Source organism: Chelon labrosus (genome assembly GCF_963514085.1).
Source record: "Chelon labrosus genome assembly, contig: SCAFFOLD_31, whole genome shotgun sequence".
Lineage (NCBI taxonomy): Eukaryota > Metazoa > Chordata > Actinopteri > Mugiliformes > Mugilidae > Chelon > Chelon labrosus.
In genome coordinates this window covers 431,225-532,740 of record NW_028181545.1, presented here as the reverse complement: position 1 = coordinate 532,740, position 101,516 = coordinate 431,225, and the positions used below count along the sequence as shown (strand labels likewise).

Below are 101,516 nucleotides of genomic sequence, written 5' to 3'. Positions count from 1 at the left end.
TGCAGGCGATGTCTCTGGTGGTAACCGACGACGACGGGGAGCAGAACGAGATGAGGATGTTACAGGACAAACTGGCGTCAACCATGAAGGTGGTGACGACGCTAACGTCCCAGCTGACGGAGCTGAAGGAGCAGGTATTCACTCAGCAGGAAGTAGAGGGAATCTGATTGGACAGCGACAATCCAATCACAAGGCAGAGCTGAGCTGTCCAATCAGAGGGTTGCTTCTTAAAAGATGGAGTAGATTTTAAAGTTGGACTCATGCTGCCTTCAAACAGACCGCGTGGTTAAAACAACAAGTTACAAATGAAAAAAGTTATGACAGCACCGCTGCTAAAGGTTAGCAAGCTAACGAGTCGGTAATTAAATGTGAGGTCATAGAGAAAGATGAGGAGTTTAGAATCATCCTCATCTACAACTATTAACATCTCTTAAAGCACCTTTCATGTAAATGGGGTCCCAGCGGGGTTTGAACCCACGACCTTCTTGTTCTGAGGCATCAGGGCTGACCTCTGTGTTAGCCTGTGTTAGCCTGTGCTAGCCTGTGTTACCCTGCGTTAGCCTGTACTAGCCTGTGTTAGCCTTAGCAGCATCAGAGTCTCTATGATATATAATGATATATAAATATAATACTATCAATATAATACAACGGCCACAGTTTGTTCGGTAACGTCAGATATAAATTCTCAACCCTTCAGATCTTTTTATGAGTGGGTTCAGTTTGGTTTCTCTGCGTATTGTGCATCAGTGAATGAGTGTCTGAGTGTCTTAGTTTGCTAGTGGTCAAGTACGGTTTGTTTCTCTGCAGAGTGAGATGGAAGATGTTTGAATGGAGCCGTTTATTGACACAGTAGAGCACCCACTGGACCAGTGTCCCACACAGAGTGTTTGTGGTCACCACTTTGAACTGTTGTGGACTTCCTTTACTTCCTGTGTGTCCAGATGACAGAGCAGAGGAAGAGGAGGCAGAGGATGGGCTTCGTCGACGCCCAGTCTGGAGCCAGCGCCGCGCTGCCTCCCAGCGCCGCAGGAGGAAACCACCAGATCTACAAGACGTAAAGAGACACTGAGGAACACACTAGAAGAGCTGACAACGATCCAGTCCTAAAAACACTACAACACATGCAGCTGATGATGGACAGTTGGACCTTCAGTGACGGGACGTCCACACGTGTGGGACAAGTGTCTCCAATGTTAAGCTTAGCTGATCTGAATCTTTTATCCCAGGACATTAGTCCATCAGTTCATCAACTTCTTTCTGATCTGGGTCAATTTCCTCCTGATTTTACAATTAAAACATTTAGACACAGAAATGAGTTCAATTCTCTGGTTGATCAGCATCAAACCAGGAGAACGTTTTCCTTCTGAGATTTGATTATTCTGAATAAAATACATGAACAGAAATATTGATGATTAGAAAAGACTTGAATGAATCACTAAATGCTTCTGAGTTGCTGCTAAAATGATGAATTCTTAGTTCCAGTTAATGAGCAGCTTGTTTAGACGCTGGCGTCCACACAGCAGGGGGCGCTGCAGATAGAGCTTTAGACTTTCTTTGGCTCTAAAGCATCAACCTGGCTCAGCACTTACCTGTTCTGCAGCCCTTTTTAGATTTGGAACCAAAACCAACCATGACCTTTGACCTTTACCAGCTTTGTCCAATGAAAATGGACTAAAATCACAAAGTAGAAACTGAATTTAACAGGAATGAAAATGGTTGATAAAGATAAAGCTTCTTAAAGAAAGTGAAAACTAAAACGCTGAGGGCGCTGAAGGATGAGTTCAAACAACATTTCTCTAGTGAGTGTGATAAAAAAGTGTTTGTAAGGATGTAAACATGATCAGCTTTAGTGGTTTAAGATCATGTTGATCTAGAAAGAGACGTGTAGATTTGAAGAGCTTGTTTCTGTGAAGGTTTAATTGTGACATATTTAAGGAGATGTTAGATCTAGTTTGTTTTTAACGCTGTAATCTGCTGGAGTTTAGTTCAGACACTGGATGAGGAAGAGGAGGAAGAGGAAGAAGAGGAGGAGGAGGAGGAGGAAGAACATTTACCAGTTTGTGGTGTCGTCTCCAGCTTTGAGTGAAGTGTGTTTGATGTCTAGATGAATTATTAAAGATAAAAATGAAAATGTTAAAGATGACTGGTTGTTTATTCAAAGACTAAACGTCTGCAAGTTTCATTTTCTCAGTCAGAGCGAGTAGAAACTGTAGAAATGTTTTGTCCAGGAAGCTGTAAAATGAGAAGTGATCACCTGTCATCACCTGTCAACCATCTTTTCTTCTATTTAATCAAACATAGATGTAGACTTTAAATCACTTTGTTTTCTTTAACATCTGAAGCGACACTGAGCAAAGTCAAACCCATGTTAATTGTTGCTCTACGTTTGTTAACCTTTTTACTCTGATGCTTTCAATGCTTATACAACAGTAATTGCTTGGAGGGGGTCTCACCCGGGGCGTAATTCAGTGTAGAACCACTGACTCACTGAGTTACATTGCAAAATGGCACATAAACAAATGATTGATTTATTTATTTACAGTTCATGTTGGATTTTATTTTATGCGCTGCATATATTTTCTTGTGCGTGGAGAACGTGTGAGCAGTGCGCGCCATGAATTATTCCACTTCTAAAAGACTCCAGAGGAAACACTGATCACGCTGCACTGTTGGACGGATCTAAAACAGAAACTAAATCATCAACAACTATTTCAACAAGACATGATGAGTTCACCTTCTGCTTCATCGTACTGGTCTACCTTTGTTGGGAACGTTTGTTGGAATAAATGTGGACTTTTACCACATTAGTTTAGTTTAACCAATAAGATCAAAATGATCCACAGATTTTACACGACTAATATTAATATACAAAGGCTGAAAAGAGACATGGATGTAAACTGGACATTTTGTGGAGATCTCAGGGAAACACTGACTCACTGATCTTGGTCATGTGAGCTTCCAACATTTCTCTGCAGCAGACTGTCACATTACATTATTGATTGGTTATATTCTGGTTTAGTTTTATGTTGGAGAAATGTACTACTTGGATTTATAGACTTTGACAAAAATCTCTCCTCACAATTCTATGTGATCAGTTTGCTTGTTATTTGAACCAAACTTTATATTCATCGATCCAAAGATTTAAAAAAGAAACCAACAATCCTTGAACTAACAGCAAATGTCAAACTATACAACTCTTCAATATCTGACAGCACTAACCAAAAGGCAACTTATGATTTATTTAAACTTTACAATATTTACATGGAGTTATTTACTTCTCTACTGCACTCTGTCGTTGTAATACCACATACGTTATCCTCCATTGTGATACTGTTGTACACACAGAACAACTGTCCCACCTCTAATATATATGATCATCTGCAGTGATGTATTTGTGGATGTAACTGAAGAAGACTCATTCCAGCTCCAGCATGGATCTGATGGAGTCTCTGGTCTGACTGTGAGCTTTACAGTCGACAGCTTCATGTTTTATCTTCAGCTGCTTTTAAATCATCTTTTAGTCTCTAAACTCACCTGTTCCTACAGTTCACCACCAGTTCTACAAACAGGAAACACTCACCAACCAATAACCAATGACAGATAAAGCAGCTGCTGCTCGCTCCAACACAATAAATATGTGGATGAAACAGGAGTAAAAACATCTGGAATCTACTGTTTCTACAGAGACAAGAGAAGACATGGAACAAACATCTACACAACAACAGGAAGGACTGTTGATGCTGGCAGGTTGACATGTGTCTGAATCATTCATGAGGGACTGGACTTGATTTGTTGGAGCTCTGTGAAGAGTTGAAGTGCAGCTCTGTTGATGGTCTTAAATGGAGACCATGTGGATGAAGCTCTCCTCTCCACCTCCCAGTAACATGGTCCAGTCAGAGTCTGCTTCAACCTCTGGATCATCAGGACACAGCTCATCCTCTCACAACACACACCATCCTGTTTACCATCAATAATCCTTCCACCTGTAGAGAGGAGGAGAAAGAAGAGAGGAGGTAAAGGAGTGTTTCCAGAGTCTCCCTTCATCATCACATCCAGTAGAAAGAGCAGCAGGGACTTCAGTCCTGTTCAGAGCAGCAGTGGAGCAGCTGTGGAGCTCAGCCAGCTTCCTTTCAGCTTCATGTTAACGTGTTGGAGTGAACACACACAGACCTGCAGAGACTTTTAGCATCAAGTCTGTTTCCTCTGCAGATTTGACTAATAAACTGCTGAGAGTCCTGAACGCTTCATTACTGCACCAACACTTTAGTGATGGATTTACTGCTGCTCCATTTAAACAAAGATCAGCTGACTAATAAACATGGAGGCTGTCATTGAAGAGATCTGATCAAACTAATGACACATGTGATGACTCTGCTCATGGTTACTAAATGTAATGCTGGTTCTGTGATGTGCAGGCTTCAGTCAGACTGATCTCAGAGCTGTGATCAGTTGTTGATCAGATCTGATGAATGACCACCACTGTCTCTATACATCTTGGAAGGCTGTCAGCTGGAATCCAGCTTTATTTCCTGGACACATCAACACAACAACAACAGTCGTCTTCACATCAACTCAAACACATGATCACAACAAGCTTCTGGCTCATCTGATTGGCTGACTGTTGTCTCTCTCTCTGTCTTTCTGTCCAATCCTGAAGCCTGTCTCCATTCTCCTCTCACAGCTTCACTGAGAAGCTGCAGGTTTACAGGAAACACTGGATCTTTGATACTAACTGTGTTTAGGACAATACTGAAGAAAGCAGCATGGACTGACTGGAACCCTCTACTCACCTCAGAGTCTCCAGTTTATAGTCTGGACTCTTCACAAGATCAAGAAGCTGCTTCACATCTGAATCCTTCAGGTTGTTGTTATACAGGTACAGAAGTTTCAGATGGGAGGGGTTGGACTTCAGAGCTGAGACCAGAGAATCACAGCTGATCTCTGACAACCTGCAGCCCCACAATCTGAATAAAGAATAAAAGATGAAATGATTGATGATCAATCAGATGTGTTGAGGTTTTAAATGTGTCCTCATCAATGTGTGTGTTGACCAGGAATGAAGCTCAACATTATACAGTTATTTAAATGAGTTTGTATTTGTCTTCATTTTGAGGAACAATAAAGTTTTACATAAAATACATTAAATTCAGTTGGTGATTAAACATATCAGATAGGGCTGGGTGATATATCACATTAATAATATATGGATCTATGTTTTAATGTGATACGGTATTTAAACTATATCTCGTATATGGATATAGTTCAAATTAGCGCTGTGATCCTTGCTCCATCAAGCTGCTGACCCGGAGCTCTCTGCACTGCTCCCCCCGTCCCTCCTCTTTCATGCACAGAGGAGGAGCAACAACGTCTGCAGAGTGTGTGGAGGAGAAATTGGTTAGTAAAAGAAAAAGCAGTGGCTCAGTAATTTGGAGATGGTTCAGATTCAAAGTATCAGATGAGCAACAAAATGACGTTATATGCAGAGGTTGAGCTAGACTTTTTAGTCGTCTCTCATTTTGACTGACAGGGTCATAAAAATCCCGTCATAATCGATTTTTAAGCGCTAACAGCTCTCAGAAGGTACCGTAGGGTTGAAGTGCTTCGGTCAAGGACCACATTTTGATTTCAGAGGTGGGGGGGACACAAGTATTTTTAATAAAACTCTAATCTTTCAGTTGACTGTGTTTTCTAGTAGTTCTTCTAGTTTTCTATTGCTACTTTTAACTTTAATGTTCCCTTTTTTGGTTTGACTGCTTGTAAAGCATGTAGCTAAACATTATCACCCAATTCTGTGTTTCACCTTGTTAGTCAACTTCACTCCAACTCAGTACCACCAATGTTACACTTATTTATGGAATCTATGGTAAACAGAGCTCATTTCCAAAGCAGCACCCAGTGGTGGGCAGGTCAAACTGGCATCACAGGTGGAGAGAAACTGAATCAAATGTCCATTATTCAGTGGAAGTAGTCAAGTATTACATTTGATTTGAAATTAGTGTCAGAGAGAAGTTTGATTTATCAGCACTTTCAATCAAACTAATAGACTTTACAAGATTATTGAGAGCTTTGTAAATGATGAGGAGGATCTTGAAGTGGATCTGCTGCTTTATTGGAGCCAGTGAAGGTGTTGCAGGATGGCTGGAACACATTTCTTTGAGGAACTTCCACTTTGACTTGTAAAGAAGTCTCTTATGTCCACTTTTCTTTTTGTAGACATCCTGGCTGCGGCTAATTACCAAACACACATCCACACATGGACACCGATTCAAAGGTTAATGTAAATGAAAGCTCTGATATTCCAATCCTTCTAGCTGACGTGACCCAGGCAGAACAAAGGAACAATTTACAGTAGCAGATTAACAAGGACTCCTGACCGCAGACTAGCAGACCGGTGTGACAGCAAGGTGGAGTGACAGCGGGGACGGCCAATCACACAAGAGACGGCAGAGCCAATGGAGGAGCTTGTGGGCGGGGCTAAACTAAGGGAAACAGGCTTCAGCTTGAGCGGCCGTGCAAAAAACTGCAGTTCATCGAGTGACCGCTTGAGGCTGGCTCCAAAAGGGAGCAGATTGTCTTAGAAATTCGAGAAAAAAGGTTTCAATCTTACGGGGTGGCCACAGTTTTTGAGGTACACTGATATAAAATATATAAAAACGTAGGGATTTTTGTTGGCTTTCAGATGGTGTGGGTTTGATTTGTGTGGGACGTACGGTTTTTCCGTCACAGTTTAAAAAAACGGGCAATGATGGAAAATATTGGGCTAACGCGACCCCTGGTTATATGTAGATAGTGCCATGAACAAGATACAGCAAAGGGTGGAAGCACTTCAAATCTTTTTCACCACCTAAAACAGTGGAACGAACTGCAGTACGAAGAGTGTGTGAAACTGCACGCTGCAGAAGCCCCAGTCGTAAGCCATCCACAACCTGAAAAAGCTCCATATCAGGATATATATCGTATATCGATATTCAGCCTAAATATATCAGGATATGACTTTTGGTCCATATCACCCAGCAGTGTTGTGGGTAACGCATTACAAAGTATCATGTATATAATCAGCATCTTCGTCATTTTTTTAAAAAAGTAATCCGTTACTTTAAGAATTTCTCCAGATAAGGAAAGAAAAATTCCGACTCCAGCTGCTTTCTGTCAGACAGTACTGTGCCACCTGCAGATGTGTCAGTGGAGGAGCAGCGCTGTGATGATGCGTCTGTGACCTGCTGACCTACGTTACCTGTGTGTGTGTGTGTGTGTGTGTGTGTGTGTGTGTGTGTGTGTGTGTGGACAGCTTTTGAATCGTGGAAGTACGCACATTATTTTCAATTCACCAGTGAAAAGGACAAGAACAACATGACGGTAAAACGCTCACTCTGCGTTGGTGAAAAGCTTCTGTCCATGGCAAAAAATTCCACTTCCAATTTAAAAAAATATCTTTTATCTAAGCACCACTCTATCACCCTGGTAGCAAAGCCTGCTGAGGAAGACCACGGTGGTGCACCAGCTGCAAAGCAACAGCGTCTGGGTTTTAGCTCAGCCTCAGCTAAAACTGTCTCTACCAGTGACGTTCACAAGCTTGTGGCCGGTTATGTGGTTGAGGAGATGCTTCCAGTTACAACTGTGGAGTCTCCATCTTTCCCTAAACTAATGAGTAAAATCCCAACGACACGTAACACAGAGGGAACAGTGCCTGACCGAAAAACCTTTGCAAGCTATCTGGACAAATCCTACCTAGATATGGAGAAAGAACTGAAAACAACCTTTGAAGATCTGGAATATGTTTCTAGCACGGCAGACTTGTGGACAGCTAATAATAAGAGCTTCATGGGAATGACGGCACACTGGATACATCCCTTCACTCTGAAGCTGGAGAAAGCTGCAGTCGCATGTAGGCGGGTGAGAGGACGGCACACGTATGACGTAACTGCCGGGGAGATTGAACAAATCCATGTGTCATATGGCCTTGGTGGGAAAGTGACAGCCACGGTCACTGACTATGGATCTAGTTTTGTTGAGGCTTTCCAGGTGTTTCACAAAACGGCCTCGGACTCAGAAACAGAGGAGGAGGAAGAAGATGGGAATGAAAGTGTGACTTTGGAGGATCTAAACAATGTACTGTCCAGCTGTGATGGTGATGGCAATGACAGTATGATCAGTCTGAATCTCATCTCCACCACTGACAGAGAGAAATGGCTGTCTTCCAACAGTGACACTGGAGCAGTAACAGGAGAGCCATCGCTAAATGTTCAGCACTCTGGACCAAAGCCAGCAGATCAACATTAGCATCAGAAACTGTGGAAACATTCAGCAGGAGAAAGCTGCTGGTTGCCACGACGACCAGATGGACTCTTTTCATGAGGCTTTGTGCAGGGTCATAGACATCCCCATCACTGACCTGCAGAACTTATGCACCCAACTGGGCATCAGGTGCATTACGGACAGGGAGCAGCAGTTTATTAAAGAGTACTGCGTGATTCTCAAAGCGCTGGCCATGGCCCTGGATATTCTTCAAGGGGAGGAGAACTGCTTTATGGAACTATCCTGCCGACACTGGAGGCCCTGATGGCTAAAACACTGGATCTAAAAGACAGTCTCTCCCGGATGACATCTGGCCTGCCTGATGTCATAGTTGAGGTAGTTGAGCTTTTTTCGTCTGTTTTTTGTTTTTGCTCATATCAAACAAACATTGATGAGATTTACACTGCAGGCTTTAAACTAATTTCAATACGCCTATATCTTGCAGGCCATAAAGAGACGCTCTGCATCCACGCTGGACAGCAAGGAGGCCCTGCTGGCTGCACTGACCATTCCTAAACTCAAACTGTGCTGGGTAAAGGATGAGGCTAAAAAAGACGCTGCCAAGGTGCTGCGTGCTGCCGAGTGCCGTGTGCTGGAGCATCCACTGCTGGAGGAACTGTCACCTGCACCTGTCAATTCAATTTTATTTATATAGCATCAGTAACAATAAAAAACAAAACCCGGCCTGAAACCTCCAGAGCAGCCTGAAGGAGACGGTGGCAGGAAAAACTCCCTTTAACAGGAAGAAACCTTGAACAGAACTCAGCTCATATGGAGGAACCATCTGCCTAAGGCCAGCCGGGTACAGACAGAAGAAAGAGAGAAGAGAACAGCAAGATAAACATCCATCTGTCATAGATACACATATCTGACTAAAGCGTACATGTGGAATCTGATGATACAAACTGATGATGTTACATGACAGTTTGAAAATGGAAGAGGAATCACAGGCAGGTTGGAGAATTGTTCATTCAGCGGAGGAGACGACTTTTTTTCATTTACAGAGGACAGCCAGGTCTCAGAGTCAGTGGACACTCAAATTGCTGAGTATTTTAAGTCAGGTGTGGAGATCGATATGTTCAACAAGTTCCCCAGGATGAAGACAGTATTTCTGGGCTTCAATACTCCACCACCCTCCAGTGCACCCGTGGAGAGGCTTTCCAGCCTCAGGAGTCTCGTTCTTACTCCTGAGAGAAGTCGACTGTCACACAGACGTTTCTAAAATCTTCTTCTGCTACGTTTTAATCACTACTTTGAAGAGTAAATGGAAGTGGACGATGGTAAAGTGAATTTAGGCTTGTGACACTTGAATAGTATTTTCATAGTTCAGCTATTAGGCTATTTGTCATTTGCCTGTGTGCCAGTGAGCCATTTTATTGTTTGTGTTATTCGGCCTGTTATCATTTTTGTTTGACATAGAGGCAGCTGTAAAAATGTCTGTTAGATCGTTGACTGGTCGTTCATTTTTAATGGATGTGAATCTGCTACCTGTTTACCTCAGATTGTGTTTACTTAAGCTCAATTAAATGCACTTTCATAACTGCATTCAGGTTAAAACTAATTCAGGAGTTTCCTAATCTTGTTAGGTGCTCATATATAGGCTACCTGGGCTGGGTAGGTGTATATGAGTAGCAAACAAAATGAAACTCCTGAGATTTGATCATATGTTCTAACTGATCAAAACATAATTCATGAATAAAACGCTCTGTGGCATATTGCTGACTGTCTTTCCTGGTATTGTTATCCTGCAGAGTTCATTTGGTTGGATGACTGACGTTATTCATTGTCAGGACTTCTCTGTGCATTTAAAGGAGGCTGTGTGTCTGTGTCGCTGAGTTGCAGCATGTGTGAGGCGCTGCAAACGGCTTTTAATGTTTGGTAACGCACGAGTACTCTAACGCGTTACTTTTATTCATAGGTGACGCTGTAAAGTAACAGATTACTTTTAATTGATGGTAACGTTGTAACCTAACTAACTACTTTATAAAGTAACTATACCCAACACTGTCACCCAGCCCTAATATCAGATCTACAACAGTAACAGACAGTGAACTCACCTCAGTTCCTCCAGTCTACAGTCTGGACTCTCCAGAAAACCACACAGCTGCTTCACTCCTGAATCCTTCAGGTTGTTGTAACTCAGGTCCAGATGTTTCAGATGGGAGGGGTTGGACTTCAGAGCTGAGACCAGAGAATCACAGCTGATCTCTGACAAACTGCAGCTCCACAATCTGAATAAAGAATAAAAGATGAAATGATTGATGATCAATCAGATGTGTTGAGGTTTTAAATGTGTCCTCATCAATGTGTGTGTTCACCAGGAATGATTATCAGCAATGGAATCAGCAGCGCATTAGATACCGCCATCTATCCAAAACGTTATCACAGAGTTTATAACAAAGTATTAGTTTGTATTATTTACATTTATATTTGATTTATAAACTCACTTCAGACCAACTAGTCGGGGGTCCCGGTACTGTCTGCGGTTGAGCACTAACCGCTTTTAGCCTGTACCAAAGACTTATTGGACCAAAGATGTTTAAATGTTTAAAATAATCTTAAATTAAAAATATATATTAATATCTACGTGGTCCTCTGTTGAGTTCAGTGTTGGAACTAAACGAGAAGTGAGTTATATCAGTAAAGATTCATTTTCCCTAAAGGAAAGATATAGCACACTTGGCCCAAAGCCCAGATTTCCCATTTTCCCGGTGACACTTAAAGTCACCATGCATTTGTGGATCTGTGGATCTGAGCAGCGTGAAAATAGTCTCAAAACTCCGTGTGCGTGCGCAGCCTGATCTGTCCGTATCTGCTGAGCCGTATGCGTAGGCTTAGACACTCTTAAGACAGGAAGTCTTTTGAAAACGAAAAGGATGAGCTTTGTGAAGTTGAACCATCTGATTTGTGAATTTGCAAAACAATCACACACGTTCAGATAGCTAGGTACACATTAGTGAATGTCATGTTTCACGTGTGGATCATGGAACATGCATTTGTGACCATTTTTAGACTAATTTCACTCCATAAATGAAGCTCAACATTATACAGTTATTTAAATGAGTTTGTATTTGTCTTCACTTTGAGGAACAATAAAGTTTTATTTAAAATAAATTAGATTCAGTTGGTGATTAAACATATCAGATCTACAACAGTAACAGACAGTGAACTCACCTCAGAGTCTCCAGTCTACAGTCTGGACTCTCCAGAAAACCACACAGCTGCTTCACTCCTGAATCCTTCAGGTTGTTGTAACTCAGGTACAGATGTTTCAGATGGGAGGGGTTGGACTTCAGAGCTGAGACCAGAGAATCACAGCTAATCTCTGACAAACTGCAGGTCATCAATCTGAATAAAGAATAAAAGATGAAATGATTGATGATCAATCAGATGTGTTGAGGTCTGAAATGTGTCCTGATCAATGAGCTGTTCTCTAAAATGAGTAGAGTGACTTTGTCCTTGTGTTATTGTGGATCTTCATCATGTCAGCCTTCTACAGACATCATCCAAACGTCAGCACAACATTCAGACAACTATTCATGTCAACACAGATCAATAAGATGCTGCTGACCTCATTACAGGATCAATATCTCCTCCTCACACATGTTGGACTACAAACTGTTGATTAGTTCTTTGATTCCAGGACCTTCTTCTTCCTGGATTTGGTGTCTCAGGAGGTTTGTGTCATTCAAATGTTAAAGGACAAGTTGACATGTTCAAGTGTGTCTTCCAACAACAGTCACATGTCATATGGACATTACAGAGTTCTTCAGATTCCTGCTGTCCACACTGACTGTGAAGTGGTCTCTTCCTAACACAACTCCACTGTTCAGCTGACACTAATATGAAGCTTCAGCAGTCTGACTGACACTAATCAAAGTTCCTCTTTGAGTTCCTGTCCCTCCACTGCAGCTCAGCAGGAAACACTGTGGAAACACAAAGATACTGACTGGATGTGCTGAAGAACAAGATGAGTTGAAGATCAACTTTACAATCATTCATCCACACAACAACACTGTGGATGTTGTCCTCCATCTTGTCTCATTGGAGTCAGACTAGAAGGGGACGTCTCCACAGACAGTATGGACAGAAAGAATGATTAGTGACACCAAGAACTCTGTTAATGATAGGGGTGGAACGGTCCACACAAGTCACGGTTCGGTCCAACAGGAACAAAGAAACAAAAACTCACACATGTAGAAAACTAGCTTTATTCATTGATTTTGAACAGACACCAATAGAGTGAAAAAACTAAAAACCACCTCCTGTTGTAAAAGTAAAAACTAGAATAAAACATCCAACTAATGCATTAGGAGGGTTCTCATACCATTCATTCATTTTGTTCATACAGAGGAAAAGAAAAAGCACAATTTCTTGTAGGGATAAACTGAGGTAGTCAGGTAGCAACTGGCAACTTTGGTAACTTGATTAGAAGAAACTAACTCAACTAACTTGTTGCACACACGTTTTTTTTCCTCGCACCAGTGACAGACATATCGGGGTGATGCCGTCTTATGTGCGTTAGCATGTTTGATGTGTTTCCAGCGACGTACCGCACCTCCGCCAAACATCGTCGGCAGACAGTCTTTGTCCGGTCCACCACTCGCGTGCCATCACCGTTATGTTGCACCGGGAAACCAAAGTGTTCCCACACTGGTGATTTAAATGAAGTTGATCCAGTCCGAGTCTGTGATGAAAGGGCGAGGCTGAAGGTAATGGCCCAATATGGAAGCAGACAGGTGAAAGAAAGATGGAGTCTCCACAGGCAACCCGCCTGAGACGACGTCCGACCGACAACTTGTCCCGGTACCGGCAGTGTTCCAGATAAATCCTCACGGTCCCGTGTAGAAACAGCAAGGCTCAGCCACAGAGTTAGCTGCTTTAGCTACGCAGCGGCTAATGCTCCATTCACTTAGCTAGCGAATGCTAATGACGCGAAGAAGCTAGCGAAACGTGCACAACTCCAAAGAAACTTGGAGCAGAAATGTCTCTAGTTGTCCCCAATCAGGCGTAGCTCAGCTGTCCAGGTCCAGAATGTGGAGCAGACAGTCCTCTAGATACTGAAACTACCACTTCATCTCATTACATTACATTACTGCCAGGTGACTCGTCGGCGCTCGTTCCGATCGTCTCTCGTTCTCGTTCATTCTCTAGTTCATTTTTACACTCACTCTCTCTTCCGGTCTGACCCCACCAATCACACACCTGTGACCAATCAGGGACCAGTATTACCCTCTTTCTCCATTGGTACTTCCTCTCTCACCATGAGCTCTTTCAAAATAAAATGAAAGATTTAATAATGCACTTCTGTGTCTTTAAAAAAAACATTTCAAACTTATTTATTACATTTTTAACCCATTCATCAAACTATTTCAACCTTCATGAAATGTTATTTTAACACTTTTAATAACAGTTTGAACTAAAACATATGTAACCCAGGTCCCATGTAGTTAAATATAAAGCTAGAGTGGTTAATACTATGAGACTGGGCCTGGGCTCCTTGTAGAAAGATACAACTATTTTATATGTCACTTTTATAACGTATGTAACTCTAATAATATAGGTTACTTTAATAAATGACCACAACTCTACTTTAAATGCAATAATCCTCCTCCTCAGGTATTTATTTACTAAATGAAATAAAATGTAAAGGTTTTGATTGTCCAGTAAAAATAAAATGCAATATGTAAATAAAGAGGTTTTCAAAATAAAATTCTCAGGTTCTCTTGGTTTCACACCTTTCCTTTAACTTCAAGACCAAACTATTTGTAAGATACTCTTCAAACTAACTCTGATCTCTTTAGGATCTTCAAGTCACCTTTAAAACAGTGTGCTTTAATTCACAACTCTAAACTCAATATTAACCTGTGGCCCACACACATTCATTTATAAAACACACTCTATTAATGAGATTTGAACCGTTGCAGGCCTGTTGATGAAGCTTGTGTGCGGTGGGGCCTGAAAACTAGAACTCTAACCCTAACCCTTTACACTAGAACAGTTAGATATAGAACAAGATACAAGCAGACGCATCATATTCACCTCTTCAGGTCACACAGAAGTTTATATCAGGACCAACGAGTAGTCAACCTCCACCACTAAACTTAAATGCTCCCCACACCACCAAGCCTCCGTCTTAGCTCTCTGGTCCATAGCGTCTGTCTCTCTTGTTGCATGCTCACTACACATCACACTAACCTGCACCATTAGTCCCTCACTTACACAATTCATTGACTCTGATGGGCTCGTGACTTTGATAACCAATGACAACACAGGAATGAAATGATTGACGTATGACAGCTAACAGGTTAGGTTACACACGTAAACCACCACCACATTGCAGTCTAATTCACAGACTGTTCATTTAGGTCTCATCAAGTAAGGCCAAAATGGCTTCCATGCTTTCTCCTAAAAAGTTACTGCACTCCATCTGCTAAGGTGAATCTGTTCCATCCTAGAAACAAAAAACATTTCATGGAGCCACCTCTTAAAGCAAGGCGCTGATGGAGACTTCCAATGAAGTAAAATCAGTTCTTTGGCTGCTACCGTGCCCGTTTTGAGAACCTGCTCACAGTGGGAAGGGAGGGTTGATATCCTTCCAGAAGAACCAAAGATAGCCAGGTTACAGTCCGGTTGAATATTTATTTTATATTGCCTAGAGAACCAGTTAAATATGTCGCTCCAAAGGTTGTCCAGTGCTGGGCAGTACCAGAACAAATGTGAGAGTGAACCTTCAGCTCTGTTACATCTATGACACATGGAAGACACTGATCCACATATTCTATTAAGTTTAGTTTTGGAATAATGCAGTCTATGTATGACTTTAAACTGCATGATATCTGGAGTTCATAGAACACTTCTGTACATTGGATTAGTTGTTTAAAAAATGTAATGGTAAATAAACAGGGAGGTTTTGAAAGAGATACAAGAACCTTGGAAGTGCAACCATTTTAATGGCATTAATGCAGCCAATCATTGAGAGAGGGAGCAACTTCCAGTTTCTAATACTGGCTTTAAGTTCATCCACCATGTCCAAAGAATTCAATTCCAGTAAAAGTTTGGGGTTTCTGGAGATCTTAAGGCCAAGATAATTAATATGAGTAGTAGCTCATTTAAATGGCAAAGATTTCAAGAAAGTAGGACACATGTTAGTCAATGGCATGAACTCACACTTGTCCCAGTTAACTGTGTCCCAGACAATCTACTAAATGATTTTCTATAATCCAGGAGGTTGGGAACTGAGACCATTGGGTCTGATAAACAAATCAATAAATCATCAGCATACAGATTAACAAGGCTTTCAGCATCACCAAACTTTACACCATGAATACCTGGGTGACCTCTTATACCTATAGCAAGTGGTTCCAAGGTGATATCAGAAAGAAGAGGAGAAAGAGGGACGCCCTGCCTCACACCCCGCTGTAACTCAAAGGGCTGAGATGTGTCTGAATTAGTGAGAATAGAAGATACTGGTTTAAGGTCAATTATTTTCACCCATTCAATCAAAATTTCTCCAAATCCAAATTACTTCAGTGTCTTCAGCATGTACGGCCATTCCATCTGATCAAATGTCTTCTGGGCGTCAAGAGATAAAACAGCAGCCTGTGTACTTTATCCTACCACTGAGTAGTGTTGTTTTTGGCGGCCTGTTTTAATTTTAGTTTTAGTCTAGTCTTTGTGTCAAGCTGTCATTTTAGTTTTATTAGTTTTAGTCATGTTCATACTCTTTTTAGTCTAGTCAAGTTTCAGTCAACTAAAAGTCTGAGCATTTTTTTATTCAGTCTTATTTTAGTCAGAATTATCCATGACTATTTTCGTCTAGTTTTAGTCAACGAAAACTGATGACATTTAGTCTACATTTAGTCAAGTGCAAAGGCTAGTCACATACGTTTGGCTCACTCGTTTTCAGCTCCAGGCTAACGTTAAAATGAGACACATTCACCACAGCCTCATGAGTTGGCATGAGCTTTCTAAAATAGAAAGTAACGTTACGTTAATGTCTTGACTTACTTATGTCTTGGCCGCACTTCTCCCTATCTTTCACCACAAGACATTCAGTTTTATTTTCCACTTCTATGTATTTAAAGTTTTTCCAAATGTCTTCTCTTCTTCTTCTACCAAAAAACCCCGGCTGGCCGGCCATCGTTCCCTTTCTCTGTCTCCCGCAGCATCCCCAGGGCCTCGGTGTATCCACGCCGCTGCTGCATCACATCGGGCGTGTAGTCCGGGAAAATAAGCACCTTGTTGCCTTTGTACTCCAGTTGTCGTTCCCTCCGGAGGCCAAGTATGAGCTCCTTCTCCCGATAGAAGTGGACCCTGGTGATGATGGCTTAGCGAGGCTCAGCTCCAGCTGTGGGCGGCGGCCGCAGGGTCCGGTGCGCCCGGTCGATAACCACCGGTGACCCAACGATGTCTTCTCTGAAAAGCTTCGTAATTAATGCCTCGATGAATTCTGTTGGTTTACCCCCTCTTCATGCTCAGGAATGCTGATAATCTTAATATTGTTGTGACGGGACCGGCCTTCAAGGTCATCCATTTTTAACTTGAGCGCGTTGTTCTCGTCCTTCAGGACAGAGACCGTCTTCTCCAAGCAGGTTATGTGGTTCTCATGATCCAGAACTCGCTCTTCCACCGTTTCAACCTTCTCCAGTAGTTCTCTTTGAGAGCTCTGCACCACCTCTAGTGTTTGCTCTAATTTATCAAACCTGCCGTTGATATGTTCAAGGATCTTGACAGAAACTTTCTCCCAGATTAAAGGCAAATGTTCAGTGTCGCTGTCGCCTGAATCATGACCTAGCCGGCTACCGCTAGCACTGTTAGCATCAACGTTAGCAGAAGCTGAGGAAGGTCCAGGCCACTCGACGTTTTTGGGCGACTTCTTCGGCATGTCGTTGCATAAACATAACTGGTTAAGCCCCCAGTGTTCACAGTTTCTCCAGAGGCTGATGAAATTATGTATAAGACTGTCAAAATAATAATTTTACCACTGGCACGGAAGAGCCCCCTGAAAGCACATCTACTCCATGAGCTTCTCACCAGCGCCCCCGGTTTATAAACCGAGAGCTAGCTAGCGTTAGCTATAAACTATCAAAACGGTGTGTTCCCATAGCATTGCTAACGTTGTAAACTGGAGGGTCAGTATTAGTGTCTTTATTGATGCTTGAACGATACACAAGCCTCCAGTCACTAGGTGGCAGCAGAGCTCAAACTGATCAACAGCTGTGTTGCCAGATCTCGTGAGACAAATAAGCAACCAGGCCTGTGATAACAAGCCCACGGTTCACAGTTTATTTATGTTTTCTCTCCCTGAGCTTCAGGAACTTTATATTTCTCCCAGTCTTTGATATATTTCTTCCAGTATTTCAACCACTTTGTCCCGGGCATTTGTTCCTCAAAACCTCTCCTAAAGCCCACCATCATCCACGCGTATTTTCAATTAAACGTCCTAACTAGAAACAAACAGGTTGTCCTGCTCTGCCTCTGATTGGCTCGTACCAGTGGCGGCTGCTGGTCTTTCAAATAGGGGAAGCCCAGTTTTGTAAAATTGGCCAATTATTACATCATTAAATTTAACAGGGTTACTAATTAATTCTCCTTATATTGTATAGGCCTATGTATATAGTTATTATTAGTTAATTACGGAAGCCCTTAACAGCCATGCATTCATACATTTTATTTCCTCCGTTTTCCCGAGATAACGGGATAATTTTCTCGAGATCTCGTGATAATGAAGCTTTGTTTTCCCGAGATAACGATATAATTAATTCGAGATCTCGAGAAAACAAAACAATATTGTAGTAGGCTATATTAAATCATTGCAGGAAACATCATTCAGTGCAGCAATGTCAGAGGAGCAGGAGCATATTGATAACCGCGTCACATATCTTTTCAATCAAGGCCTGACACAGGCTGAAATAGCATTATGCCTTGCTATTACAGACAATAGACACCTATCACACTGTCATCATCTCCAGATCAAGAATTAATTATATCATTATCTCGGGAAAACAAATGAAGTTATCTCGTTTGTACTGCCCTCGCAGTGCGTATGCTTGTGCACAGCTAGACAGTCAGCTAACGAATGAAAGTCCTTCAATAAACAACAAGGCTGGACTTTTCTCGTCCTTTAATGAAGTCCTCTTTGTTATTTTTTCTCCCGTAAAACTGAAAATTATTACAGATAGAAACACAACTGTTAAACACTGAACAAGCAAAGCAATGTATAAGTACATTTCAATTAGCATCTCTAATCAAGACAAAATGAATGAGTTAGCATCTGCTGAAAGCTAGCAAAGTACGTTTTTCGCCAACATAAGAAATGAAGTCTCCATCAAACATTCCTCACAAAAATACACAAGCATTTAACAACTGCCTACATATACAGTAACACTTACAGATAATTATTTTCCAAGGCAAAAGCGTCGACAACACTTCAACAATAATGATTAGCGTCTGCTTTGCTCTTCTGAGCTAACTCGACTCAGCGGCGCATGCAGCAGGTAAACACAACACGGCACAACATAGCTGGAAATGAAATGAAAGAGCGCTCACACCAACGCGGTTTCTCTAAACCAAAGAAAGGAGCTCTCACTCTGACGCGGTTTCTCTAAACCAAGAAATATAGACTTTTTAGACTTTTAACCTGCTCAATTATTAACTTATTTAACTTAACATTTTAACATTTTAAGGCAGCACATCGTTATCTCGGGAAAACGGAGGAAATAAAATGTATGAATGCATGGCCGTTTAGGGCTTCCGTACATAATGAAAATATCTGCTTGACAACTTATTATGGATCTGGGAACAAGCCTAAATAAGCAACTACACTTTAGAAACAAGACCCAAAAAAACACGACCCGTGACTACCAATATTTGTAAGAGACTTTACAGGAAAACAAGCCCAAAGTCACTTATAATAAGCTGACTTGGCAACGCTGTCAACAGGCTGCCTGTTCAACCCAGTAGAAGAAGAACACAGGAACACAGGTGTAGAGCTGATGGAGGGTATCAGGGGGTATTTATCTTTAGAACTGTGTTCATGTGCATAGATCACCTTTTTACTAAATATGAAGCGACTGGTCTAATTCTAGGCTCAGTTTGTCAGTCCCCTGTGAATTTCCATGGATTGATAACAGGCACCTTCAGCATCAGCATCAGGTCAACAGGTATCACCAACAGGCCGCTCATTTTATGAGTACATCATTGACTTTCCTTCTCTAGTCCGATGCTCTAGTCATGTCCCATCATGTCACGTCTTTTACGTCTTGTCATCCGAGGAGGTTAAAAAAGTAACGAGCCTGTTTTTACAATGTAAGGAGTAGAAAGTACAGATATTTGTGTACAAATGTAGTAAAAGTAAAAAGTCATCAGAAAAAGAAATACTCAAGTAAAGTACAGACACCTGAAAAATCTACTTAAGTACAGTAACAAAGTATTTGTACTTTGTTACTTCCCACCTCTGGTGATCACGTTATCACTTCCTGTTCAACCACAGGAACAAGCTGTTACAGCTGATGAATGAATGAATGAACACTTCTACTTTACCAGTTATGGGCTCATTGTATTGATGTAGACACAACAGCAAAATAAAAAAGGCTCTCTCTCCAGAGGGGCAGCTCAGCTACTAAGGGCAAACGGGCTGTTTCCAGAGCAACAATAGCCCGTACCTGTGCACGTCTGATGACTGAGGAGATACCTGCTGATGTTCAGGAACATGATGCTCCTTCATTTAAACTCTTTGAGCTCCTTTTCTATCTGACAGTCCTGACAAGAGAACTCATCTAAACTGGATCTCCATTCTTCAGAAGCCTGAGAAGAAAATAAATGAAAACTCACATCAGAGTCTCCAGTTTACAGTTTGGACTCTCCAGTCCAGCAGACAGATGCTTCACTCCTGAATCCTCCAGGTTGTTTCCACTCAGGTTCAGATATTTCAGATGGGAGGGGTTGGACTTCAGAGCTGAGGCCACAACTTCACAGTGACTCTCTGAGAGTTCACAGCCACCAAGTCTGTCATGAGACAAATAAATAAAATCTGTTATAATGGAAGAAGACATTTCTATGAACATGATGGGTTTGATGAGTGGACAGTTGGACACATCCTGTTGGACATTTTGTCTCCACATCAGTGGTTCAGCTCATCTTCTCTTACTGTGTTTGACAGGAAACAATCATTCTCATCATCTCTCTCAGACCTTTGTTTAGTTGAATGTGCAGATGAACAGAATAAAACAGAAACCTGTCCTGCTTCAGTTAAAACTGTATAAATTAATATAAAACAATAGAAAGCAGAACATTCCTCTTGTAATAGTACAATAAGAAAAGTGCAAACAGAAAGTGTGAGGAAAAGTTGTTGCTTTGTTGTCTTCTGGTATCTTCTTCACAAGCAACAGTACCTCGACCAATGAGATGAGAGGGATTCCTGCTGTCAGCTCATTGGTCACAGAGCAGGAGACGGCCTGGGAATAAGTTTACCGTAACTGTTCATATAAAGCGTCCTGTTATTCATTCATTCCATTGACATTTTACTCTATTTTGGATTCTCACGGTAATACGGGACAAAGTGCGTCCTGTTTCAGCTCCATACGGAACGCGTACTTTTGTTTCTAAATACGGGACGATTCCGTTTTTCAAGGGACGGTTGGCAACCCTAATCTGATCCCATCATGAGGACATCTGGATGAGACAAACATCTGGACTGTCTTCACTGTTTAATGGACTCTGGATCTTTTGACTGAGTTCAGCTCGGTTAACCAGTTGGAAAGATGATCTCTGCTGTCGACCTCCTGCCGTCAGCTTCAGTCCACAAGTGGAACATTTAGTCTTTAGTCCAACACAAATGAAACCCATCACTTGACAACCTCAGACATGGACATCATTCAGGATGAACATGGTGAAATATTTCCATGTGGAGGACACAGGACTGGCTCAACTTTAGTTGTTCAACACAAACATAATGAACAAACAATCAGGTTGAATTCTTTTCACCATCAAGTCATCACAAAGATGTTCTCAGGGTTTTATCTGTCAAACTAAACTCTGACCTTTGTGTGTTTCAGATCTCTTTAACAAGTCAGACTTCTACGGTTCTGCTCTTATATATTCAGACCTCTGAGCATTTCCTGTTTCAACTCTTCTCTAAAGCAACAAGACAGGAAACAAATAGAAAGAAAGACATAAAAACAAGACCATGTGACTCGACTTCTCTCCTTAAAATGAAACGTTGAACTCAGTCAATAAAATGCTCCATTGATGGGTCAGTCTCTGTGTGGGATGATCAGTAGTTTACGGTGGCTCATGTTGATCTTAACAAGCTTTAGATAGATGTTGATGTGGAGCCACTTCACTGACTTCAGGATTATTCTGTACTCTAGAAACAGCCTTCAATATCCTCTCATCATTGTAACGTGAGGCCTCAGAGGCTGCTTCAGCTAAACTAACTTACTGATGGAGAGAATAATAAGACAGAGAAATAGAAAGAAAAGAGTCAATAACTAGAAGAACAGCTTTAAACAGCTGGAGAACATCTGGGACTAAATACAACTGACTGCGATGTTTGCAGTGAACAAGTGGAACACTGTTTGAAGAAGAATGAGAACGTCTGAAGAACTAAACTACTAATCTCCACTGATTGATTCTGTTAATGATCACATCAGGACTCACTCAGCCTTTCTGCAGTTCCTCACAGCTGGGATCAGTCTCCGTCGTCCCTCCTCTGATGTGTTGTACTGATACAGGTCCAACTGATCCAGAACCTCCTCTGACATCTGCAGCATGTAGGCCAGAGCTGAGCAGTGGATCTCAGAGAGTTTCTCTGATCTGTTCTCTGACTTCAGGAACTCTTGGATCTCCTGATGAACTGAGAGGTCGTTCATCTCCATCAGACAGTGGAAGATGTTGATGCTTCTGTCAGGAGAGATTTCATCAGTGTTCATCTTCTTCAGGTTGTTGATGGTTCTCTGGATGATTTCTGGACTGTTCTTTCTATGACCTAGTAGACTCCCTAAGAGTCTCTGGTTGGACACTGTCTGACCCAGCAGACCTCCTAAGAGTCTCTGGTTGGACTCCAGAGAGAGGCCATGAAGGAAGCGAACTAACAGGTCCAGGTGACCATTTTTACTCTCCAGGGATTTAATCATGACTTTGTTCAGAAATTCATCCAGAGGTGAGTTATTGTAGTTTCCTCCCAGGAAGTCCTCCAGCACCTCTGTCTTCCTGTTGGTGTAACAGTGGATCATGTAGACTGCAGCCAGAAACTCCTGAACGCTCAAATGGACGAAGCAGAACACCTTGTCCTGGTACAGTCCTCTCTCCTCTTTAAAGATCTGTGTGAACACTCCTGAGTACACTGAGGCTGCTCTGATATCGATGCCACACTCTGTCAGGTCTGATTCATAGAAGATCAGGTTTCCTTTCAGCAGCTGATCAAAAGACAGTTTTCCCAGAGACTCAATCATCTTCCTGCTCTCTGGACTCCAGTGTGGATCTGTCTCAGCTCCTCCATCATACTTGACCTTCTTCACTTTGGTCTGAACCACCAGGAAGTGGATGTACATCTCAGTCAGGGTCTTGGGCAGCTCTCCTCCCTCTCTGGTTTCCAACACATCCTCCAGAACTGTAGCAGTGATCCAGCAGAAGACTGGGATGTGACACATGATGTGGAGGCTTTGTGATGTCTTGATGTGGGAGATGATCCTGCTGGCCTGCTCCTCATCTCTGAATCTCTTCCTGAAGTACTCCTCCTTCTGGGGGTCAGTGAACCCTCTGACCTCTGTCACCATGTCAACACACTCAGGAGGGATCTGATTGGCTGCTGCAGGTCGTGTGGTTATCCAGAGGCGAGCAGAGGGAAGCAGTTTCCCCCTGATGAGGTTTGTCAGCAGCACATCCACTGAGGTGGACTCTGTAACATCAGTCAGGATCTCAGTGTTGTGGAAGTCCAGAGGAAGTCGACACTCATCCAGACCGTCAAAGATGAACACAACCTGGAACTCTTCAAACCTGCAGATTCCTGCTTCTTTGGTTTCAGGAAAGAAGTGATGAACAAGTTCCACCAAGCTGAACTTTCTCTCTTTCAACACATTCAGCTCTCTGAAAGTCAATGGAAATATGAAGAGGATGTCCTGGTTGGCTTTGTCTTCAGCCCAGTCCAGGGTGAACTTCTGTGTTAAGACTGTTTTCCCAATGCCAGCCACTCCCTTTGTCATCACTCTTCTGATTGGTCCATGTCTTCCAGGTGAGGCTTTAAAGAGGTCTTCTTGTCTGATGCTTGTTTCTGGTCTGTGTGGTTTCCTGGATGCTGTTTCAATCTGTCTGACCTCATGTTCATCATTGACCTCTGCAGTCCCTCCCTCTGTGATGTAGAGCTCTGTGTAGATCTCATTCAGAAGGGTTGAGTTTCCTGCTTTAGCAATCCCCTCAAACACACACTGGAACTTCTCCTTCAGAGTAGATTTAACTTTACGTCCACAAACTGCAGCTTCAAGTCCTGAATGAAGAAACAAGACATGAGATGAATGAATAAACTCTCCAGTAAATATTTCAACATGTCATTGCTCTAAAGAATGAGTGTGTGAATATATCTTGGTTCATCTCTGGAGACATTAGTAAATGTCCCATTTCTCCAGCAGCTTCAATGTTTAGAGAAATCCTCTTACTGCTCTGCAGACAGTCAGCCAGCTCCTCCTGCTTCATTCTCCTCAGGAAGTTCACTGTGATCTTCACAAATAAATCTCTGCTGCTCCTCCTCTGCTCTTCATCCTCACCCTCCAACACCTCCTCTTCCTCCCTCTGAGTCTCTGAGCATTCTGGGTAATCTGGACTCAGAACCTTCTGGATCTTCTTCAGCTGGTTCTTCACAAAAGTGATGATGTTGTCCTCCAGCAGCTGGAACAGAATACCATATGAATGACACAAGCAGACTGAAATCATGGAGACAAACATCAGATCCATGTTGGACACACTGACAATCCACTGGTCTACAAAGTGCAGCATGGAGATGATGGAAAGTAGTTGTTGTACATGTACAGACCAGAAAGATGGAGTCCAGCTGTGTCTGATGCTGCTGGGCAGACTGACCACTGAGAACCTCTGAGCTCTGCTGGTGGACTCTGTGGACCAATCATCAACAATTAGCTCTCATCATGTCTGTCCACACAGAGACAAACACAAGGTAAATGTCCCTGGAGTGATATGTGGATGTGAAGAGTGAATCAGATGAGTCTCTGTAGTGGTAAAGGTTTACTAGTCCTGCTGATCCCACTGACCATCAACAGCTCAGTCTGCAGCTGTTTCATAAAGCTTTGCCTCCCTGATGAATCAGCTGGAGAAGGAACCCAGAGCCAGAGACTGAAGACTGTAAAACGTCCACCAGTCCACAGTGAGTGACTGACAGGCCATTATCAGCCACACAGAAAACAAAGCAGACAGAAACATTAAGAAACCTCAGACTCTCTGACTGATCATGTTAGAGATGATAATCCTAGCGAGGCACATGTTCTTCACCTCAGAGCCATCAGCTGTTTCTTTGTCTCCTCAAACATATTTCACTATTTTAACTTTGGACACTTAGAAACAAAGTGTCTACACAAAATAGCCTGGATGTCCTTCCCCCCAACTCATCCTGAGTTTATCTTCTCTACGACTCAAACAAGGTCTTCAGGTCAGGACTCAGCTGTCCACCTACACCTGAAGGACAAGAGACAACAATGTCCTCATCTTCTAAACATCTGAGGAGTCTATGGACATTAATGGATCATCAGAGAACCACCAGGTTCATCAGAACAGGTTCCTCCAGGTCCAGGTCCAGGTCCAGGTGAGTATCAGGTCATTAACAGACTCTAGTCATGTGACCTTCAGGTGATAAAAACCTAAACTCCCCACCAGTCATTTAGAGCTGAACACTTGGAGGAAACGTCTTCTTGTCCAGACGTCTTTGTCTCAGTTCAGTTTCTGGACATAACAATGTTCACTCTTCCAGGAATAAACCAAAGGTCACGAGTGTCCATGAAGACTAGAACGTAGATGAAGCAGGAGTTTTTATTCTCCAGCTCCACTTCCTCTGCAGCGTTACAGCTGATGAGTTTCATCTGAGTCTCTACCATGAAGAAGACCTGCAGGCCGAGGCCTCAGACGTGGAGCTGCTGACTCTCTTCCTCAATGTTTCATACTAATGTGCAGACTGGGTCTATATGAACTCTGGTTAGCTTAGCATTAGTTTAGCTCCTCCTCTCCTCAGACACATCTCATCTTCTCTCTCTCTAGTCCACAGTCAAACACAATGAAGACTTGTCTCCATGGACACAGACTGAACAGCTGATTAAAGACTGAAGACTATGGAATTAGAACGCTGCCATAAATCGTGCGCGGCGCAATGAGACTCGCGCGAGCGCAAATCAAACATCCGCGCGCGCAATGAGACTCGCGCGAGCGCAAATCAAACATCCGCGCGCGCAATGAGACTCGCGCGAGCGCAAATCAAACATCCGCGCGCGCATTTTTGCCCCCCGAGCGCTTTTCCAAGCACTCGCGAGCTATTTTGTAGCTCGCGCGCGCGCAGAGTCCGCTCGCAAAACTTTCCCCTGCTCGCTCGCGAAACTCTCCTCTCCTCGCGCGGAAAACTGTCCCCTGCTCGCGCGCGAGTTATTTCTTTTACTGGGCGTTTTTGTCAGTGAGGGGGACGGGCCTGGGGGCATGCCAATCACCATTGTATCCCCGAATATAATTGGTTGAGCGTATTGGCCAGTTGAACAGCAGGGTACGGCAACACTAATAGGACAAACGGGACAAACCACACAGCCCCGAATGCCTGAATGACATGTATTGTGATTTGGTGTCTTGACTTGAAAGTTTGCAAAATGTCACACAGAGCAATGAACTTCAGTATGTTTGACTGAGTGCTGTCTTTCCTTCCCTCCATCGTCGACATTAATCTGATAAAATGCTGATCATTTTTTGTAACTTGGATTCTGTTGCACAACGACATTTTTTATTTTGGTAAAACTGTTTTGTTCATATTCTCGATTTAGACTTCTTCTTTCTCCCTGAAAATTATAAACGTAATGTTAAAAAATCCTAAAAATAAATAAAAAAGATAGAAGGCCTGTAGTTTATATAGGCGTCAGCAACTCTCGATATGAGAGCAGCATATAGACGTATGGTCCAGATGCAGATGTGTGTCAAAATATAGTAGGCTATTTCTTATTAAAATCTTATTAAGGCAAAGATGCCCATGGACACTCTTTTTAAGAGACACAACCCTGCAAACATTTCGACGTCTAATAAACGTTGAAACGACGTCTAAACGTACACGTCGCCAGGAGGTCTAAAAGTAATGCTGAAATGCAAATTGAAACGACGTCGCGTTGCAACCTCGACGTCTTTTTAACGGTCATAAACAACGTCCCGTTGTAACACAGATGTCTTCTAAGCGCGCATTATTCACCTTCTAAAAACGATCCAGTAAATATTCTGATATATACACTATATTACCAAAAGTATTCGCTCACCTGCCTTTACTCATTCTATGAACTGAAGTGCCATCCCATTCCTAACTCATAGAATTCAATATGATGTCGGTCCACCTTTTGCAGCTATTACAGCTTCAACTCTTCTGGGAAGACTGTCCACAAGGTTGAGGAGAGTGTTTATAGGAATTTTTGACCATTCTTCCAAAAGCGCATTGGTGAGGTCACACACTGATGTTGGTCGAGAAGGCCTGGCTCTCAGTCTCCGCTCTAATTCATCCCAAAGGTGTTCTATCGGGTTCAGGTCAGGACTCTGTGCAGGCCAGTCAAGTTCATCCACACCAGACTCTGTCATCCACGTCTTTATGGACCTTGCTTTGTGCACTGGTGCACAGTCATGTTGGAAGAGGAAGGGGCCCGCTCCAAACTGTTCCCACAAGGTTGGGAGCATGGAATTGTCCAAAATGTTTTGGTATCCTGAAGCATTCAATGTTCCTTTCACTGGAACTAAGGGGCCAAGCCCAGCTCCTGAAAAACAACCCCATACCATAATTCCTCCTCCACCAAATTTCACAGTCGGCACAATGCAATCTGAAATGTACCGTTCTCCTGGCAACCTCCAAACCCAGACTCGTCCATCAGATTGCCAGATGGAAAAGCGTGATTCATCACTCCAGAGAACGCGTCTCCACTGCTCTAGAGGCCAGTGGCGGCGTGCTTTACACCATTGCATCCGACGCCTTGCATTGCACTTGGTGATGTGTGGCTTGGCTGCAGCTGCTCGGCCATGGAAACCCATTCCATGAAGCTCTCTGCGTACTGTACTTGGGCTAATCTGAAGGTCACATGAAGTTTGTAGCTCTGTAGCAATTGACTGTGCAGAAAGTCGGCGACCTCTTTGCACTATGCGCTTCAGCATCCGCTGACCCCTCTCCGTCACTTTACGTGGCCTACCACTTCGTGGCTGAGTTGCTGTTTTTCCCAAACGCTTCCATTTTGTTATAATAGAGCTGACAGTTGACTGTGGAATATTTAGGAGCGAGGAAATTTCACGACTGGATTTGTTGCACAAGTGGCATCCTATGACAGTTCCACGCTGGAATTCACTGAGCTCCTGAGAGCGGCCCATTCTTTCACAAATGTCTTGTTTCACAGTCTGCATGCCTGAGTGCTTGAATTTATACACCTGGGGCCAGGCCAAGTGATTAGAACACCTGATTCTGATCATTTGAATGGGTGAGCGAATACTTTTGGTAATATAGTGTATTTACAGCTGTATGTGTCGAGTTTTAGATGTTGTTTCTGCAGTGAAGTTAAAAAGAGGTTGACAAATGCAGGTGGAGAAGATGTTGACGTTGCGATCTGACGCCTTTTCAACCTGCATTTCAGCATTACTTTTAAAGCCCCTGGCTGCGTCTAGGTCTCGACGTCGTTTTAACGTTTGTTCAACGTCGAAATGTTATCTGTTCAAACTGACTGATTAACTGTAACAATTAGTGTTTACATATAGATAATACATTTAATGAATAATAAATGATATTAAAAATATTTTTTGCTATAAATTAACACATTTATATAAATACAATGTATTAACAGAACCTACCTTTGGGGGGAAATTATAAGTTTGACAACACAAAAGTGCAATTTCTTTAAAGTTTTATTACACAAACAATCAGAACACTTGAAAAACTAAAAACTAATCAGACCAACATGATTCTTACACATACAGCTCTGGAAAAAGTTAAGACACCACTTCAAAATGATCAGTTCCTCTGGTTTTACTATTCATAGCTATGTGTTTGAGTAAAATGAACACTTTTGTTTCATTCTATAACCTACTGACAAAATTTCTCCCAAATTGGAAAAAAAAATATTATCATTTAGAACATGTATTTGCAGAAAATGGCAACAGGTCAAAATGACAAAACAATTCTGGTGTTTTCAGACGTTGTATAATGCAAAGAAAACAGGTTCATATTCATTTTAGAACACAACACTACTTTTCAAACTTAGGAGGAGTTTAGAAATCAACATTAGTGGAATAATCCCAATTTAATCGCAGCAGTGGTCTCTTTATTTTTAGCTGTATGTGCAATAAACATAAAAACACCCACACAGTTGAAAAACACTTTGTAGGCGATCACGATCTCCTCTGGACCCCTCTCCCTCCTATCAATGGCTCCTTCACCTGGAGTGGAGATCCTCACTCTGTCATGTGAAGCTGGAAAAACATTTGAAGTATATTACTTAACAATTCTTAAACACATCTTGGAAAATTATACACCGTTTTACCATCTAATTCACCTACGTACATACTACATACATCACATGAATGTTAAGTCATGAAACAGACATAAATTGCTTTTTGGTTATATTTACATAGGCCATAAAGTCCCAGATAATGATAAAATAAAAACATTACATGATCTTAAACAGAAGAAACATTGTTGATTAACAAAGCAGACAATTAGGCATTGCATTGGGAGTCAAATTTTTATGTTCACAATCCACTGAATATTAACATTTTAACAGCTAATCAATAGATAAGGCTACTATTGTTTTTTTTGTTTGTTTGTTTTTTAATGAAGATAAATTAACATTTTCAAATTATCTTGGGGAAAAAAATGCATTTTCTGGACACCTCCATGTCAGCTCGTCTGTATAAGTGCTTCACTGATTTCTGTCTGGATTTCTAAACTCCAATAGTCCAAAAATATCAGAATATTAGACAGAAAGCACACTGAAGAGCCCTGTTTCATGTTAGCCGAGTGAGCAGCTAGCTTGAAATCCACTCGACAGTTAAACACATAACGCACGGTCGGTCAATGCCACTTTTTAAAACACAGAAAGTTGCAATATGAACCTACAGTCTATGATAATGAACACATATAAACCGTCTCTAATGTTTTATGTCAACGAACTTACCGAAAAAACTGTTCGGTACGTGCCGTACTTGCTTCTCTGCAGTCGTGTTCCGCTGCCAGGTTTGGAGTAGAAGGTCCCGCCCTTTCCGCCTCTGATTGGCTAGAAGGGCTCACCCGATTGGTTGTATAATTTAATTTTTTCATCTAGTTGGTTTGTGGTCGAGGTGCAACCTAGACCTATTTTAAACTCGTTTCACGCTAGAGGTCGCCCCTTAGACCTACCGTCAAGGTTGATGAAATGTTTGCAGGGTACTGTCTTTGACGTTACCTGAATGGCGGTTCGGCAACCAGCTTTTTGGTGCATTACCGCCACCTTCTGTTCTGGAGTGTGAATAAGTGTGGTTTGTCCCGTTTGTCCTATTAGTGTTGCCGTACCCTGCTGTTCAACTGGCCAATACGCTCAACCAATTATATTCGGGGATACAATGGTGATTGGCATGCCCCCAGGCCCGTCCCCCTCACTGACAAAAACGCCCAGTAAAAGAAATAACTCGCGCGCGAGCAGGGGACAGTTTTCCGCGCGAGGAGAGGAGAGTTTCGCGAGCGAGCAGGGGAAAGTTTTGCGAGCGGACTCTGCGCGCGCGCGAGCTACAAAATAGCTCGCGAGTGCTTGGAAAAGCGCTCGGGGGGCAAAAATGCGCGCGCGGATGTTTGATTTGCGCTCGCGCGAGTCTCATTGCGCGCGCGGATGTTTGATTTGTGCTCGCGCGAGTCTCATTGCGCGCGCACGATTTATGGCAGCGTTCTAATTCCATAGAAGACACTACTCTGCTTCAAAGATCAGTCTCTTATCTGTCTCCTCCTCTAAGGCCTGACACTTACTGTGTCGGCCATTTTAGAAGATCTTTGTAAAATAAGCAAGAATTCAGCAAGTTACTCAAACCATGTGACTTGTATAAAGTTAGTGATTGTTCTACTGTATATCTATATGTTGTCTATCTTCTTCTTCCAGTGTGTCCGTGGTGTTTTAGATCAACATCTGTTTATCTTCTGAGGAAACATCTACAACATCTAAGCAGCAGAGATGAAACAGACATGAGCAAGTCAACGTTTATTTATCCTCAGCTCCTCAAGTCAGACAGATTTACTGACACTTTACCTCTCTGGATCAGAACCACGTCCTCCTTTAAAATCAATATGAAAGTCCTTGGACTGGTCGCTCTTCAAGGACACACAGCTGGGTTCATGGTGATCAGACTCTGGTCTCTGACGGGTCCTGATAGAAAAACATCACTGATTAAATTAGATCAATTATTCAGGAAAATTCCCTTTGATTAAAATCCTATAATTCTGATGAAATATTAATAACTTACCTTTGACTCTGTTTAAAATTTGTAATAATCTCCTTTGACCGGTCGCTCTTCAAGGACACAGAGCTGGCTCCAGATTCTGATCCAGGTCCAGGTCCAGGTCTAGGTCCAGGTCCAGGTCCAGGTCCAGGTCCCTCCAGTCTGTCCTCTCTCTGGTCCATGCTGCTGAAACACTAATCATTCATGTTGTAAACAGATCAGCTGATCCTCCACTGATTGGCTCTTATTCATCAGCTGCTGTACTTCTACTATCCGTCCACTAGATGGAGCCATGGAGGACACACATGATGCGTTCACTGACACTGAGACTTTCAACAAACTCAGGTCCATCATGATCAACGTATATATTTTATACTATCTTCCAGTTCATAGACTTTCTATATTTTATACAGACATTAAATATCTTGTATATATTTTTAGACACATTCTTCATATACTAGTAAACCTTCTGTTCATTTATTCCTTTTGTATTCTGTCTTGTAACATGTTGTGGTGTCTTGTCAGCAGATATGTAGCACAGTGGGACCAGGAGAAACACAATCTCACACTAATATGTTTTCATTCATATACTGAGGAGGTGACAAGAAACACCACTTGAGTCTTTAATAGATTTACCTTCTAGATAGAAAACTCTAGATATCAGACATAGATTTACATATGAACACAACATATCTCATGTCCACTCCATGTTTTAAACTCTTCTATATTCTAGATAGAAATGTGTCTATCATGTAGAAAGCGTCTCTATGTTGAACTGGAGTAAAAGTACTTAGTTACTTTCAGCGCTTCCCGTTAGAAAAGCAGATCAAACTTCTAGAGACAGATTTCAAATCAAAGACTGTGTCATGGATGGAAATAATCAAATAAGTTGAAATCATATTTAGGAAGCAGGTCTGGCGCTGATCACGCAGAGACTAGAAATGGAGGATCAGTTTCATACTAGTCCTCCTCCAGACTCTGGACTTTCAGCTCTGACTCAGATTAACGTGAATTTATGGAGCTGCAGATTTCTGCTGCTTCTGTTGGAGCTGAGCTGCTGACATCTGATGTTAACCAAGAAAACATTCAAAACTGCTTCATTACCTTCAGACGGAGTTTGACACGGAGAGAAAGAGAAACTAAACTGAAACCAGGAAACAGCCTGAGAGGAGGAGTCAACACAAATGTTTCCTGTTTTCAGGCCAAGAGGAAAGGTGGAGCAGAGAGGGAGAGGATTAAAAAGGTAAAAGCACTGGCCACAGATGCAGCAAAGTGCTGTAAAATAACTGACATGTTTGTCAGTAAGGGAGCAGGTAAGACATTGCAACACTAGTGGTGACAACAGACCATCCAGCACGACTAGCTTAAAGAGGAGCTTAGCTGATGGGCTGAAACCAACTTCACTAAACTAATGTTGAAAGTTGTAACAAAGGATGTTGCAGATTTTAGTACATGGTTAACTAACATAGACACAAGATAATACATGATATGAATATTGAAATCCTTTTATTAGATTATTTCCTTTAACCTTTATTTTACAGGTAAAATCACATTGAGATGAAAAACATTTGTTGTTGGACCTGAAGCAGCAGTTGATGTGAGGAAACCCACCAACATCTCAGAACTGAAGTGGTTCTGTTCTGAGGAACAAGCTGCTGTAGACCACTGATCAGCTGTTACCAGAAACATTTAGTGACAAGGAGGTCACAGCAGATACTGGACACAAGGAGGACATGATATGTAACATTGGCTCATTTTACTGAACAAACAAGTCTAATATTTCTGTTTCTTGTCTTTGATTGGGTTCTCTTTGTCGACTTTCAGGATGTTTTGAGTCATTCTGATGCAGAAATGTTGAAAACGGTGAAGGACACAAAAACCCTGCAGCTCTGAACTTTGTAGAATTGTTTTCTGAGCTCAGACTGTGACGGTAAAAGTCTGATCTTTGCTCCAATCCTCCAGAGAACGGAGCCTCTCAGGTCGCTGAGGAGGAAGGTAAGAGATTCAGAGAGAGGTTGATGACTTCAGTCAGCTTTAAAAAGCAGCAGATTGACTATTAACAATGGACACAGCTTCATAGAACAAGGTGTAGAGTGAAGCATCATGGAGTCTGCCTGGGCAGAGAGAGAGTGTGGCATTCAGTCCATTTCTTCCTCACACCCCCTACATGACTTCCTGAAGGAGCATTAAAGATGAACATTGTTTATCAGCTTCAAGTTGGTGGGGATCACATTCATCAGACATTCCAGCTCTTAAACCTTTAAGACTTGTTCATTTAGGAGATTGAACTCCAGGTGTCATGTAGTGTGTTTGTCCTTTCTTTATTATTCCAGTCCAGTGTTTCACTGCCTGTGTTGTACCTCCAGAGATTAGACACTGTCTTTTACTTGGTCATCTTGGTGGAAGATGTAGACTCGGCTGCTGGTCTCCGTTGATGATGTGAGATGGTTCAGACGTGGTGCTTTTCTCTGTAGCTGTCCCTTGGAATCACTGAATGAGGCGGAGAGTCACGTACTGGTGCTTAAATGGCTTTTATTATCCAGCACCATGAAAACTAGAAAGAAGAAATACAAGAAAGGAAAAAACAATGAGTTCATGTACAAGCAAGTTGAACCAAAACTACAAACAAAACCTTTGAACAAACTCCCATTTGATTTCAGTCAAATCTTTTCTGTCCAATCATCAGACTTCAACTAGTTGATATAAAACACATTTATTCATTTCCATCCATTTAACTATAGGAGAGGTGATTGTTAAAATTCAACCAAACATTTCATCATCATACACGAGGGAATAAGCACTACGTACTAGAGATGTTATGCTCCAAGCAGACGCTCGACACAGTGTGGAGCTTTCAAAGCACAAGTATCACCACCAGATGTTTGGATGCCTGGCTTCATCAGTCCAAACATCACGTGACTCCCCAAATGAAGCTTCATCACGTCACACGCGTATCGGCCGTCATCAGCCACGTGTCACTCCAGGTTTGAATGCAGGGCGGGATTGTCAAACTCACAATGATTAGAAATGGACACGGTCCCTCAGATGGTTGTGGGTTTTTGAGAGGAGGAGAGTTTTTCATCCGTTACGTAGTTTCATTGATTTAGAACCAGGGAGAGTGAAGTTTAAGGTTTTAGTAGAACATTAGATGAACTTGGCACATAGGCATTCACACACTATACATTGATTTACATACCTGTATACATATTGATTTAGTTAGTTCATTAGTCAGTTGTGAAGGTGTGAGTGTAAAGCCAGTGTGAGAGCATTAAGTGTTTGTGTGATAGTCTGAGTGTTTGACAGTGAGGAAAGGAGAGATAGGGAGAATGGAGGAGAGGCCCCTAAAAGAAGCAGATCTTATGTGTGGGAGCACTTTGACATTATTACCCCAACAAAGGTCAAGTGTCTGATCTGTGCTCCAGAGCTGGCCTTTAATAACAACACCTCTTCAATGCTGAGGCACCTGCACTCAAGACACCCTGAGACTACACCCAATCCAGCTGCTCCTGCTGCTCCTGCTGCTCCTGGAGGAACTGGACATGGTTAGCCTCTGGCAACTAGCATGGATATGTATTAAAGAGACAGAGCAAGATTAAAATGGAAAAGATACAAAACAACAATAATACATTTGAAAAAGTTCTGTGTCAATAACTATTTCCATTTTCTGCTTTAAAGGGCGACAAGCTGAACTGGATGAGGCCTTGGTAGACATGATGGTGCAGGACTGCCAGCCATTTTCTGTGCTTGAGGATAAAGGCTTTAAAGCATTTGTTAACAAGCTTGAGCCGACATATGTCCTGCCCACAAGACAAGCATTGAGAGACATGGTGGAGACAAAGTAGAAAGAAGCCAAGGAGAAAGCTGGAGCAGAGCTGGAGAAGACTGTGGCAGTCAGCTGGACAGCAGACATGTGGACATCTGGAAATATGGACGCCTTCCTCGGGGTCACCTGTCATTATAGAAATGAGGAAGTGAAAGTGTCATGTGTTCTGTTAGGTGTCACTAAAGTCCCTCAGTCCCACACAGCTGAAAACCTAAAGAACGCCAAAGAACTCTGAACTGACGAATGGAGCTTTAAAAACAAGATCCACTGTCTGCTCACTGACAATGAGGCAAATATGGAGGCTAGTGCTAGGCTTCTTAGACTACACAACATACCTTGTTCTGGGCACAGTTTAAATCTGGAGGCAACAGCAGAACTAGCAGAGATCTGGATGTGAGCCAGAAAAGTTGTTTGTTTCTTCAAAACCAGCACAAGGGCCAAGGAGAAACTGACAGAGGTTCAGGAACAAGTTGAAAAAGCAGCTCATCAGCTGATTGAAGAGGTTGAAACCAGGTGGAATTCCACTTTCCTCATGTTCCAACGTCTACATGAGCAGCGTGAGCCAGTGGGAGCAGCACTTGCATCACTAACAACAGATGTGGTGCCACTAAGCTGTGTGGACTACGAGGCTGTGGCTGAATGCCTTGAGGTTCTGGGGCCGCTGTCTCTGGCTACTACTGAGCTTTCAGTAGAGAAGAAGGTGTCAGCATCCAAGCTCATACCCATCATTCCTATCAAGTCCACATCCCTACTCCATCCATGCTCACAGCTACTGACACTAAATCTGCTGCACTTTTTATTGGCAAGGTGCAGTGTGGAAAACATTCAGGTCCTGTCAACGGCAACTGTTGTTGAGCCAAGGTTCAAAACAATAACATTTGGCAACCAGACCAATGCACAGGAGGCAGTTACCAGAGTCACAGCAGAATGTGCAGGACTGAGGAGATCAGAACATGTCCCACCCTCAACATCACAGCTAATAGCTTTCTCTTTATTTGATCATTGCTTGTATATATGCTCTATCAAACAACTGGATGGATTTCCATTTGTTTTACAGTCCACAACAGAGGACGTCCCTGGTCCCTCAACACAAGAGGCTGACCCTGACAACCTGTGGGAACGTCTGGACTGCTGAGTTGCTTGGTTGCATTAGTCTGTAGAAAAACCTTCTTTGAGACAAAAACACATACAATGGATTTCACCTTCTTCTGTTCAGATTTCTTGCAGCTGCAACTCAGAGTCCAAAATGCTACGGCAGAAGCAACAGTGGAGGTTCAGTGGTATTTGTCTGAGTCCTACCTCTCCAGAGGAGAAGAGCCTTTAAAATACTGGCACTCTAGGGCGGCAGTTGATCCAAATCTTTACAAGCTTAACAAAGAAGATTTTCATATGCCTGCAACTTGTGTGCCGTGTGAAAGGGCCTTCTCCAAAGCTAGAGAGGTGATAACCAAGAAGAGGAACAGACTAAAGCCTAACTCAGCTCAAATGATCTGGTTTTTAAATCCTCTTCCCAGTTTCACAAGCATTTAGTACAACTACTGTCATCACAGTCCCTAGATGCACAAGCATTTCACTTTTTTATTTTGGAAATATATTTTTGTATTTCTATCAATCTTATAAAAGCATATATCTAAAACATACAGTATTACATGATGCCAAACTCATACAAGTATATTATTATTTTCTCTAAAAGAAAAACAATCAATCATTTCTAGATGTCCTTGATCATTTAGAAGGTTGGATCAGACATTTCAGAGAAAAGAGGAAGGATTCATTCCAGGAACTACATTGATGGACAGTGTTAGCTCCATGCTAAATGCTAATCCATCATCCACTCTACTGTCCACTGTTTACATCCGTGTCAGCTGGAGCTGTTGTGCAGCACGTCTTGAAACACACCTGAGAAATAGGCCAGAGTGACGAGGCGTGACAGCTCTTTCATTTGTTGAGACCTGATTTAATTCCAGTCCAGGAGAGACAGGAGACGCGTCCACCATTCACTGCTCATAGATACAGCAAACCATGACCAGGAAGTAACTGGGACACCTGTCTGACCTCTGACCTTTTCTAGATGTCAGAGGAACTCAGAACTACTTGTGCTCTTTGGTTTTAGTTGTTGTTCTTCTAAGAAGTGCATCGTTGTCTAGGATTGAAAGCCAGCCTCTTCTTTAGCTCCCAGCATCCACACTAACTAACTAACTCCAGAGGAAACACACCACGTCTACAAGACATGTCCTTTTAGAAATGAAATGTCATTTATCTGGCTACTTTCTAGCAGAGATGACGCTATAAATAAATAGAAGAACTCAGTGTTTGTTAATATGACTCATGATGTTAATGAAGCAGCTGTGGCTGATAACCAAGCACAGACATCTATTAAAGTACAGCACTGTTACTGCTGACATCTGTGCATCTCTGCATCCTGGGCAGCATACGACTGTCTGCTGGCGTGGAGACCTTCCTCCCTCTCTGATGCATACTCCTCCTCATCCTCCTCTTCCTCCTCCTCCTCCTCCTCCTCCTCCTCCTCCTCCTCCTCCTCCTCATCCTCCTCCTCTTCATCCATGCCTCTCTGGCGTTGCAAGGTGCTACGAGGCTGCAAATAAAAAAGTTGGAGACCTTATCCTCAACAAGCATTCTCATTCTGTCACCATAGCAACCAGGACATTTAGGCCTCACCCCCCTGGCTTTGTCGGGGTGCAGGCCGTGTTGGTGTCTGTGGCTCTGGCCGGTGCTCGTGGCCAGCGTTGACCTGAGGTGTTGTGGTCTAGGGGAGGCCAGGTGAGGACTGAGGTGGTGGTTTATAACGGGAGAGGTGTGGCTGCTCACAGGACTGTCCAGAGGTCCAGACAGAGAGTCGGACATCTTGATCCGACTGCTGAACAGCTGAGGAGACAGAGACAGAGGTTCAAGCTTTTCAGTGTCCTCCACTCACTAACAAGAGCTGAATCACTCAGACACCTGGACCTGCACAGAGTAGAGAGACTCAAAGAGACGAGGCGTCCCTCAGAGACTGAAGGAGCTGCTGATGGCTGTCAGTACAAGTCAAGACTCAAGACTCACGTGGTGTTTATTGTCACTTCCTCAATATGTTCAGTTCCACAGTTGAGCGTGTAGTGACGGGGGCATTTGTGAGTGTTTTGCATCATTTTAAACTGACATCATGCTTTAATGAACAGTTTCAGAGAGTGGCTGACTCAGGTACCTCCAGATCCTTTTGACAGTTTATTGCCTCCAGGTTGTAGCACGTGTGTGAATAAACCTCCAGGGCTTTAGCATGGAAGATCATCTCCACCGTGATGAAGTCTGTGAAAACCTTCTGCAGAGACAAACACAACTTTTTCTCTGTTAGTCCCAAATAGAAATAAATAAATAGTAGAGCCATGTGTGACGTGTGAGGCTGACTTTGATATGGTCCAGTTTCTGTCTCTGGAAGTCTGTGATGTTCTCCTCCAGTAGCCTGACGCTGCGCTGAGCGTTGTTGAAAGCCTTCTGAGCGTTGACCTCTGCCTGTCAGTGAGCGGAGAACATGAAGGAACAAACCTCCTCGTCTGCAGGAGCTGCATTCACCAGACAACCAGGAAGTCATTACATTACCTGAGACTGAAAGGTGTGGTCAAGAAAACAGAAAGTGTAATTATATTAGTAGCAAACATGTAAAGATAACAGAGAGTACACCATGTCATAAATATCCCCTGTCAGGCAGCATGAGTATGACATTATAGCGCCACCATGTGTTTGTTTTCTTGTTTCTAATCTGTGACCGGAGCCAGATCTCTAATAAACGTCTGTCAGGATACTATGCTCTGACGGTCCGCTGGGTTCTTCACACGGATGTTCTCCAGCTTCTGTAACTCCTTCAGTTCTCTGTTCAGGTCAGTGTTGAACTTCTTTAGATCAGTCTAAATGATAAAAACACTGTCAGCTCATTAAAAGAAACACATGCACAGTAAAAACAGCAGCTTAGAGCACACAGTGAAACGTCAAGTCTCCCTTTCTAGCAGCAGGAAATAAATAAAAGAAACACAAGGTGCAAGAGAAATCTGTTCAATTAAAAGCTAAACATGTGATTTAGAGAGTGCTGAGTGCATCTGTGGCTCTGGACACTTTCTAAACTCTGGCTTGAAGCTGTTTGTCTCTGCATAAGGTTTTAATCCTGGTCACAGTGATTGTCTAACACAGTCAAGACCATGGACGTGTTGTGTGGTTGTTTTCAGTTCATCTGTTAATGATGACATGTGGTGGACAGGTAGATCACTCTTCTCTTCACCTGAATCATCTCTGAACTCATTCTTCATGGCTGCAGTGCTGACTTCACATAAACTAGTACATAGATCCTGTTCACATGTTCAGCTAGTGTCACTAGTGTCTGAGCAGGGAGACATTAACTGAGTGTTTAATTGTATTTCTGTTGATTTATTTGACTGAATCACAGTTTAAAAGTGGAAAAATGTTCCAGAAGAAGAACTAGGAATGAGCTGCTTTATGTCTGTTTCTCCTGGTTCATCATCTTCTAACATGAAGAAACCAGGAAGTGATGAATGTACAGGACTGCTGGAGACGATGAGACAGTTTGTCCAGAGTGTCCACTAACCACCTGTTTCTTTTAAACCTGGCTCATTATTATTAATGATAGTTTCTTAACTCACCCTTTTATTCTTGACAATGTCTCCGTAGGCTTTTAAAGGAGCAACCACTCTGGTCTCCAGTCTCTCTACCTGCAACAACAAACCACTCCTCTTAGCAACAGTCCCACAGGCCATGCATATTCTAACCAGAGTCCCCTGACCTGAGCCTGCCGGTAGTCCTGCACCATGGCCAGGTCTTCAGCCAGGTTTTTCAGGCCCGTCTGGAGCTCACGGTCCTCTGTGCCGGAGAAGTGGAAGAGCTGAGCGACCAGCAGGTCGGCCGTGTCTCTGAGCTTGGCTGTTTTCCTGGTGTAGGAGGCCAGCAGAGAGCAGATCTCCCCCAGGTACCTCTCTTCACCTGGACGTCCCTGCTGGGACACGTGGAGTCTTTAAAGATGGCTGGAGGAAGCACCTCTCTGTTCTAACCTGGAAAAGAAAAGCCTTACCTGGAGAAGAGGCTGTTCATGTCTGAGCTGCCTCCCTCGCTCTGCTCTCACTTGTGAGAGGAAACACCAGACTGTTGCCACGGTAACGCCAACAACAGATAGTGGGAGGGCCTGAGAGGGAGGTGCTGCTCTCTGCCACTAGGTGGTGACAGAGTGTTAGCCACCAATAGTCTCTGTTTCCATAACATGTCAAAGACTAAGAGGAGTGGTGCATATTACAAGGATGTTTCTACCGTCTGTCAGTTCACTCTTTATACTGAAAGAATAATAGAATAATAGAATAATAGAAACCAAGGCCTCCTCTCTGCTGCTCTCTGGATTATTTCATGAATTAACGGTGTTTAAAGCAGAGTCATTAGAGTCTGATGGTGCAGCAGCATCAACCTCCACCCTTCCCTCCACACACACTGACAAATAATTTGTTAAAAGCACTCATGACAAAAAGTGAACTCTTAGGTTTACTTTCTTTAGGCTGCTTTTTCACATATTACTATTTTCTTCTGCTCTCATGCAGAAATAATTAGTGTGTGTCAGTGGGGGTTCATTTACGTGGGTGTACGTGGACGTGAAAGACAAACATCTTGTAAATGTCAACTCTCTGCACCAGTCTTTCAACAGCGACGTACCAGATGTACTATACTCCCACCCTCTACTATCATTTAACAGAGAGACCGTGTTCTTTCTCCAGTTCATACATACCATCATGTTTTAAACTGAACAAACCATCTGATTAAATGTAAACTACATGCATCTGCACATTTGTCTTGTTGTCTTTCCTTTTAGATTTAGTTGTTTTTCATCACATCTCTCCCTTCAGTGCGACTTCCTTCAGATTTTCAGTAAATTCAGTCCCTGGCTGCATCTATAACATCTATATCATTCAATTATCAGCAAGTGATTTCAGGTTGACGGCAAAAACTCTGCAACATCTTTAACTTTCTCAGTTTCTCTCTTCAGGGTGATGGCAGCTATCTCCAGGTAGGACTATGAAGTGTCTGTATAGAAAACCCAGCAGAGATGTGGGAGGACTAGAGCATATCTGATATATTCTAGGAGAGACTGAGGCTGGACCATCCTTATCCCAGACACAGAGCAATCAGCAATGTTGACAGAATTTGACCGTTACGTCCCATCTGAAGAGACGGCTGCAGAGCAATGAGACCTGTCTGTGTCTAATTAGCTGCAGTCCATATGTATTTATATGAATATGAGACGAGATTAGGTCGATTGAAGCAACATCTTCATTCCCCGTGTATCTTATGTGAAAATATCCAGATCCTTATGTTTTTAACTTGGCAAAGAAAAAGAGAGAAGGGAGGGGATGCACACGTGAAGCCCTGTCATATCTGGTGAACATTAAACTTAAAGTTCAGCTCTAAACTGTTGAGAGCTAGAGCTTCTTTTTTATCTGCAACCACTCAGACATCAGGTCATTCCACACAGGAGACACGACAAAGCTTCTTCATCCAGGATTCTTCATATACATCTTTTATTTTGCCAATCTCTTCAATACTTGCATGAGGAACACACAGTGAAAAGCCCCTTTCAGTCATAAAGAGTCCAGTAAGCTCCAAAAAGGCCCAGCAGCATGGGCTATTCACAGGATACAGCATGTAAACATCAGCAGCCTCATCACTAAAGCATACAAACACCAACAGAGCTGTTCAAGGGAAGGTGAAGAAAGATTCAAATACAGAAATAATTACATATCAGACTGTAGATCTTTATTAAAATCACCTTTGTTGAGTCTTTTTTTAGCAAAAGTGTTTGAAAGAAATATAAAACAGAACATGACTCAACATTAACAACTACGTATGTGCATCTTCAGATGCTTCATTTCTTTTCTTTTCTATTAAATAATAGACTTGTATGAGTTTGACATCATATAATACTGGATGTTTTAAATATATGCTTTTAGAAGATTGATAGAAATACAAACATATATTTACTAAACAGGTGAAATGCTTGTGCTTTTTTTTTTCTCATTAATAAAACGCTAAAATCGGGGACATTTTCGGGGACAGCTTTGTCCGGGGACAGGTCATCCAAAATGGGGACTGTCCCCGTAAATCGGGATCTGGTCTCCCTACACCCCTATACTTAGCAGCTACTTCCAGGTTTTCACATCTCCTGTTAGCCAGCATTTAACGTTAGGAAAACGGACAGTCAGAAGGCCTTTGAGACAGAGAGGGACAAATGTGGACCTTCAGAGGACATTTTAGTCCCTGCGTCTATGTTAACTAGCCAGGCAATGCTGTCAGCAACTTTTAGCTAACATTAGCTACCTAACAGTTAGCATTAGCAAAATCATTTTCATCCAGCAACACAAAACCCGTCAATAAAACGTAACTTTACGAGGCACAAGAGATCGTCTCTAAAGCACATCTTTGGTCATGTTAACCTGTTATTGTTTTAGATTTAAGTTTGATATCTGACAGCAAGCAAACGTCATTTTCTAGATAAGGTCAATGCTAGCTAACGCAATTTAGTAGCTCGGTTTATTCAGTTTGACCAAAAGGCTGCATAGAATATATAAAACCAGAAAAATAAATCAACTTTCCAGCTCAATCAAATAATAAATGAACTTCCCTCTGAATCTCTGGGCCTCCTCCTCTGTCAACCTTAGTCCGGCTTCCTCCAGCTTTTGAAGGAGCTCCTCCGTGGAGAGCTCCATCTTTGACTTTGAGCGCCAACTGCTGCTGACTGTCGACGGTTGAGACCTGCCGTTGGTGCGCATGCGTACGCAGCTGCATAAGGAGCGCGCGTGTGTGCGCCATTCTGGGTCATGGAGGCCCTTCATCATCATGACTCAACGTTATCTCAAGGATACAGTTTAGAAATTAGGCTTTTTACTGTAAAATCTTAATATTTTTTTCTTTAATATTAGTGATGTGTGATTACACTGATTTCTTTCTGATTCACTTAAAAGTGCATACCAATAGGCTACAATACCTATATGTTGTATAAAAGCTTTATGTGTGAAGATAATAGAAATAGTTATACTTAATTATTCATAAATATTTTTGTGTCACTTGTAATATTAAGTTTAGTCCTACTTTATCACCTACATTTTTAAATCACTGCTGTGTTCTCTGAGGAACATATTGGAAACTTGGGATTAAGAATAAGAGCGTAAATGAACTGAATTTCCCAAATCTGATGCACAAACCATACCATCCCCCAACTGTATCAGTCACACACAGCCTCACATTGTCATTGTGCCCCTGTTTGTGGAAAAAATGGTACAGATGTGGACCCTTGATCATTTTGGAACAAAAATGCACCCTTTTGACCCAAAAAGGGTACATTTAAGTTCCACGAGGAACAACTTGGAACTTGTGAGGGTACGTCCTCAGCAGATGTACCTTAGAGAACAAAAATGAACCTCAGTCGCTTTAGTCTGCTCCTCTTCTATGTATGTATACAGGGATGGAAATCAATGTATAGTGTGTGAATGCCTATGTGCGGATGCAAGTTCATCTAATGTTATACTAATTTAATTCAATTCAGTTTTATTTCTATAGCGTCAATAACAAAACAAATGGTCTCAAGACGCTTTACAAAACCAGACCTGAAACCTCCAGAGCAGCCTGAAGGAGACGGTGGCAGGAAAAACTCCCTTTAACAGGAAGAAACCTGGAGCAGAACCAGAACCAGAACCAGAAGCAGCTCATATGGAGGAACCATCTGCCTGAGGCCAGCCGGGTACAGACAGAAGAAAGACACACAGCAGTAAACATTGTCTACAGTAATAGAAGAGAATAGCATGACTAGTAGTAGATATCATCCTGTAGCCACATTTCAGTCAAACTAAATAGATCAATCTGATGATCAGTTATCAGATCATTCACTAAAAGAGATTTAGATGAGAGACATCTGACATTTAAAAGACCACATTTCATTTTCCTCTTCTTCTGTTCTACCAGTGAACTTGTTCTGATTTGTATCAGGTTCCAATGAGTAACTCCTCTGTTGTTGTTCTTTGGTTTAAATAATCTGGGAGCAGACAGAACATCTAGAGTTTAGAGAGTTTAGGGTGTGAGACAGTCCTAGAGAAGCAGCAGAGAAGTGTGGAAGACTACAACTCCTCCTCCTGGTCTGAACTCTGGGTTGTCATGGTTACGGGTGGTGGTGGGGGGTTAATAAAATGGTCCATATTCCTAGAGATGAGAGCAGCAGCCGCTAAAGTGGGGTGGATGCCATCTCTCCTAATCAGACCAGGCTTTCCCCAGAAAGTGTTCCAGTTGTCAGTGAAGGCCACGTGGTTTGCTGGACACCACCTAGATAACCAGAGATGGAATGACCACGTGAGACTAAACATGTCCTCATTGGTCAGATTGGTCTAATCTGACCTTAAACTTCACTCTCCCTCCTTCTAAATCAATGAAACTACGTAACGGAGGCAAAACTCTCCTCCTCTCAAAAAGCCACAACCATCTGAGGGACTGTCCCCATTTATAATCATGGTGAGTTTAACAATCCCGTGACACGTCACTGATGACGGCCGATACGCATGTGACGTCATCAAGCTTCATCTGGGGAGTCATGTGATCTTTCAGCTGATGAAGCATCCAAACATCTTGTCGCGATACTTCTTTGAACGCTCGACACTGTTTCCAGCGTCTGCTTCCATCATAACATCTCTACTGTGAACTAAAGGACAGATTTAAAGTTCAACTTTAGTTTCTGTGAGATTGTCAGTGAATGAATGTAATTAGCTAGCGTCTAGCTACAACAATACTCCAACGTTAGCTCTGTGGGAGGAGCTTGATTTCCAATAATAAAGAAGTTCAGTGTATAATTCAACATGTCTCAGTAACTGGTGGAGGTAGAGCAGAGCAGCATTAACCAATCAGCAGTGAGTCTAGAGGGAGAGTGGGCGGGGCATCAATAACATGGATCCACTCTCAGACAGAACTGATCTGACTCTGGATCAGAAGTCACCAGATGGCGCCGCATGTAGCCCTGGGACACTAGCATCAGTTTGACCAATGAGAGGAAGTGGAGACGTGTGCTCCATGTTTTCTACAGTCTATGGATTCAAGCCCTAACTGGGACTACTGCCACCGTCATAGTTCAGCCATGAACCGTGCATCAGCTGCAGTACAACGTCATCTTGTTTGGATCTACAGTGAAGCTGCTTCTTCATGCTGGAACTTGTCCTAGTGTTTCACGTCTTGTCCCAACAATCAAACTTCACTTCATCCCAAGCAGCTGGGCGGCGCCACAACATCATTAGAGGAGGATTTGGTTTGAATGGAAGGACGTCAGGAAACATTTAGTTATTTATTCTTTGTTCATTTAAAAATCATTTACAGTTTAAAAATAACAAGAGGCAAACATAACAATATAATGTGCAGAGCAGGAAGAGGCTTAGACCCAAGGGGGGTTACTGGAAGCTTCCAGCTTCATAATCTACGGTGGCCTGGAGGTGCCAACCAACATTACAACATGTCAAACACTTTTACAGCTGGAGGCACATTTACATTTTAGAAAACATTTCTACATATCATAAAACACAATGACATCACCATAAGACATTTACAAGTCCTGAACCAGATTTACAACCATCAACCATCAACCAGGAAGAGAATGGACCAACTCTGGGCTTGAACAGGAAGTGATGACGGGAGCAGCCAATAGGAGCTGCTGTTGTCATGGTGACACTTGTCCACTGCCATCATTGAGTCCATCAGCACCTGGTCTGCTGCAGCCTCTGCTGAGGACAAGAGCGGACTCTCTGCAGAGAAGGTGATTGGCTGCAGTCTGACGTCTCTAGACCAGCTGGACGCTTCCAGGACTCTGAAGCAGCTAAGATTGTGTCTGATCCCTCTCACCCTGGACACAGACTATTTAACAGACGGCTGAGATCCATCGAGTCCAGGACCACTCACATGGTCAACAGTTGTATGAACAAACATACTTGACAATAAAGTCTTTTCTGATTCAGACACAGCTCATCCTCTCACCTCACACACCGTCCTGTTCACTGTGACCACCTCCACCTGTAGAGAGGAGGAGAAAGAAGAGAGGAGGTGATGACTCTGCTCATGGTTACTAAATGTAATGCTGGTTCTGTGATGTGCAGGCTTCAGTCAGACTGATCTCAGAGCTGTGATCAGTTGTTGATCAGATCTGATGAATGACCACCACTGTCTCTATACATCTTGGAAGGCTGTCAGCTGGAATCCAGCTTTATTTCCTGGACACATCAACACAACAACAACAGTCGTCTTCACATCAACTCAAACACATGATCACAACAAGCTTCTGGCTCATCTGATTGGTTGACTGTTGTCTCTCTCTCTCTGTCTTTCTGTCCAATCATGAAGCCTGTCTCCATTCTCCTCTCACAGCTTCACTGAGAAGCTGCAGGTTTACAGGAAACACTGGATCTTTGATACTAACTGTGTTTAGGACAATACTGATGAAAGCAGCATGGACTGACTGGAACCCTCTACTCACTCCAGAGTCTCCAGTTTATAGTCTGGACTCTCCTTAAGATCAAGAAGCTGCTTCACATCTGAATCCTTCAGGTTGTTTCCTCTCAGGTCCAGATGTTTCAGATGGGAGGGGTTGGACTTCAGAGCTGAGACCAGAGAATCACAGCTGATCTCTGACAAACTGCACCACCTCAATCTGAATAAAGAATAAAAGATGTAGATTAAATGATGAATAATTCAATCAGATGTGTTCAGGTTTTAAATGTGCAGCTCAACATTACTGCAGCGTTTCCCAAACTTTTTTGGCTGTGCCCCCCCTTCTATGTCCCAACCAGGTTGACACCCCCCCAATCCCCCACACCTTTAAAAACACAACCATCTTTTTTATAGCCATATTAAAGGCAGCATGTTTAATCTGCTCAAATGACCGGAACACACATAGAACAAAATAATCAGCATCACAACAATGAGCTCTCACATTTGAATTAAAGTCAAACACTAACATTTTCAATAGAATGGAACAAATTTAGCACAAGCTTCCACTTTAAAGAGCAAAGAGGATGATGACAGGCTCAGGATCAGAGGCAGAAAGCAGATCAGTTGGAGGAAATGTTAGAAGATTTTCAGACGCCTTCAACTAAAATTGCAGCAACTTTAAATGAGCGTGGAGCTAACACAACCCGTCATCATAGCACAGCGGTTATGGAGATAAAATGACAACGCCAGTCATTTGAATGAAACTGTAATAAAGTTCCACACGAGCCACAACATCAATAACAAAGAGCATAGGCTCAGGAAGAGATAAAACAAGAGGATCCATGTGAGGATGTTAAAGAGCAGAGCAGGTGGCTCAGCTTGGTGTGCACCAGTAACGTACGCTGAGGTTGGTGGCTCAGATTTACTGTAGTGTGACTATCAGGACTAAGTTAGTCACTGAGAGGAGAAAGTGGAGCTCTGTCTGACACGCTGAGTCCAAGGAGGAAACATGAAACCATTACTGCTATTTAAGGGCCTTTATTTTGATCCCTCTGATAACACATACTTCTTGTTATATTATTATGCAGATGGACTTGCAGGACTAAACTATGATGAACAATAGCTTAAGAGGTCAACAGTAAAATCCCTCCCCTACCTCCCCCTCTCTCTGTATCAGACAGAACAGATTGACAGGTAGGTGCAGGTGATATTCATGAGGCAATCATTCAACCCCAGTCACACCCACTGCCCCTGGTGACCAGCGTCATTTAAACTCCAACTCTTCTCTCCTCCTCTGAACTCCTCCTCCATTGTCAGCTATTCTCCAGTTTCAAACTCCCGTCTGCTTCAGAAATCACAGACCTCATCCAGAAATCCAAGCCCTCCACGTGTCAGCTAGACCCCCTCCCCACAACTCTGGTCAGATCCTGCCTCTCCTCTCTGCCCCCCCTCATTACTGCCATCATCCACTCCTCACTTACCACTGGAATTGTTCCTCCACTCTTCAAAGTTGCAGCTGTCCCCCCTATACTGAACAAACCTGCTTCAGATCCTAACCACTACAACAAGCTCCGCCCCATCTCTAACCTACCTTTCATTTCCTGAATCCTTCAACAAACTGTTGCCACTCAGCTTCACTCCCACCTATCTCACACCTGCCTGTATGAACCATTCCAGTCTGGTTTCAGCCCCCACCACAGCACAGAACCTGCTCTCTTAAAGATCACTAATGACCTCCTCATGGCAGCTGATTCTGGTTTCCTCACCATCCTCCTCCTCCTTGATCTGACTGCAGCCTTTGACACCATCTCTCACTCTATCCTCCTCAACAGATCATCCTCCATTGGCATCTCTCACACCCCCCTAGACTGGTTTCACTCATATCTCTCAGGCCGTACCCACTTCATTCAACTCAAGTCCTTCAGATCCCAGCCCTCTCCCGTTACTTCAGGTGTGCCCCAGGGCTCTGTCCTGGGGCCCCTCCTCTTCATCACTTAGCTCCTCCCCCTTGGTAATATCTTCTGCAGATTCAATATTCACTTCCACCGCTTCGTGGATGACACCCAGCTCTACCTATCCACCAAACCAACTCCCTTCCTCCCTCCCTCCCTCCCTCCTCCCTCATCACCTGTTTATCTGAAATAAAATCCTGGTTCACCTCAAACTTCCTAAAACTAAACCGTGATAAAACTGAACTCCTCCTCATGGAACTAAATCCACACTTTCCAAAGCTGACAGTTTTTCCCTCCTCCCAATCAACAGTTCCTTAGTCTCCCCCTCCCTCCCCCCAGGTTAAGAGTCTGGGTGTCATCCTTGACAGCTCATTATCATTTCATTCTCACATCAGTAACGTTACCTGGTCCCCCCCCCCCCCCCCCCCCGTTCACAGCCTTGTCACCTCCTGCATTGATCACTGTAACTCTCTCCTCTTCAGCCTCCCTCACAAATCCCTCCATCAGCTTCAAATGGTCCAGAATTCAGCCGCTCACATCGTCACCAAAACCCCTTCATTTCACCACATCACCCCGTACTACAGCATCTCCACTGGCTCCCAGTCACATTCAGGATTGACTTCCAGATCCTTCTCCACACCTTCAAGGCCATCCATAACCTGGCCCCTCCTTCTCTGTGGGACGTCCCCCTCCCTCTCCCTCAGATCCTCCTCCTCTATCCACCTCTCTGTGCCCTCGGCCCGCCTCACTACCAACTCTGGAGCTCACTCCCACCAGACATCCGTCACATTGACTCTTTCCCTCTCTTCAAATCCAGACTCCAAACTCACCTGTTCCAGAAGCTTCTTCACTGTCATTGCTCTGTTCCATTTTATTAGCTCTTGTTGTTTCTTTCTTTCTGTGTCTTATTGTTTTTGTTCAGTGTCCTTGTGTGTCTTGAAAGGCGCTTAGAAATAAAATGTATTCTTGTTATTATTATTATTATTATTCTTATTGTAAAGCCATGAGCTTCTAGAAGATGACCTACTATAATCTATGGTTTTTATATCATACTATACTAGGATGGTTTTCTCTTTCCTCCTTTACATTTCAAACTAATAACTAATATAGAATGTTGTTTCTGAAGACATAGACACAGATTGCACATTATTATTGGACAACATTAATAGAGAACGTACAACATTGAACATATGTGTAGCGCCCTTAGCTTGACTAGAACAAACACACTACTGACAACTACACTCTTTCTAGGTTCACAAAGATGGACTCCTAAATTAGTCACATGAGAGAACATCAAGTTGAACGTTGACAATTTATTGATTCACAAAAGATGATTTTTGATGAAAGTGGATGAAAAATAAGAAAAGACTAAAGAATATAGAGTCTTTCTAAAAACACAAGGAAAATAAAAGGTGAAATAAAAATGTCCCTTCTCCTTTATTAGAAGCCCAACTGTAGAAAGTTGGTGACCTCTGACCTCTGCTCACTATGACCCTCAGCATCCTCTGACCTCTGACCTCTGCTCACTATGACCCTCAGCATCCTCTGACCTCTGACCTCTGCTCACTATGACCCTCAGCATCCTCTGACCTCTGACCTCTGCTCACTATGACCCTCAGCATCCTCTGACCTCTGACCTCTGCTCTGTCATGTTACGTGTCCTGACACTTTGTGGCTGAGTTGCTGTCGTTCCCAATCTCTTCCACTTGGTTCTAATCCCACTGACAGTTGACTGTGGAACATTTAGCAACGACTGGACTTGTTGCTCAGGTGTCGTCCTATCACAGCACCACGCTGGAATCCACTGAGCTCCTGAGAGCGACCCATTCTTTCACTAATGTTTGTAGAAGCAGTCTGAATGCCTAGCTGCTGGATTTATACACCTGTCAAACACCTGAACTCAATTATCTGGATGGGTGAGTGTGTACTTTAGGCCATATAGTGTACATCTACAGTACAAGTACTTTTACCATGACAACATTGGTTAATACACAGGATTAGATGTTACAATCCCTTTAGCCAAGATCCCAGGCCAAACATATGTAGAGGCCCTGTCCAACTGAGAAACTCTAACAAACCTCCAGTCATGAGATCTGACCATGAACCTACAATCTACATGAACTAAGTCAATGAGTGCTGGCTTGTATGGCCTGCTCAGCAGCTAACCTGTCACAACCTGGCCTGTCACAATCATCAATCAATCAGTTCATCACCCGGCCTCCATATGTTGCCATGTGCATACGTGTTTGTTTTCCTCGTCTCTCTCTACCAAACAGGCTGGATGACAAGAGGGTTCACTCTGTGCATCGGTCTCAGCACCTGGACGCGTTGGTTCCACAGATAATGAACGGAGTGAACCCTCCTGTCAGTCATCCAGTCTTTGTCTCAGTGGGGGGAGGCGGGGCCACTAGCATCCACAGAGAGAGAGCAGCAGGTGAGCCTGGTGAGGAGCAGAGAGTAAGGTAACACCAGTAGAAACATGGAGGAATAAAAGAGATGATTTAAAAGAAGAACGCTGGCACAGCCCCAGTGTGGGAACATCTGGGATTTAAACCCAATCAACAAGGTGAGTCCATCAACACGGACGAGCCAGTACGTCGTGTTTGTTTGAAAGTAGCGGCGACGGAAAAAAGCTGATAGGAGCAACTTGTACGCACCTGAAACACAAGCATCCAGTCCAGTTTTCCAGCTGAGAATAAAAAGCTGCAGCTCTAGATTCAGAGGAGCCTTCACCCCGACAGTCAACACTCACTGAGACGTTTGGTCGACAACGTGAACAGAAACCAAACACAGTCAAATGGTGTGTGCTCACAGAGAGTGGAGTTCACTACATTACGTTGGTTTGATTCATTTAGGAGATTTAAAAGTTCTTGACATTCCAGTTACAATGTTAAATACTCCTGAGAAATAAAAGTTTAGTACTTCTGAAAGGGTGTACTTGCATTATTATGATATTATCATTACATTAGTGAAACAATGGTCTCAGAATAATGTTGACAATAATATGGTTTATCAGCAATAAACTGTGGGACAATATATCGTCCAGCAAAATGTGTAGTGGTGACAGGCCTAGCTAGCAAGCAGCATGAAGACATCAGATGCCTGGCCTAGTCAACAGCAGTATGCAGCATGTCATTGGGCTTTTCAAGTGGGCACCTCCCTTCACCCATGTTTGGTTCAGTTAGGCCCAGGACACCTCAAGAAGGCTGAACAGGGACGTCCAGCGTCCTGGAGTCCCCCCCCTCCACGCTGCCACTGCACAACCCCGTTTATCTCACCATTCAGTGACTATCAACAACTAATCTGTCAATAATTAGCCTCGTCCTTTTATGGAGCAATCAAACGGACCTGATACGTTGATGCGGACTGAATCACCAAACAATGATTCATCACCAACTTAGATTTGAACATAAATGCACTTATTTATCTTCATAAAGTACTATTTATATTTTAAACAGCTCTATTAATCACCATTTATCTTTAGAACTGTAGCATAAACCTCTTTTTAACTCTTTTAACCAGAAATGAACAGTATTAAACTCCTCTTTTTAACCTTTAACATGAATATTTAAACAGCTTCAGTTCAATAAAACACATTCCGTTATTAATGATCACAACCTGGCATCATGTCAACACAAATATGGATCATATACCGTCTCTATCTCTCTCCTCAGTTACAGTAACGACACGTTAGCTTAGCCAGCTACACCGTTAGCACTCACGTTACATGCTACAAGTCATACCTGAGCTAGCGTAGCGTTAGCCCCATGCTAACTCAGCTAGCGATCTTTTTAAAGTCAGTTTCTACGGTTCACAATGATACAAACAGAACCACGCTGGGTTCAAACATTAGGAAACATTCCTATCGCTCCAACTGGTTGAAGAAAAGTATCTCAATGAAAAGCATTTTCACACAACAAGCTAACAACGAGGCCTAGCCTCTTAGCATGTAGCAACCACGCTTAGCGGAGTTTTCACGGAGGCTTCCCGCGGTGAAACAGCTCCTCTCATCCAATATAATGCACAAGACTCGTTCCTAATCAGAGAAGGACTTATTAGACAGTGCTATGCAGTGATAAATCATCAATATTCCACCTTCACGTCGTCTTTCTTACCAACGTTCATCAGCTCACTCATTAATGGAGGACTCTCTAGTCAGAGAGGGACCGCACTCGATGACCATGACCATGAGAAAATGGCTAGTGCGCCACCTTGTGGCATGCATGTGTTATGACCGGCCTAGGTGAAACCAGGACACAACACAAACCAGGGTTCCCACGCGTCCTGGAAAACCTGGAAAACCTGGAAAATGATTGACCAATTTTCCAGTCATGGAAAACATATGGAAAATGAGAAAAAGGGTCAAATGTCCTGGTAAATTATTAAGTTATCCTGGAAAATTATTTATCCTCCGCCTGCCTGGAGCGAATGCAAACGGGTTAAAAGTTATGCACATGCATGTGTTCTGGGCAACATACGGTACAGAGCTTCTCTGCTTCTCGCCAGCGCAGCGCCCCACGTGACACTACCAGCAAATCAAATTTGATTTTGTCGCTAGCTTTAGCAGAGAATTTCTGGCTTTAGCGACTTTTCAGACCCCGCGCATAGAGGCAACACTCGGGACTACGGTAAATTGAAAAGTGCCAGTGTCGCTAGTATTGGTCCGCGAGTTAGAGGTTTTTCTCTTCTACGGCCAGAGGCTCCTCCCTGTCCTTCGTTGAGTGACAGGCGGAGGAGCAGAGGAAAGTTATTAGTGGGCGTGTCGTTCACCGAGTTACCTGTGCGCAGTGAGATTTACATATTTCTGATATCAACAGAGCGAGAACTTCGAGGTAATTAATGGGTTAATGGGCCACGTTTCACTCAGCATTTCACCCTTGTTTTATTGTCTGACAATAGAAACAGAAAACTAGACAATTCCCCTGCGGGAAATCGCGAGAGTGATGCAGTGGCCGCAGCAGTCTGCGATACCATGCTATATTGCTGTGACAGTACGATGCTACGATGCTATGATGATGCTACTATGCCAAGATGCTACTACAATGCTATGATGCTAAGATACTAAGATGCTATGATACTAAGATGCTACAAAGCTAAGATACTATGTTGCTACGATGCTAAGATGCTACAATGCAATTATACTAGGATGCTATGATGCTAAGATACTACAATGCTAAGATGCTTTAATGATGCTACAATGCTATGATGCTAAGATGCTACAATGCCAATTTGCTACAATGCTATCATGCTACCATGCTATGATGCTAAGATGCTTTAATGATGCTACCATGCTATGATGCTAAGATGCTACAATGCTATGATGCTAAGATGCTTTAATGATGCTACCATGCTATGATGCTTTAATGATGCTACAATGCTATGATGCTAAGATGCTTTAATCCACGTAGTCCTTTCAGTGATCTTTACAGCAGTTGGAGTGGTCAGAAGGACTTGGACTGGGCCATCCCGCCTTGGACTAGACAACGTCTTTGTCTTTAGGACTTTGATCAGCACTCAGTCTCCAGGTTTGACAGCTAGAGCCTCAGGACTCACAGGAGTGTCTGGAACAGAATTGTTGTTGGAGTTGTTGTTGCGGGAGTCTCGTTCAAAACCACAAAAGCACAAACTATGAGAGTGCACAACTGGACCATACACAGCCTTACAAATACTCACAATAACCCCAAAAGTAGAAATCCTGGAAGTATCTTCTGGAAATCCTGAAAAACAAAAGCAGAAAGTCAGAGAGTGCACAACTGGAGTATAAACAACCTTACAAATACTTACAATATACACAAAAGCAGAAATCCTGGGAGTATCTTTGGATATCCTGAAAAACAAAAGCAGAAACTATGAGAGTGCACAACTGGACGATACACAACCTTAGAAATACTTACAATTTCCCCAAAAGCAGAAATTCGAGGAGTACTTTCTGGAAATCCTGAAAAACAAAAGCAGAAAGTCTCAGAGTGCACAACTAGATGATACACAATCTCACAAATACTAAGAATAACCACCTACTTAAAAACTCTTGAGCTGAGCAGCGTAACTGGGATCAAAGACTCCTTTATGACGTCATTACAATGTCAGAAACTTCCCTACATTCTATATGCAAATGAGAGAACGCAGCTGATCTCTACCACGTGACACCAACGACTTTGATTTGGTTATTCTAAATAATTCCAATTATACTATTAATTATGCGTAACGTTTTAATCACTTAGAATGAATTCATGGTAGACATCGTCAATCCTTATTTTGAAGCAAAACGTGTTTCACCCAAACGACAGATTCAACTTTTGTTCTTTGAGTGTCATCTTGAGGGCTGGTGCTGAGACAACAACCTGGTGCCCAAGGCAGACAAAGCCAAGGAGATGATGGTCGACTTCAGAAGGTCTCGACCTGAGCACACACCCCTCTGCATCAGTAGCTCTACAGTAGGGAGGGTGCGCAACATCAAGCTCCTTGGAGTTCATTTCTCAGAGAACCTCACGTGGTCAGCAAACACCACCACAATCGTGAAACGGGCCCAGCAGGAATGTACTTGGTGAGGAAACTAAAGCAGGCTGGAGTCTCCCTGGCTCCTGTTCAATAACTCTTCCAAAGTCAGTGCAGGAACGGAGCACGGAATATAATCAGAGACCCTCCTCATCCTCTCAGTCAACTCTTTCAACTGTTGCCATCAGGCAAACGGTACCAGAACATTAAAAGCAGGACTAACAGACTGCTCAACAGTTTTCTCCCACAAGCTGTGGTGAACTGCTGATCTGACCCGGGAAGGCCACCATGCACCTGGCACTTTGCACACTACTTATTTTAGCTTAAGTTGTTAGCATTTTAACTCAGTCTTTTAACTTATTTGAACTAAGACTTTTACTTCTTTTGCAAAGTCTGCACAAAATAAAGCCTGAACTTGAAATTGTCAAGTGAGAAAGGCTTCATAGGTAATAAAATTGAACACATCCAATTATTAATATTTTTTTCATTCCATTTGATTTAAGTTTGCATTAAAGTGCTTCATAATTTCCTTGATATTTCCATTTTCTTCCCTTCGTCTTCTCATGATGAAGGGAAGGTCTACCTGAAGTAGACTTTCCCTTCGTCACACAGACACTGTACAGAAGAAGGCCCAGCAGAGGTTGTACTTCCTGCGTCAGCTCTGGAAGTTCAGCCTGCCTCAGGAGCTGCTGATCATTTTCTACACTGCAATAATTCAGTCTGTCCTGACCACGTCCGTCAAGGTCTGGTTCAGATCTGCCACCAGACATGACAGGGACAGACTGCAGAGAACAATCAGGTCTGCAGAGAAGATTACTGCTACTGACCTTCTCTCCATCCAGGACCTGTACCGGTCCAGGGTCAGGAAGCGGGCTGGTAAGATCTCCAGATGATTCTTCCCCCGGGCTGTTGCTCTGATGAACTCTGAGCAGTCACAGAGTATGAGACCATTCACATGAACAACAACAATAACTCTGCATTAATTGTATATACTCACTTTACAAACTCCTGGATCGTTGTATATATCTGCTCTTATCCTTTATTTTACATGTCGTCGACGTCCATGGGCGGACTGCCTGCTATTTAAAGAGCAAATAAACGTGGTCACAGGATGATTGCAGGGTGACATCACAGGCAAAATAAGTGTAGTCATGATGGCTGTAGGGTGACATCAAAGGCAAACTAAATGCAGTCATGATGGCTGTAGGTTAACATCAAAGGCAAAGTAAATGCAGTCATGATGGTTGTAGGTTGACATCAAAGGCAAAGTAAATGCAGTCATGATGGTTGTAAGTTAACATCAAAGGCAAAGTAAATGCAGTCATGATGGTTGTAGGTTAACATCAAAGGCAAAGTAAATGCAGTCATGATGGTTGTAGGTTAACATCAAAGGCAAAGTAAATGCAGTCATGATGGTTGTAGGTTAACATCAAAGGCAAAGTAAATGCAGTCATGATGGTTGTAGGTTAACATCAAAGGCAAAGTAAATGCAGTCATGATGGTTGTAGGTTGACATCAAAGGCAAAGTAAATGCAGTCATGATGGTTGTAGGTTAACATCAAAGGCAAAGTAAATGCAGTCATGATGGTTGTAGGTTGACATCAAAGGCAACGTAAATGCAGTCATGATGGTTGTAGGTTAACATCAAAGGCAACGTAAATGCAGTCATGATGGTTGTAGGTTAACATCAAAGGCAAAGTAAATGTAGTCATGATGGTTGTAGGGTGACATCAAAGACAAAGTAAGTATACACACGATGGTTGTAGGTTGACATCAAAGGCAAAGTAAATGTAGTCATGATGGTTGTAGGGTGACATCAAAGACAAAGTAAGTATACACACGATGGTTGTAGGTTAACATCAAAGGCAAAGTAAATGCAGTCATGATGGTTGTAGGTAACATCAAAGGCAAAGTAAATGCAGTCATGATGGTTGTAGGTTGACATCAAAGGTAACGTAAATGCAGTCATGATGGTTGTAGGTTAACATCAAAGGCAAAGTAAATGCAGTCATGATGGTTGTAAGTTAACATCAAAGGCAAAGTAAATGCAGTCATGATGGTTGTAGGTTAACATCAAAGGCAAAGTAAATGCAGTCATGATGGTTGTAGGGTGACATCAAAGGCAAAGTAAATGCAGTCATGATGGTTGTAGGTTAACATCAAAGGCAAAGTAAATGCAGTCATGATGGTTGTAGGTTGACATCAAAGGCAAAGTAAATGCAGTCATGATGGTTGTAGGTTAACATCAAAGGCAAAGTAAATGCAGTCATGATGGTTGTAGGGTGACATCAAAGACAAAGTAAGTATACACACGATGGTTGTAGGTTGACATCAAAGACAAAGTAAATGTAGTCATGATGGTTGTAGGTTAGGACCAGTTAGGAGAAAACGGGCTAAATCTGTTAGCCCACTGTTCCACAGTAGCACACGCAAACAGAAAACTTACTATAAATAACGACACCACTGCAGCTGAAAACCAGTCTGTTAACATATATGCTAACATACAGATACACTGAAAGTGTCCGTTAGCCAAATAACAGCAGCATGTTTAACACGGCATTAGCATGCTTACTCAGCCCCGTGGTTAGCTAAGCTGATTGAGTTTGACACCACTGTCCTAAACAATCAATCAAACCACAATAGTCTAATAAAGTAGGCTATGCCCACGCATTGATATCTTCTAGCAAAAGCACAACCAGATAGGTAATCAATCATAACATAATGTCCCATATTATATATAGTTTAGTATTCAGAGCTAAAGTAAAATATACCACTGCTGCGGGCGCCCTGCCCCATAAGAGTCGGGTCTGTGGTGGTCATGGCCCCGAGGGGCCTTGGTGGGCGTCCCTTATTTTTATTTCTGGAAGGTGGCAACCCTAGTTGTGTCCACTTTCTCCTCTAAGTGACTGGGATCTTTAACTCTTCACTGGGTTTGAGACAGTTCTCTAACTTGTCCTAAGTGAACCCCCTTTGTAGCCAAGACTTCCGCCAGCAACTGGCGGATCAGTATGTCTAAGAGTTATCAGTTGGGTCTGTCCTCTCAGACAACCCAAGTACCTTTTTACAGTGTGACAGGTGAATCCACGTAGTCCTTTCAGTGATCTTTACAGCAGTTGGAGTGGTCAGAAGGACTTGGACTGGGCCATCCCGCCTTGGACTAGACAACGTCTTTGTCTTTAGGACTTTGATCAGCACTCAGTCTCCAGGTTTGACAGCTAGAGCCTCAGGACTCACAGGAGTGTCTGGAACAGAATTGTTGTTGGAGTTGTTGTTGCGGGAGTCTCGTTCAAAACCACAAAAGCACAAACTATGAGAGTGCACAACTGGACCATACACAGCCTTACAAATACTCACAATAACCCCAAAAGTAGAAATCCTGGAAGTATCTTCTGGAAATCCTGAAAAACAAAAGCAGAAAGTCAGAGAGTGCACAACTGGAGTATAAACAACCTTACAAATACTTACAATATACACAAAAGCAGAAATCCTGGGAGTATCTTTGGATATCCTGAAAAACAAAAGCAGAAACTATGAGAGTGCACAACTGGACGATACACAACCTTAGAAATACTTACAATTTCCCCAAAAGCAGAAATTCGGGGAGTACTTTCTGGAAATCCTGAAAAACAAAAGCAGAAAGTCTCAGAGTGCACAACTAGATGATACACAATCTCACAAATACTAAGAATAACCACCTACTTAAAAACTCTTGAGCTGAGCAGCGTAACTGGGATCAAAGACTCCTTTATGACGTCATTACAATGTCAGAAACTTCCCTACATTCTATATGCAAATGAGAGAACGCAGCTGATCTCTACCATGTGACACCAACGACTTTGATTTGGTTATTCTAAATAATTCCAATTATACTATTAATTATGCGTAACGTTTTAATCACTTAGAATGAATTCATGTTAGACATCGTCAATCCTTATTTTGAAGCAAAACGTGTTTCACCCAAACGACAGATTCAACTTTTGTTCTTTGAGTTAATCAGGTCCTAGTTTTTTTCTCAATAGCTTATTTAGTGAAGCCTTATCCCAGCGTTTTCCTTCTGTGCAACGCTCAGGCTGTTACTGAGAGAGATGTAGTTTTCTCCATTACATTTATTACAAATATATTGTCGGTGTTAACACAGTTACTTTGCAGTAAGAAGATGCAAATAAAATATGACACAGCATACCAACATCAAACTGTTATCCTTTTACGTTATAGTTTTTCTTTTGCTAAAATCAAAAACAGTACAGAGGTGGGAAGACTGTAAGATTTGTAAGACATGTAATGTTGCTTGGGTAAAGTATACATCAACATAAATCTTACATTTTAAAGATTACCGCAGCTAACTGGTTCGTGCAGGAAAAATGAAAATGTTGAGCATTGCCACTATGCGTCCATTTTCCTTTCCCCGAGTGATTTATTTACAATTGAATCTGTAAAAATCACCCTCACAATATGTCTTAATAATGCTAGTTTGTTAGCAACAAGGTAACTAGCTTTCACTGCTGCATCACTGACCTCTCGACTACGGATAAAAACAGACTGTCGTTTCCTCATACCCGCTAACAATTCATTTACCCTCTCTCTTCTCTGTTGTCCTTGCAGTGTCCTTGCATGTCTTGTATGAAATTTTAGCATGGCCAGATTGGACCAGTCAGGAGAAGAACCTGATCATCAGGTTTGCCGATGATACCACAGTGGTGGGACTCGGACCGCGGAAATGAGAAGGCAATGTACAGGAAAGAGGTGAAACATCTTGAGGGCTGGTGCTGAGACAACAACCTGGTGCTCAAGGCAGACAAAGCCAAGGAGATGATGGTCGACTTCAGAAGGTCTCGACCTGAGCACACACCCCTCTGCATCAGTAGCTCTACAGTAGGGAGGGTGCGCAACATCAAGCTCCTTGGAGTTCATTTCTCAGAGAACCTCACGTGGTCAGCAAACACCACCACAATCGTGAAACGGGCCCAGCAGGAATGTACTTGGTGAGGAAACTAAAGCAGGCTGGAGTCTCCCTGGCTCCTGTTCAATAACTCTTCCAAAGTCAGTGCAGGAACGGAGCACGGAATATAATCAGAGACCCTCCTCATCCTCTCAGTCAACTCTTTCAACTGTTGCCATCAGACAAACGGTACCAGAACATTAAAAGCAGGACTAACAGACTGCTCAACAGTTTTCTCCCACAAGCTGTTAGACTGGTGAACTGCTGATCTGACCCGGGAAGGCCACCATGCACCTGGCACTTTGCACACTACTTATTTTAGCTTAAGTTGTTAGCATTTTAACTCAGTCTTTTAACTTATTTGAACTGAGACTTTTACTTCTTTTGCAAAGTCTGCACAAAATAAAGCCTGAACTTGAAATTGTCAAGTGAGAAAGGCTTCATAGGTGATAAAATTGAACACATCCAATTATTAATATTTTTTTCATTCCATTTGATTTAAGTTTGCATTAAAGTGCTTCATAATTTCCTTGATATTTCCATTTTCTTCCCTTCGTCTTCTCATGATGAAGGGAAGGTCTACCTGAAGTAGACCTTCCCTTCGTCACACAGACACTGTACAGAAGAAGGCCCAGCAGAGGTTGTACTTCCTGCGTCAGCTCTGGAAGTTCAGCCTGCCTCAGGTGCTGCTGATCATTTTCTACACTGCAATAATTCAGTCTGTCCTGACCACGTCCGTCAAGGTCTGGTTCGGATCTGCCACCAGACATGACAGGGACAGACTGCAGAGAACAATCAGGTCTGCAGAGAAGATTACTGCTACTGACCTTCTCTCCATCCAGGACCTGTACCGGTCCAGGGTCAGGAAGCGGGCTGGTAAGATCTCCAGATGATTCTTCCCCCGGGCTGTTGCTCTGATGAACTCTGAGCAGTCACAGAGTATGAGACCATTCACATGAACAACAACAATAACTCTGCATTAATTGTATATACTCACTTTACAAACTCCTGGATCGTTGTATATATCTGCTCTTATCCTTTATTTTACATGTCGTCGACGTCCATGGGCGGACTGCCTGCTATTTAAAGAGCAAATAAACGTGGTCACAGGATGATTGCAGGGTGACATCACAGGCAAAATAAGTGTAGTCATGATGGCTGTAGGGTGACATCAAAGGCAAAGTAAATGTAGTCATGATGGTTGTAGGTTAACATCACAGGCAAAATAAGTGTAGTCATGATGGCTGTAGGGTGACATCAAAGGCAAAGTAAATGCAGTCATGATGGTTGTAGGTTAACATCAAAGGCAAAGTAAATGCAGTCATGATGGTTGTAGGTTAACATCAAAGGCAAAGTAAATGCAGTCATGATGGTTGTAGGTTGACATCAAAGGCAAAGTAAATGCAGTCATGATGGTTGTAGGTTAACATCAAAGGCAAAGTAAATGCAGTCATGATGGTTGTAGGTTAACATCAAAGGCAAAGTAAATGCAGTCATGATGGTTGTAGGTTGACATCACAGGCAAAATAAATGCAGTCATGATGGTTGTAGGTTGACATCACAGGCAAAGTAAATGCAGTCATGATGGTTGTAGGTTGACATCAAAGGCAAAGTAAATGCAGTCATGATGGTTGTAGGTTAACATCAAAGGCAAAGTAAATGCAGTCATGATGGTTTTAGGTTAACATCAAAGGCAAAGTAAATGCAGTCATGATGGTTGTAGGTTAACATCAAAGGCAAAGTAAATGCAGTCATGATGGTTGTAAGTTAACATCAAAGGCAAAGTAAATGCAGTTATGATGGTTGTAGGTTGACGTCAAAGACAAAGTAAGTGTAGTCTTGATAGTTGTAGGGTGACATCAAAGGCAAAGTAAGTGTAGTCATGACGGCTGTAGGGTGACATCAAATAACTAGACAATTCCCCTGCGGGAAATCGCGAGAGTGATGCAGTGGCCGCAGCAGTCTGCGATACCATGCTATATTGCTGTGACAGTACGATGCTACAATGCTATGATGATGCTACTATGCCAAGATGCTTGTGAGAAAGCCCAACAGGTGAAACGCCATCTACTGGTGAAAGGCAGTAACGCGGCCTGAACAGGTCAGGACATGTTCAGCCACACTGACAAGCAGCAGACCAGCTAGAGAGCAGACTGTGTGAAGCTGCATGGACTTTGTGTGTTTCTCACCTCACGTGTGCGTTCTTGAGGAAATGTAAGTGCTTTCTGCTTCTTAGTTATGGATATTTTGATTATTTATTCCATTTGTGTTACAGGGAAGTACTTGTGTGAGTTTGAGTTAGCGAAGTAGCCTGTAGCCCAGTAATCGTTAGCTCTGCCTTTTACTAGCACTGCAGCTAAGTTTGTATGCCTGTGATGGCTTAATTATGAATATTTTCTTTATGAATGTTTATCCTGATTTGATTTGATTGACTGTTAAATAATCTTCTGAGAATATTTTCTAGTACATTTATTGCTTTTTCTTTATATTTTCAGACCACACACACACACACACACATAAATATATGTTGTACAATGATGGTGAAGACCAGTAACCTCTATTAAAGAAGACAAAACAGATCTCTCTGTCCGAGTGCCTTGATTCTTTAATCGGAATCATAGTCCATAATCCGCCGCCTCAACCAGCAATCCTTCTTTCTGAGTCTCGCCCCCTCAAACAATGCTACTACAATGCTATGATGCTAAGATACTAAGATGCTATGATACTAAGATGCTACAAAGCTAAGATACTATGTTGCTACGATGCTAAGATGCTACAATGCAATTATACTAAGATGCTATGATGCTTTAATGATCACCTGTTCATATAGTCATAATATAATCCTGGTGAAAATATTTGCGACTTACGTTGCAAATAATTTCATGTTTGACTACAAAAAGTAATGGTCACGTCAAGACAGGTATGAAAGTATTCGCGACTTACGTTGCGAATGTCTTTACTAAGTAGCATGTTTTTACTACCATGAGCAGCAGCTATAACAAAAAGCACAACTCAAATAGTCATTTAAGGCCTGGTTCCTTCTGACTGGATGGGTGTGAGTTTGATGTCATGCAGGGTACAACAAACCAAACAGGATGAGGAGGATGCAGTAGGCCTGGCTGAGAGAGAGAGACACTGAGAAGGGTCGTCCTTTATGCTTCGCCTTCTACAAACTGAAGGGCAGGTACAGGCAGCAGACCCCTCCCAGCTCCACCTGAAAGCCAGCATCAAATAAGGAAGAGAGCGGGAGGGCTCTCACTAGGTTCCCCAGACAAAGAACGAGCAAATCGTAACAACTGATCGTTAATCATAATAATTTTAACAATAAAACTCATTACTCCTACCTGAGCAATAGTTTAACAGTTTACGGCACAGTCTTACAGTTAGAAAAACAATAATATTAAACTTAACACATCCAGGCTGTAACAAGGAATCAGCGATGAAGTGAAGACCTTCAAATTGTCCTGCAAGTCCAGCTCTTTGTCTCATGTTGGACGTCACTGCAGTCTGTCTGGATCAGCTGGAGGAAAGCTGGAGGTTGAGTCCGCGGCGGTTAGTTAGCGGCTAGCTTGCTCCGTTAGCTCCGCTAGCTTGCTAACATACATGAGCTATGCTGGAAGGCTAGTCGTCGGCTATATCACCGGGCGCCTAGTCGTTAGCGTCTGTTAGCAGTTGAGCTATTCACTGACCTAATAAGATGAAGGAAACGGGTCAGGGATGTTGTGTCAGGAGTTTCAGCAAAGCAGCCAGATATAATTTGTGTTTAAAATAAAGGAAAAGGTCAAACATGAAGTTGTCATTCAGTCAATGAGAAGAGCTATAGCTAAGAGGCCCAGCAGCTGTGTGAAAGCACCAAGGGAGACAGGGATGGTTTGGGGGGTTTTAATGTTTTGGCAGATCATGTTTTCCACTGAGAGCTCTTTTCCCGCCTCTCGTCCCCTGCAGCTGCGTGTGTGAACGTGTGTAAGCTGGTTGGGGTCTGGTTGTCATTGCTACCAGGGTCAACTGCTCCTGTTCCAATGTCAGTTTGAAGACGGGGAGAGAGAGAGAAAATGCTGAAATATCACCTCGAACAGGAAGGACTTGTGGCCAAACCGTATTTCCAATCATTGAACCGACTTAACTTTGGGCATCTTGAGGCTTTCCTGAACGTCTAGATATGCAGTTTGTGGGTTAAATGAAGAAATGTGACCTATTTAAAGCGATTCAAAGAAAGGTTACTTCTGCTTTCCTCCAGAAATTTCCCTGCCTTTTTAACATGGCAGTCTATGGAGCTGTGGGTGGGTGTTGCTGGCGCATCTTTGTGTCTGACGCCAAAACTATAAGACTTACAGCTTTAGCAGACGAATTTGAGTGAGAAGACACATTTTCCTACGTTTCTATGTATAAATTATGTCTGTCGTGTGAAATTTGTGGCCACGGGAGCAGTTTGTGTGCAGTTTTTTGACTAACTTTCTTCTCCCCTCCTCACTCTAGCTGATGATGTCATCCACTCTAGCACAAACATTCCGCGCAATACACACCCATTATAAACCCTGAAATTTGAGTAAAAACCTACACAACTCTGAGGCTTCATAGTTTAAAAACGGTAAAAGTTGTCGATAAGTGAAGTGAATCTCTGAAGAGAAGGCAAGAGTACCTACGTTTTAGGGATGTAACGATTACCGGTATGACGATAAACCGCGGTAAAATTCCCGACGGTTAGTACTACCGTTTCAAATGTTAATGATCGTGAAAACCGTGATTGATTACCGTAACTGATTACCGAAAAACTCAGTGATACTGCTCATTTCCTGAAACAGCGGCACCTGAACGGCACTCACAGAAGCGGGCGCATGCGCAGTTTGCACTGTCTGCAGCGTTGCCAATGGCGACTTTCAAATCCTCTTGGCGAATTTTTTTTTTTTCTTTTGTCAAAAGCGACTAGCGACAAATCTGGAGACTTCTGGTTCTTGGAGACTCTGATGTGAAAGCACATATCGGTTCAGTTACTGTCCTCAACAAGCAGCGGGTGCTGCCGTGAGCCCCTCCCCCGTGCCAAAGCACTCACAGGCGGTCAGTCTCACAGTAGCCCCGCCCCCGCGCAGCAGCGGTCAGAGCAGAGAGGAGACGCACGGCACTGCAAACGAATGGCGCATGCGCAAAGCTGCCGCTGATCGCGCCCTCGTTTACAGAGCGGGATGTAAATGTTTCTTCACTGTCACACTAAAATAAATAATAAAATAATCCATGTTTCTTTAATTGTCTGCTGATCCTTGATCTTACTTCCATCTCTTTCAGGTTTACTTTTCTTGTTCAGGTTCAGATCCACTATCTGATCGTGGTCTAAGCTTTCTTTTCCTGACTTCTTCCCACATTATTTCATCCACAAACTCGCTATCCTCATATTGCCCATCTGACTCGTCCGACATAGCTCAGCTTACATTCACTGTACAGTTGATATTAGTTATTTGTCAGCGGTAAACAATTCGAAATCAAACCTTCCGCGCTCCTCAATCCCCGGAAGTCTGCCATTCTGTTGACAAAAAGCAGCTACCGTATTGGTGTAGAACGATCACGTGACCAACCGTGTCACCACTCGCGACCAAGATCTTATTACGCTCTGAAGAAACTAGTTCTGCATAAAACATAGACGCATCGGCAATCGACTGGAATTTTAGCGGAGAACTTTTTTTTAGTAGCTTAGCACGACTCGTTCTTTTTTATGAACTAAAGATTGTGTAGATGCCAGACTGTGGAGCGGGAATCATTTTCTAAAGGACTTTTCGTGGTTCACCTTGCGGCCTATACCGCCACCTTCTGAAATGGAGTGTGGGTCTGAATACTATATGTCCCTATGCTTAAATGATCTTTATTAAACCAGTTCTTCTAAGAAAAGAAAAGAGAAACTTAAAACATACATCTCCAGATTTCTTTTGTAAAATATCATTTAATATTAAAGGAGTCTCTTCCTCTTCTAGTTGATGTCTTAACTGTTGCCTCTCATTACCATATCTAGTACATTCTACAACTACATGTTCTATGGTTTCCTGAGTGTTACATACAATACATCTCCCATCAGCATGTTTTCCCACTAGAAATAGTGTACTATTTAGTCCTGTGTGCCCAAATCTCATTCGTGAAATTATGTTCTCTTCCTGTGTATTTCTGCAAGTACTTCTACTCACCCCCACTCTTCTTTGAATACTATACATTTTCCTACCTGTCTGACCAGTATCCCACAAGACTTGCCACTTCTCCTTTATCTTTCCCTTAATAATGGATTTAACTTCAGCCTTACTATACCTAATACTTAAACTTATATGATCCAGTTCTGTTGCCTTTTTTGCATACTTATCAGCTAACTCATTCCCGGTCACTCCTTTATGAGCAGGAACCCAAACAAAACCAACATTTATTCCAGCTTTCAATATCTTGTTTGCCATCTGGACTATTTCTAGAACAATGTCTTGTCTAGATTGTGAATTTATGTTTTGAATACTTATCAGAGCTGAAACTGAATCTGAAGCAATTACTAAACTTCTTGGCCTATTGCTCTCAGCCCAAGAAAGTGCCATCAAAATAGCAATTAATTCTGCTGTATATACTGCTAAATTATCATTAATTCTATTTTGTGATGTTATTTTTAACTTTGGGATAACAAAAGCCACTCCCACTCTCACATCCCTTTTGGACCCATCTGTGTACAATATAATTCTATCCCCATATCTCTCCCTTAAATACCCCTGCACCCCATAACTATCTATACCCTCATTCCTAGCTTCTTCCAAGAGACTAAGATCAACTGAAAGATATTCAAGAGTCCATAAAGGAACTCTTGAATACACTACTGTAGGACTTAGATCTAATGAGGCTATTTCCATCTCATTTACTTTCTGTTTAATAATCCACCCAAAACTACTCTTTGTACCTTTCTGTCTCTCTTGACACTGTACCAGAGTTGATTGACTTATATGGTCTATCCTATGACCTTTAAGGTTTGTCCAGTATACTAGACTGAGCTGATCCCTTCTGAGATCAAGAGGCATCTCCCCCATCTCAACTTGGATGGCTGCCACTGGGGTTGTCCTCATAGCTCCACAACATAATCTTAAAGCTTGACTCTGTATTCTGTCCAATTTATTTAACACAGTCTTAGCAGCAGACCCATATACAACACATCCATAATCAAAAACTGACCTAATCATTCCAACATACATTGTTTGCATGGCACTCCTATTTGCACCCCATTCCACCCCACGCATACATCTCATTACATTCAATACTTTTTTACACTTCTCTACCATCTTTTGAATATGTACTGCCCATGTTAATCTTTTATCAAACCACATCCCAAGATACTTAAAACACTCTACTCTTTCCAATTCCTTACCTGATATTTGGATCTTTAACTCCTGACTTATTTTCCTCCTAGTAAAGAAAATCATCTTTGTTTTTTCAACAGATATCCTGAATCCCCACTCAATTGCCCATTTATGTACTACATCCACTGCTTGTTGCATCTTACTTGCAATGTGCTGGACATTCCTCCCCCTTTTCCACATTGCTCCATCATCTGCAAATAAAGCCACACCAATAGACCTTTCTACATTGTTAAATATGTCATTTATCATTAATGAAAATAGTAATGGACTAATAATACTGCCTTGAGGAGTCCCATTGTCCACCTCATATTCCTCACTCAATACCCCATTTATTTTTACTTTAATTCTTCTTTCAGATAAAAATGACTTTACCCACGCAAACATTCTCCCCTTTACTCCCAACTGATATAATTTGATAAGAAGACCCTCCATCCACATCATATCATATGCTTTTTCTATATCAAAAAATATAGCTAAAACAGTTTCTTTGTTTACCTGAGCCTTTCTTATAGCATCTTCAAGCAGCACAGTTGGGTCCATGGTCCCCCTACCTTTCCTAAAACCACTCTGGTAATTCTTTAACACACCTCTAGTTTCTAGTAAGAATACCAATCTATCATTTACCATTCTTTCCATGGTTTTGCCCAACTGGGATGTAAGTGCAATAGGTCTATAACTACTAGGCAATTTAGCATCTTTACCAGGCTTTCTAATAGGAATAATAATTGATTCCTTCCAAGCACATGGAATTACCCCTTCCACCCATATTTTGTTAAAAAGAATCAATATGACTTCCTTACCTTTATCAGTAAGATTCTCTAGCATAGCATAGCAAACCTTATCCTTTCCTGGTGTAGATTTACCCACTTTCTTCAAAGCACAATTCAATTCCTTCATTGTAAATATTACATCCATCACTCCACCTTCCTCACTATTGTTACCCAACTCTGCTCTATATCTTATTAAAGTAACTTCCCTTCCTTCCCTTTCTTCCTGATCTAAATTTTCTTCACTATGTACCTTTACTAATGTTTTTGCTATAACTTCAGCCTTGTCTCTACTACTAGTGATAATCCTGTTATCATCCATCATCACAGGATATTCATATTCTCTCCCATTACCCCTCATTTTCTTTATCATTCCCCACACTTGTTGTATTGGCGTGGTCCTACCAATAGAATCACAAAACCTTTCCCAGTAAACTTTCTTTGCCTTCCTTATTGTTTGTCTCACAATTGCAATCTCTTGTATTCAATCATACTTTGAAAACTGTGTGTCCTTTTTAAAATTCTAAATCCTCTATTCCTATTCTTTATACACTCACTACATTCCTTAGTCCACCATGGTACAATTCTATTGACATTTTTAGTTTTAGTTTTTGGAATACCTGCTTCTGCTGCATCTACCAGGCTGCTGCTGATTTCCCTACATAAATTCTCAATACTTTGATCCTTATTTACACCCAACAGTCTGTATTCACTAACTTCTCTAAATTTTTCCCAGTCAGCCTTTTTTAACATCCACCTACCTTCCCTCATTACATGCTCTCTTACCAGCTCCACTCCTACATTAATAGTAATTGGAAAATGATCACTGCCTATGGTATTTTCCCTCAATATATCCCAGTTGCACTTGTCAGCTACTGCCTTTGTAGCTAAAGTCAGATCTATAGCTGATTCATACCCCCTTGCTACATCTATTCTCGTACCTGATCCATCATTCAAGCATATTAACCCCTTCTCACCTAAATATTCCTCAATCACATTTCCATTTGAATCATCCCTATCCCCCCAAAGAGTACTATGAGCATTAAAATCGCCACACCAAATACCTTTCCCATTTAAGTTCTCCCACATTTCATCCAGATGCTCAACTTCTAATTGTTTGCATGGATTGTAAAAATTGATGATACCCATACTACCCCTATTCGTCCATATTTCTATTACAATATATTCCAAATCCCTACCCTTCTTAACCTCTCTGAACTGAATCCCCGTTTTTACAAATGTAGCACACCCGCCACCATTTCCCTCCACTCTATCTCTTCTAACACTTATGTACCCCTTTATAACAAAATCTAATGATTGTTTAAGCCATGTCTCCTGAATGCAAATTACATCTGGTTTTATCTCTAAATTGTTAATAAAACCTTTTAATTCTTGCCCATTTGCTATAAGACTTCTTGCATTCCACTGTAAAATCAATAAGTTGTTACAGGTGTTGATATTGGATCACTTGTTTCACCCTGTATGAGATTAGCTTGTATCTTTTCCCATGATAAATTCTCCATATTCAAGAATTTTGCTGCAGCTTTAACAATAATTTTTATTTTCTCAGTTTTCGTTTTAGCTTGATCAGCACAATTAACCACATACGCTATAAACAGAATCAGCTTCTCTGAGTTTATCACATCCTCCTTAGGCCTTCTGCTTTCAGCTTCATTTTCTTGTGTTACCGGTATCTCATGTGTCTCCTTCCTTTCCTTATTGACAACCTTTACAGCTTCAGCATATGTAATGTTCTGTGTAGTCCGTACCTGCTGCACCACAACTGCCTGTTTACTTACAGGACAACCCCCATACGCAGCCGTATGATCCCCACCACAGTTACAACATTTCCTCTCAACTCCCTCTCCACATTCCCCATATTCATGCTCTCCTCCACATTTCCCACACCTTAATTTCCCTTTGCAAACTTTAGCTATGTGACCATACCTTTGACATCTATAGCATCGAATTGGAGGAGGGATATACTCCCGCACCCTGAAGCTCAAATAACCCACCATTACTTTCTCTGGCAACACTTCATCCTTGAATTCCAAAAGTAAGGAAGTACTATCTACTTTTTCTCCATTCTGCTTTGCTTGTAATCTTTTTATATCCACTACTGTTCCTCCCCTAATATTCTTTTTAAGATCATCCAATTTTTCCCCAATCGGTATACCTGATATCACTCCTCTTGCTCTTATACCTCCGAGGATTCGCACTTCACTCACTTCTTTCTTACACACCGATTGTATTCTCATAGCCTTGTCTCTTTGCTCAATATCCTTGCATCTAATTAGCAGTCTGCCATCTCTTAACACCTTTGCCATAACTATGTCACCTACTGCCCTTTTCAATCCATTAGTCAAAGAAAACAAACCAATTTCGCCTATATCATGCCCCTCTTTAAATTTCACAACTATTTTCAAATCCTCTTCCTGACTTACCTTCCTACGCACATCTCTTACCGCATCGGGTACATCCTCAATACTCCTCTTCGACGGTCCCTTCCCCACTCCCTCAGACCTAGCATTGCTCAATCCTCCTCTCCCTCTACCCCGTCCACAACCCCGACCCCTCCAGTCCTCCAGACCTTCCATCCAATCCTCATTCCCCTCATCCTCCTCCATTATTCTATTCAGACCCAGTCACAAATCAGATTATGCCAAACCGCCAGACAAACTTTAATATTAACGAAAGTATCTCTCGGAGATTCAAACAAACCGCCACTCTCCTCGTGCTACCTTAACCGGAAGCGGCCCAACCAGACACTTCCTGGTTCCGGGTTACGTCGAGCCGCCCTACGTTGCCTTTGATTGGCGTATCCTGATATTTGACACTACTCCTAGCAAATCAACGCTCTCAGGACTAAAAACAAACGTTCAACTTCCTGGATCAAAAGGTTTTTAGCGGGCCTGGCCTTGGCTTTCCACAGGATGGGAAATAGACCGTCAAACCGGCTTCTGTAACTTTAGAGACATGCTGAAAAGAAAAGTGGTGACACCTGACACAGAAGAAAGAGACTGGTTACGGAAATACATGTCTACGTGGACTGATGGAAAAAAAGGTATGTGCTCTCCCTGCAGCTCATAAGTGATGTTAACGTTACAGTTATCGTTACTAGTTACTGTCCATTATTTCATCAGGGAAATCAACAGAGCTTTGAGTGACAGCGGGAAGCACACGAGGCAACAACATGTACGTGCAATTTATTTCTTGTCCTCTCTGTTTTATCAGCTAACAATAGTCAATGTAAAGTGAATCATTGAATCAAGGTTATCTGTACCAAATGTGAGCTGAAGTGTTCATTTTATTACAAAAGCATCAAAAGTATGAAACTTTGTACAAAATGTTAACTTAAAAACAAAACATGTTACTGTGTAGTTCAAAACAGCTAGCCAACAGTAGGGAAAGGGAGAAAAACTGTACTGTAATTGTTGTGAAATCTGTCTCAAACAGGTTCTTGATATACCATTTTAAGGAAAGTATGAAGATGATGCCCAGAGAGAAGAGCAAAGAGCAGGACCTCTCACAGTACCACAGTCAGTGAGAAGAAATTACAGGATTATTAGACAAGCTCCCCTCTCTCACACACACTGTCAAACTAAACTACTGCCATTCTCTATGTCCCTTCATCATTCTATTTAGCGATGCACTGATCCACTTTTTTCAGTTCTGATCTGATTCGGACGTCAGCGCTCTTTTTTTCTTAAATAATATTAACATGAACATTACTGTTGTTGGTGGTGTTGGTTACATATTAATTTATGTAACCTTTTTCTCCTGGCTATTAAAATTTGCATATAGGCAACCACGCTATAAGTTGCCGTCATCCCTTCATTCTTATGTTGTTCTGTGCACACCAAGTCTCCTCTACACTGCTACATCACAGTGTACAAGAGAGAAATGTAGAGTTCACAGATGTCTTCATGTGAGCTCTGCTTCTCTTGATGGACAAGTGATGGACTTGTGTTTCTCTCAGGAAAGTGAAGATGCCACCCAAAGAGATGAGTTGGGAGCAGAACCTGTCACAGTGCCACAGGTGAGACAAAACTACAATATTAGACCACTCTACCTCTGTTGCTTACTCTTACAGTCAAATTACAATTATTATTTCTGTTGTTTGTTTGTGTCATTCTGAGGAAAGTGATGAAGATGATGGCCAGAGAGAAGAGAGAGCTCTAGTCAGAACTCAACTGAGCTACATGTCATCTGTCCACTTTCCCACAGGTTTTCACCAAGCCATAAATGCCACTCTGATTGTTAGACCATGTATGTATTTACAGTGTCCACAGCCCGTCTCGATCGTATGTCGGTTACTGAATACCTATTACTGTAAACGAATGAGTGTAAACTAAATGAACATGGAATTATTGATTTTGGGTTTCTGAGCAGAAAAGGAATATTTGTCCAAACAATTACTACTGTAACAAATTAAATTCTAATGCTTATTGTAATGTAATCTGATGATCTTGTGCAAAATTAAAAATATTTCTACTAAAAGAATGGAATGAATATTATTGCATGTAATTGCTCCTAAAATGTTAAACAATATTTTGCAAAAATGCTTGACTCAGCAAAAATCTAATTTCATTGTCAAATCATGTTGTTTATTTGAATGTCTCACATTTGTGGCACCACAAGTAAATTTTGTAAGTATTTTCTAAAATATTTGCAACAGTTTGGTTTCACTGATGATTGTCCAACTTATATAAGTTTGATATTACATTTTCCTACTAAGGATATTGTATGCAACATTACTGTCATATATTGTTCTGATAAATACCCAAATCATACAGGTTTAATTTTGTTAAAATTTACTAAGGATCTTATATCTGGTTTCACTGTTGTATGCTTTTCATACAAGTTTCAGACAAATGAGATACAAATTTTATAAGATTTATCTATATCTTTTCCATATGGGAAGTTACAACTGTAGAAAAAAAAAAAAAAAAGAACATTTCCAAAGAATGAGCAGGACAAGGGAATGTATTGGTGTGTGACATGATAACTTGTCTCTGTAGCAGCTGAAAATGTCCTGGAAAAGTCCTGGAAAATAATTTCAGGTTAGGAGTGGGAACCCTGTTTATGTCAAACTCCTCATTTAAGCCCCCTGGCGACATTGTGTTGAGGAAATATATCCAAAAAGTTTCTCTTTGGAGAAGCCTTTTATCACGATTGCCCCCTCTTGGAGGGCTGTTTACATATTCCACCCCAACATATCTCAATGCGCTCACATTATGGCCAGCTCGCTTAAAATGGGCAGCTACGGGACTTCGCTCGTCCCCCGTTCTAATGCTGCTCCTGTGCTCGCTGATTCTCGTGCGCAACGCACGCGTGGTTTTTCCCACATATGCTAGTCCACAAGGACACAAAATCATGTACACGACATGTGTGGTGCTACAAGTAATAGCACCACTAAAGCAAATGGCTTTTCCAGTGTGCGGGTGGTTAAATGTCCTACATTTATGTGTGTATGAGCATTGTACACAGCTACCACACCTGTAATTCCCGTCTGGTACAGGCGGCAGGAGTGGTGCGCGATCGGGGCGCAAATCACTCCTAACCAAACGGTCTCTCAGATTAGGTGCGCGCTTAAAAACCATACGTGGCTTGTCTGGGAAAACCTTCTTAAGCTTGGGGTCAGATTCAATGATGTACCAATGTTTTTGAATGGATTTCTTAAATTCAAAATCGAGTGGGGAATATCTTACACAGCAACTGGGGGTATTTATCGTCTTGGCAGTAGGTCTACTCTTTTTTGTAGCCCGTAGGCATTCATCTTGCGTAATGTTGTCAAAACGTGCCCTTGCTGCATTAACCCACTCCTGTTTGTAACCTCTGCTGAGGAATCTATTTGATAAATCATCTGCCCTTTTTTTGAAAATGCTTTCATCTTGAGTCCAGCAAACCCGTTTTATGAAAAGGTTTTATTCTACAAACGATTCATTGACGATGTTTTCTTAATTGTTGACTCTACAGTGGAAGAACTTATGAACTTCCATTCGTATCTTAACTCCTGCAGTGCCCATATTAAATTCACCTTGGAATATGATATGCAATGCATCAGTTTCCTGGACATTAAGGTCTATAAAGAGGGGAGTGAATTAAAAACAGATCTTTATTGTAAACCAACTGATCGCAACACTTTGCTGAGAGGAGACAGTTTCCACCCGCGATCACTGATCAAAAGCCTCTTTAATTTTTTGAGGTAAGTATAGACTCTTTTTCTTTTGATAGGGCTATTCACTCCTTTGACATTATATGTTACAAATTTGAATGGACTTAGCGTGATCTTAAATTGTTCTGAATAGCAACCGAACTATTATCCATTTTATATCAACCGATGCTACAGTGGAGAAAAGATGTTCTAAGTATATGTCTCTCTGATAGGTATGGAATAAAGATATATTTGACAAATAAAAACAAAATAAAATCAAAAAATAAATACAACAAAAAAACATATACACCACTCTTCTTCTTCTAGTCACTATACTAAGGCTTGCTCTGTGGGTTTCAGGCCGGATGTTGTAAAGCGTCTTGAGACAGTTTGTGTTGTTACTGACGCTATATAAATAAAACTGAATTGAAATTGTTATCTAGTTTATATTTGTAGCTGCATTATCGACTGTTTTACCTGTTTGATTCTATCATGATTCTATCATGGTGATAATTATCAGTTAATTTCTTCTCTATGTTACCATGTTACGCCTGTCTGCACCTCCACTGGCTCGGCAAGTGTTTTTGGATTGTGCTTAATCACCTTAACCAGCCACACCTGAGAAGACTGAATAAAGGGCCTTGTTGAAGAGGCCTAGCAGTAACACTATGTATGACTTGTTGCCTTTTTGTTTTCTTTGGAATTAAATAAACCCTTATTTTTCCTAACTCCGCCATGTGTCTCTACTTTATGTTGCACCTCTCGAGCCAGGCCGTAACAGCAGCATCAGAGAATATTTGACTCGTCTCTATAACACACTCTCTCCAGACGGCAGGCATTCACACTGATTCTACACAAAGATAAAGAGGAATAAAGGATGTCAGTGTGCGTGTCTGTGCCCAACGTCTACACATTCCTTACACGCATGCAGGTAACCATCCTACAAGGACATGCTGCATCTCGCTTGTGTGCTTGTTTCTGGCAGCCACAGAGAGAAGGAACAAACATATTCAGCCAGAGTTTGTACGGGAAAGAAAGAAATAAGCTTTACTGACTAAGCAAAACTGTGGAAGAGTGGGGGAAAAAAACAAAACAAACAACATGTATGGATTAGGTGGGAAAGACTTTTATAGGTACTTACAGTTTTGTGATTATTTTTGTAAAAAACCAAAATGTTGTAACCCAGCAGAGCCACCAGCGGTTATTCATATATTCATGGATGCATACAACTCTGGGAATATTAAAGGACTTATGAGCAAGTTATACCATGGCATCACCTCATTGAATAAGGACTCTACAGACTATGTGAACCATCGATGGGAAAAAGAGTTGAACATCATGATAACAGAGGACATGTGGCTGAACGCATGGGAAACACAGTAAACTTCCACCAACTCCTGGGCTTGGAGAGACTTTTGTTGGAAAAGATTAATTCATTTTTTTTATATACCTCCCAAACAGAAGTCCAAACAGACTGGCACACAACTAGCCTGCTGGGGAGAATGTGGAGAGGCCTCCGCTGATCAGGCCCATGTTTTATTGGTCTCGCCCCTCCATCCAATGTATTATTGACAACTCTCTATCTTGGGAATATGCCAGATGGATTGAGTAAAGCTGATATGTACCTTCTTAGGGTCTTGCTGGCTGCGAGTGAAAAGGCCATCACAAAATGTTGGCTCCAGAAAAATGTCCCCACTACAGATACCTTTGTTAATATTGTAAAACAACTACATGCACTACAGCAAATGACTTACTCAATCTGACTCCATAAAGATCTAGGTGAAAAACGATGGTAGCAATGGCAAGCTTATTTGGCCAATGAGTGAGACTGCATGCACTTAGTGTGTATGATATTTTGTCTTTTGGATATACTGATCACCCCCAGACCTTGAATATGTGTAATTGTTTAGTGTCTGTCTTTTGTTTTACCTTTTTGTACTAAGACATGAAAATTTTCTGTAAAAAAAGAATCAGAACAGGTGGGAGAGTGAGAGTCATGTGTGGATCCCTGGTGGGAGTATAAACCATGACTATCATCTTCAGGACAGAGGATGATGGTATGTGTTTCTCTTCTCTTCTCTGACTCTGAGTCTAACTTCTTCTTCCAGATCTGTGTCCTGTGTTAACCTGATGTTAAATGCTGAGCAGTAACAAAGTGTCTCTGTGTGTTTTTCTTTTGTTTTCCAGCTGCTAAGATCTTGACTGGTTTCTGATCATGCTGCTCATTGGTTCCATTAGAAATTGAAAAAAGAAAAATGTTTTCAAATGTTTGAAATCTGATTAAACACGTTTTGAAGTATCTAAGCTGTGAATAAATGCACCATCTTTAATAAGGAGTAAAGTGGCGCCACCTTGTGACAGAACAGTTCAATAGCGAGTCCTTGTTGTATCTGCAGAGAGTGACCTTTGACCTCATGTGTCCATGACTCTTCACCTCTGTCTCCTCTCACAGGGAGAAGATGATCTGCATGATCCTGCTGCTCATCATCCTCAACTCATGTGTCTGTGGTCAGTTTAGAAATTGACTTGATGAAGTCCAAATCAATTGTCAGTCTTCAATGATGGAGTTGAAAGACTCCCATGTTCCAGTTCTCAGTGTGTCTGCTCCTCTCTTTCTCTCTCTGTCTCCTCAGCAGCAACATTTGAAGTGAATGTGACACAGAGCTCCTATCAGGCAGAGGAGAACCACAACATCACCCTGGAGTGGACCTTCACCACCAAACCTGACTCTTCCTACAAATATCTCTTTATCATCTGTAGCTTGTTCACCAATCAGAAGGAGTTGGTTCTGTATCATGTACATGAAGGTGTTGAGGAGTCAGAGTCTCAGGATGAACAGTTTTCAGGACGAGTCCAGGGAGACAAAGACGTCCTCAGAGAAAGACGAATCAGACTTCATGTGTCCAGACTCAGGACTGATGACTCTGGTCTGTACCAGTGTGAAGTGAAGACAGGTTATGGCTCCAGCTCTGGCAGATGTGAACTCAACGTCACTGGTAAATTGATACAGTGCTGTATATACACCGATCTGCCACAACATTAAAACCACTGACAGGAGAAAAACTAACATTGACCGTCTTGTGATAATTCAGTGTTCTGCTGGGAAACTTCTGGACCTGGCATTCATTGGTGTGGATGTTACTTAGACATGTAGCACCCACCTAGACCAGACCAGACACCCCCACCCCATAGCAATGACACTCCTTGATGGCAGCAGCCATCCCCAGCAGGATGCAGCCTGACACAGACACACACACAAAAACACGTTAGGAACAACTAAAAGAACATCACAAGGTGTTGACCTGGCCTCCAAATTCACCAGATCCCAAACTGATCAAGTATCTGTGGGATGATCCACAGAGGCCCCTCCCCTCAAAGGCCCCCACTAACAACATTGTGTTACCAGACACCACAGGACACCCTCAGAAGGCCCATGTCCATTCTCTGATGAGTCATATTTCTCTTTCAGTGCTTGTTCCTCTTCCTTCAGAGGTGACTACATTAACCAATCAGTTACTGTTTGCTCACGTTCAGACCAATCACATGCCATCGTTACCAGGCAAGGTATGGATTACAGACTACTCCACCAATGAGGTTTTGAACAGTGACATGATGATAATCACTTAGATTTTTTCATCAGCATAGTTTTAAATAGTTGAGTTCTTAGTATTTGTTTAATTTGCATTAACCTATCAGATTTCTGAGAAAGCTGAAGAAGCTAAACCACACCGTGTCTCTCCTTCACACGTTCAGAGTCTCAGCTTATCTTTTTAAAACAACACAACAGTCATTGTGGTTTGAACACTGAATGCATTATAAACATGAAACTATCATAAACTAAAACAGAACAACCAGGTTTTAAAAGTGAGTTTTTTGAAGAAATGCATCCGATCATCCACAACATTATGACAAAAATGAAACACCTCACACACCATCTACTCCACCTGGTCTCTGCCAGAGCTTCTTCTAATATGGAGAGTCTTGCTCCATAACATTATGACCACCTTCCTAATGTTGTGTAGGTCTCCCTTGTGGTGACTCATCAGAGAATGGACATGGGCCTTCTGAGGGTGTCCTGAGGTTCTTCATGTTTTTTTTAGTTGTTCCTAAAGTGTTTTTGTGTGTGTGTCTGTGTTGGGGATGGCTGCTGCCATCATCCTACTTGTCCTATCAAGTCAAAATGTGCACTAAAAATGTAAAAAGACTAACGTTCTCAGCTCGTAACCTCATTTTTTTGTCATAATGTTGTGGATGATTGGATACATTTCTTCAAAAAACTCACTTTTAAAACCTGGTTGTTCTGTTTTAGTTCATGCTAGTTTCATGTTTATAATGCATTCAGTGTTTAAACCACAATGAGATGTGTTGTTTGAAAAAGGAATTTGAGACTCTGAACGTGTGAAGGAGAGACATCATGTGGTTTAGCTTCTTCAAATTAAACTGACACTAAGAATTAAAATACTTATTAACTATGCTGATAAAAAACTGGACTTCCTCTTCAGGCTGAGTTTATATTGGAGGAGGACCATCATGCTGTTACTGCTGCTGTGAACACAGAGAGACAAGGTCAAGAGATTTTCAGGAAACCTTCACAACGGTGAGTTGTTCTTCAGTTTCAGTTTATTTTCTCCTTGTGTCTGTAATTCAGTGAATACAAACACAGAGCACAAGTTACTGAGACATTTTTATTTTATTAAAAGTATAGTTTTATTTTACAAAGTCATGTGGACACAGTCGGACTCAACTGAGTCTGATAATACAACTGACATAAGCAGCAACACATGTTATAATTATATGCGTCAATGCACTGGCACATTTATCGCCTATCATTTTAATTCAATTTCTCATGGCAACAGATGACAAAAACTCACTGATTGGACAAACAGATATATACAAACTAATTTAATATGATTTCTCAGAACATTAAGTTTGAGGGCAGACCCTCAAGCCCAGTTTTCAATTCAATTCAATTCAATTCAATTCAATTCAATTCAATTTTATTTATATAGCGTCAATAACAATACAGTTATTTATTATTTTATTTATTATTATTACTTTTATTTTCAAAATAAAAGTACAAAACTACTCCTTCAAAATAAAAACAATTAACACCAACTAAAACCTGAGGCCATATAGAAGCTATGCCTTTCAAAAGAGAATTAAGTTGGAGGGCAGACCACACACACAATTTTAATATGACTTATGTTGGCAGCAGCAGCAGCATCCTCAGCTCAGTCAAAATGTCTGCAGGAATTTTCTAGTTTTACCTGTTACTATTGTAAATTTGAACAATACTTGTTGAAAATCAATCAAGTTATTTAACAATTACCATTTTCTTTCAGGATGAATCTATCCATCTATCAAACTTTAAATGTGTTTTATTAGATTTGTCTTTTATCTTCTAACACATGACTAGTAATTGATAATCAACACATCTTCATAGAGGTTGATCGACAGTTTCATCAAATAAAGAGTGAATATAGTGTAAACAATCATGGGTTTTCAGTTGATCAGTTCATTTAACTTTAACTTGACATGCAACAAACTATAATACACTGATATTTATTTTATTTTTTTACAGTGATCCAACATGACATTACTGAAGGCTCTCCTGCCCCTCGCTGCTCTCCTCCTTCTGTTCATCGTTCCCACAGAAACTGAAGTGGTGAAATCGATGGCAGACTGTAAAGGATTCTTTCTGAACGATAATCCACCAAATATTACAGGAATCTTGGAGGGAGGGAAGATCCTGCTCCCAGACAGATACAAACCTATTTGCCAGACCTTCAGAAACACCAGAACCTTTGTGACGCTTTACGACACCAAGAACAGGATCCCAGTGTTTTCTGCTGCAAAGTACAGAGGCTATAAAGGCAACAGACCTAAGCCCTCCCCATGGATGATTGAACCACAGGTGAGCTTTTTAACAAAGAAAATACCATAATACTAAAGTATTTGTGGATGTTTTGACAAGTCTCATTTTATTTGACATCACTTTACTTTGAATCTACTTTGATGTAACCTTGTATGAAACAGTAATTAAATTTTTAATTGTTACAGCTTGAGGACCCAGCTGGTGACAACAACATGAAGTTAACAGACAAAAAGAAAACCTACAACCACCAGGCTGGGTTCACCGACTACAAAAACAAAAAAGGTTTTGACAAAGGCCATCTGTTACCAAGCTCTTATGAATTCGATCAAAGTGAAATAATATCCACCTATACCCTGACCAACATTGTTCCACAAAACCAGCAATTCAACGGTGGAAGCTGGAACAAGATGGAACAATGCATCAAATGTGTTATGGAGAAATACTGCATCAACAACAATAATGATATAGAAGGTTCTGTAGTAATTGGAGCACAGCCCAGCACCAACAACACCCTCAACAACAGGGTTAATATTCCTTCCATGCTCTGGTCAGCATTCTGCTGCTACAGCAGCAAAGAGGATAAATGGTTAGCGAGTGCATACTGGGGTGAGAACATTCAACCTAAAAAGAAATACCTGCAGCCTACGACTCTGAAGGAGCTCCACGAGAAACTGGAAGGAAAATATAAAGTGTTTCCTGAAACAAAATGTCCTCTCGACACAACTATCAAACAGGTTGACCGAAAACTTATAAGTTCCTGCAACTGCCCAAAGTAGGTGTACGACTACTGCTCCTGCTGTGATTATCAAATGATTCTGAGATTGCAGGAGCAACGACATCAAAACAGCTTACAGATGCAGTAACATGTCAATATATAGCTCGTGCAGACGCCGCCGTTACTCTCCCAAGTACATCTCTTCCTTTCAGCTTTCAGCTCCTCATCAAACTCCATCAAACTCACCTCCTTCTCCAACCTCTAACCCTCCTTTTCCTCCCTCTAACACAATTCTCTCTCCGTCACCAGAATGTCCTTTCCTACTACCAGTAACAGAATAACAGCTAGCTCTGCTTTGTGCTGACCTATTTGTATATCCGTTATCTAAAACACACTTGTGTCTTTGTGTGATCAGTTGAAATCTGTATTTTATCCTGAAATAAAAGTGGCACAAGGAAAACCCACGTCTCAGAGTGTCTTACTTCTCAATATACATCTCCAATAGAAAACACCAGCTTTGTTAAAAATGGGAGTTTCACACATATCAACATCTAGACTGATGGGAAAGTTGGGACATTGTCATCAACTAATAAAAAGACTTCTTTGTATTGCTTCAGGTGCTTTATTCATTTATTTAAACGTGTTCAAATCCACCCAGTTTCACCCTCCATGACTTTAAAAACGTTGTTGTATTTAATTGTTTTACCACAGGAACCATACAACATTTTTAACTGCAGTTGTGCTTAAAGCTTTTACTGCTAAAAACACAGCTTGTTCTGAAACGTCCCACCACAGAGCAGAGACAGAAGAAAGACATGAAGACAACAGCAGCTTGTGGACAACATGTGTCTTTTCTCTTTAGGTGAGAAACTTCTCACTTCACCCACTTGTTTTCTGTGTTATTTCTTTACTGTTTGAGAGAAGAGTGATCAGGTCCTAGAGTTGGTGTTGTCGTCTGTACTGAGAGAACTGGAGGTTTAGACAAAGTGTCCTGATAGTTTTCAGAGTTTATTCAGAACGTTCAGCACCAAAAAATAATCTTGTTTACTTCCTAAGGATAATTATGTGGAACCAAATACTAACTTTACTTTGAATCTACTTTGATGTAACCTTGTATGAAACAGTCATTTAGTTTTTAATTGTTACAGCTTGAAAACCCAGATGACAGAAACAACAACATGATGTTAGTAGACAAAAATAAAACCTACAACCACCAGGCTGGGTTCATCGACTACTATAACAACACCAATTATGACAAAGGCCATTTGTTACCAAGCTCTTATGGATATGATCAAACTGAAACAAAATCCACCTTTACCCTGACCAACATTGTTCCACAAATCAAAAACTTCAACCAGAAAAGCTGGAACTACATGGAACAATGCATCAGATGTGTTATGGATAAATACTGCATCAACAACAATAATAATATAGAAGGTTTTGTAGTAATCGGAGCACAGCCCAGCACCAGCAACAAACTCAACAACAGAGTTAATATTCCTTCCATGCTCTGGTCAGCGTTCTGCTGCTACAGCAGCAAAGAGGATCAGTGGTTAGCGAGTGCATACTGGGGTGAGAACACTGAACCTACAGAAGAATACCTGGAGACTAAGACTCTGGAGGAGCTCCACAAGGAACTGGGAAAAACATTTGAAGTGTTTCCTGGATCAAGATGTCCTCTCAACACAACTGTCATTGACTTGTATCCATACCTTAACCGTACATCCAACTGCCCACCAGGAGGTGGTGTGTACGACCTGTGTCATTTGTGATCGCTTTTTACCCTCATGCAGACTGCAGAACAAATTTAATTTGCATTTTACTATAACGGGTCATGTTTAAAGGAGCCCCAGTGAAACTGGGCTTGTAATTCCTCCAGTTTGTATGTGAACATCCTCAAATTAAAGCTGAGAGTCTGCACTTTAATCCCAGATTCATTATGGAACTGTAACTTGAATATGTTCTGATCAACAGGTAAAACAACAGAAACAGTGTCCAAACACATGTAGACATGAGTGGATTTATAAAACTGGTGTTTTATCCCACGGGTCTTGAACGCACCAGATCATTTCACAGCTTCTAAATATGGTCTGATCTCCCTGATAACATGTGATGAAGTCAAACTGTGGACAAAGTGAGTTGAGGAGCTTTAACCTCCACTACATCCCTGGTTATCAGGATGAAGGCGCCCTATTATGGGAAGCCGTTTGAGCATTTATTCAATATCCTTGATATCGGACTTAAGGTCCATGTACTAGTAAGCATTTTGTCCTCACTAGTAAGACGATTTTGCGCACTAGTAGAACTACTAGGGCACACTAGTAGAACGACTGTGTCTTACTAGTAACGTTTTTTACACTACTAGTGCCACTTTTGGCCTACTAGTGCGCAATCAAACCCTACATGTAAACTACTGTGCTGCACTAGTAACACTACTACGCCCTACTAGTAGGCATGTGTCACGCACTAGTAGCCTCCTGGACCCTACTAGTAGCACCAAAATGCCCACTAGTAGCAATAGTAAGGCATTTTTGACCTCACTAGTACTACTAGTACGTACAAAAATGTCCACTAGTTGTACTAATAAGGTATATTTTCCCTTATTAGTACTACCAGTAAGAGCGAGAATGCCCACTAGTGTTACTAGTGACAGATATTTTTTTCTTACTAGTGTAACTAGTAGAACAAAGTGTGTCTTACTAGTGAGCCTCCGAACCCAACATGTAAGGAGTTTGGCTGTACTAGTATGACACAATACACTACTAGTGCGCACCTAGCACGCTACTAGTATGCAATTGCACACTACTAGTGCGCGACTTCATTCAACTAGTAAGACATTTCTGTAACATGTAAGACATTTCTGCACACTAGTAGGACAACTTTGGCATACTAGTAGGACAGCTACGTCTTACTAGTGAAGCAAAACTGTGCACTAGTTGACAACTGTGCGCTACTAGTACTACTAGTGAGGCGGTAGATGTTAACTAGTAGAATTTTATAGTGTCACTAGTAGTACTAGTAGCGCACAGTTGTCAACTAGTGCACAGTTTTGCTTCACTAGTAAGACGTAGTTGTCCTACTAGTATGCCAAAGTTGTCCTACTAGTTTGCAGAAATGTCTTACATGTTACAGAAATGTCTTACTAGTTGAATGAATTCGCGCACTAGTAATGTGCAGTTGCATACTAGTAGCGTGCTAGGTGCGCACTAGTAGTGTATTGTGTCATACTAGTACAGCCAAACTCCTTACATGTTAGGTCCGGAGGCTCACTAGTAAGACAAACTTTGTTCTACTAGTTACACTAGTAAGAAAAAGATATCTGTCACTAGTAACACTAGTAAGCATTTTTGATGTTACTAGTACTACTAGTAAGGTGCAAAAGTCCCCCACTAGTGCTACTAGTGGATATTTTGCCATTTACTAGTGCTACTAGTACACATCTTGGCCCTTACTAGTGCAACTAGTAGACATTTTGGCTGTTACTAGTACTACTAGTAGACATGTTGCCCTCTACTACTGGTACTAGTAAGATCATGAATGTCTCACTAGTGCTACTAGTAGACATTTTGCGTGTTACTAGTAGTACTTGTAGACATTCTGGCCCACACTAGTAGTACTAGTAAGGTCACAAATGCCGTACTAGTACTACTAGTGGACAGTTCGGTACATACTAGAAGTACTAGTAACATCATAATAGTCTCACTAGTGTTACTAGTGGACATTCTAGCCATTACTTGTGTACATGTAAGTTGCAAGATGTAGCCACTAGTAGTACTAGTGGACTGCATGCAAATGAAGAAGGTGGGACATGGATTTTGATTGGTGAATGTTCAAACTGTGTGCTTGAGGCCTTAAAGGGGCAGCTCTGAATACCAGAGTGTTTAGCAGCAGTCATTTTGGATGATGTGTCAGCTTGTTTTGTATTATTATAAAATGAAAATAAACTCAATGCATTTCTAATATTAAAATGGTTATTAATTAGGTCATTTATTTATTTTTCTTTTGTATTTTTTGTTTATTCATGTTTATTACATATTTACTACTTACAAATCAATATCAATTTTATCTTCATTTGTAGGAATTCAAATATTCTAAGCTAATCTAGAGACAGATAGATAGATATTTAGTGGCTAAGATATGCCCAGAATTATTATTTTAATAGTTTTTGTCATTACTTTGGTCCCTCTAGTAGACCAAAGTACATCCGTGATATCACTGATATCACGGATATCAACCTTGATATCCGTGATATCACGGATATCCTTGATATCACAGATATCAAGGTTGACATCACTGATATCACGGATATCAACCTTGATCAACCTTGATATCCGTGATATCAGCGATATCAAGGTTGATTAAGGCGGGACTTAATTACGTATTTTCCATAGCGTTTTACTTAACTATCTTGCGACAAACTGTGACATTCTTGACATGTAAAATCATTTTTTATTCTGAAAAACAACATATGTATAATCCAAGGCACAAGTCGATCGGGACCAGAAAATAATTTATCTTTCGCCATAGACTGCCGTTCATATTTTTTCGAAAGATAGGTCCCATTGTTTGATGTATGTACTTGTGTGTTGTTATGAATTTTTAAAAAAAGAAAAAAAAAGACTATTATCGTCAAGCCTCTGCCTATACACACACACGCTGTGTATATACAGTTCAACTTTGAAATAAAAAATAACAAGCTATAAATGAATTTTTACAATCTGACTATGCAGAAATATATGGGATTCTGAATGGGCGATTGGTCTTGTTTCAATAATTTTGTTTTATCATTTTGTTTTGATAATCAACAGGAATGTAGTAAAACAACAACAAAGTAATGTATTTCAACAAATGAAAATAAGAACAGAAAGCAACTTCGATATAGATTTGAGTTTCGATATAGATTGAGTTTACGAGGTGCACATGAATACACCCATAAAGCCGTTACGAGATGCACTTGAATGCACCATGAAGCCGCTCACACGCTTTACCGTACGAAGCGATGTAAACGGGCACTCGATTTTAAAGTGTAGGTCTACAGCGTGACCGCAGTGCCTGACCTGACTGTGTCTGGTACATTGATCTGGTGTCACGACAGGAGGTGGACCTAACTTGAAGCTGGCTGCTAAATTGCGACATGAGCGAGTCTTCGCATGAATTTTCGGAAAATAGCTTTACCCAAGTTATTAATCGTGTTTGGAATGCACTGGATGTTGCAAGAAGAGAACTGGCAATGCACAGGGATGAAAGCTTGCTGACTGATACAAGAAACGCATTTCGGAGGCGAAGACGAGCCGGTCGGATGTCAGGTAAGTTAAAGTTGGCTAACTGTTTTTGGGATTCTCAAATTAGCATTAGCATCAAAATGTAAAACAAAGTATACTGAGTTAATTTCATTTCCCTCACACTTTTAACTCGCTCGGGGCTTTCAAAATGATCGTGTTTGGTTTTTTTTTTTTCCATTTCATGTCCAAGCAGAGTTGGGTCGTGCCAAGGTGGGTCGAGGATGGGGATTGGTGGGTAACTGCGGTATGTCCGGGCTTGAAAACCCGCGGGAGTCCGCCAAAAGCCGCTTTATCGTTACTCAAAAAGGACTGGGTTAGTAAGTTATAATGTCGGACACTTAGAGGTTGAATATGTAGAATACGTATTAAAAGCTATATTAAAAATAATAATAATAATACGTCCACCGTGCTTTTAGAGGGGTGGAGAATGAAAGTATTGCTTGCACGGAAAAAAAACAAAAAGGGGAAACCCTGCGGTTGTTACCCGTCCCAGCAGATCAGGGGCCTCATGTACGAACGTTGCTTAAGTACAAAAACGTTACGTAAGTACTCGCTCACGTAAAAGTTCAGATGTATCAAGAGTGAAATGTCCGTGAATTTTGTACGTCCCTACGACGTGGCTGGCGTAAGTAGGATTCTACAGATATCGATCCTTTGGCGACACTTAGAGGTGATGCCGGGAAACTGTCATCAATGTGAAAACTATTACTCCGACCGATCGGGACTGTGCCGGTCGACCCTGAGCAGATCTATGCAAGCCGCGAGGGATGGAGTTATCCTCATGTCAGCCAGGTATATCAGATTCCCATCCAATGCATCTGAACAGGTCAACATTAAAGAGCAATCTGCAGCGAGAAACGGTTTTGACTGTAATCAGAGCTATCAACTGCACACACATTGATATAAAAGCGCCATCGCATGAATTTGTAAATGTCAACAGGAAACATTTTCATTCGATCAGTGTGCAGATCATACGTGATGCGCAAATGCAAGTAAACATTGTGGCAGCGTGCCAAAGAGCACATTTTACGCATCCCCACTCCAGTGAGTAGCGTCTCCAGTTCTCTTTCTGTGAAGTTCTTCTTCTTTCCCGTCTTACTCATTCTTATGTTTTCGTTTTCTGATCGTGCAGTGATGGGAATCTCAGGTGCAGAGTCAATTTAAATATAATTTCCATATTTAAAAGGGGCGTGGACAGGGAGGAGTCGGGTACGTTCAGTCGGGATGTACAAAGGAAATGTGCTTCGAAATGCTTCTAAATCTGAACTTACGTCACGATTTAGAAGGAAATCTATGCAACTGTTAGTACATGAGGCCCCTGGTCGCTAATGGGTAAGCAGGTGTAACTGAGTTAATATTTTATTTAAAAAGAAATTGTAAACATTATATTATTTTGGTGAACCTTCTCAAAACCTGTTAATAATCTGTTAATAATTTTTCTGTGCACCTACAACCTTTTGATATGGATGATTTTTGTAAATAACTTAAGTGGTTCCACCATGCTTGTAGCAGGGGGGACCTGGCAACCCAGCTGCTGGATTATTTTTTGTTGCAACTACGATCTTGAGACACTATTCTGCGCAATTCTACATATTCAGCCTTTAACTTCTCTTTTGGAATGTAGGTGGAGAGGTAGAGAAAATTAAACTCTGTAAGTTTTCTCCCTCGTCGGACTGTAATAAGTGAAGTAAATATGAAATAAATAATCCTTTTTTGGAGGAGGAGGAGGAGGAGGAGGAGGAGGAGGAGCCAACGACCCAGTTGCATAACAATATGTAATGTCTGCATTCTGTTTTTGTACAGGAACACAACAACCTGAAAATCGAACAACTGCACTTTGGAGAGTAAAGCTCTTCCTGTTGCAAAATGCTGATCAAATGAGCCTTCCATCCAGTGCAGACTGCACTAAACTAACCAGAAGAGGCTTAGGTAATGTACACACTGTATTGTTTTGAATGTGAGCATGCACTTGAGTTTTATGAATTTATTTACACACAAAATGTACATCCATCAACACTGTTTATTTGCAAGTGTTGGACACAACGTTTGTCTATATCTGTATGCCACTGTGCAATGTGGAAAACAAGAGAAATTAAAACTGTAAGCAGTGATGAAGGGCCCTTGCAAACGCCGTCCCACGCGGAAATCTTGATTGCGCCCACGGCACTCTTAAATATCATGAGTATTACGTAGTGACACCTGATTCCCTTTTTCCACCTCAGTCAACTGTGAACTCACAGACAGAGGAGGGGGAAGACAAAGGAGTGTGGGCTGCCAAAGGAGGGGAGTGAGGAGGGGTGAATGTCACTGAAAATATTTTCTAAAGTTGATCATGTTGAGTCAGATAAATAAAATGGGGCTGCAGCCTGCATGGGACAACAGGGAGACATCTAAGGCTTAAACACATTTTAAAGTCAACTGTTCGACCGATCTGAGCGCCGTTACATGTGTAGTGAGCAGGAGTCATCCTAATTTGGTCAAGACAACATGGTGGGTTTTTTTTCATGAGGTAACATGCATGTTGCACAAATATTGACATTGTATGATTAATACATTACCACTACAGCAATGTATGTTGGTCATGGCCTTTAAAGACACAATGAAGCTTTGAATCTCAGGCACTTGCCAGTAAAATTGAATAAATGATTAAGTCAGTATATTGATAACACCTTTTTTTCTCCTTATTTTCCAGGGATCCCGAGTTATGATGTACCAGGGAATGTCTCAGACAGATGTTACGTCCAAATGTCTTGGACTCTTCCAGAATTTAATAATTACATCTGCCAGAGCTTTCCCATGATTAGCCTTAATGTCATTGGGTTTTATCTAGCGCGAGCTAATAAGTCCAGGGTTCTGGCTAAAATTCAGGCTAACACAATGAATGAGCTAAGAGCAGCAGTTGGCAGAAGCCGGATGTATATTATTCCCCAGACCAGCATCACACTGCCATTGGAGGTGAGTTTTTGTTGTGATTTTGGGACAACACTCCTTTTGAATATTACCACATGGATAACAGTTACAGTTCAGGCAATTTGTTTTTTTCATCCAGATGTCAGAAGCTGAAAGGACTTGTGCCCTCCCAGAAACATCTACTTCAGATGGATGTGAGACAGAGTCTCCACCGGCTTCATCATCCACATCACTGATGGGCACACCCATTGCCTCATCAACAGCCATCAGAGATGCACCCTCATCCATTGCCCCCCCAGCCATTTTGTCAGGTCCATCCCAGTCAGGTGCATCATCAGCCTGCTCAGTTCTGCCCTCACCTGCTGTCTCCCAGTGCACAACTACACCCAACAGTCATGCAAGTCCCCAGTCTTCTCCTCTCACTGCCACTTCCCTCTCTTCAGTGATGGACACTAATGTAATATCACCAGTGACAGACTTGAACCCATCACTCGTAAGTTATAAAACAATAACACATTTTAGTGACTGAAGTGAAGAGTAAAGAAAAATGTTAATGTGGAGTAATCTTTATTAATAAGTCATCCTTTCAAGTTTAAAAGCTAAGCTCAGTAAAAGACAGCTGGATTTAAGTAGTATCTTCTTGTCAATCAACAGGAGGCAAGTTTGGATTGTGCACAATGGCTGAATGCAGGCACCCCAGAGGTAAAGTTTAGCATGACATAAAGTGTGTGTTTTTGTAATGTAGTATTGAGTATGTTTCGTAAATATTGGTATATTTACACATTATCATCTCATGCAACATTTGTACTTTTAAGGTCTTCTACAGAAGGTCACGTGTGGAACCACTTAACAGGTATTTTTGGGGTTTACAAACTGCAGGAATTTGTGACACCACTTTTTACACCCATGAACAGCCTCAATACCCAACTATTACATCGACTTTACACTGAATGTCAGAATACATCAGTACATTAATCCCAGTACAGTACTAGTATTACGCAAAAAAGTTTAATTTCAAAATAGTTTGACATGTTATATGTAAAACTTAATGTAAAAAGAAAAAAATCTGTATTTTTAGGGTTCCTGACAATGCCTTTATCATTGATGATTCTGACGATGAGGAGGAGGACGACATGTTTGACGTTTATTTACAAAATGGGGTTCTTCCATTGGTAGGTTTTCATTTTTGCTTCAATGAAGAACACTGGGAGAGTTCTTCATGAAGAGTTGTTCATGACTATGCATTTCACATACTCTAAATGAAATTAATTGGATATTGGATATTTAATGATGTTCTTTATACATGTTGTATCCTTTAGGAAGAAGTGGATCTTTGCAAAATTCTAAGGACTTTTAGAGAGGAACACATTTCTGACGACCAGATATCCATCATTTGCATCAGGAGGAGAAAGCTTCTGGAGAGTGCCATTAAGGCCATCTCCAGGGTCACGTTTTCCTGGACTGATTTGCCACAGATAGAGTTTGTAGGAGAAGATGCAGATGATATGGGGGGACCACAGCGAGAATTTTTCAGGTCTGAATACCGCAAGTAATTTATGAAATGTTTTATAACAACTGTGATTTTTTTATTTTTTTCTGGTGAATAGCACAATAATACAAATTGTCTTTTCTGTTGATTTGTTCTAGACTCTTGATGATAGAAGTACAGACCTCTCTTGGCATCTTCGAGGGAAAGGCTGGCCAGGTCTTTCTTACTTATGACCAAGCAGCATTAGAGCAGCGCAAATACTTCAAAGGTGGCAACCTTATTGCATGGTCAATTGCGCACGGAGGTCCATGTATCAGAGCCCTGGATCCCAGCCTCTTCCAGCTGATGTGTGGCCAGGAGCCGCAACTGGAGCAGTTTGACTTGCATGCAGTGGCGTCATCAGACAGATTTCACTGGGGCACGTGCCCCAGTATTGGTCTGTAGTGCCCCAGTATAAATTTCACTAGTAAAAAAAAAATCACTTTAGGGTTTTATGTCTACATGGCATAATTTACAGAATTTACACATACCGGTATGTACCTAATGTGGCAACTCATTGCTGCTTTATTCACTCCATACACAATGAACACATGGCTACTTAATATGGTAATTTATTCACGCGACTTTGGCTGTGATTGGGGTCCCGCACTCACTTCAGAAACAACTTCGGGACGTGACGTCTACGTGTCTGAGCGCTATTTCTTTCCACCTGTCTTACAGGTGAGTTCCGGATAAACTGCCCATCATTGTCGTTTGGTTTCACCCCTGTGTCGCTATTTCCATGTGAATTTAATTGTTACAACTTTACTTACTTTACTGTTTAATGTATGTCGCTAGTTGTTTTTAGCATCACCGGCCGTTAGCCGCTCAGCCGTTAGCTGCTCAGCCGTTAGCCGCTCAGCCGTTAGAGGTTTCGCCTCCACACACCAGCAGCTCGTTATTTACCGTGTCCGACCCCGAGGCTCTGGTTTACGGGTTTCTGTTAAACTCTCCGGACGTCGGGTTTGTCTGAGCGGCTAAACACGATGAGCTGGCGAGCTAACGCTGTTAAAACGCAGATTTCCTCTCCAAGTTGAATTAAACCGAGTTTGTCCAGAAGCTCCACAGACAGTAGCGTTTGTTCATTTAACACACAGGGAGGTTGAGAGAGAGAGAGAGAGAGAGAGCTTGTCATCAATGATAATAGAAGTTTAATTTTAATGTTGTTTGAACTGTTAACTGTTATGCTTTACTTGTAAAGAAGCCACAATAAATTTCAAATTCAAAATTGTCATTGCTCACTTTGTTTAATACTTGTACTTTTACTTCTAATACTATCAGAAAATTACTTTTGATACTTAAGTACATTATATCTCAGGTACTTTAAGACTTTTACTCAAGTGGGATTCTAAAAGGCGACTACCAAAGTCATTTTCTGGTAAGATACTTGTACTTTTACTCAAGTATCTCTTTCAAGTACTTCATACGACACTGATATTTAAGGTTAAAACACAGGCTTTGTATAAACAGATAATCGGGCTCATTGAGTATTCTGGTTACAAGATACGATGATAACAAATGAGAGTATAAAGCATATAAGATTCATTTTAATGATTGCAGTTATTGATACCTAGATGAAATGGTTTATTTGAACAATGAAAATGAATTGCGATTTGAATGTGAGTCAGTTGCCTGTGGTCTAGCTTTGCACACAGAGTGCCTTGACAGGAACTGTGTTGATATGGTAATGTTTGGTCTGTTTTCGTCTGTGTATGTTTGTATGGTATGGATAATTTACTGTTGTGGTCTGCCAGGCAGCTAAACATGCAGTTTAAATATTTAGAGTAATGGAAGAGCTATTTAATGTTGTACAGTTCTTTTGTGGTCTTTTGGAGGCATTTTATTATTTGTTACCTTGGTCCCTGTGACTGGGACCTGTAACATAATGTATTATTTTAATTTTGATTTGACTCAAACAGCATTACTCTTGTAGATGGATATCAGAAAGTTATTTGCCCGGAGCAGGGATAAAGGAGAAAGGAGGAATGAGAGAGGTAAGCTAGGTAACGAGGCAACATAAACTACTTTTAGGTCACGACCCATCAGTTGAGAACTACTGGTCAACTGTAACAGTTACAGTGGTATATATTTCCATGTCTGTCCAGACAAAGTGGAGCAGCAGAGTACAAGAACAGGTGATGGAGAGATGGAGGTTGAAGGGCCTCAGGGAGCGATGACCCTGAGGGGTCACACTGAGAGGTGAGACCTGAATGACAATGTAGTTAGCCACTGCAAACTATCCCACTTGCAGATGTGATAAATGTTAGTTGTAATGGTTATCTGAGGCGACAGTTGATCATATTCCCATCCCAGTGTCAAGCTGCACATGTGAACGGACGTTCAGTGTGCTGAGACGGCTTCACACTTGGCTGAGAAGCACAATGGGGCAAGATAGGCTTCACCATCTTGCCATCTTGTCAGTTGAGAGGGAGGAACTCTCCCGGTTAAGTCACTGTCAAGTGATTGACCGCTTTGCCAAACTGAAACCGAGACGTTACCGTTTACTTCTCAGAAAATGATTCTCTGGTTTATGATTAATGCAGTACTATATGGCTTTATTGTTTTGTGTTTGGTTTTTTTTAATATAATTTTGTGGATGTGAATAGAACCCAGAGATGTAGGACTGCTTTATTTTTTGTTTTACTGTTGCAAATTTTCAATTTGAATGTGGTTGCTGAAATAAATATTTGTGTTTCCTTTTTTCAAGTAGGCCAAATGCCAAGTTCATTTCAGCTAGTTATTCAAAGATCCAGACAACAACTTAATCTGATGTGATTGTATAGTTTGAAGCACTATTTATATGATATGATAAATAAGTGCTAAAAAATTAATAAATTAATTATCTGTGCCCCAGTACAGTAATTGGTCTAGTGACGCCCCTGCTTGCATGTGCTGCCTGACCCAGATGTGCAAAGCAAACTCAAACAAGTACTTAATAATCATGTTAATATTTATTGGGATTTTGAACAATTTATTACTTCCGGTCAAAGTTGACAAAAGCATGAAATAGCATTTAATTTATAGTAAACCATAACAGAGCAAGCTACATTGTTCTCACTCAGATCTCTCTCTCTCTAAGATCCAGCAGTGCAAGACTGCAGAGGACCTGACTGCACTCCAGCAAGACTTGGGTGACTGGATTGCAGAGTGTGGTGTCCCTGGCATATTTAATGCTACAGTGGAAGACATGCCGAAAATCTATGCATACGTAGTGAAGCACTACATCTTTCTCAGGTAAACACATGAAATAAGCTTTACAGTTGTAACTACTACAAAACACTGTCAATATGAAAACATTACTTTCTATGCTAAGACATTATTAGCTTGAAAATGTAAATATGGAAAATATCAAACTTAATCTGTATCTAGTAATTTACATTCTAGTGTAAATATTTGCATGATATTGTGTCTTCAAAGAGTTTTGACATACTAACAAAGTTTGGAATCACTGAGAAATGTTTATATATATATTTGTTTGTATTGGACAGAGATGTATACTTTTATTCTCCAAGGTAGCATCAAATTGATCATAAATAATAATGATAATGTTACAAATTACCAGGAAAAAAAGAGAAGCTTCCAGCTTAGGATCAGTTTGTCAAACTAGAGACAGATGTACTTCTGGGCTGGGCTTTCTCTCTCTCTCTGTTTCTTTCCTGCTCATGGCTGCTGCAATTGGCATGCTCTTGTGAATTCATAATTAAGAAACTGTCCTTGCATAAAGTAAGAATAATTTGTGACATTATCATATTTTTTGATCATCCAATTCAGTCTCTCCCCCCAAAAATATTAAATTTACAGAATACCTCCAAACTTCTGCACAGTAATGCACATGTTTGATCTTTGGTCTATAGAACAGCCAAGATGACACACCAGTTCACAAATGGAATGAATGCATATGGGAAGCTGTGGGACCTGGTCATGGACAACTGGATTGCCTTCCTGCCTTTGTTCACCAACATGCAGGTACCTCTGTCAAAGGCAGCTTTCAAGGCCATCTTCAGTTACAACTACAGCACAAGAGGATCCAACCATCGTGAGGCAGAGGAGGACACCATCTTCAGCTGGGAGATGGTTCTTAACATGATTGAAGGTACATTTCATTCCTTGTTGGAGCTTTAATTATTAAAGCAACAACATGTTGACTAATGGTTTGTTGATTGACAGAACATAGAAATGTTGTCATCTGTTAAATTTGCATGCTTCACATCTTGCAAAGTTAGAGATTTGATTTTAGACATGAATGCAAATGTTAACTTAGATTTACTTCTTTGTTGGCAGACAAAGTGACAGAACTGAGATTTGAAGATCTTCTGATTTTTGTCACTGGAGCAGATGAAGTCCCTGTCCTTGGCTTTCCCAGGAAGCCCTGCATCGACTTCTATGAACAGGAAGCAGGCCAGCGTCGTTTGCCCTACGCATCTACCTGTGCAATGTGCCTTTACCTCCCGAGAGGTATCACAGAGGAGGACAAACTACACGAGATGCTTTTCCAGGCCACAAGAGACTCATTGGGATTTGGGAAGGTTTAGTTCACAACATTAGGAATGCAACGATCATAGATGATGGTATGAATGAGGTCACTTACAAAAATGTTGGGAAACTGATTGCCTTTGTTCGTTAGTTGCAGCCCTTGCTGCATCCATTGCATCCGTTGCATCCATAGTCTGAAGGTTTGTGTGGTTGTATTATGTTGTTAGAACAAAGTTTTGAATTTCTCTTGTACACACCATATACCTTTCCTTTAGGTCTGCTGCTCCATCCATTGCATTTTGCAGCAGCCGCTGCTGTTCAGAGGTCAGGTTATTGGGTGGTTGTGACACACTCACTCTTCGATCAAGGTCCTCATTGTTTGCTTCTAACTGGGTGAGCTGTATGCCATGTCTTGCCAAGGCAGCTTCCAGACTTTCTTCACTGTATGGGTCATCTCCAAAGACACTGTTGAGAGCTGCTGACTCCTGCTCACTGTTGGACAGCATTCCATCCATCCACATTTGTGTAGGTGTATGGTTGTTCGCAGATCTGATTCTGTGGTTGTTCCAAGCACTTCTGAATAAATTGAGTCGTCTCTGGATCTCTGGTTTAAAAACTACTTGTAGTGCCATTTTATGAGTGTTGTCTTCTGGGTTCAATATTTGTTCATCTTCAAATGAATAGAACAGTTGGTAGAAGTAGTGCACAACCTGCTGGAAAACATCTCTCCAGAGACGTTCTATCCTTTGATTGTGTACTGAGCGGCCTGTAATGTGGCTTGCTTGTCCCTGCAAAAGGTTCATTAAAAGAGCAACCAGAGTGTTCTCCCCTCCGTGGTCCGATCTGACTCTGGAGGGTAACCCGTAAAGACAGGTGGCCCGAACAAAATAAGTCAGCACTGTCAAAGCTTTGTTGTCTGTGCTGCAGTTGATGTAGGTTATTAGTCTGGTGTTGCCATCAATACCAGCATGTGTCACAAAACCCCACCTGCAAAACATAACGGATAAAATGGACTAATGAATTACTATTTCATTTACACCAATAGATTCATAACTACTCAAAATATTTGTGAAAAATATTGTTAATAAAAATGTGGAAAATTAATGTGATAACAGACAAAACAAAGCTGGGTTAGCGAGTACAAAACCTGGACTTGAACACATACATAGTGAAATTGAGTCTGTACTGCCAATTTAATATGGCTCCCTAATTCTTATTTACCACTACAGAAAAAATACAAGAGCTGACCCCTAATTACCGAATGAGACGCATATGGCCATCTATGTGCCATAAACTATTAGGAAATGGCACATGGTATGTTCTCCTAGCCACAGTCTGACTCCATCTCTGGGCTGCAGCAGCTGGATCAATTCGGTTAAGGGTCTCTCGAACTCTTCTTCTTTGTACTACGATCCCCTCAGCATGCAGGTACGCCCTCATCATCTGAAAGGAGTTGATAATTCAAGATAATTAAGACAAAGTAAATTTTGTATTTAAAATATGGATAAAACCTATAGGGAAATATGTAGTATGCTTACTTCTGAGCCTGATCTTGGAAACTGGTTGTGGAGCCTCCTGACATGCTCCTCTAGGTTAGCATCACTAATGGGAGTGAATCTTTTTCTTGCTGAAATCTGGATAGACTTCATTTTTTTATGCAGGTATGAGGAGGAACAGCCCAACATCCTCGCCATGGCTCTGACTGTGAAGCCTTGAGTGAGAAGCAGCTCAAGTTGCTCTCTTGTAATGTCAAGCGCAGGTCTCCCTGGTCTCCCTAAAACATGGAAATTAAATAATTAAGTAATTAAGTGTCAAAGTATAGTTACTGAAGTACTTAAAGTGGAAACAGACAACCTTTTCAAGTTTTTTCAATTAATTAATTTAGTCTTTATTTTTGTATTATTATACAATTAATCTTCCTACACACACAAGTAGTCCTAAACCTGATCAGATTATGGGACCAAGGTATACAGTAGACTGGGTGGCTGGGGTTAGATTTTCATGTTACAAGTCCCACTTGCTGTCATTTCCTAAATTGTGATCAACTCTGATCTTCTTAAATGAGAAAGATTACATGACATGCAATTAAGTTTTATTGATGGAAATCTGGAAATGAAATCAATATGGCTTCTTACATTGGACGTTTTTAAACATGCCTACCCAATACCATTTTTAAATTTAAACTATTAGTGACAGAATCAGAATCTGTGTACAGGCTCTAGCTGTCACAGCTGCGGTGCTACTGAGCCTCCACAGCAGATAGGCAGAGCTCCTATTTTTGCCGGACGCCGGAGCACAACCCAGCCAACCATGTTTTTAACTGCTGTTGACATTTTTTGTCAAATAAATAAAGAAATTCAACTCTATTTAAGCTAAAATATAGCTGATAAAATAGATATAAAAGTATGCATAACAAAACAATGAAACTAACATACCTAAACGCAAACGAAGTGCAGCGTGGAAACCTGCACGAGCATTTGAAGCTAGGGTGATGACTGATCGGAGATCTGTGAGACTCTGAACTAGATCCCGCATAGCCTCGGCGCTAACAGTGTCTCCGACTCTTCTCAGGTTAGCAATTGAAATGTCGATAGCGTGCACTTCTCTTCGACCTGCAGATCCTTGGCGATATACTCTTTCAATTGCAGTGCATCGTCTCCTAATGCGTCTCAGGACGGCGTCCGCCATATTGGTCCTTGAACTTCTGTGAAATGCTCCCTGAAGTAAGCTAATGACCAAATCAGCCACTGATTGGCTGAAATTTGGACCAATCAATTTGAAAATGGCAGCTTCCTTACACGGATATCACTGATATCACGGATATCAAGGTTGAACGACCACCAAATTACGACCCAGTGTTACGTCTGGGGGTGCGCTAGTGCCCTCTAGCGGCATCGTAATAAGCAGGCTAAAAGCTGTTTTAATTCCCGCTCTATAGCTGTTAATACGTCACTTTATTAAGTTTTAATATTTTTTCATGCTAGAAAGTAACGGTGTAGATCCCCAATATGTGATCAGTTTATTCAAATAATGCCTGGTTGGAAGTTTACTCCGATGTTTTCGGAGAAGTGAAGCACCACCTGTGGAACCGGGGGCGGCGAGTCATCTCAGAGACGAGCGGCCGGCCTCCTGAGCTGATCGGCCGGTCAACCTCCGTCGTCATCCCGGGGTAGAAAACGAGCCGATTAGTGTGAAAATACTACCCACATCCTCACACAAGTGAATGCTACTAATGCTGTGTTACTCAATGCATTCGTTAAACCTGGTCCACACGTGCATTTTGAACTGTATTATTAAAAGAATCTTATGAGGTCGGCTGTCCGCCGTGGATTGGCTGCGTTCGGTTTCTGCCGCTCAACCAAGCTACAGCAAAGCTTCATAATATTTTCAAATAAACGACTAAAATGCAGTGTTGTGTGTCATTTCTGAACTTAAAGCAACTATAATCAGTGCCATTACAAGTTCGGCTGTAGTAAATATTTCATGTGTTCAGCAGATAAACCAATCCAAACCCTGCCTACTGAAGCGGGAGAACCAAACTGCATTGCTGTTTGGCGTAAATCTATATTGCGCGGTTCTAAACACATCCTAAATAAACTCTCTTTACTTTTTCTTAACATATGTCGACTTAAAGCAATGTCATCGCTAGTTCGGCAATACTAGATATTCGATGTAATCAGTATATATATATTTTTTACAACCCTATTTATGTTTGAAAATGAAAAAACTACAAATATCACGTGACTTGGTATCAAGCCACATGTCGCAGCTCAAGGGATTTGTAGTTTCTACCACGATTAGTGATTTCCTCGAATAGGGTTATAAATAATAAAATTAATACATAGCCGAGGGTTTAAGGGTGTGGGAAACACATTTCTGTGACCAGAATTTAAGCATATAATTGTTAAGTGGGTGAAATTTTGGACAGCGCTCCCACTTTCTGTCTATATCCACCAGGTATAGTCACACAGGCACAAAAGGCAACTCTCCCTTTTACAGCACTTTGTCCCATGTCTATAGCCCCTTTTGATGCAGAATTACAAGCCTTCAAAAATTCTCAGAAGTCAGGGTTCAAAGGTCAATAGTTCAAAGAAGGAGTCAGTTACAACCCCTAAACTAAGATGTTATTCCCCATGTTGAGACCTTTCCAACAATATCTTTATTATAGTCCTACAATAAAGTATGGATTTTCACATTTTCATGAACACAGCTGCGCCCAGGCTTAGATTCAGAGAGCCTTTTGAGGACTCAGACCATGATATAAGTATTTTTTTAAACAATGAGAAAAAATCATGTAAGGTAATCATATCTGACAGATTTACAACTGAATTAGTAATTTATATTGTATCTGCTCATTTGTTTTTGCCAATTAATTCCACCAGACATCTTGAACCTGTGCGTAAACTAACATCACAACAGCTATTAAGGGACTTTGAGTAAATCAGTTACACATACCGTTGTTATGATGTCCAATAGGTCATTTCTGACATCTGTGTGTTTCAATGAAAAAACAGTATCTCAACAAAACACTACTGAGGATATGCGACAGGGGCATTCCTTGATTTCAGAATATTGTAACTTCTATCCTCACCTATAATGGAACTACAGATTCACAGCTTATGCCTTTAACAATAAATGTTAATCAAAACTAAATCAATTCTGAGTAATTAACAAGCAATATAAGCACAAAAATTCAGCTGATGGGTAAGAATGTACTTCTCGATGACATGGGCTTGTCTTTTATGCTGGCTAAGCTACTGTAATGGGTGTGATTGGATGAAGTTGTCTGTTAACCCCTCACCTTTTTTTAGTGAAAACAAACCTGTTCAGGCTGCTAATTTATAAACTGTAAACAATCATGAAACTGAATTGAATGGAAATGAACACAGACAGAGACAGGTGGCAGGTATTTTATTTTAAAACATTACCAGACATTAACATTTATCATTCATGTAGCCAGGGTGGTTAGCACTGATGCCTCACAGCGAGAAGGTCACCGGTTCGAATCCATGGGCCGACTGGTTCCTTTCTGTGTGGAGTTTGCATGTTCTCCCTGTGTCTGCGTGGGTTCTCTCCGGGTACTCCCGCTTCTTCCCGCCGTCCAGGGACATGCTGGTTAGGTTCATTGGTGATTCTAATTGGTCATAGGTGTGCACGTGAGTGTGAATGGTTGTCTGTCTCTCTGTGTTAGCCCTGCGATAGACTGGTGACCTGTCCAGGGTGTACCCCGCCTCTCGCCCGATGACAGCTGGGATAGGCTCCAGCAGACCCCGTGACCCTTAACAGGAATAAGCGGGTACAGAAGATGAATGAATGAATGAATTCATGTAGCCTGTCTCCTCAAAGATCAAGCAAAACAGATCATAAAGCAAATATGTCAAAGAATATATAATAACTGTCAGTCTCCATAACTGGCATACAGCACAGCCACAATAACAAAATCACTATGACACAGTAACAGTCTATTTCAGGATGTTACCTTTGAATGTTGTCTTTTGGCTCCCAGGAGTTTTTCCACTTTGTCCCACTGCAAGACAGACAGATAGACAGCATTAAGTATTACTGTTAAATTGCTTTAAGATTATTGGAAAATGTACAACGACACATTCCTCAGGTATGCAGATATTTTGTAATCAGAATACCTGGCTAAATGATTCACATTCTGTATATGTATGCAACAGCCTATATCTGAAGATGACGCGATAAATTAGTGTAAAAGGTGCATTATGTAACACAGTATGCATGTAGTACACAATCTAGTATGTACATTGTGTACTACTTCACACTTTTAAATGATCCAATGATCACTCTGACCTGTCATGAGGGCCTCAGGTTCTCAGGGACCATGTCTGATTTCAGACATGGGGCAGTTATAAATTAATATATTACTTAACTACTTCAACAAACGCTTTCTCTTCAGAACAATAGATACTGTGATTGGTAAATTAAGTATGTAAAGTATGATAATAGCATTTGAAAATCTGCTTACAGACGCAATGGACACCTGTCTTATCTGTCTGTCCTTTTCCATTCCAGGTTTTCACTTTTTAAACAACTTTATTTAGCTTTAGCAACATGGTTACAAACATGATATTCACCTGTGCATGTCCTGACGTCTTCTAAAAGTCATATTTACGTAATGCATCGGTTTATTTTTAGATGAACAGTGATGAATCTTCTCTATGTTGGTAACTGAGCACTGTTCCACTTTATTCTTAATAACTTCTACCATGGAGGTTATGAGCTCTGATTGTTCTACTTGACTAATAATTCTATCTTCTAACAGTTAACAATGATCAGCAGCAATAATGAAACAAAGGCTTTATTCATGTTCTCATAGTTGAAATAAACAGAAACACTTTATTTGAAGATACAACATTTCACATGCTCTCTGTTTTAAATGTTATTTTTAAATGCAGTAAATAAATGTTCTTTTAAACTTTTACTGTTGATCCATCGTGAACAGAACCTGATCTGGAACTTGAAGATTTCTCTTTAGTGCATCAGTGACAGAAACACATTTGTTCATCAGAGAAAACTTCAACAAACAGCAGGTTTTTCTAGTGACTGCTTCCACTGCAGCGGTTGGAGTTGATGGAGTTTAGTCAGAAAGTTCTTTGGTCGGTGGTTTGGAACAAACAGGATGAAGAACAGGATCAGATGTTGGAACGACTGAATGAAGTCAGACTGTAGATTGTCCTTGTTGTATCTGCAGAGAGTGACCTTTGACCCCATGACCTTCATGACTCTTCACCTCTGTCTCCTCTCACA

General features: G+C 41.5%; 3 protein-coding genes across 4 annotated transcripts; 1 reads left to right on the top strand and 2 right to left on the bottom strand.

The window, feature by feature from the left end:
* Positions 1 to 3,219: 3,219 nt before the first annotated feature.
* LOC311509917 (protein NLRC3-like) lies at positions 3,220 to 35,659 on the bottom strand. Its single transcript, XM_084575366.1, has 11 exons — positions 32,077 to 35,659; positions 30,997 to 31,166; positions 30,783 to 30,899; positions 24,326 to 24,404; positions 23,952 to 24,180; positions 21,958 to 23,782; positions 20,131 to 20,304; positions 11,470 to 11,643; positions 10,353 to 10,526; positions 4,791 to 4,964; positions 3,220 to 3,983 (listed from the first exon to the last, which is right to left on the bottom strand). The coding sequence occupies exons 2-11, from the start codon at positions 31,152 to 31,154 to the stop codon at positions 3,968 to 3,970; spliced, it is 3,120 nt and encodes a 1,039-aa protein (XP_084431492.1). The 5' UTR covers positions 31,155 to 31,166; positions 32,077 to 35,659; the 3' UTR covers positions 3,220 to 3,967.
* Positions 35,660 to 36,443: 784 nt separating this feature from the next.
* Positions 36,444 to 49,097, bottom strand: LOC311509905 (CBY1-interacting BAR domain-containing protein 2-like; the record flags this gene model as incomplete). The annotated part of the gene is made up of 9 exons (XM_084575345.1): positions 36,444 to 37,391; positions 37,475 to 37,681; positions 38,001 to 38,114; positions 38,201 to 38,310; positions 38,393 to 38,398; positions 38,592 to 38,697; positions 39,445 to 39,513; positions 39,585 to 39,794; positions 49,071 to 49,097. The coding sequence occupies 9 exons, from the start codon at positions 49,095 to 49,097 to the stop codon at positions 37,188 to 37,190; spliced, it is 1,053 nt and encodes a 350-aa protein (XP_084431471.1). The 3' UTR covers positions 36,444 to 37,187.
* A 29,402-nt stretch (positions 49,098 to 78,499) lies between these two features.
* LOC311509920 (endonuclease domain-containing 1 protein-like) lies at positions 78,500 to 81,177 on the top strand. Of its 2 annotated transcripts, XM_084575370.1 has the most exons (3): positions 78,500 to 78,559; positions 79,544 to 79,876; positions 80,023 to 81,177. In XM_084575370.1, the coding sequence occupies exons 2-3, from the start codon at positions 79,553 to 79,555 to the stop codon at positions 80,611 to 80,613; spliced, it is 915 nt and encodes a 304-aa protein (XP_084431496.1). In that variant the 5' UTR covers positions 78,500 to 78,559; positions 79,544 to 79,552; the 3' UTR covers positions 80,614 to 81,177. The 2 variants fall into 2 exon arrangements, with proteins under 2 accessions (XP_084431496.1, XP_084431497.1); XM_084575371.1 differs by lacking the exon at positions 78,500 to 78,559 and having other exon boundaries at positions 79,514 to 79,876.
* The last annotated feature ends 20,339 nt before the right edge of the window (positions 81,178 to 101,516 follow it).

Coding starts and splice junctions, on each gene's coding strand:
- LOC311509917 (XM_084575366.1), bottom strand. CDS start 31,154: ATGGACCAGAGAGAGGACAGACTGGAGGGACCTGGACCTGGACCTGGA. Junction 24,405..30,782: donor CGTGGTTCTGATCCAGAGAG/GTAAAGTGTCAG, acceptor ATTGGTCCACAG/AGTCCACCAGCAGAGCTCAG. Junction 24,181..24,325: donor AGCTGGACTCCATCTTTCTG/GTCTGTACATGT, acceptor ATTCTGTTCCAG/CTGCTGGAGGACAACATCAT.
- LOC311509920 (XM_084575370.1), top strand. CDS start 79,553: ATGACATTACTGAAGGCTCTCCTGCCCCTCGCTGCTCTCCTCCTTCTG. Junction 79,877..80,022: donor CATGGATGATTGAACCACAG/GTGAGCTTTTTA, acceptor TAATTGTTACAG/CTTGAGGACCCAGCTGGTGA.